Source organism: Octopus bimaculoides, chromosome 14, assembly GCF_046866305.1.
Source record: "Octopus bimaculoides isolate indiv1 chromosome 14, ASM4686630v1, whole genome shotgun sequence".
NCBI lineage: Eukaryota > Metazoa > Mollusca > Cephalopoda > Octopoda > Octopodidae > Octopus > Octopus bimaculoides.
The window spans coordinates 22,867,184-22,986,232 of record NC_142941.1 but is presented as its reverse complement, the minus strand read 5'-3'; the positions used below and the strand labels follow the sequence as shown (position 1 = coordinate 22,986,232).

The 119,049-nt window shown below is 36.0% G+C and overlaps 6 protein-coding genes across 16 annotated transcripts; 3 read left to right on the top strand and 3 right to left on the bottom strand.

The window, feature by feature from the left end:
- Positions 1 to 21,066: 21,066 nt before the first annotated feature.
- On the bottom strand, positions 21,067 to 31,427 carry LOC106884038 (uncharacterized). Its single transcript, XM_014935249.3, has 2 exons — positions 31,337 to 31,427; positions 21,067 to 24,630 (listed from the first exon to the last, which is right to left on the bottom strand). Exon 2 carries the CDS (start codon positions 24,498 to 24,500, stop codon positions 23,058 to 23,060), a length of 1,443 nt encoding a protein of 480 aa, XP_014790735.2. The 5' UTR covers positions 24,501 to 24,630; positions 31,337 to 31,427; the 3' UTR covers positions 21,067 to 23,057.
- Positions 31,428 to 31,619: 192 nt separating this feature from the next.
- LOC106884031 (mRNA-decapping enzyme 1A) lies at positions 31,620 to 70,989 on the top strand. Of its 10 annotated transcripts, XM_052972765.2 has the most exons (4): positions 31,620 to 31,709; positions 49,225 to 49,557; positions 50,838 to 50,920; positions 68,153 to 70,989. In XM_052972765.2, exon 4 carries the CDS (start codon positions 68,243 to 68,245, stop codon positions 70,082 to 70,084), a length of 1,842 nt encoding a protein of 613 aa, XP_052828725.1. In that variant the 5' UTR covers positions 31,620 to 31,709; positions 49,225 to 49,557; positions 50,838 to 50,920; positions 68,153 to 68,242; the 3' UTR covers positions 70,085 to 70,989. The 10 variants fall into 10 exon arrangements, with proteins under 10 accessions (XP_052828725.1, XP_052828724.1, XP_052828727.1 ...); XM_052972764.2 differs by lacking the exon at positions 49,225 to 49,557; XM_052972767.2 differs by lacking the exon at positions 50,838 to 50,920.
- Positions 35,616 to 42,982, top strand: LOC106884039 (uncharacterized). The gene has a single exon (XM_014935251.3). It carries the CDS (start codon positions 40,590 to 40,592, stop codon positions 41,832 to 41,834), a length of 1,245 nt encoding a protein of 414 aa, XP_014790737.1. The 5' UTR covers positions 35,616 to 40,589; the 3' UTR covers positions 41,835 to 42,982.
- On the bottom strand, positions 55,961 to 57,303 carry LOC149132643 (uncharacterized). The gene has a single exon (XM_089362524.1). The coding sequence runs from the start codon at positions 57,301 to 57,303 to the stop codon at positions 56,272 to 56,274; it is 1,032 nt and encodes a 343-aa protein (XP_089218650.1). The 3' UTR covers positions 55,961 to 56,271.
- Positions 55,961 to 65,581, bottom strand: LOC106884040 (uncharacterized). 2 transcript variants are annotated; one of them, XM_014935252.3, is made up of 2 exons: positions 65,430 to 65,581; positions 55,961 to 57,753 (listed from the first exon to the last, which is right to left on the bottom strand). In XM_014935252.3, the coding sequence occupies exons 1-2, from the start codon at positions 65,579 to 65,581 to the stop codon at positions 57,687 to 57,689; spliced, it is 219 nt and encodes a 72-aa protein (XP_014790738.2). In that variant the 3' UTR covers positions 55,961 to 57,686. The 2 variants fall into 2 exon arrangements, with proteins under 2 accessions (XP_014790738.2, XP_052828734.1); XM_052972774.2 differs by lacking the exon at positions 55,961 to 57,753 and adding an exon at positions 57,806 to 63,648.
- A 12,457-nt stretch (positions 70,990 to 83,446) lies between the features above and the next one.
- On the top strand, positions 83,447 to 104,813 carry LOC106884042 (putative rRNA-processing protein EBP2). Its single transcript, XM_014935254.3, has 9 exons — positions 83,447 to 83,599; positions 88,583 to 88,666; positions 93,946 to 94,106; positions 97,161 to 97,284; positions 98,616 to 98,705; positions 99,450 to 99,525; positions 100,734 to 100,845; positions 104,333 to 104,477; positions 104,672 to 104,813. The coding sequence occupies exons 1-9, from the start codon at positions 83,555 to 83,557 to the stop codon at positions 104,756 to 104,758; spliced, it is 924 nt and encodes a 307-aa protein (XP_014790740.1). The 5' UTR covers positions 83,447 to 83,554; the 3' UTR covers positions 104,759 to 104,813.
- The last annotated feature ends 14,236 nt before the right edge of the window (positions 104,814 to 119,049 follow it).

Genomic DNA, 119,049 nt, shown 5'->3' with positions numbered 1-119,049 from the left:
ACAAGTGTTCTAAGGCCATTTAATGTTGACAGGTGTCAAATTCTTTTTTGAACACTCACTTAGTTTATATTTCAATACTTGTATATTATTTGTTCCCAAGTTTTATCAACAACACCATGAATTTTGTTTAAATCCAGAACCAATGGAGATCATGACTTCTTATTAATAATTGTATGAAGAGCTAACCTGAAATTATGATTTATGCTCGCAGTGTAAATCCCTAAAGAATACATTGTTATCCTTGAGAAAGAATTTCTCCTGTTGTTAAAAACTGGACACTCAGTGAAATATATCACATTTGCTCATAGAGGGTGATTCTAATGCTACTGTATGAAAATAATTAAAGAACAACAGGACAAAAATGTAATCAGGAGTCTGACTTAGTGAAGTTAAACTCCTGATATGCGCACATATAATATAGGCTGTACTTTTCATGTGAGGCAGTGTCCATAATGTTTACAGGTTTACCCAGGCTCATAAAATTGATGTGAGTGCAGTTCAACTTGAATATTTTGTTGGTAGATGTTTGTAAGAAAGAAGTATGAAGGAGAGAATTTAAAGGGTATCAGTGGTGGAAAGGAGGGAATAAGTAAAAGTTTTATGGTGTGATCTGAGAAGGGCGAGACACAGTATTGGTGACAAGGAGAGGCAGATGTATTAAGTAAATCTGAGTGCATCAGTAAGCAGACAGCTAGTTCAGAGAACATTGTCTGTTGTAGTGGTGATAGAATAAGCAGAGAAAGAAGAAACAGCATGTTTGTGGGCCTGTGGTTGTAACATGTTGGTAAGTGAATCTTGGATAAACAGCCTAGATGACCTTTTTTGAATGTGATCTAGTGATCTAGGATGCTTATGTGGGCAACAGAAGCATTATTTCTCCTTCTCCCACCTCACCCTTTTCTCTCTCTCTCTGTTTTAGTGTGTGGCTATATAGTCCACTGAAACAAGCTGCAGTATGTTTTATTTTCAAAAAGCACAGCTTCTCTGATACTGCTACCTACCAACTGATTGTTCTCACTTCTAAGATCTTAAATAACCAAGTCTTTCATTCTATGAGTCTCTTTTATTGTACTTAACTGCAAAACTATGTTTTAGGATAGCTAAGTTGTTCTCTAAATGGAACTCTCACATAACCTATTTGCTTATTGAGATTCCAACATGCTTTCAAGATAACACCATGTGTCATTGATTTCATTATCATTACATATTTTACAAGACATGGGTTACTGGCCCAGCATCTAAACACCTTTCTGAAGAAGAGTACTTTTCCTACAGGAATGAATAACATCAGGACTGAGTCAATTTTACATTGTTGCTACAACCAACAGTATTTTTATTGTAGTAGCTGTATTGAGAAATGTCTTGGTTATATACACAACAAAACCAAGTTGTAGATGTCCTGGCTGATTGACCAATTCCCAACTGACTCACAAAATATATTATGTATATTTGAACTTTAAAGTGATGAAAAATGACTGAGTAAAGTTAGTAAAATTCAGCCATTTCAATTTTATTCAGCTTCTGGAATTGTACAAAGACTACATTTCACCAAACTTCTAAGAAGAAATTGTAAATATAAATTCAGGAAAATGAATGAAAGAATTTGTGGTGCAACCCCACACATTACAGTTTTTTGACATCTCAGACAAGTTTATAACTTTTTGTTACATGTTTATATTTTCTAAATTACTTTTCTCATTTATGAAATGAAAGCGGCAATATTTAATTTGTAGTGTATTCAATAATTTATTCTATATTTTATTTAATGGGATGTCTTCATATTTTTGGTAGGCCATTCATCAAATATTAATCTCATGTTATGAAGGCATAACCTTTTTTCTTCAGAAATGTCTTAAAGTGTTTTCAAATGCACAAGACAGTTCATGTGTTTAAAATCATAAAAATTAACATAATCTCCACTAAACAGTGATATATTTCAATAATTGGGAGTTTAGACTGTGGTAATGAGATGAAACTGAAGCATAGGGCCAGTGACATCACATAAATGGTTGCAGGCCTTGCCAAAAGCAAAGAAATGAGGGAAGTCATGTGAGTGGAAGCAAGATGAGCGAGAACCCTGGAGAGAACTGTATTGCATACACCACCATAGTTAAGGATTTTTTTTTAAAAGAGATCTCAATGCAGCTGTTTCTTGGTGGGATGAGTTCTCCAAGTTATGTTTAAGACTATTCTTAACATTAGGCTCTAAGTTCTATCTAGCTTGGATTCCAGTTTTTAGAAAGTGGATTTTTAATTCTGTTCTTGGATTGAAGTGTGATGTGATGTAGTGGTCACAAGTCCAAGAGAGGCTTTGCTTCATGTCAATGTTACTACCTTCTTCAAGTCTACGAGAAACATGTCCATGCATGATCTCTTTTTGGTATGCTGAACGTTCCACTTCCAGGTCTTGTCTGATGTATGCTTGTCCAGCTGATTTGGTGTTGTATGGGAGGTCATCAGAAAGAGAGTACTTTCTGAGGAGCTCACTTCCAACACATAGGATATTGTTTACTTCACTTTTCAGCACTAAGTTAATGTATTTATTTTTGCTGCTATTGTTTATCAAGTGATGTCTGACAGAGACCATGCAACATTCAATGGCTATCTGCACTGATCTCAAGCCCCTACCTCTTTTATCTCTTCTTAGGTAGAGCCTGTTGATATCACTATCTTTGTGGAGATTTCCAGTTGATGTTAGAATCTTGTGTGTTTTAATGTCTATGGAATGAATTTCTTCTACAGACCAGTCAAGTATCCCAAATGTTGGAACCAGCACTGGTAGTGCAAATGCATTGTGGGATATTGTCTTGTTGTAAGAGAAAAGTTTGGACTGCCATATGTTTCTTAGTCTGGTGTAATATTCATGGGTCACACTTTCTTTATTCACAATACCTTGGTATGATATATTTTCATCAATGCCAAGGTACTTGTAGCATTCTTTGTGTGGAACAGGAGAGATAGTGAGATCATTGATTCACAGGTTTTGTGTCAGAGAGAGTGATTTTCCCCCTTCAACAATTAATTAAGAACATTTCTTCTGGTTAAATTCCATTCCTATGTCAGCTGAAAATGTTATTAATTCCAGTTGTGTTTTGGCATTGCTAACGTTTTTAGCATAAATCTTAAGATCAACCACAAAAAAATTATGGATTACATTAATATCTCTTGCCATTGCAGACCCTAGCATGTAGGCATTTGTGTTTTTAGCAGGAATGATAATAGGTTTAATGCCAAAATGAACAGAGGTACAGAGAGATTACCTCCTTGGAAATCTTTATGGCATTGGAGATGATCGTTCCACTCTCTGTTTTAAGTGTGAGGATTGTGACTCAAGTGTTTGTGAGCCTCTCAATGGCAGCAATTAAGATAGCAGGCACTTTTGCCAAATGGAGACACTTCAGCAGCCATGAGTGGGGAATAGAGTCAAATACCTTCTTATGATCAAGTCATTCTGATGAAAGGCTTCTACAATGTTTTTTTGTTTACCTCAGATAATACAGTTCTGTTTATCAGAAGTTATTCAGCACATCCCCAGACTCCCTTCTTTCCACCAGCCAGCTCATCAACCACTATGGTATATATGTATGCATGTATGTATGTATGTATGTATGTATGTATGTATGCATGTATGTATGCATGTATGTATGTATGTATGTATGTATGTATGTATGTATGTATGTATGTATGTATGTATGCATGTATTATGAATGCATGCATGTATGTATGTATCTATGTATGTATGTATTTATGTATGTATGTATGTATGTATGTATGTATGTATTTATGCACATGTGCATGTATAGGTGCACCCATTTTATTACAGTTGGCATTGATACTGTTCACTCTGGACTTACGATTGGGTGAACCTGTCTTTTTGCTTATGCACCCCGAAATAAAACAAAAAACATTGTTTATAAAGAAATATTCACTCTTAATGCAACATGAATACTTCAATACCTTAATTTGTCATTACTATCATTACATTCAATAATAAAATCGATCGTTTTTCTACTTCAAGTATTACATATTTTTCTCTTATAAAATACACACATATGAGAGGAGTAAATTATATATATAATAATACTTTGAATGTGGCTCCCAAGAAACAGTAAAAGTAATTACCTGATCAATAACGGGTATTACTGCTAATATATATATTCAACAAGGTAAAGAAAGGCTATAGTGGGGCTCAAGTTGAGTGGGTACATATATATATATGAGAGCATTGTAGTTTGCATGAAGCTTTGTAATATCGAAGAAGGTAAAAAGAGAGAAAATAGAAAGCTTCTGACAATGTGGAAAGTTTTATAAAACCTTTACATTTCAGGTGCAAAGGCCCAGCTTCAGAAGAAAAACAGTCTGGGAAATGTCCAGTTATGCCTGTTCCATTCAGCCATACAGGGTTATTTGAACTTTGAACTTCTCTGCAGTAAGATCTGAAATATAAGATCTTCTCTACCCTGATGATGGAGGTTCATCTCATCCTATATTAAATGCATCCATACATCCACATATTGTGATGAACTAAATTTACCAACATTACTATGGATCACTGAGCCCCCAGAAACAGCTGTTGTACTTACCTTTCTTTCACCCCTTTAATTTTATCTATCATTTGTACTCTGTGTAAGTTGGACCTATTAATATAAATATCTATATATTTATACATATAAATTCATCATCTGAAAGTTTCCACCTCATTTTGCATGTATACATATATACATATTTTGTATTTGATGTATTTAATATATTTAATATATTTAATATATTTGATCTGTCTAATTTGTTTATCTGCATAATTGTTTCTATACCCACTCAACTTGACCCCCCCCCCCTTATAACCTTTCTTTACCTTGTGGAATGATCCTCTGTAAAGACATTGGAGTCTAAATCTGAATCTTTTGTCCTTTGAGCACTACTGTCTTCTATACAGAGAATATCTACATCTCATTTGTGAACAATATATATATATATATATATATATATATATATATATATATATATTTATTTATATATATCATCATCATCGTTTGACATCTGCTTTCCATGTTGGCATGGGTTAAACGGTTTGAATGGAAACTGGTAAGTTGTGGCCTGCACCAGGTTCCAATCTGATTTGGCAAGGTTTCTACAGCTGGATGCCATTCCTAATGCCAACCACTCTGAGAGTGTAGTGGGTGCTTTCTACATGCCACTGGCATAGGTGCCATTGACCTGACACCAGCACTAGCCACAACTATGGTCTCTCTTGGCTTGACAGGTCAACACAAGCATGGTATATCACCAAGAGTCTTGGTCACCTGTCATTGCCTCCGTGAGGCCCAATGCTTCAATGGTGCTTTTTACACGCCACTGGCATGGGTACCATTCAGACGGCACTGGCATCAGCCATGACTACGGTTTCACTTGGTTCAACAGGTCTTCACAAGCACAGCATATTGCCCAACAACTGAAGGCTACTTTTAATGGGCCAGTTATGCGACACTGGCATCAGCCACGACTACGATCTCACTTGGCTTCATGGGTCTTCTCAAGCATGACATATCTGCAAAGGTTTCTTTCTTGACATATCTCCAAGTGGCCCAACAGATTGTGCTTTATCACCTCATCCCATGTCTTCCTGATCTACCTCTTCCACAGGTACCCTCCGCCAGTAGAGTTTGACACTTCTTCACACAGCTGTTCTCATCCATATGCATTACATGACCATATCAGCACAGTCATCTCTCTTGCACACCACATCTGATGCTTCTTATGTCCAACTTTTCTCTCAGGACACTTACACTCTGTCATATATGCACACTGACATTTCACACCCAGCAAAGCATACTAGCTTCATTTCTTACAAGTCTACACATGTCCTCAGTGGTCACAGCCCATGTTTAACTGCTGTGTAGCATGGCTGTTTGTTACCAGCAGAGGTAGGAGCTCTCTGAATTTTGCCCAGGCTATTCTTATTCTAGCATCTATGCTCCTCAGAGCATCCACCTCTGCTACTAACTTGGTCACCTAGGTAACGGAAGCTATTGACTACTTCTAATTTTCCCCACTGGCATGCGATGAAATCTATTTTCTGTACATTTTTGATATTTATTGTCCCTGTTGCACCTTCCACACACAAAAACTATTTTCTCTGTTAACCTTCCTCTGATATTGCTGCACCTCTTATGTGTCCATAATTTACACCAGGTACATCTTACGGAGTTTCTACCTATGCCTTTTCTACAAATCGAGCAGGGCCATCTACCTGAAGGGATTTGTGATTTGTCTGCCTTCCTACTTACTAAGACTTTGGTTTTTGCTAGGTTAACTTTAAGGCTCTTTGATTCTAGACCTTACTTCCATACCTGAAACTTCTTCTCTACTTCTGGTAGTGATTCAGCTATAAGAGCAAGGTTGTCAGCATAGAGGAGCTCCCAGGGGTAGCCTGTCTTGAATTCCTTTGTTAACAGCTGGAGGATTATGATGAGCAAGAAGGGGGCTGAGGATTGATCTTTGGTGAACACCTATGCATGTGTGTGTGTGTGTGTGTGTGTGTGTGTGTGTGTGTGTGTGTATACAGATATGACACCAGCAGCTATTGATCAAGAAACTGTTACTAAATGTGTCCTCCTTTGTCCAGTGATTTCTACTAATCACCAGATACAAACTCAACATATTCATGAACATCAAACAACCCCTCCTAGCAGAGAATTTTATTAAACAAGAGAACTAAACCAAGTTCTCTTGTTTAATAAAATTAATAAGAACTAAACTTTGATGGACACCTACCTACATGCTAAATTCATTGCTGAATTCATTGCTGTCATCTTACTGATAGCATCTCTGTATACAGCTTGCATAGCTCTGACAAGCCATTCAGCTAAGTGTTTTAGCAACTGGTCAACAACAGATCATGATATGCTGTCAAAGGCTTTCTCCAGACTAACAAATGCTATGTATAATGAGTTGCCCTTAGCTTAGAAATCCTACATTTGTTCACACACATAATTGAATTACATTTCTTTCAAGTTAAATTTTCTTCCTAATTAATTATGATATAACTTTTCTATAGTTTTCAAAAGTTGATCTATAAATTTGATATCTCTATTGTGGCTTTTTTCTTGAATATTTCCTTTATCTTTATAACAATTGGCAATAATACTATGACATCCATCATTGTGCAAGTTCTCTCACTGTACAACTGGACTAATTATGCAAGTAAATAGAGCATGCCTTATTTCATTGGATATTTTCAGTGTCTTGGTGACTATCTTTGGTGGTCCAGTTACTTTTCTCACCTTCAAATCTTTAATCTCCTTTTCAGCTGTATAGCAAGTCCCTCTTTAGCTGGTCCCTCTGTTGGGTCTGTTTATACTTGGAGCACTTCCACTCTTACCTGAACAATCTTGTCATTCAGTGACTCCTCTAAGTAGCATTTTCATGTCTTTTTTTCTTTTCAGAATTAAAGAGGACAAATGCATCACATTCCCAACACATTTCTCCCCCATGTACATCCTAATTCATCCTGACACTGCTTTTCAGTCCTGAACAACACACGCCTCTGATTTTCTTGCTGCAGAACATTGGCAAACCTCTTACTTTTCAGTTTTTCTCCTTGTTAAGTATACCTGATGTCTAACTACTCTTCTAGCTACCTGATATATCGATCACTTGTCTTCCATCAAACTTCTCATCTTTCTTAGCTTTTTGGCTCTATTTGCTTTACTGTTTCTACTACCACACACCATTGCTCCATTGACAGATCTGGCACGTGGATCACAGCAGATCACATCGTAGAAAGTATCAGTTATCTTTTTTTTTTAAGTTCCTGTCTTCTCTCCTTCTCATCATGTGTGAACTTGTATTGCTTTGAATCTATGCATAGTCAAGATCTTTCAACTTCCATATTGTCCTTCATCAGAAGGTCTTGTATCACTAAGTCTGTCATGCTCTTATCTTGAAGTTACTGATTGCTTGTCTATGTTAAGTGGTACATTCTCCACGAGGGAAGGACTAAGTATTTACATCTAATTATCTATCCTGCTTCTTGAGGAGTATGAAGTCTATTTGGCTTGCATGTTCACTTGAGTAGTTGGTGATCAGGTAGGTGGCTGATTTCCTGAAGTTTCCTGATTTCCTGAGTCTCTCTCCATGTTACCTCTTTTTCACAATACTTGACCCTTCTCTAACATCTCTATAGTCTCTCCCAATTTATCTTTAATTGGGCTAACACTGATGGTGGCAGCCCTAAAATTTTTAACCTAACAAGGAGAAGACAGTTTCCAGTTAAGTGTGAATTGTTTGGTACTGTTTTCTTTATCTGAAAGAGAGTTTGGTGCAATATTTGATGATAGCTGAAGGATAGATGCTACACCAGGCCATCCCACTACTGTATGTAGCCCTAATGTAATAATCCCTTATAAGCAATTAGTATCATGCCACTAACATTAAAGAGGCTATCTGTCAGGACTAAAGAGTTCTTTCTACATTGTGTCAGCTTTTATTCAGAGATACAGCTCTCTCAGATGCATTGCCTTTGCTACAACAAGTTGAGTTTACATCTTCTTTATGTAGTTCACTAGCAAGTTTGCTCAGGTTCCCTAACTTCCTAAACAGGTCACATTCACATTCAAAACCATGTCCTTCCTTGACATTTTCAATTTACTAGACAATTCTTGCAGTCTGGGTGAGTTGTTCTCAATATAAGAGTGAGGTGTCTTCATGAAACTTCATGAGCGGAGGAATTTAATTATGAAGCTATTTCTCATAGAAAGCTTACTATAGAGCTCCACTATGACTCAAAGAATGCTCAGTGTGACTATTGAATTGACAGTTTACTATAGTAGTTTCAAGTAGTTAAGGTTGTCATCAAGGCATTTAATATTTGTCCATAAAATCTCCAGTATGATTAGGTAAAAAATGAGGTTGAGCTGTGTCATGGGCTCTGAATGCAGAAGACATGGGAAAAAAGCTAGTATGTTCTGCTGGATAAGCAATGTTAGTGCATATGTGTGACAGAGTTCTAGTGTACTGAGAGAACAATTAGGCATAAAAGGAATTAGATACAGTGTACAAGAGAGAAGACTCTGCTGGTTTGGTCATGCGATGCATATGTATGAGGACAGTTGCATAAAGAAGTGCTCATCATTTAAAGTGGATGGAACTTGTGGGAAACCCAGGAAGACATAGGATGAAGCTTTACAAAGGAGATGACAAAGAACTGAGACATCTGGCACCTTGCTATACTCAAGAAAACCCCCACACCACAACAGAATTGATATCCTGAAACCACTTTGTAATGCTTGTCCATGAGGAGCTTTGCACCCACCTCTATCCTCTCTGCCCTGACAACATTTTCCCCTAACACCCATCACTTCCCTAACCCTGAGAGCAGAATAGGCACTACTACATCCCCTGGCTTTTTCAGTTGCCTTTCTTCTGTCACCCCTGATCATTTCCCATTATCATCCGCCACCTATTATCTCCACCAATGACCTCCTTTCTGTATCTTCTCTCCCCTGTGCTGTTCTCCATCATTAACATTTCACTTATCTATTATCACCTTCAATGCCCTCACATATCTACTGCTTGGCTTCCTTATATTTTTCTCCAGCATTTGCTATTGTCACCTCAATCCATTCCACTTATCCAGTCCAAATTGCACCTATTCTCACCACCCTCAAGAGCATGTCCTAAAACATATTCATCATCATCTCTCTTTCTGTCACTCTCTTTAATTTACTCTCTAACTTCATCTCTCTTCTTTTCCAATTAGAGTATCCATATATCTATTTTACAGCAAAACACCTATCTCTGTCCCTCTATACCTTTAATCTTTCAACTGGCACAAAGCTGTACCTCACTCAGTACAACTCCCCACTCCCAGTTTTTTTGTCTTGCAAGGTATTTGGTAACCCTGTTGGTGCTGGTGCCACATAAAAAGCACTAGTGCCACATAAAAAGCACTGGTGCCACTTAAAAAACACCCAGTGAACCCTGTTAAGTGGTTGACATTAGGAAGGGCATCCAGCTGTAGAAACCATGCCCAAAGAGGCAATAAAACCTGGTGTGGCTCCTGGCCTTCCCAGCTCCTGTCAAACTGTCCGACCCATGCCAGCATGGAAAATGAACATTAAATGATGACGATTAATGCCTGTTAGCTGTTTCTGCCAATATTGCACATGTTCATATTTCCACATTAACAAACCAGTATACTTTGTAAAATGGCTGCTGTTAGTAAGGATATCCAGTTGTAGAAGCCATGCCAAAACAAACATTGGAGGCTCGCCATAGTTTTCTGGTTTGTTGGATCCTATCAAAGCATCCAACCCATGCTCAAACTAGAATTAGATGATGATGATAATATACATACATGATGGGCTTCTTCCAGTTTCTGTGTGGAAAATTCACTCACAAGGATTTGGTTTGTCCAGGAATATAGTTAACCATACAGCCATGCATTTAACAATTATTTTTCTTAGGTTATACTATCTCAGTCAATCATAGTCACTCATATTCTTCACTTCCAGTGGTTCCCAAACATTTTCAGACTGCCAGCCCCTTGAAACCCTGACCACATTCCTAGCACCCCCCACTCTAACTAACCATTACAAACACAGACCTCTTTCTGAAGCAAATTCAAAGCAACTATTTCATAAATAAACTTAACCTAATGAACCCATTATTTTGTTGTTTTTACATGAATTGCCCATTATTGCCCCACCCCTGGAACGTTCCACTGTCCCCAGAGGGGCAATACCACCCACTTTGGGAACCATTGACTTAAACCATTTTTTTAGTTGGTTTCAAGTATTGCAGTGCAAGCTTTTAGCTAATTCTATAAGCCTACAAGAAATACTTGCATCCATGTTTCTTTAATATCTCATGTTTACACTGACTATATATTAACACAGTTTCATTAAAGCTTTTCACTTATTTTAAATTGCTATTTGGAAACAATAGCATCACTGTTTACAGGTTTACTATTGACTAATCAGTGATTCGATGCATTTATAGCTGCAACAGTGACAAGGCATTATCTTATTCAATTGAACAAAAATCAGTGCTTTTGTTGAAAAACACTGGTTTTCTTTGTTTTCTTACCAATGTTTATGTCCTTTGCTAATAATATTCGTTAGCACAACGGGCAAAATGCTTAGTGGCATTTTGATCATCTTCATGTTCTGATTTCAAATTCCACCAAGGTCAACTTTATCTTTCATCCTTTCAGGGTTGAAAAAGTACATACCAGTTGAACACTGGGGTTGATGTAATTGACTTACTCACTTTTCCAAACTTGCTGGCCTTGTGCCAAAATTTGCAATCAATGTTCATTGGTTAACTTCTTAACCACACAGTTAATGCAGGCATAGCCTAGAGGTGAACACATTTGCTTCCCATCTGTTAGGTTCTGGGTTTGATCTTCCAGCATAGTAACTTGGATAAGTGCCTTTACCATAGCCAGAAGTAGACAAAGAGAACAAGTGCTGAGAGTACACAGTAACTCAGGTAATCAAGGAAGGAAATAGTTTGCTTCCCTACTTACATAACCCTAAATTCGATGTGGAATGTTGGATAAGAGTCTTCTCTATATAGCCCAGTGCCAACCAAAGGTTTGTGAGTGGATTTGGTAGAGGGAAACTGAAAGAAACCTGTTGTGTGTATATATGTCCATGTGTATGTGTATATGTATGTATATATGTAGTATATGTGTGTGTGTTTGTATGTCTCCTTGCTTTGTCATTGCATGATAGTTGTAAACGAATGTTTCCATCATGCAAGCAGTGTCTTTTTTTCCTAGTTTTGGGGGAAATATTACCTTATGTGGAAACAGGTAGGGGTTAGCAGCAGGTAGGGCATCCAGCTGTAGAAAATCTGTCTCAACAAAATTTTGTTTGACCTGTGCAAGCATGGAAAAGTAGATGTTAAAATGATGATGATGATAATGATGGATACCCTTCTTAATATTAACCACACATTCATGGAGTAACTGTCAGCTATGTTAATAAGAAGCATTATAAGCACTCAGTTCCTGCATTACTAAACAGTTGTATTTATATCCAAGAACCACTGAAAACATGTATCATAGAAGTTTAAGAATAGCTACAAGTAAATTTGTGGATGCCCTCAGCATGTAGACACTAGCAATGCATCTTAGTTAATTAATTCTCATTTGATGATTCATTCTCAACACAGTAAAATTCTAAGAACAAATTACAGTTAAGAGTTCCTAATAATGAAATTATTAACCTATAATAATTGGCAACCACACAGCTAACACCAATGCCACCAGAAGCACCATTGTCATTAATGTAATTTTATGTTCATTTTGCTTTGTTTGCAGGTATTAACAATTCATTGATATACTTCAGCAAATATATCAATAATACATAAGGGAATACTTCACTAAAAAGAGAAATATCATTTTAACGGCCACCATTCCATGCTTGCATAGGTTAAATGAGAATCATTGAGACAGATGTTCTTTCTGTCACCAATCCTCAACTCTTCAAAGCATTAATATTTTCCTGTCAATGGACATGTTCTCACAGAAGACTGAGAATAAGTAACATTGCTTGTACAACAATGATTCTCATTGCATGATGTCAAGACAAGGAGACACAAACACATATACACATACAAATGTATACAATAGGTTTCTATCAGTTTCTGTTTACCAACTTGACTTACAAGGTTCTGGTCAGCCCAGGGCTATCATAGAAGACACTTGCCTAAAACGCCAGAGTGGAACTGAATCCCAAATTAAGTGCAACGTGACAAAAATACTAAGTAAATACAAAGTGCATCATCATCGTTTAATTTCCACTTTCTATGCTGGCATGAGTTTGACAGTTTTGACTGAGGACTGGCAAGCCAGAAAGCTACACTAGGCTCCAATTTGGCAAGGTTTCTACAGCTGGATGCCCTTCCTAATTCCAACCACTCCGAGAGTGTAGTGGGTGCTTTTTATGTGCTACCGGCATGGAGGCCAGTCAGGTGGCACTGGTATCAAGCACGCTCAAATGGTGCCTTTTACGTGCCACCAGCATGGGAGCTAGTCAGGTGGCACTGGCATTGACTACACTCAAATAGTGCTTTTTATGTGCAACCGGCATGGGAGCTAGTCAGGCGGCACTGGCATCAGCTATGCTCGAACAGTGTTTTTTACGTGTCAGTCAGGTGACACTGACATCAGCCACGACTACGTTTTTCACTTGACTCAACAGGCCTTCTTAAGCACAACATATTGCCTGATGATTGAATGGTACTTTTAAATGGACCAGTTATGTGACACTGGCATCAGCCATGGCTACAATCTCACTTGGCTTGCCGGGTCTTCTCAAGCACACATATCAACGTGACAAAATATTTTAATTAGCATTTGTTTTCTAGAAGAATCTTTTTTTAACATCAAATGTTTAGAAACCAGCAATATTCAGTCACAACTACAGAATTAATGTTTCTAGTATTAATATTTTCTGTTTGTGAGCTTAAATTTCTTTTTCATTAATGAAATAATCAATCTTTAATTTTATCTAGTAGAGCAAAGAAAACAGCCAGTGTAAAAATTATTCCTGCAGAATGTAGCAGTAACTACCACGCAGTTATTAGAAAATGGAAAATAAGAAAACATAAAGTATGTGCAAAATCAAGGATCAACAAAAATATTCTTACCTAAGAAGTCAACAACTAATTAGAGGTTCAATATCATTTATTATAACAAAACTACACAATATCTCAAATTTATTACATAATGATAGCATATTGGCATCATATAATGAGGTAGTGCACATAAATCTCACTGCTTCCCATTCAATGAATAGAAAAGTTGTTTTATATAATGGATGAAGTTACAGTGTTTTTGTATTTATTTTACACTGGATGAGTTGGCTAGATAAACATTTAATATAGATACCATGTATTGAAACTAGATTTTTTTTTCAAATTCTAAACAATATAAACAGAAAGCAAGCAACAAAGGTTTTATGTGGTTATCTGTCAATAAGAAATAATAGATATAAGCAAATACATGTGTTCTATTGTGTCGTTTCCAAGTAAATTGTTTTCTTTTCTGTGTATTATTACTTAAAATTTGTAATTTAGTACTTACAGGATTTAACTCATTTTTCTCAATTTGATTTTTCACATTTCAGTATTTTATCTTATTTAACTGATGCAGATTAAAGAATACTGCATAAGAAATGTAATTATATTCTGAATTCTTAAAAAGAAATTAAAACATAAGGAAAGTTATATGAAAGGCCTGGCATTAGAGTGGTTTAAAAAGCATGGTTCAAACCTTTAAAGCTTTTGTTAATCACAAGCAAAGTGACACATTATTGATTATAAAGAGTAAAACCATTCCTTAGAGTAATTAAAGACCAAAAATGAGAAAACTGTCTGGATTAGTGAGAACCACAAACTTTATTTAATAAAAAAAATAAGTTATTCAAGCTTGATAACAATCCCTACTTGAAGAAAAGAAAGGGTTTTCCATTTTTTTCCTTTCTAAAGTCTATAAAGTTTCATTTTATTTAATTGCATAAATGAAATTTTATTTTATTTGGGAAAGATTAAGTGGTAAATAAGAACTTGTATGTAATTATAATAAATCTGCATGAAATGGAAAACCAGGATTTTACAGAGGGTACTTTTAAAGCGTAGAATTGAGAATAACCATAGTGGTAATGCTTTGGTCAAACACCAGTGTTAATTCAATTTATAATGATTTATTTTGGCAAGGTACAAGGACCATGTTTGTAGGGAAAGGGTATAGTTGATTGAAATAAACCCAATATGTTATGGTAGTTGATTTATCAATGCTGAAGATATAAAAAACAAAGACAGCCTCAGCAGGATTTGAATTAAAAATATGATATGAATGCTATTAACAAGCTTTAACAGAGAATCATAGACTCTTCAAACATTTGTTAAACTGTGGAAATCTGTAGGTATCATTACCAATGCTAGAGCAGTGTAATTTCTATTGACTAATAGACTAGGAGAAGGTTAAAAGTGATTAATGAAAAGAGAGAATGAATGAGTGGAAAACAATATTCTGTTGAGATGGATGTAAATGAAGTATATGCAGTACTGTGAGGAGTGTATACATGGGTAAAAACTAATATTTAGAGGGAACAGCACAAGAAAGAGAGAGAAAATGAAAGGAAAAGAAAAATATATAAGAGCGTTGTAGTTTGCTTGAAGCATTGCGATATTGAAGAGTGCAGAAAGTTTGATAAAATCTAGATTTTAAAAACTTCTTGCATTGTAGAAGCTATTTTCTCACTTTCAACATTTTTCTATATCAGTAAGATTTCTACCAATTCAAAACTGGTTGAATGAGGTGCAAAATGAAATCTAAAGAGAAGATGTATATACATACAAACACACACTTATATATATATATATATATATATATACTCATACACACATAAATACATATATATGTATATATATATATATATATATATATATATATATATACATATGTACATATATATGAATACATATTAGGTCATTAAGTATGGAATGTCTGATTTCCTTAACCACTAAGTTTGAGATTTGCTATCTCTGACATTTCACCTTAACAGTTCTTGGTTTTGTTTTATTGTGCAGGTACATCATCACAGTTTCTAATGCAATTTTTTGTTTGATTGTCTGTTTCAGATCAATTTTTGTGAATCCATGGACATGTCAAAAATTCATGTTATTTTTGTATATGAGTTCTATTGTGGAACCAGTGCATCGCAGACAGCTTGAAACATCAATGAGGTGTTTGGCGAGGATGTGGCTAATGAACACACAATGCGTTGATGGTTTGAGAAGTTCTGTACTGGTGATTTAATCCTGAAAATAAGCCACATGGGAGAACTGCGACCGAGGTGGATAAAGATGTACTGAAAACTATAGTAAAAGTGGATACATCTCAAACTGTGCATAAATTAGTAGCAAGATTTGACATTACTATTCCAACAATATTGGACCATCTAAAGCAAATCAATAAGGTAAAGAAGCTGGATAGATGGTTCCTGCATGAATTAAATGAGCATCAGATGAAAAATTGTCTCAAAACTTGCTGTTCTTTGCTGTCATGGCATATAAAGGCAAACCATTTTTGCATTGTATTGTTACAGGTGACGAAAAATGGATCCTTTTCAACAATCGCAAGTGTTTGGCATGATGATTGGATAAAGATGAAGCACTGAAACACAGTCCAAAACAGAATATTTACCAAGAAAAGATAATGGTGTCAATTTGGTGGTCCAGTGCATGCATCATCCACTACAGCTTTATGAGACCTGGTCAATCAATTACAGTGGATGTATACATCAACCAATTAAATGAAATGATGAGGGAGCTTGCAATTAAATGACCGAGATTGGTCAATAGAGACAGGCCAATCCTCTTGCAAGACAACACAAGATGACATGTCACACAAACAACACAACTCAAACAGGAGTTGGATTTGGAAATTCTCTGTCACCCATCGTATTCACCAGATCTTGCACCAACTGACTATCACATCTTCCAGGAATTGGACCACTTCTTACAAGGAAAAACGTTCAATTCTCAAGATGCTGTGAAAACAGCCTTTCACCATTTCATCACCTCTCACCTCCAGGCTTCTTCACTGCCAGCATAAAGAAGTTACCATTAAGATGGCAAAACTGTGTTGATAGTTTAGGCACATACTTTGATTAATTGCACTGCTTCTTGTTTGAGATAAAATAAAATAAAATTTCAATTTGAAATCAGACATTTCATTTTTAATAACCTAATACACACATACATACATGCATATGCATACACACACACACACAAGCATATACACATACATAAATACATATATATATATATATATACACACACACATACGTATATATATATATATATATATATATATATATATATATATGCATATATACATACATACATATTATGTCTTATATATACATAAATACATACATATATATATATATATATATATATATATATATATACACACATACGTATATATATATATATATGCATATATACATACATATTATGTCTTATATATACATAAATACATATTATGTCTTATATATACATAAATACATATATATTATGTCTTATATATACATAAATACATATATATATATATATATATATATATATATATATATATATATATATATATATATATATACGTGTAAAGCTTGAAACACGTGTACCGCAGAATCCTTTGTGTTTTCTTTTTATTTTTGCATTTACAATTTATATATATATATATATATATACAGGGCGTTTCAAAAAATTTGATATAATTTCGCAATCTAATAACTTTGCCAGTTCTTGTTCAAATGACTTTAAATTTTAACAGCATGTGTAGAAACAAATTAATATTTTATGGTTAATGTTTGATATGTTTATCTTTTCAGGTATAGAAATGGCATTCACTGGAAGAGAAAAGGCATTTTGTGTGTTGGAGTATGCTCGAACACAGTCGAACAAGACTGTGCAGCATGCATGAGAGAGTTCTCTAAAAAGTCACCAACGGCAATGCAGATTTGTACATGGCACAAAAAATTCAAAGAGGAAGGCTGTCTGTGCAGGGCAAAAGGATCTGGATGACCACTAACATCGGAAGAGACAGTCGAGCAGGTTCACTAAAAACTCTTGCAAAGCCCCAAGAATTCCATAAGAAGAACAAGTCTGGAAACCCAGATTCTTCCAACTACAGTTTGGCATGTCCTGAGGAAACGCTTGCGAATGAAACCCTACAAGCTGCAGTTCATTCAGGTCATAACAGCAGATGACAAGTGAAAGCGCAAACAATTCTGTGTTGATATGCAAGAGAAACTTGAAACTGAGTTCAAGGAATGTCTTGTTTTCATTGATGAGGCCATATTTCATATGAATGGCAAAGTCAATAAGCATAATGTTCGCATTTGGGGTGAAGAAAATTCCCATGGGACACAATGAGGAACACATGTGCCAGGTTCTGGAGCCAACTTGAGGCTGTGGTAGAAGTTGAGGGTGGTTACTTTGAATAAACTGTTATCTCCCAGCCATAATCTAGTTGATATTTTTTTGATTTTTTGAAATACTTTATTTTTGAATGGGATTTTATATTTTCTTTTCCTTTTATGCAAACTGTCAAATTCAGCCTAAACACCCTGTATATACATACATATACACACAAGTAATATATATGTGTGTGTGTGTGTGTGTGTGTATGTATGTATATAAGAAAATGAGAATGACAAAGGAATAAACAATTATCTTATGAACTTCATTAGCTTACAGATATTTCTGCTGTAAGATGTAGTGGACTCATAGTTGAGTGCCTCAAAAATGAAGTACATTTTATTCGGGAAAAACAATTACATTCATGCATAAACACAGAAAAGCCTTACCAATGTGAAAATGAAATCCAGGAGCCCCAGCCATAATTAGAATAAGTTTAATATTAAAGTGTGTATAAGGATAGGTATATTTTCATATGTGTATGTATATGAATACATATACTTTTACTGATAGATCAAATTACTGTTTCTCTACATTGAAGTATTACCTATCATTATACACACTTTAACATTAATTTTATTCTTATTATGAGAGGAACTCCTGGATTCCATTCTGTAAATAATTATTTTCTCATTGGTAATACTCTTCTAAGTGTATGCATGGGTCAAACTGTTTTTCCCAAATAAATTGTACTTCATATTTAAGGCCTCCATGTGTTCAGGCACTCCACTATGAGTCCACTACATCTTATAGCAGTAACAGCTCAAACGATAATTCATTATTCCTTAATCATTTTTATTTTCTAATTACCACTCTGTACTCGACTATTGAGTTCAGCACCAGATTATTAGTATCACAATGCTTAAGTGAGATATTATATATATATATATATATATATATATATATATATATATATCATATATATATATATATATATATATATATATATATATATATATCATATATATATATATATATATATATATATATATATATCATATATAAATGTAATGTATCAGGATAATTCCCCCTGTCAACTACCCCCTAGAACAAATACCCTCTCTCCAATATATTAAGACATTTTAAATCATCAACTGTCGTCCTCAGGGGCGATTGTATTGGGGGGTAAATGTCCTAGACTCATATTAAATATATATATTTATATATATATATAGGAACCTGGCAGGCGTGAAGTGGATTCGATCCACTTTATCCATATTTGAATAGCTAGGCCGAACCGGTCTCCACCACTTGACCCTTTTCTGACCTCTTCTGCTCCATCTAGAATTGAGGTATATATATATATATATATATATATATATATATATATATATAGGCACAAGAGTAGCTGTGTAGTAAGTAGCTTGCTTACCAACCACATGGTCCCGGGTTCAGTCCCACAGCGTGGCACCTTGGGCAAGTGTCTTCTACTATAGCCTTGGGCCAACCAAAGCCTTGTGAGTGGATTTGGTAGAAGGAAACTGAAAGAAGCCAGTCGTATGTGTGTGTGAGTGTGTGCACATGTTTCTGTGTCTGTGTTTGTCCCCACCAACATCGCTTGAGAACCAATGTTGGTGTGTTTATGTCCCTGTAAATTAGCAGTTCGGCAAAAGAGACCGATTGAATAAGTACTATGCTTACAAAGAATAAGTCCTGGGATTTATTTGCTCAACAAAAGGTGGTGCTCCAGCATGGCTGTAGTCAAATGACTAAAACAAATACAAGAATTTTAAAAAATAATATAATATATATATATATATATATATATATATATATATATATATATATATAACATATATAATATATATAATATATAATATATAAAAATAATGGAAAATGGAGACAAACGCACAAGATGTTATTTAAGTGCTTTATAACACCACATTACTAACATGTTTCAATAGATGCATTAAGATAAATCCAAGAAGAGGAATAATGTGGAAGAAACATATGTTGGTAATAGTGATCAGTGATCAGTTCAAATACCATAATGACTGGATGCTTTATTTTTATCACTCTCAGTTCATGTCCCCAGACTGACACCCAAATTCTCTACAATGTTCTTATTGGAGCTTCTGGCATGAATGCCAAGCAGTACAGTATGTCGTTTCCAAATTTCTGGCAGAGCGAATTGTGTCATGGTGCTGTTTTCCCTCACAGATGGTGCCCAACAGACCCTACTATAGTATGTAGTTGACAAAATCAGAAACAAACAATGCGTGAAATTAAAAACAACATAAAATACCAACAATTTACTCATCACACCCTATGTGTATGTATGTGTATGTGTGTGTATGTATATATATATATATATATATATATATATATATATATATATATATATATATATATATATTATACATATATATACAATATAATATATATATTTTTTTCTTTTATTTGTTTCAGTCATTTGACTGTGGCCATGCTGGAGCACATATAATATATATGATATATATATGTAAATATATATAGATAACATAAAATATATATATCATATATATATATATATATATATATATATATATATATATAATATATACATATAATATACATGATATATATATATATATGTGCAAATAATATATATATACATATATATATATATGGATATATATAAATATACATAAATATATATATATAAATGTATGTATATATGTATATATAAATGTATATATATATATAAATGTGTATATATGTATATAAATGTATATATGTATATAAATGTATATATGTATATAAATGTATATATGTATATAAATGTATATATGTATATATATGTATATATATATATATATGTATATATATATATATATGTATATATATATATATATGTATATATATATATATATGTATATATATATATATATATATATATATATATATATATATATATATATATATATATATATATATATATATATATATATATATTAGGTTGTCAAGAAAGTTATTGCGGAATTTTCAATTTTGGTTTTAAATGAAGTATTTTCAAATTAACTTTTGTTAAATTACTTTGACGTTATATATCATTTTAAAGCCCAATTTTCGCTCTATCTAATCGCGTTACTCTTTTTCTTTTTGAATAATTAGGCCATTTTTTCTGGAACATTAAATACATGGACAAAAAGCAAATTCGCACAATTTTCTTTTTCCAGTTCAAGCTAGTCCAAAAAGCTGCTGAAGCAGCTCGCGATATCAACGATGCGTTTGGCCCAGGAACCACTAATGAGCATACAGCATAACGGTGGTTCAACAAATTTCGTAGCGGTGACTAGTGTCTTGAAGATGATAAGCATAGTGGTTGGCTATCGGATGTTGACAACGATCAACTAAGAGCCTTAGTGGAAGCCAATCCACGCACAACTGTTCGAGAGCTTGCTTCTGAATTAGACGTAACATACATGACAATTTCCAACCACTTGAAAGAGATTGGAAAAACAAAAATACTTGAGAAATGGGTGCCGCACGAATTGAACGACAACCAAAAAAACACTGTCTTGAAGTGTCGTCTTCCTTTCTTTTATGCAACAAGAACGACCCGTTTCTCGACCAGATTGTGACTTGCAATGAAAAGTGGATTCTTTATAACAACTGGTGATGCTTAGCTCAGTGGCTGGATACCAACGGAGCTTCACAGCACTTCCCGAAGCCAAAGTTGCACCAAAACAAGGTCATGGTGACTGTTTGGTGGTCTGCCACTGGTCTCATCCATCACTGCTTTTTGGATCCAGGCGAAATTATTATGGCAGAGAAGTACTGTCAGCAAATAGATGAAATGCATAAGAAACTCCAACAACAACAGCCAGCATTGGTCAATAGAAAAGGACCAATTCTTCTCCACGACAATGCTCAGCTGCACGTCGCACAACTGACCCTGCAGCTACGAAACTCTACCTCATCCTCCATACTCACCAGACCTCTCGCCTACCGACTACCACTTTTTCAAGTGTCTCAACAACTTCCTGCGTGAGAAATGCTTCAAAAGCCAAGACGATGCCAAACATGCCTTCAACGACTTCATCGCCACCAGAATGCAGGATTTTTACACTATTGGCATAAATAAACCTGTTTCACGTTGGCAAAAATGTGTTGATTCTGATGGTGTTTATTTCGATTAATAAAGTTTTGTTTGAGCCAAGATATGTGCATCTGAATTTAAAGGTTAAAAACCACAAGAACTTTCTTGACAACCTAATATATATGCATATATACATATGATAGGGAGCGTATAATTAAATCATTGGGGTGGGGATCAATAAAGCAAAATAAAATAAACGCCTACTATAACATCATATGTCTAAGGTTACAGGAGGTAATGGGATAATTACTTATAGAATGTTTTAGTCTTGCTATCTTTCAACTATAAGAAAATGAAAGTGATGAAAATTGAAGGGTGGAATACAATCATGATTTGACACAGATATGAATCATAAAAAAATAAGTTGATGTAGCAGTTGGATAAAATAAGTTTAAAAAGTGTGTCTTGTATAAAATGCCATATTAATAACTGTTTAATAGAGCGATGTAGCATTGGATAAAGCAACAAAATTGAAAAACAAAAAGTTGCCAAATTGTAAGAGAAACTATGAGAAATGTTTGTCTTTTCATGCAGCAAAACACACATTTTAAACAGAAAATTGAACATTTGAAAGCACAAATAATAAAGTAATAGAATTTTTTTTAAACATTTAGAATAATAAGGAGCATTACTATTTCTGTTGCTCACTATGATAATTGCAGCGGCTTTAGCAATTGATTGTTTGAAATAAAACATAAGTAAAAAAAAAAGTAGAATAAAACAAAAGGTTACGAGATAATACAATCTGAAGGAAAATAAAATATATTAAAATGTTTTATGATAATTACATAACTCTCATTAGAAGGAAAATGTATCCTTTGTAAAATATTAAATAACAATACCTTTCTTTCTGCATTGAAAATGAAGTGGAGGTAAAATACCTAAACATCATAGCAATATAGTATTAATTAACAATATATATATGTAATTTCTTTTAATGTCTAATAAATTTAAGAAACTTAACAGAGACTGAATAAAACATCTAATCTGATTGCTTGCTGTGTCCACTTGTACATGGGGACATGTTGTGTCCAGCTGTACATGAGGACATGTCATGTCCACCTGTACATGGGGATATGTTGTGTCCACTAATACATGGGGATATATCATGTCCTCCAGAACATGGTGACATTGTATGTCCACCTGTACATGTGGATATATTGTGTCCAGCTGTACATGTGGATATATTGTGTCCAGCTGTACATGTGGACATATTGTGTCCACCTGTACATGGAGATATATTGTGTCCACCTGTACATGGGGATATATTGTGTCCAGCTGTACATGAAGGAACATTGCTTGAAGTTACCCAGCTGGTAGTTGTCCATGATGTAGGTGACACAGGGAATCCCCTCACCCATGCATGATTATGATCTGGTCTAGGAGCCACCATTTGATGATGTGTGCACATTGATCCCATAGCAGGAGCAGTAGTAACAGCTGCTGGCTGCTGAAGCTCACTACTGCCAGTACCTGCTGAGATAGGTTCCAGCTGAAGTTGGTTTGGTGTTTGATTTCGTCTTTGAGACATACCAGTGTCATTTGATACCCCTATGTGTGAATGTCCATGTTTTTTAAGATGTGATCGTTGAGAAAATGCTTTCTTGCACACTTCACATTTATAAGGTTTTTCTCCAGTGTGTGTATGCTGATGTTTATTTAAATGTGTTCTTTGACTGAATGCTTTTTGACATACACTGCACTTAAATGGTTTCTCTCCAGTATGAACACGCTTATGATTATTCAAATGAGTCCTCTGACTGAATGCTTTCTTACATACATCACATTTAAATGGCTTTTCTCCAGTGTGAATCCTTTCATGGTTGTTGAGATGATCCTTCTGTGCAAATGCTTTGTTGCAAATTAAGCAAACAAAAGGTTTAATACCAGAATGAATACGTTCATGACTATTGAGATGTGTTCTTTGACTAAATGCCTTACAGCAAACAGAACACATAAAAGGCTTTTCCCCTGTATGGGTACGTTCATGGTTATTAAGATGCGATTTCTGTGAGAAGGATTTCCGACAAATCAAACATGTAAATGGTTTTTCTCCTGTATGAATACGTTTATGACTGTTCAAATGTGTTCTCTGACTGAATGCTTTACAGCATACTTCACAGGTATATGGTCTTTCACCAGTATGTGTGTGTTCATGATTCTTCAATTTATCTCTTTGGCTGAATACTTTCCCACAGAAGGCACAGTTGAAGTGTTTTCCTGTTGCTGAAGCTAATTCATGCTTATTTAAATAAGCTTTTAGTGTAAAACCTTTTCGGCATACATCACATTTATATGGTTTCTTTGAGTTATGAGGTACATTCTTGTATGTTTGAGCCTGGTCATTGGAAGGATAAGAGATTCCACAACTGTGATAATTATAATGGTTCCCAAAACTTGGATAAACTGGTTGGCCAGAATACATTTTACTACCTTCATAAAGTCAACTTTCAGGCATTAAATACTGTAAGGATTTTATGGGATTACTTTTAGACAAATAGTAGAACAAATTTTTCAGCTTCCAGTATTGACAGCAAGGTTTTTCAGACTTTACACTAAATAATATAAAAAAATTAATAACTATTATTAATATTAATCAACATACAGTTCTGAATAAATGAAAACTTTTATGAAGAAAAAAATTATAAACAAGTGAAGTGAAATAACTAGGTTTATTAGCAATTAAATGTATAACATGAAACAGCAGTTTGCTTATAATAATTTTATTAAAAAATATTTTTTATGAGTACTAATTATATTCAGGAATAGAAATATCAGTTGTTTTTATTTAGCCCATTAGCATTTAAATTGGCTCTATCAGGCCCAAATATTCTACCTGTTTTATGTTCAAAATGTCCAGATCCAGCATCTTATACCTACCCTACAATGTCAATGTAAAAATAAACAACCACATCATTGAAATCTCAAAGCTACAAGATAATGCATGATCAATTTTTTAAAATTTGAATAAGTATGCATTAAATTTGACAAAGTAATCTGAAAGCTACAGGCTTAATAAAGAGATTTACACTGTACAGAAGTTGGCTTATTTTAACAATTTAACTTTACCAAGAGATCAAGAATGAAGAAGAATGATGAAATTTATGGAAAAGATTCCAACCATGTTAATAATTCTAATCTGATTATAAGAGTTATCATCTATATCTAAAACTAATCTAGTCCTCATACAATTTCAAAGATCAAATTATTATTTACAGAGCAAATATAAATTTTGAAATAAAATGAAATTATTTATCTAATCTATCCATATTATTATTGAATGGATAAATACTGGAGTTATCGTCTGTGAATCAGGAATTTAAATTCACTGCAAGAATTATTATATATCTAAAATACAAACATATATTTACATCACTTGACTAATCATGCAGCCAGAAATAAGGCAAGATTTTCAAAAAAAAAAAAAAAAAAAAAAAAAAAAAAGGAACGGCACTGATGACCTATTTATGGATACATTAGAACAGAAAATGTGAAACATATATTTCACATTTTGTGTTCTAAAGGCTATATTTAATGCAAGGAACAAATAAGTGTTTCTCACTTTTATTTTTATTATAAACTATTTCTGAACTGAGAATATTTGCTACTACTTGTCACTAGGTTGGAAATTAAAGGTAGATAATGACCTTTAGATTTCATCAACTACAAAACAACAAATGTTCCTGCTCGTATAAATGACACAACTTTGCATTAGTCCTTCAAGCTATAGTTGTTTGTTGGCATTTTATTTGTAAGATCTCACTAATCTGATCTAACCGCTTTATCTCAGGATGCCCTTTTCTTTTATCTCTTCTTTACATCTAAGTGTTTACAGTATTTATTTCTGAAGCCATTCAAATAATATAAACACCAAGAATAAAATTGTGAGATATATATATATATATAAATTCATGTATGTTATATTCAATGAGGCCAATAACTTTCTTAACTAATCTAACTGAACACTAAATATCTGCTGGATGATGTTGCTGAGGAAAATGAAAACAGGTCACAGAACTGATTGTGTCAATGATGATCAACAAGAAATAAATATGACAATGAAAACCAATGTACTGCTGATGAAGCAGCACTAAGAAATTCAAATTCCCAATAAACTTACATGAATAAGAAATAAAACTTTAACCCATTAGCATTCAGATTATTCTGTCAAATGTAATACTTATTTATTTACATTGTTTTGAATTAACCATGCATTATCTTGTAGCTTCAAGTGTTTGATGATGTGATAGTTTATTTTTTGAATGACATTGTAGAATAGGTGTGAGGGGCCAGATTTGGCCAGTTTGAACATGAAGCAAGTAAAATAATAAAATAATAAAAATGACACAGTCAGTTCACAAGTTCCAATCCTTGACCAAATCCTCCTCCTCTAAATCATGTACCATCAATACAATATTATGATCATAGTCATAAAAAATATAAATAAACTAAGAAAACCTTGCTAAGTTTATGATACCAAGTGACATGAAATGCAATATGGCCTACAGACAAAAAGTGAATGCTTTGTGCAACACCAATAAGCATGTAATGCAGTGTTTCCCAACAGGATCCACAATGTTCTTAGAGAAGAAGAAATTTGCAGTTATGAGGAGGTGGTGAGCAAAATATTATGGGGAGGGGGTGTTTAGAGGCTTGAGTATGGCCGTAAGTAAATTGTCAGTGAAGTAAGGAAAAGGGAAGAACAACTGAATGTGCTGCCAAATTTGATTATATTTTAATAGATTAAATCTTGAGTCTTTCACTTGTTTCAGTCAATGGACTGTGGCCATGCTGGGGTACCACCTTGAGGGGTTTTAGTCAAATGTAATTTTTATTCCTATTTAAAAAAGTGTTTAAACAGACCATATCCAGTCTAAACATTCTACCTATTTTATGTTCAAACTAGCCATATCTGATCTCTCAGACTTATCCTACAATGTCATTCTAAAAATAAATAATCACACCATTGAGATTTCGAAGCTATGAGACAATGCATGATTAAGTCATAAACAATATAAATAAATAAGCATTACATTGGAGAGAGTAATCAGAATGTTGAAGGGTTGAGTGCATTCCATGCACTACGATTCAAAGATCTTTGGTGTAGACCTGACATCTTTCTTGGCATGGTGGTGTGAATTTTTCAATCAAATGATCTCTGGGAACACCAGTATAAGTAAATCTATCTTGATGTAAAGTTTTCCGTGATGGTTTTTATTAACAATTTCTTAATACAATTAAATGGCCATGTCTTGAAACAAAATGTCATCCATTATTGAGAATGTATGAGCAGCAGCATGGCATTGTTTTAACGTTTACGAGTTGACAAAGGCAGCAAGCTGGCATGTCAGACAAAATGGTTTAGTGGTATTTTGTCCGTCTTTACTTGGAGTTCAAATTCCGCCAAGGTTGACTTTGCCTTTCATCCTTTTGAGGGGGCGGGGTCAATAAAATAAGTACCAGTTGAGTACTGGGGTTGATGTAATCGACTTACTCCCAAACCCCAAAATTCCTGGCCTGGTGCCAAAATTTCAAACCAATATTTATGAGTTGACAGGTCAACCTAATCCCTAATTTTTTACAGCTTATTCCCGTTTATTAAAATCTCAAACATCTCAGCACCACTGTTGCTAAACAAAAAAGGATAAACTTAATCCCCAGAAGAATGGTCAACCCTTTCACTCATCAATGAGTGAAGCACCATGTATGTAGATTTAAGAATTGAGGAATCAAACATATCATAATCTGAATTGATCTGAACTTATAGTGGGTGTCATCCATTTTGAGTGTCCACCAATTAATTCACTCACCCAAAGACACAAGTTTCCCACCTGTACATGGACAACAGCATCCAGCCCTGCCCACCACAAAGTTTCACCAAAAGCAGAGTAAATATCGAAATCCAAGTTTATTTCAAGGCAATTTTGGAAGACCTTAGCACTACAGTTCCTTTTAAATTTCTGATATTTCTTATCATTCTGAGCAAATGGGAAAAATGAATGAAAATTGCTAAACAGTTTTGCCAAAGCAAAAAAAAAAAAAAAAAAAAAAAAGGAACTAAAACCCAAGTTTATCAGGATAATTATAAACTACCTGCAGCATGGAGTTATTGCTCTACCTGTGGATCATCAGTATTATATGTGGGATATTTGTGGAAACTATGAAATCATTGTGCCTAAAAGACAACTTTTTGAAAAAGTATCCAAAAAATGTTCATGTTAAAAAAGACGGAAAAGATGTGTGAAAGACACCATACTTTGGATATATATATATATTTTTTTAATCTAATCCGAAACTTGACAAATGTCTCATTACTTCACATGAAATATCATAACTAATAGCTTGATGTGGAAACATAATCAGAGAGACTTTAGTAATACCACTAGTTTCTGATATTCCTTACCATAATCCTTAAAAGTAGAAACAGATACTTTAAAATTGGTTCCTCTTAGTAATATTGATGAAATGAGTGAGGATAGTGAAAATGAGAAGTGCATGAAATGCAGAAAGAGAGCATTTGGCATATAATTTTAGCAAATCAACTGTGTGGTAATGAAACTTTATTGATGGTTTACATGTAAATCTTTGAAAATGGATACAAAGAGAAAAACAATTTTTGAAGTTTAAAGGTTACCTTTAAGATAAAATATTCTCTTCAGTAGTATGTTATCATGCACAACTAATGGTATACCACCTATAACAGGTTTCCAAGCTGGTCTGATGCTATATATGTAAAAGGAAATGCCTAATCTATTCACAATTTCCTGTGAAATACATCAGCAACACCTTATTTCTTAGAAACTAAGTAGACAACTGTCTTCAAGCTTAGCTTTAATAATAATGATTATTAGCAAAAATCAAAGCTCAGACCTTAAACACTAAGCTGTTCCATCATTTATGTGAAGAGATAATGAAAATTTTAAAGCACTCCTTCTTCACATAAAGGGTCCTGTATAAAATACTTCTTCCAACTTGATAACATTAGTTTGAATTTCTACTTAGAAATCATGATGACTAACAAGCCAAAGACATTAACTTAATTCATGGAGATAGCAGATATCTATGACAGGATGAACTGCTTGAATTTGCAAATGAAATGAAACCATTTCAATTCAATTGCAGTCAACATGAGTTCTGTCAGTTTCCATAAAAAAAAAAAGTCTTTCTCAATTATTCAGATGATAATCTGAGGACCTGGTGTGCACATTAAAAACAACTGAAGGAAGATTTGGATACAAGATTTAATTAAACTGAGGATGTCTGACCTTTGGCTGGGTTACAAAATTAAATTTTGACCAACAATTAGAAAATGAATTGAAGTAGCACAATGTGGGGATTTATGACTTCATTTATTAAATTTGGAACCAAATATTGCAAAACTTGCAGCTAGTCATCATCAGTTGCAGGAATCATATTAATAGATTGTGCTACTCCAGTTATTCATATTTTAATTATAAAAAATAAATGTGTGCTATCATAATCATTACTTTCATTTACAATAATAAAGTGTATCCTTATAAGTAAAAAAAAAAAAAGTTTACATTCATTTAAATTCAATTACGGCTACTACCCTTATTACAAAAGCAGAACCTAGGGTAGGATGGGACAGTAATAAGCATCCAAGTGTTTTAAGACAGCAATTGTGGAAAAAAAAAAAAAAAAAAAAAAACGATGGCAAACTGATTTGATGCAATTCACTGGAAAAGAATTCAAAATTATTGGAATTAAAAAAAAATAGTTTTGCTAATGGGAAGGGTTGAATGGAGAGTATGAATGAGTTAGTGAGAATCTACTTCAAGCAAATCTACTATTCAAACAAAGTGTCATTTGTTTACAATTCTCTACGCAAAGCATGTCCGGACCGCTCATTGTTTGATAAATCCAGGGAATTATAACCTTGCCAGGAAATAGGTGAGGGTTGGTGACAAAAGCCCATCCGATTGTAGGAAAAATTTCACTCAACATTTTGTTTGACCCTTATAAACATGGAAAAGTGGACGTTAAAACAATGACACATGTTCAACTCGGTTAAATAATCCGTCAGTATAAATTTAAAGTCCCTGTCAAAAATAAATTTTTAAATATTTGACTCCCCAGCAGTAAATGTTCCGTTGTTATTCTTAAACTTGCTTTGAAATAACTATGTGTGTGTAGGACCTATGTTGTAAAAAAAAAAACAATTATCTTTCTTCTAACTCGAAATATTTTCACCAATCTATCACGGAAGACAATCAATTATCACAGATCAATGTAATACAATCAATTTGCCCCACTTTAAGCAATTAGTTTTACTAGTATTATAAAGAATTATACACAAATTTTATAAGAAAACCACCTTTCATTACTGATGCAGCTAGGGGCTTGCTGTACTAAATTTTCCTTCTCAGTTTAAGGTGAGAATCAACAGATCACATAATTCTGCTTTCTATCCGATGCCCGTTCAATATGAATGAAATTAATGTAATGAGAAGAGGATAGAGAGAAGAAAAAAGATAATGTTGTTGGCTATAATAATAGAAGAAACACAACTGTAAGTATGCCAATAAAAAGCGAGAGCCTGCAAGCGTGAAGTGACGTGCTCGAACAAAAACTGATGGAGTTAAACATTTGAAACACGGTTACAAACTTTATATAAAACACATCAGCGATTATGATTATTTACAGCAGCAAAAGCAAAACAGAAAATAAAATTTAATAAATACAAAAATATAAGCAGAAAGTAGCTTCTGGGCTATTTAAATACAAGGAAAAGACTATTAGAAGTGTCCAGCGAAAGGGACATATGGCGATAGAAGTTGAGAAGTTAAAACATCTTGAATGACATTTTGTCAGGGTTAAGAGTTTGTGGGATTCCGCAATAAATAAATAAATAAATACGAAAAACATCGATAAAATAGAAGAGTTCACTGATACACAGCAGTTTAGATTTAGAGAACTGTCCCTTGTTCTCTATACGGCTATATTTTTTAGGTATTCTTAAATGATCTAGGAAAACGAGAGGCAGTTTAATAAAATAACATTGAAGATATGGTAGAATCAGACACGAAGCAAGTTATTTAAAAGCAAGCTCTTTTTTTTCAGTCATTTCGAACATCTGTGACACTGAAGTCGAGTTGCTGTCATGTCAGCAGCTAAACTTCAGCTTACACTAAATCAAAAACTATAGCAATAGGAGGTATCGAAAGTATTTCTGGTTTTGCAACTGATACATCTATTCTTTCATATATCCTTTAAGTCTACCTAACCAAGTTACACACTTACCTTTTCTGATTTAACCTGGGGGAAATAAATAACAGTAGCAGCAGCAGGGGGGAAACTACTTGCCGACATGAATAGTCAAGGGGAGACAACATTATAATTATTGTAATTATCCTTCTATCTTTTTAGTTACAATTTACTAATATTGTCCAAAATTTAAATTTACTATTATTTTCAAGTAAATTTCCCGATATTTCAATAACATATTTCCAAAACTAGCAATAAATTTAATCCGGATATTTTTTCATAACAAATTTTACCCGGATGTTTTTTCATTGTGAACACCGACATTGTTGTCTCCCACATTTCATCAATTAGACGTTCAGACAAAGAAACTTCCACCAGAAACCTTTATTAATGGCTTGATATTTTTAAGGTATTGTCACTTGTTGGAGTCTTTTTCCTCAATGACCTTCCTCTTTTCACTAATTACAGGAATTTATTATGTCTGTTACTTATTTCTTTGCTGTTGTATCTAATTCTCATGATGATGGGTGGTTGATCATCTTTTTCCCCTCTTCAACAAAGTTTGATTATTTTTTTAAATAACTCTAAAAAAGTTTTTACTCTTGAGCTCTTAGATTTTGTTTTCATAATTCACGTTCTCTTACGTAATATCGTTCATAAACATGATTTTTCTCGACTCTATCTTGTGTTTCTATCATCTTATAGCCTAGAAATAATTTCTAACATAACACAAGGCCATACGCTTTGAAGATAGCCGTCTATTAAAATAATCGCGATTGGCTGGTACTTTATTTTATCGACCTCAGAAGAATAAAAGAGAAAGTCGACTTCGACAGGATTAAACTAAGAACGTAAATAGATTTAACTAAATACCAATTCTGCCGCTCTATTCCCCTCTCTGTGTCTTATAAAAGTAATTAATCTCATAATCAATTGTTCTGTTAATTTACTTTTCGTAGAAGTTAATGAATCATCAGTTGATTGTAAAACTTTATTTGAGATTGAAACACGACAAATTTTTTTGATGATCTTATTTCTAGACTTGTAATATCAATTAATTATGAATACCTCTGCATTAAAACGTGAAAATGTTTCTCAAACGAAGTTTTTAATTTTTTCTATATCTTTTGCTTTTTTAAAATTTTATCTAAAAGAATAGGTGACACGTGAAAATAAATCCACTAAAATATACCATCGAAACCCATCCTTTATTTTGATTTCCTGCAACAACTTGAAACTTTCTCATATTTGTAATTATATATCCTCACAATTTAGCGTGAAGTTGTTATAGCTCAGATTAAATGCGATCCACTCCTCACTATCCAGTTTATATCTTATGAAATCACAGTATATCTAGCACTATATTATTAAATCAACCAGTTTTTTCAGAAAGGTAAAGTGGGATTTGAAGCAAATCTTTTTAGTACGAGAAGTAATCGAGAAAGATAAGGAACCATTAGTTTTACATCATATGTATGCAGCTGATATTGATTTTCTGATTTTGGTCCTAAGAAAGTTTTTCCTTCTCCATCTGTTTGCGCTTCCTCGTTCCAAGGTATTGGTTTGTCAACATCATCTCTTCACTAGTAAAAATCCCTTGTTAATGTGCAGTTTCAACTAGTAGAACAACTCTGTCTCATTCGCGCCATCATATTTATCGGTTTTTAAACTTGTATTTCCACTATCATAAAGTTGTATAACTTAGTTTTAGTAGTGAAGATGCTTATTGTTCTATTTCTTGAATTAATTAAAAGTTGCATTTCATTTGTTACTAGCTATCAGCTGGTTTCTAACACCAGTCAAGAGAAAAAAATAAATTTCGTGTTTCCTTGTTATTCTGAGTGTGTGTGTGTGTATATGTGTATATATATATATATATATATATATATATATATATATATAAATGTTTTATATTTTATATATATATATATATATATATATATATATATCTATCTTTACCTCTGAAGTGTTTTTATAATCAAGGAAACTATATAACATGTACCAAATATTTTACTTAAATTGTTCTCTTAAGTGTTTGAAAAATTTATGCCGTCTTATCTCGAGGAAGGAAAGACAAATTTCGTGGTCTTTGAGTAAACAACTCTGAAAGTGATTGAAGGTTATATATCGTATAATCTTTATGTCAAAGATTTTGTTAATATTTCTAGGAAAGAGACTACTCTAAGCAGAACAAACAGGAGTTGGTTGTAGTGATCAGAAAGAATATGAGCCACTAATTAAGTATATGTGTAACAAGAAAATCTGCTGCAGGATCTTCAAGAATAATAGAAGTTGAGGTAAAACGATCAAGCTTGGTTAATGTTTGACTAATCACTTTCTAAGAGATGTTCTTCATGACAAGTCTAGCACTACTGTTATCAACAACTTCAAAAAAAAAAGTTGCAGTTGAAAAAGGGAATAACATGCATATCAAGCTTTGAAGGTTACAGAGTCATAGTGAATTCTTCGTATCATAATTAGCTCTATACTTGAATTCTTAGGTAACTCTGTTCCCATCCTGTGAAGTATCCTAGGGAAGAAAAGGACTAAAAGTAGATTTTGATAGGGATCCTCTTGTAATTTAATTTTTCAGCAAGCTGATTCTTTAGAGTTAATAAAACCTTGAACAGGACTTTTCCAATACAATATTTTTGTATATTTCAAGTAAAACAGGTTGAAAATCAGCCTTCAAACAATGTTTGAGTCATCTATACTTTATTTTGTTGCCCGTGGACAGCAGTTTGTTATTGATATTTGTAAATATGCATGGATTTTCAGAATAGTAGATTAGAAAAGGTTCAAGTTTGTGGCAAGCTACATTCTCTCCTAGCAGGAGAGTTATCTGATCCTTAAATGCCTTACACCCAGGCATGGTTTTTGTCTTTCTGTGTATCTCTGTTTATTCAAAACATCCTTTTCCAATATAAGCCATTCTCATCGATACTGAAAATTTATTCCTTTAAAACAGTGGTTCTCACCCATTTTTTATCTATAGACCTCTTTGATTACTGTTTTACTCTGGTGGATCCCCAAAATCATTTGATGTTTAAAAACTAGATACTTCTCTCAAAATTCCCACTCTCTTTTCCACCCATTCGCTTGTGTAGGTTTGCACTCTCTGAGAGAACGTGTTGAACAAAGTGTTAAAAAAAGAAACCTAGTTGTTTCTTGTAATAAATATATCTAAAGCAAAAATTTTCATGGACCTCCAATTTACTATTTTGCTTGCATGAACCCCCAGAAGTCATATGGCCCTTGGTGGAACCACTGCTCTAGAACTCTTCTCCTCAGATTAATTCATCCAAAGATTTATTAAACATCAGTATATGTTGCTTGGACTTTTTTCTTTTCTTTTTTTTGACATCATTAAATTGTCTATTGCTAACTTTATAGTTTTCTTTATATTCCTCTCCCATTCATTCCTTTAGACTGTCAAAAATTCTTAAAGCATTGTGTTGAATTGTTAGTAGGCTTTTGGTTATTTGTTTTTATATCCAGATCTTCAACATTTTCTCTATTTCATTGATAAATCCTTGTCAGTTGCTTGGTTTTCTTTTACTGCTTTAAAACTCCTTTCTTGATCTTAATAATAGTGGAGGTTACTGAATAAGACAACTATAAATAACTTTCATTTATGCTGGTTAATTATATTATTTTAATCTTCAAAGTCAACGTTTTTCCTACCCAGGGTATGGGTATTTGGAAAAGTTTTCCTTTTGTAGGATGTCTTTGGTTTGGGAGCTTTGGATGGTAGTGGTGATATGACTGCTGAAATACAAATTATCTGGGAAGAAAATGCAACAATGATGGTGATGATGATGCTATTCTGAAATATGGGTAACCATGGAGTAAAAAATTTTGAATTTGAGTTTTGAACCTTAGTAAATGCCAAGAAAAGTTGCATGTGCATGCATAGAATATATATATATATATATATATATATTTGTTTACATGACTTGAATTCCAAGAGAAATTGTACTTGTGCATGTGTGAATATAAATGGTATTTATAGCAGGTTGTTGTAAGGATAAATTGCATGTGCTCTCACTAAGACATACATGGTTATTATAGTTACTAATCATCATAAGGGGTTCATATGTTAGGAAGTGACAAATGTGATCGCATATATTCACAACTTTTGCTCACCATGATAGCTAAAAGTTTCATTTTTGTGCATGCTGTGTTACAAGTACCTATCTACATAGTAAATTAAGGTAATAAAAGTTTAATATTTTAAAATCTAGAATGGGAAGAATGATAACAAAAATAAAAAAGTTGTTTACTTAAGTGATGAACTATGCCAGATTGTGATATTCCACTTAACAAAATTTCTGAAAGTAATTTAAGCATAGAGAACCATCTAAACGAGTTTTGAAACTCAATTACAAATGTGTTTATTTCTTAAAAGAATTCCAAAAGGTCATTCCAAGCTATGGTTGAGTTTCCCTCCCCCAACCACCTCTACATATCCCTGCCTTTTTCTTTCCACCTTCCTGTTAAGGCATGTGCAAATGTACATGAATACTCTCTATACCTCTATTCCCACCTTTCTAATAACCATTTCTGGCCTTTCTGCCGACAATGTTCCCTTTCCAAATTTACATTTGCTGCATACAAGGGCACCTACCCCCAAAGTGTAATATTTTCCCTGTTCATTTGAACATTGAATAGCTGAACATGGTTTCATAGAGGATTATAAATACAACACCATTTGTATGATGGTTACTTTTGTTTAAAATCAACGTCTGCATCAAGACAAGAGGAATTCACTAATGAACACACACATACATGTATATATGATGGACTTTTTACAGTTTCTGTCTACCAAATTTTACTCTCATGGTATTGGTCAGCCTGCAGCTGTAATAGAACTTAACAGTGAACAGTATCCATACAGTGGGATCAAAAACTAAACCATATGGTAACAGAATGAACATTTTCACCGGACAGCCATGCTTGTTACCTTACTCCTCCCATCTCTCTCTCTGCATCAGTAAATAGGTATATGCACATATGGCTGTTGGTTCAGAAATTCATCCCACAATCATGTGGTTTCAGGTTCACTTCTACTGTGTGACACTTTGGATAAGTATCTTGTATTATAGCTCCAGGCCAACCAAAGCCTTTGAATATTGGCTTTGGTAGATAGTAACTGAAAAGAGTCTGTTGTGCATATTTGTGTTCTCTTGTCTTAGCATTTTGTGCTAATTGTAAATGAGCATCACTGTCATACAAATGGTGTCTTTGTTTGCAATCTTCCATAAGAACATGTCCAGCTATTGTGCTGTTCATGTTTGAAAGACTATGGGTATGTCACCTTGCTTGTAAAAAGGTGAGGGTTGGTGACAAGAAGGGCATCCAGCCATAGTCTATCCGCTTCAACAAAATTCATCTGATCCATTCAAGCATGGAAAAGTGGACATTAAAACAATGAATGATATATATTTCTGTATCTGTGTAGTGACTAATAAGTAGTTGGAGACAAGAGTAAAAGACAGAGATAGAAAAACAAAAAGAGAGTGGTGTTTACTATAACTAATCATCATCGTTTAACATCTGCTTTCCATGTTGGCATCGGTTGGACAGTTTGACTGAAGACTGGCAAGCCAGGAGGCTGCACCAGGCTCCAATCTGATCCGGCAAGGTTTCTACAGCTGGATGCCCTTTCTAACACCAACCACTCCAAGAGTGTAGTGGGTGCTTTTTACGTGCCACTGGCACAGAGGCCAGTCTGGCAGTACTGGCAACGACCACGCTCGAATGGTGCTTTTTATGTGTCACCGGCACAGGAGCCAGTCAGGTGGCACTGGCAATGACCATGCTCGAATAGTGCTTTTTACGTGCCACTGGCATGGGAGCCAACCAGGTGGTACTGGCATCGGCCATGACAATGCTTGACTCAACAGGTCTTCTCAAGCACAATATATTTCCCAATGATTGAAGGGTACTCTTAAATGGGCCAGTTATGTGACACTGGTATAGGCCATGGTTACGGTCTCATTTGGTTTGCCAGGTCTTCTCAAGCACAGCATATCACCAAAGGTCTTGGTAACTTGTCATTGCTTCCATGAGGCCCAACGTTCGAAGAATTTGCTACATATACTGCAATTTGTGGTTTGATCTCCTATTGCATTTTAGAATATAGAAGTGCACGTAGAAATTATTATTGTATGTGATATGATATAATCATTCTGGTAAGAAATTTGCTTCCCAACTATATGGTTCCAGATTTAGTCCCATTGCATGGGACCTTGAGCAAGTGTCTTCTGCTATATCCTCAGGCTAACCAGAGCCTTGTAAGTGGATTTGGTAGGCAGAAACTACATGAAATGTATGCATGCATGTATTTATCTCTCAACACTGCTTGACAACCAGTGTTGGTTTGTTTACCTCCCTGTAACTTACTGGTTTGCAAAAAGAGACTAACTGAATAAGTATGAGGCATTAAAATATGTACTAGAGGTTGATTTGTTCAACTAAACTCTTCAAGACCATACTCAGCATGTCTGCAGTCTAATGACAAACAAACATGCATGCATGCCATTTATTATTTTCTGATTGGCAGTTTGTGTACAAGGGAATATATATATACACATACGGACTGTTTTTACAAAGTTTATAACTATATGCAAATGGGATCATGTATAAGGCAAAAATTTTGGAATAGTAAAAGATAAACTCTGTATGACTGAGTAAAAATAAGTTTATCAATAGATTATAATCATTTAAGGTAAATTATCAGTACTTTAAAGACTCGTTAAAGTTTTCAGTTAGCAGTTATATTCATTATATAGTCAATAAATTTTATAAATTTCTAGTATGATAGGCCAGTTGACAAATTCTGCCACCTGGATAACATTGTATGTGCTGGGAGAGGAATAAAGAGTAGCATACTGGCTAGTGATAACACTATGAAGAAATGCTACCCTTATTGCTTTGGGCTAATTGTATAATAGTTATGTAAGTGTAATTCTTTATGGTATTAAATGCAGAGTATCAATAGATACTTGAATATGATGTTCAACATTCAATTATTGTTCTGCTATGGTCAACTTCGCCTTTCATCTTTTTAAGGTTTATAAAATAAGTAGCAGTTGAACACTGCTATCAATGTAATCAACTTATCTCCTTCCTTAAAATTGCTGGCCTTGTGCCGAAAATTAAAACCAATATTAAATTATTGAAAAAATGTTGGATACACTTAATATCAAATGACATTAGCAATAATAAGCAGGTAATCTGCATTGATACAGATTTTCAATATGAATAGATGGGTTATGTGGCATGTAAAAAACGTCTTGAATTGATAATAGATACCCACAAGGTTGAGTAGTCAGGATAAATTTGAGAATATTGAAACTCAATGTATGGGAATGTAGAATAATAGCCTGTTCAACTTCAACATTAAAAAGAAAAGAATTATGTTTGTGATGATAATGATGAATGTGTACAGTTGTTTTCCATAACAAATTATCTTTGGTTTGTTAACTACTGCTATAACTCTAAAGTTTAATATTCTTTCTCTAAAATGTATGAATTTAAGAACTAAATATTTAGTCTCCTTTTAGAATATTGTTTTTATTCTTGATAGAATTTGTTTTAGTAATAACAGGAATAGCAGATCAAACTCAATACATAGGCATTATCTTCACTGTCCTATTGCTGAAGAAAATTTTGAACAATTTTTAAATATAAAATTTTGATGTAAAATTTGTAATAATCATTTAACTTATAATATATTTCACGTTTCATTTTATAAGTTTTCGTAGTAAGATATACAATGGAAATCATCTCCCTTTACTATCATCTGAATCAATTTGATGCTGTCCTAAAAAGTATTCCACTGTCAAGAAAGGGAGATTATTATCAATTTAGTTAACTACACGTCATTTTGTTTTTTTTTACTTTTTTAAATGATTGATGGAGACAAAGAAGACGGTGTTAATACTAATGATAACTCTTTTTAAGAAGTTCCCAATCAGTATTTTCCGACAGCTGTTGATACTTTTATTGAATTTAAATATACATATCAATATTTCATTTAAAGATTTCTTTCTTTTTTCTTTTTGTTTCATTGCTGTAATATTTATTTAGAAATTAAAAATTATCGCAATTATATATTATCTCCCTTTAGCAATGTTTCTTATTTTTTATATATTTTTATTCAATTTAACTTTTATTTTATCCTAACCTTCGTTAACGAATATACATATATACATGTGTGTATTTAGCATGGCAAAGTAACTTAGATTCTGGTGGGAATTCTGTTGGCTTTCGTTCTACCAGCAAGATGCCAAAGAAATTAACAAAACATTTCACAATGGGATCGGAAACATAATACGGCTTTGCTTTGTTTTCCATTATTTTAATATATTAACCGTCTTTTTAAAGTGGGTAGCTTCTTTTTTTAAATCAATTATGCTCTTACCAGCTCTTTTTTTGTTCGCTCCTCAAGTCTAGTGTTTAAAATCTTTTCTTTCAAAGTGTAGCTTTTAACAATTTGATTTCCTTTCAAAGTAAGAGAAAAACTAAAAAATTACGCAACGTTTTTACATTAAAAAGTAATAATTTGAATATATTAAAAAATTCCTGCTAACCCTCGATGAATCTCATTGAAATGCCTATGCGAACTGTTATGATAGATTTATTTATTTAGTAACTTAATATCTGATGCAATATTTTTTGCATTAAAAAAGTATACAAAAGAAAACTATATGCATCTGTAATTAAATGTGTTCAAAGTTATTTCTGGAACTTGTCTGAATTAACTGCAGTTCCTGACAATCTGTAGGAAAGGGTTAAACCGCTTTGTCATGATCATATTCTTACTTCGGTTAAGAACTGCCGTAACTATTGTCAACTTTGACTTTAAAGATAGCATTAGATAGTTAAATATAGAATCCATCGACTTTTTTTTTAATGTTTTCGTTCATTAATTAATGTTTTATTCTTTGGTTTCATCTTTTTCTATCCAAACGATTTGATAAATTTTCTTATTTTAAAATAGTTTAACGTTAGATAGTAATGTGCTTACAAAGTCTGATAGATTGAGAGCCTTTAAAAAAATTTAACAGTCTGTTGTTCCTTCGCTTACAATCGAAGTATCTATGAGTAATTCCGGGAACATTTGATGTTATAAGTTCATGTCTTTTAGAACATTATTTTTTAAATTTAAATTTTTGCTAAGTGTAAAGAAGAAAAAGTTGAAATGCAAATTGTTTAAATAATTTTGTTTGCATTTATAGTAAAATTCAGTAAGTCCGAGTAGCAAATTTTTCAGAAACTTAAAATGATGAATTATAAACTTGATCAGAATTCTGTTAATTTGCCAGATTTTATGAAATCAAAGGCTATGCATACAGTTCCAGCCATCAATTCGATTGATAACACTCAGACTGTGTGTAGTGATTTTGTAAGTAAGCCAGACAGTGTTTACCAAAGTAACGAAATTCTTAAGTGTCCAATAAGACGAACTTTAGCTCTTGCAAAACCTTTTAAATGTGGTGTTTGTCGTAAAGGATTTTCTCGTAAAATCAACCTTAATAATCATGAACGTACTGGAGCAAAGCACTTCTATTGCTCTTACTGCAAGAAAGCTTTCTCTCAAGAAATCATTTTGCGAAATCATGAGCGGACACATACTGGTGAAAAGCCGTATAATTGTTCATTTTGTGATCGTGCATTTTCTCAACAGACTGAATGGCGCAACCACGAACGTGTTCATACTGGAGAAAAACCATATGCCTGTTCTATATGTAGCAAGACATTTAGTCAACAGGGGAATCTTAAAATACATTTGCGAACTCATACAGGAGAGAAGCCTTATACATGTGCTGACTGTGGTAAAGCATTTAGTCAACGTACCAATCTAGACAATCATCGACGTACTCATACTGGAGAACTATTTAAATGTGTCTTTTGTCCGAAAGCATTTTCTCTACTTATTAATCTCAAAAGTCATGAGCGTATTCACACTGGGGAGAAACCATTCAAATGTTCATTTTGTACAAAAGTATTCAGTCAGCAATCAAGTTTACGTAGTCATGAGCGAACTCATACTGGTGTGAAACCATACCAGTGTTCTTTCTGCTCAAAAGCGTTTACACAACAGACTAACCTTCGCAATCATGAACGTATCCATACTGGAGAAAAACCATTTTCTTGTCTTGTTTGTGGAAAAGCATTCTCACAAGTTACCAATTTAAAAAATCATGAACGTACCCACACAATTGAAGAACTGCGGAAATTGACTGAATCTAAATCAATATCAGAACCTCTTCCACAGAATTCACAGCATCCCCAACTATCAAGTCCTAATCCTTCTATCAGACCCCAACCACTTAATATTCCATCAACTTGGATAGCTTCGACATATCCCCACCATCAGTTAACACCAAACAACTGGGACAACAATTTTAATTGGTCCCGAGGGTTCACAATGACAGAAAGATTAAACGCTGGTGGAAATACCACTACACCCCAGTTTTTGCCTCAACCACCAAATGCACACCATTCATCTTGCAATAAAGTCTAGCCTAAACTATATGTGTCAAGCAACTAAAACAAAATAATATTAATTCGAAACAGTAGTTGTAAATTTAGTTGCTATTCACATACATATATTTCAAACATTCATCTGTTCATCAATAATGTGTCGGATTCATTTCTGAATATTTTCAGTTCAGAAATTTGAAATAACATTGTTGTGAATTCTTTATGCGAGAAGCTTAAAATTCATCTTGTTACACCCCATTACATGACTTGACTTTTTTTAAGAATGCAAACATTCTGAAAAAAATAGTACAAATTCAACAAGATATTCTCAATGTCATGTAAAATTATTATTATTATAATGCTGTCAAAATTAATTTTCTGTGTGTTTCCTATAAATATTGAGATATAGGCTTTGTCTAAGAGATAAACAGAAATAGAAAATGCAGTTAAAAAGGTGGTGCTTAAATAAGCACAACTTGGAAATACCTAAATTCAGTGCTAATGAGAGCATTAAATTAATTTGTGGTACCTAAAGCTTCCATTCCATATAAATGAAAGTTCCTGTTAGAAAATGCTAGCTTCATTGACTCCCTCCTGTTTAATCTCATTAAATTAACTGCTCTAACATTTTTATAAAACTATTTTGAAAAAGTATTAAATTTTTTATATGCACTGTCATCAGAAAGGAATGACTTAAGCAACTTTCCTTGTATGGTCAATTGATCATAAAGCTAGCTGTGAATCATTTAACAGAAAAGGTGTTTAAACAAATTTATCAACGCTGCTTTGATAAATGATTTAACTGGATCTTTCAATGTCTAATGAAAATTTAGTTAATTCACAAACTTCTTTTGTTTTATAACTAGATGTCTATAAATGTATTATATCCAGAACTGTTTATTTTTTTCCATACAATATCACTGAGACAACTCATTTTTTTCCAGCCTTTGTGTTAATGTAAAAAAATGTAGCTGTTCAAATAATTAGACTTTCATAGTAGTTGTAAATAAAACTGCATTAGCTATTGTGCAGCAGCTAAATATGGGCTTTTGATCATGTCAAATAGATTGTTTATTATGTGTTCATTCGAATTGGTCAAACATGAAATATATTTTATAACAACAATCTGCAAATCATCATTTTAACAAGATCTTTCTAATTTGTATTAAAAATAAACCATTAAACAAATGATTCTATTGCTTATACTTTTAACTTTAAATAAAAGTAAAGTTCTTTTGGTCTTGATTGATAAATGCTCTGCTTTGTTCCTCTAAGAGTCAGTATCTTACTGCTTTACAAAGAAAAATGAAGTTTGAGTTGCTATATTCTAGTAGTTGTGATGTTATCCTTCATCTCCTTGATAAAATACATTATATTTAAAAAGAAATTCATGGAATTTAAGAAAAAAATCTCTAGTTTGACTTCAAATATATTATGCCGTTAAATCATAACATATGATTTGCTATGAATCTGTGATATTCCCTCAAAGATTTTATTTCAATGATATAAGTGTAAAAAATAAAAATTGCAATTGTGATGTCAAACTGCATGTACAGTTTATAGAAGTCTTTTTAAAGTGTTGGATATATAACATCTATGAGTAAACTCATAATATATTTCTGATTCACTGAATTGTAGAGTGACATTGCATTCTGTTGCCATACCTCAGACCAACCCTGATTGAGTTGATCTATGGTCAGTGTTGTTGCAATTATGACCATCCTACTTTCTTAGTAGTGTCAAGACTACATAATCCAAATGTCTTTTCATTTCTTAAGATGATAAGATTATAATTTAAAGAATATTTGACTGTTATTTCTAGCAGGTAAAACTTCCAGGCTGGTTCAGTTTTGTACCCTAATGGTTGTTGATGAAGTGTATAATATATTATTTCCTGAAGTATATAATATTGAATTCCCCAGCTGGAACTGTTCACATTCCCTTGTGCTACCTTAAATTTGGACATTCATTTGTGTGATATGTTAAATTATAAAATACATGCAATGATGAAGTCCATAATGTGGGGAAGTATAAGTACAAGCAACATTTTTAATGAGAAACCTTGTTAAATATTCTGTAAACATTGGTTAATGTACTTATAGTAATCAATGGGTGAAAGTGAAGAATCAGCTTGATATTAGGCCAAATTCTTGGTTTGCAACCTCTTTTTTAAAGGTTTACAATCTATATATTACAAAACTGATGGTTGTCCAAAAGAAAATATACTGAGCAGCTACTGAAAGCCAAAGTGTGCTGAAGCTGCTGTGTAGTGTCTATGACATGATAATTTCAATTAGAAGTCGATGATGGAAGTTTCTACTTGGTTACTTGATCTGCTAGTAATACTAACCAAATCATCCTATATATATATATATATATATATATATATATATATATATATATATAAGACTGTTCTGGTGATCAAATCAATTGGAACACTTGTAACCAATGGAGTGCCAGTTTTTTTTTTTTATATACACCACTGATGATCCAGCACCTCTTTTAATCTAAACATATTTATAAATAAATCCTTGAATTCCTCACAACCCAAAAGACTAGTTTCTTGTATGTCATCTATAATCATTTAAATATTTGGATGTTGGTGACTGCTGCAGGTCCATTGAGTTTGGGAAATTTCTAGCCTTATTTTGCTTCTATTTATCCTTTGTTATGGCTTCTAAGCACAGTATAAGTTTCAATGGTGGTATAAAACATAAACACAAAGACATTGAATGATAATGAATAAAATAAATTTATACTCACACACATGCATGTATATATATATATTATTTATATATATATAATCAGCAGCAGCATTTAACAGCCATTTTCCATGTTGACATGGGTTGGACAGTTTGACAGGATATGGTGAGCTACAAGGCTGTGTCATACGCCATGTCAGCTTTGGTGTGGCTTCTATGACTGGATGCCCTTCCTAATGCCAACCACTTTACTGTGTGTAATTACTACTAGAGAAATTACTATTCTAAGTGTAGAGGAGTACTTGAGAGGGTGGAGTGATTTTATGACAAGCAAATGGAGGTGTCTTGCTATGGAGAAGATACATAGCTACTCTGTGTTTATATAAGGGTAGGAAGGAGCAAGTGGGTAGTGATGGGTTGTCAGAACAAAACCTTCAGGAAACTAGAGTTGATACGGGCTGTGGATCAGGAGGGGAAGTAACCGATGGTTAGATATTAGGGTAGAAGTGAACATAATGAGCAATAAACATGATTAGGGGTTGCGATATCTATCTCTCTCTCTCTCTCTCTCTCTCTCTCTCTCTCTCTCTCTCTCTATATATATATATATATATATATATATATATATCTAATATAATGAATGTGAAAACTAATTTCTGTGTGTCAGTGTGTCACACTTCGACCACCTCTCTCACTATTCATTGACACTCCTACTATTGCTCATGTTGGGGTGGGAGTAATAGTAGGCATAGAGACGGTTGTGATGGTAATGGGGTGATAGTAATAGTATAAGCTGTAATTGTGATAGCTGAAACAGTCAGGGACAATGGTGATAGGGGTGGCGTCAAAAGTCTGGTGTGTGTGTGGCAGTGATGGTGGTGGTACTGGTGATGATGATGGTTGAAAACAATCAACAGAAAGAGAGAGAGAGAGAAAGAAAAAGGTTAGACAGAAAAAAAAATTGTACTGACCCCTGAATGGGAAGACAAAAAATGTTTATCATGCGGCTTTGCAATAAGTTCCAAGTCAACAAATTATATCATTGTTTTGATGAAAATTGTTCATTGCTTGAAAAATATTGGTCAAATTTAATATGTATTCAGTGCATGAAGTGTCATTGTTGGGCCCAAGGCCCAATGAAGAGCCCTCCATAGGTGCAGCTTTTAAGCTAGTATATATATAATATATATATATATATATATATATATATATATGGTTGTTTCACATGAAATGTCTCATTTTTATTGTTATTTCAGTCATTTAAAAACTCAATTATGTATACCTTGCATTTAATCTTGACTCTTTTTCTTTCCCAACAATATTGGTATATAAAATTCGTACCCACAGACCTTATGAAAATGATGATAACCAAACTATGTTGAGTGATTTTCTCGTATGAGTACAAACTGAGTCACTCTGCCGCAGAACCTCTATGGAATATCATGCGACCCTTTGGTAATGGTTTTGTTGACATCAGAACTGTTCAGAAATGGTTCCAAAACTCTCGTTCGGGAGATGATAGCCTTGAAAATAAACCAAGGGGTAGGTCAAAATAAGTTATTTGGCATGATGGATTAAATGCTTTGGTTGAACAAAATCTGAGAACAAAGGTTCATAAACTTTCAACAGAATTTCAAACATCCCGCACAACTGTTTTTGGACACCTGTAAAAAATTGGAAAAGTCAAGAAAACAGATAGGTTTGTTCCACATCAACTGAACGAGTTTCAAAAGCACAGGCGCCTCGAAGTGTGCTCCTTATTGCCTTCTTGACTGGAAAAAGACCATTTTTGCATCAAATCATTACTTGTGATGAGAAATGGATACTCTTTGACAACAGTAGGAGAACAGGACAGTGATTAGATGCAGGAGAGTCACCTAAACACTACCCAAACCCACCATTGCACCCTAAAAAGTTAGTGGTCACTGTATGGTGATCTGTGAAGGGAGTTATTCATTATTCATTTTTGCAATAAGGAAAAACGGTAGCAGCAACATCATATTGTCAGGAAATTGATTGTATGCATGAGAATTTGAAAAAGAAGATGGCCCAATTTTGCTCCACGACAATGCACGCCCTCACACTCTTCAAACTATGGTCCAAAAGTTGCAAAGCCTGAATTCTGAATTATGAGATTTTGCAACATCCTCCCTATTCCCTTGATATCTCTCCTTCTGATCATTACTTATTTGGATCATGCATTGATTAAATAAATCAGTTCTCTAACACATCTGAAACATTTTGTTAGTTTTCAAACAGGACATTTCATGTGAAACAGCCTAATGTATATATATATATATATATAAGCTTAGTGAAAAAACTGTTTTTTAATTATGATTATGTTCAATTCTAAGATACTACATTATTTGGGGTTATTTTTCATTATACACAAAGTATATTGCTAGGTTCTTCATAAATGACTAAAATAATATGACAGATTGCTACAGAATTAAATCAACTTCCTAAATAATGTGACACTGAAAAGGATTAAGTATGTTACATTAAGATGACATTATTTTTGTACATGACATATTTTTCAATTTTCCATGATAAAGAATATATAGCTATATTTAATGATTGTTTCTTATTTTATAACTGCTGTATTAGGAGTGTTAAGTAACATCATCTTTTGATGCAAGTCATATTGTAATTGCTGTGGTCTAACTGAGAAATGATATTTGAACTTCTTTAGTATTCTGATTACTATGTCATATGTAATATTTATTTATTCACATTTTATAAAATTTATCCTGTATTATCTCGTAGCTTTGATATTTCAAAGATATGATTGTTTATTTTCAGAATGATATTACAGGGTAGATGTGAGAGGCCTGATCTGGTCAGTTTTAGCGTAAAACAGGTAGAATATTTGGGTCAGCTATGGCCGTTTTAAATGTTAAAGGGTTAAGTCATGGACTCTAATAAACATCTAAATTTGTTGAACTACCAATCAAAATTTGTTTGAATAGATATAACATCAGTTTATGGGTTCCATACTTTGGTAAAAATATCTTATGTACAGTATTGAATATTCACTCTTTATTTACTCTATTTTATTCATTTAATTGTACAGCTTTATTTTTCTTTTAAGTACCAGTGTCTGTTTTGTAAGTGCTTTCTAATAGGATTAACTATAAAGAAAAGAGGGTAGGATATTGAGTCTTAGAGATGAGATAATATAAGACCACTTGTACAAGCAGTATACACCAATGCTAACCTTACACAGTTCATGACAGCATAAAGAAAGGAGTTAAAATTTGTTGAAGCTATGTTTGATGTTCAGTTTGAAATATTGGACATAGGAAGTGAGGGTGGGGAACACAAAGAAAAACAATTCTAATGAAGAACAATGGGTAATGAGATGGTGGTGTAGAATCATCACATTTACAAGAATAAGTCCCATTGTAATACGGTATGCTTTTTAAAAAAAAACTTAATTAAAGAAAGAAAAGAATTCTACCTTATAATATCATTAATTCATGTAACTAAGGTATTAAAACTCACTGGAAATATTTTCACCAGCTTTAAAGATATGAGTTGTGTTTATTGCAATAACATTGTCTCAGCATTACTCAACAACTTTCACTTATTGCTTCATGTTCTTTGGTAAAATATGTTACAATATTTTGCTTAGATGATAATTTTTCACCAAATTTATAAATACCAATGTAGCTAATATGTTTGTTCTATTCATTTTATATTCAGTGATAGTGGAGGCGCAATGGCCCAGTGGTTAGGGCAGCGGACTCGCGGTCATAGGATCGCGGTTTCGATTCCCAGACCGGGCGTTGTGAGTGTTTATTGAGCGAAAACACCTAAAGCTCCACGAGGCTCCGGCAGGGGATGGTGGCGAACCCTGCTGTACTCTTTCACCACCAACTTTCTCTCACTCTTACTTCCTGTTTCTGTTGTGCCTGTAATTCAAAGGGTCAGCCATGTCACACTGTGTCACACTGAATATCCCCGAGAACTACGTTAAGGGTACACGTGTCTGTGGAGTGCTCAGCCACTTGCACGTTAATTTCACGAGCAGGCTGTTCCGTTGATCGGATCAGCTGGAACCCTCGACGGCATAAGCGATGGAGTGCCAACAACATATTCAGTGATAAATGTCTGTGTTCTTGCTATACATGTTGTGTTGTTGAGTGTATTGCATCATACAGACAGGAATTGTCTATTTTACAAATTATTTATATATTTATGATATTGTTCCTTAACTATAACAAGCCCAGTGAAAATTTTCTATTAAAAAAGAAGAATCATGCCTCTGTTGTGTCAACCACAGGCAAAATTTCCACAGCTAGAGTACTTTTGACAACTCTTAATGCATTTAGATTGCTAGGCAATGGGCATATATTTATTATTGTTGCCACCAACTGAAAAGATAACAGCCTGATTGTTATCCCCCCCACACACACACCTCTTTCAGATTGTATACCAGTATTTGTAAGAGATCAAGATTTCTTAATTCTGAAATAACCATTTGAAATTTTTCCTTCCTTTCTTTACTGCTTTGTTAACTTGTTTAATACACTACATGGAGCTTAACTCACCAACATCATAACTGAAAACTGATCTAGTTTAACCAATTTAGTTGCCTAAACTGTTGTTGGTATTCTGTCCTCTCAGTTTATTCTATTTTATAATGGAACATATTTCAGTTTCTGTATGTATTTGCTTTGTCTTAGTTTAACATCCTCTCCATTTAAAAAAAAATTTCTATTTCAGTTTACCAACTTTCTACTACTTTTCACAGCTTCAAATAATTTATGAAGCCTATCTATAACATGAGTCTGAATGATCTTTGCACCTGCAAAATTAGAAATCCTCAGCAAATGTAGCTATAAATATCAATCACTTTGTTTCCAAAATACTGTCTTTAATTCTTCTCTGGATGTCTTTAATTCCTCTCTGATCATTACCTGCCAGGATCTTGAAGCATCAGTCAAACTATATACATATTTTAAAAGCTGCCATATATAGGCACAGGCATGGCTGTGTGGTAAGAAGCTTGCTTCCCAACCACATGGTTCCTGCTTCATTCCCACTGTGTCACCTTGGGTAAGTATTTTCTACTATAGCCTCAGATCAGAGCCTTATGAGTGTATTTTTATAGATGAACACTGAAAGAAGCGTGCCATATATATATATATATATATATATATATATATATATATATATATATATATATGTGCGTGTGTGTCTTTGTGTCTGTGTTTGTCTCTCTACCACCATTTGTTGTGTTTATGTCCCCTTAACTTATGAAACCCATCAAGGCAATGTCCCAGCTGACTGCAGTCAAATGACTTATATATATAAAAAAAAAGATATATTTTTACATATAAAACATATAACCTGCATGTACATTGAAGAGGATCAAACTAACTTATTTAATTGCTTGCTCTGTAAACATGCAGTCTTAAAAACCATTGATTTACATATCCAACTCTGAGATACCATAATTCCTAATGTTACATGTAGACCCTCTTTTGAATATGTGAGAGAATCATTTCTAATATTATTTGCAACTCTATTTTGAAAACCTTTTGCCACAAATCTAGCTTCACAGATTTGTTTATCATTCAGCTTTGCATGCTACTTATGAATGAGGAGAGCTGTGTGAAGAAGTGTCACTCCCTAAAAGTGGAAGGAACCCATGGAAGGAGGTGATGCAGCATGACCTTTGAGCATTGGGCCTCACAGCAGCAATGACGAAAGACTGAGACCTCTGGAGATATGCTGTGATTGAGAATACCCAGCAAGGAAAGTGTGATCACAGCCGTAGCCTACACCAGTGTTGCATAACCAGTCCATTTAAAAATTACCTTTGCATCGTCGGGTGACATGCCATGCTTGAGGAGACCTATTGAGTCAAGTAAATCAGAATCAAATCAAATCACAATCAAATGGAAATTGTAGTTGTGGCCATTACCAGTGCTGGTGGCACGCAATAAGCACCATTCATTGCATGGGTCGCTAACAGAGCCACTGAATTGGCTCCCCGTGCTGGTGGCACGTAAAAAGCACCATCCAAACGTTAGTAGCCTGCGCTCTTAACCACTACGCCATATCCCCAAGACACCCGATGAAGGCTGGAGTGTATATGAGCCGAAACATTGTGTTAACAACAAACAAGATGAGAACAAACATCCGTCAATTGTAAATAATGTTTATTCATTAGATGCTTGTTTTTATTTTCAGCTTTGGGTCCTCATTGTTTGCATGTTTAGATTAAAGTTTTCTTAGTTTGGGAAACACAATCACCTTAGGAACAGGTTTTTGTTTAGGTTGCCTATTTCTTGTTCTTGTACTTACATGTTTTTCAATTTTATTTATTTCAGTCATTAGACTGTGGCCATGCTGGGGAGCCGCCTTGAAGAATTTTTCTTGAATGAATTGACCGTACTACTTTTTTTAAAGCCAGGTGCTTATTCTATTAGTCTCTTTTGCCAACTGCTAAGTTATGGGGGATGTAAACACACCAACACTGTTTGTCAAGCGGTGGTGGGAGACAAACAGATACAAAGACACACATATACACACACACGTGCGTATATGATGGGCTTCTTTCAGTTTCCATCCACCAAATCCACTCACAAGGCTTTGGTCAACCAGCTTGCCCAAGGTGCCACACAGTGCGGCTGAACCTGGAACCATGTGGTTGGAAAGCAAGCTTCTCACCACACAGCCACGGCTGGCTTTTGTTATAAGTAACATCAAACTCTATTTTTCTTTTCATTACAGTTGGTGGAGTTAGGTTTCTGACAAAGCAGCTAGTAAAAGTTTACACAGAACTTTCACTAGCTGCTTTGACCTAGCACAGAGTTAGTTCACCAACCGTAGCTTTTGCTATTTGCTTATTTCTGGCATCAGATTCACCCTAAATGCAAATATAGGTTCCAGTAATATTATTTTGTAATCTCTAAGTCCTGCAACAAGATGATCACACTGGATGCGATCGTCATTGTTGTGTCTTTTTGTCATTGCTATTTTTCAAGCAATTTATACGTGATAAATGTTAATTAATTCGAATCTTCCAAAAGTTTGTCTAATTTTTGTTAGAGTTGTGACATTCCATTGTCAGCATTTCAGGTAGCAATATCTATTTCAAGAACTGTCTCTCTAGCTTTTCCTTTCAATCAAGAAGGGAGCTGGGGCTCATTAATTCCCAAATCTGCATTTCCTTCCTCAGTGTTTTCTTATTAGTGGAGGTGGTGCCAGTAATTTTGAAGCCATGATGTATTCACCGATTGTCATTTTCCACCGGTGTTAAATAATAAACAACATCACTTTCAGATACAGAGGAAACAACAGCTTTTATATTATATAAAAAGCAAACCTGTCTATCTACATTGCTAATTCCGCTACCCTCTTTTCCTAACCCTGGCAAATGGGGATGAATTGTTTCCCTTCCGGGAGGATTTGTCTTCCTTAACTATCAACATATCATTCATATAAATTATATTGCACCAGCATGAGGTGTTTCTGTCATTTCATTCATTTAGGAAAGTGAAAAGGTTTACTGGAGGATCTTACATTTTTTTTTAATTACTATATTCATGTAAAATATGCACTCTGGAAAAAAATCTCTCGTGTACGTGTTGATTTCGACTTTTCATTGTTACTCCATATTTCAAATTGAAACTAAATAAATGAAAAATGACCAGAGATTGTGTATGTGTGTGTGTGTAAGCACAGACAGAGCTGTGTGGTTAAGAAGTTTGCTTCACAACCAAGTAATTTCAGGTTTAGTTTCAATCCTACTGCATGACGTTTTGGGCAAGAGACTGATATAGCCCCAGGCCTAAACCTTGTGAGTAGATTTGGTAACCAGAAACTGGAAGAAACCCATTTCATTATGTCACACATCTCAAAGGCACAAAGCCAATGGAAAATTTGTTGACAAGAGAAATGGCAGCAATAACACTGCTTGTAGCTTGCAATTTTTGAAAACACAGAAATGTAAATGCACATGTAGGAACACACATAAATTCATAGGCTCATGCTCGTATATATGATAGGCTTTTTTCAGTTTCCACCTACTCAATCCACTCACAAGGCTATGGTCAGCCGGGGGTTTCAAGAAGCCTCTTCCCCAAGGTTTCATTCAGTGGGACTGAGCCCTAAACTATTTGGTTGAGTAGCAAACTTCTTAATAATGCAACCATGTCTGCACCTATTATTCTTTATGTGTTTTTCAATATCTACTGTTGTGAGAACATCACCCATCTGTAGATCAATTACCTGAGAAGTAGAGGGTTATTACAATGTCCAGGTCACCATGTATATTACTGTTGCCTTCATCATTTCTATTCGACTGGAAGTGACGCCAGATGGATATGCGTGTGGAAGGTGTTTTATTGCATTCCATAAATAACTTGTGGCTCCATTAGCAACAATTCCTAAGAATTCTGCATTTCTTTTCTATAATTTATGGCGTTAAGTTAATATAAATTGGCCATATCTGGCCCAAATATTTAACATGTTTTATGTTCAAACCAGCCAGATCCAATCTCTCACACCTACCCTATAATGTCATTTTAAAAATAACAATCACATCTTCAAAATTTTGAAGCTACAAGATAATGCATGATTATTTCAAAACAATATGAATAAATAAGCATTACTTTTGAGAGAATAATGTGGATACTAAAGGATAAAGCTAATGGTCCAATAAGACTTTTAACCCTGGAAACATGTATTCCCTGGGAAGATATGAACTTAATCCTGGAAACATGCAAACATGCATGCCTTTGGGAAGATATGAACTGACCATCAGAAAATCCGTCATTAGATTAAATTATCCTCATCAAATCAATTTTTCAATGCTAGGTTAGCCTGAACAGGTTCAGTTTGCTTCAGAGCATCTTTCTAGTTGTTTCTAAGTTTTATTTTCTTCAGTTTTCAACCTGCCAATTTATTTCTCCAGCTAACATCAATCATCTTTTTTTCTCCCTAACATATTTCTTTTCGTCTCATATCCAAACTATAGTTGTTGATCTCCCTCATCCAATGCTTCAGATATGCAATCTCTTCTCAGTGTATCTTTCATACTGCCCTTCACTACTAACTGAGAAAACTAAAAACATTCTTCACCTGTTAAGAATCACCTGTCTTCACTTTTCATATTTTATTCTCATTCTTCATTACAATTCTAAAACAGTTATCATGCAATCTCAAAAACATTGAAATCCAAATATTTTTATATTTCATGATATTTGATATTTATATTTGGACCAAAGAACTGAAGTATTTCAGATTGCAAGACATTGTGTGAGAGAAAATTGTGATGTTACAGGAGAGAAATGTGTCTGCATGGATGATGGTGCACTTGCTTTTAATGATTCTGCTAAGAAAGAGGCTTGGAGAAGCCATTATGAAAGGCTGCTGAATGAGGAGAATGAATGGGAGGTGGAGAGCCTGCCAAATGTTGACCCAGTTGAGGGACCAGTTACCCGAATCGATAGCTCCCTGGTAGATAAGGCAATTAAGGATATGAAGTCAGGAAAAGCCCCCGGCCCATCAGGAATCACTGATGAGATGCTTAAAATATCTGGTGGTGTGGGTTATGGTCTAGTCACCCGTATTGTAAACCAGGTAGTTCACGAAGGAGTCATACTCAATGACTGGCTTAGCAGCACCATAGTCAACTGCTACAAAGGTAAAGGTGATGCTTTAGATAGAAATAACTACAAGGGTATCAAACTGCTGGATCAGGTGATGAGGGTCATGGAAAGGGTCATAGTCCAACTAATTAGGGAAAGAGTCTGCTTAGATGAGATGCAGTTCAGTTTTGTACCAGCTAGAAGCACCACCGATGCTATATTCCTGGTAAGGCAACTGCAGGAGTAATACCTAGCCAAAGACAAACCCCTATACTTGGCTTTTGTTGACTTGGAGAAAGCCTTTGACAGTGTCCCCTGATCCCTTATCTGGTGGGCGATGCGGAAACTAGGAATAGATGATTGGTTAATAAGAGCTGTACAGGGATGCTGTCAGTAAGGTAATGGGCAGCAATGAGTATAGTAAAGAATTCCGAGTAGAAGTAGGGGTTCACCAAGGATCAGCCCTCAGTTCTCTTATATTCATCATAGTCTTCCAGGCAATAACAGAGGAATTTAAGACAGGCTGCTCCTGGGAGCTCCTCTATGCTGATGACCTTGCTCTCATAGTGGAATCACTACCAGAACTAGAGAAGAAATTTCAGGTGTGGAAGCAAGGTTTAGAATTGAAGGGCCTTAGAGTCAATGTTGAAAAAATCAAAGTCCTGTAAGTAGGGAGGTGAACAAATCACAAACCCCTTCAGGTAGAAGGTCCTGCTCGATCTGTAGAAAAGGCAAAGGTAGAGACTCTATAAGATGTACCCAGTGTAAGCTATGGATGCATAAGAGGTGCAGCAACATCAAAGAAAGGTTAAGCGGGATGATAGCTTTTGTGTGTAGCTGATGCACAGGGGCAATAAGCACCGAAGATGCTCAGAAAACAGATTCCATCACATGCCCGGGGGAGAAACTAGAATAGCCTGAGCAAAGTTTAGAAAGCTCCTACCTCTACTGGTTACAAAGGGCCTCTCGCTCAGAGTGAAAGTTAGACTGTATGATGCCTGTGTGCATGTTATACGGCAGTGAAACATGGGCCATGACTACTAAAGACATGCGTAGGCTTGAAAGAAACGAAGCTAGTACGATCCACTGGATGTGTAATGTCAGTGTACACACACAACAGAGTGTAAGTGTCCTTAGAGAAATGTTGGATATAAGCATTAGACATGGTATGCAAGAGAGACGACTGCGTTGGTATGGTCATGTGCTGTGTATAGATGAGGAGAGCTGTGTGAAGAAGTGTCACTGCCTAACAGTGGAAGGAACCTGTGGAAGAGGGAGACCCAGGAAGACATGGGATGAGGTGCTGAAGCATGACCTTTGAACGTTGGGCCTCACAGAGGCAATAACAAGAGACCGAGACCTCTGGAGATATGCTGTGATTGGGAAGATCTGGCATGTAAAGTGAGATCACAGCTGTAGCCTATACCAGTGTCGCATAACCAGCCCATTTAAAAAGTACCTCTGAATTGTTGGGCGACACGCCATGCTTGAGACCTTTTGAGTTGAGTAAAATCAAAAATCAAAATCAAAATCACAATCAAAATGGAAATTGTAGTTGTGGCCAATGCCAGTGCCACCTGACTGGCTCTCATGCTAGTGGCACGCAATAAGCACCATTCATGCCTGGGTCATTGCCAGTGCCGGTGGCACATGAAAAGCAGCATCTGAATTTGGTCGATTCCATGAAGCCATGTAATTGCAAAATGAACTTTTTAGCTACACAGCCATGGCCTGCATGATCTACACCCCGTCACTGCATATGTGTGTGTGAAAAGTTGCAGTTAAACCAAAAAAAAAAAAAAAAACTAAAAATCATATGCTAATATTTTTAAAACTTTCTTCTGGTAAAAGAATTAACATTTTTGGTTAGTGGTTAAAAGTTCTGTCCTATTTATTTTTATTTAAACAAAATATCTTAGATACATCTTCAGTTACTGTAAAAAGTTAATAATTTGTAGAACTAAATTTATCCTTATGGTGGAAAAGTAGTTTCTATAAGGTAAATGCATGAAAAGTTTAATATTAATTAAAATTGCAAATAAGATAGTGGTGGTGTGTCAATGAAATAACAGTCTTTTGTGTTTTGTATTTTCAATAAATTAAAATCTAATTGTAATGTCTTCTAAACTAAATGTTATTTTAGCAGTTAATAACATTGAATAGATTTCTGTTATTTTTCTTCAGTTTGAGCTTCTAATATACTTAGGCAGCAATTTGGTTCTGTGGGTGTGTTTGTCCAAGCAGCAGCCCATGTTGGTGTCACTGGGAACCCAGCTGACCAGTTGTAATTATTTACCTGTGAATTGTTTGGTATCACTGATGTAATTGAGATAGGCATCAATGGTTGTATACAGCAAGTAAGTTGTTGGGAGTTTGTTTGTGTTTCAAATGTTAATTGGACTTGTGATGGTGATGATGGTTCAAGGGACTGCTGATCAGTCAATGGCAGCAATGTTTGTTCTAGATTTGCTTCTTCTTCTTCTATTTCTGGTTCTGATTGTTTTTCTGATTGTAAAATTTCATTTCTACTATGTGTTTGTTCATGCTTTTTTAAATGTGCTCTTTGGGAAAATACTTTGCTGCATAGGCTACAGTTAAAAGGTTTCTCTGCACTGTGTGTTCTTTCATGTTTGTTAAGATATGATTTTTGTGAGAACACTTTATGGCAAATTGCGCACTCAAATGGTTTTAGCCCTGTGTGAGTTCGTTCATGCTTGTTTAAATACGATTTCTGTGAAAAGTTCTTCTGACACACAGAACACACAAATGGTTTTAGTTCAGTGTGTGTTCTTTGATGCTTATGAAGATAAGATTTTTGTGAAAATGCCTTTCCACAAGTGAAGCATACAAATGGTTTTTCTCCTGTGTGTGTACGTTTATGTTTGCTGAGATGTGTTCTTTGGCTGAATGCCTTTTCACAAACATTGCAATGATAAGGTTTTTCCCCTGTGTGTGTACGTTCATGATTTTTCAGTTTATCTCTTTGGCTGAAAGCTTTTCCACAGAAAGAACAACTGAAATGTTTCTCTGCTTCTGGGGCCAATTCGTGTTTGGCGAGATATACACGTAAAGTAAACCCTTTGCGGCACACTGCACATTTGAAAGGTTTCTTACTATTTGCAGTACTTTGCAAGTCATCATTTGTCTTGGTATCAGATGTTGACTGCTTTTCACTCTCGTTCATGGATTGAACATTAATCATTTTAACTTAGGTTTGTATATCTCACAAACATTATTATATAATTTTATAAAATTCACTTTGTTATATTCATAATTATATTAGTTTATATTGCTATAATATATGGTCTTTCTGTATTCTGAAAAAATTTGGATTTAGGACTGTGCTTTCTTTCAGTAATATTAAATATTTTTTTTTAAGTGCCTATACTTCTCTTGATCTTGTACTTGACATAAAATGTTCATCCCATTGTTATATGTTCATGATTTAACAATTAATTATATAAAATGACTAAAAGTTTTTTTTCTTTTTATATATTTTTACTTCTATATGTAATGCAATTTCTTTCAGTATGGTCTCTATCCTTCTTATATTCCATAAAATATTTTTGAGCTCTATTCCATGATTTAGTAATTCTTTCTAACACATCTCTGTTGTTGCCTCATATTCCAAGATTGTTTTAAATTGAATACTCTGAAAATAAAAGTAGAAAAACATCTGAAGTAAAAACATCACACATAACTGCTCATCAAAGTAGTATTATTTGTCTTTATCTACAAGATAACATATTGCTTATAACAACTGTATAAACAGCTCTCTAATATTAGTAATAAAAGGTTTATGAAAAAAATTTCTATGCCGAATGACAGTCATTTCTGTTGAAGATAACCACTAACATCATCATTCTTATTGTATTTCTTTTTAACCATCACAATTTCGAGTGTGTTTGTATGTGTAAAGTTTTGAAAAATTGTGTGCCTGTGATGAAAATTGTATACCTTGTGGGTAGTTAAATGAATATACATGTGTGTGTGTGTGTGTGTATCAAGATTTATCTATTTATCTGTCTGTCTATCTTTCTACACACATCATTCAGCATCATCATTTAACATCCACTTTTCCATATTTCCATGAGTCAGATGGAATTTGTTGTGCCAGATTTTCTGAGGCTGGATGCTCTCCCTGTCAACAACCCTCACCTGTTTCCAAGCAAGGTAATATTTTGCCATGCTCCAGCATGTTTCTGCAGAATATTGGAATTGAATGACACTACTTCTATGGCAGTGACACGCATTTATGACTATCACATGATGTCAAGACAAGGACACACACACACACACACGTGTGTGTGTTTTTATATATACATGTGTGTGTATTATAAAGATATTTCTTTGGCCTTTTTGTCATTGATCTATGGTATTGCAGAGACAATAACTTCTTCATTTATTACATCCAACTACTTCACTTAACTTCTTTCTGAACAACATCTTTTGTGGTTGATAAGTTCTAGCAGAAGTGTCTACTACTGTTGTACACTCTTGTCTTTGTCTTGCCTCCTCAGCATGTTGAATGCAGTTATCCTCTCTGTACACAACTGATCTCCACTTGCTGCAGTCCTTTGCTGACTCTTACCATTTTCTTTCTTCGATAGAGAACTCTTTCAGGATAGTTTTACTTTGGGCCTTTAACCACAGCTTTGGAGATCCTTTGTTTCTTCTTTCATCTACTTGGAACACTTGTTTGGGGATTCAATGGGTGGGGGTCATTCGTTCATCTGAGTCATCTGGATCTAAGCGTGGGGTATAGTGATGGGACATCTCTCTGGAGTACTTCTATTTCAGGAGTTTTTGTCATACTAGCTGATACTGAGCTGATACAAAGTTTGGGTACATGGAGTAAATAAAATCATAACATAAACAATTAAATATAAGAAATAATAATTTCTTAAAGTATGTGTTAATCCCCATGTACCCAGACTTTGTGGATACATATGTATATATATATATATATATGCCATGGTCATGGCTGGAATTTCTTTTGACCATAAGTCTTAATGGATCAGGGCTGACTTGTGACGTGACTAGCCAACAGTGATGACCACCACCCTACCACTATCATTTGCTTCCACCATTACATTTGCACTACCTTCAACAACAGTACCAACATGTTTTAATTTCTCTAGCACCGCCCACCAACAACACCACCTCTGCCTCCATCTATTTACACTGCTCAAACCATAGTAATATTTGATTCTAACTTAGACACATGATTACCTACTTTTGTTGGGGTGGGTTAGTTGATTAAATGGACTTTAGTATTCACCTTGCACTTTATTGCATTGTCATCCCCCCACCTAATATTTGACGGTGACCAGTAATAAAGTCACAATTTTGGCTAGGGAAAAGAGTCAATTAATTTGTGAGATCCGGAACCCCCCCCCCCCCCCGACAAAACCCCTGTGACTTTTTTTTACCTGGAATCTATTTGACTGGTGCTTTATTTTACCAATCCCTAGAAAAGGAATGTTCATCTTGGCAGCATTTGAACTCAAAATGAAAAGAATCAGAAGGAATAATGATTTCAAATAATGATTTGGAATGAGGACAGTAATTTGGTGGGAGGGGTAAGTCAGTTACATCAGTTCCCAGTACTCGACTGGTACTTATTTTATCGACCCCGAAAGGATGAAAAGCAAAGGTGACTTCAGTGGAATTTGAACTAAGAACATTAAGATGGACTTACAATGCTGCTGAGCATTTTGCCCAGGTGCTAATGATTTTGCCAGCTCACTACCTTAAAGCCAGAAAAAATACTGATTTCAAATTTTGGCACAAGGCCAGCAATTTCAAGGAAGAAGTATGTCAATTACATTGACCCCAGTACTCAAATGGTACTTATTTTATCAACCTGGAAAGAATGAAAGATAAAGCCAGCCCCAACAGAATTGTTTTGGGAACTCAGAGCAGAAAGAGGGACAAAATGTCACTAATTATTTTGCTCCAGGTGCTAGCAATTCTAACTCACTGCCTTAAGGCCTGATGAAATATATTGAAAAGCATTTTGTCTGATGATCTGTCAGTCCACCAGCTTAACAGTCACACTAATGTTACGATTGATCCACATATCATTACTACTGATGCGGATTGTAATAGTATCACCCACACCAATACTTCTAGGTACCTAGATGCAACTTGACAACCATTTAGTACTTACACATAGTGTGCCACCTGTTTGTATACACCTGTAGTATTCTACTTATCTGTCAGTCACCTTACATCATCATTAAGCTTCATTCTTCATTGTTAACACACCACTTGTCAGTACTTAATGTTGTGTGACATCTATAAGTACTTACTTATTGTATCATAGTCTACCACCTGTTGATATTTACATGAAGTGTTCTACTTGTAAGGGTACATGGTTGTAACGTTCCGCCTGTCAGGTGCATACATATAGTATTCCATCTGTCTGTTACCTTTCATCATTGCTAGGGATGACTATTTTATGAGGGAAGGACTGGGAAAGGTTGTTAGTGTGAGGTATGAGAAATATATTTACTTATTTTCATTAACAATAACTGAGACCTTAGGCAATATGGTGTGCTTGAGAGGACCCATCAAGCCAAGTGCACCCATGCTGGTGGCACGTAAAGAACATCATTTGAACGTTGGGCCTCACAGAGGCAAAGTGGCTGAGTTCCTTTCGAGCATTGGGCCTTACAGAGGCAAAGTGGCTGAGTTCCTTTCAAGCATTGGGTAAAGTGGCTGAGTTCCTTTTGAGTGTTGGGCCTCACGGAGGTTAGGTGGTTGAATTCCATTACACTCTTGGAGTGGTTAGCATTGGGAAGGACATCCAAATCAGACTGGTGTCTGGTGCAGCCATCCAGCATGCCAGCCAAGTCAAACCGTCCAACCCATGCCAGCATGGACAACGGACGTTAAATGATGATGATATATATACATGGCATTTTCAGTTTTCATCTGCAAAATCCACTCAAGGCTTTGGAAAGTCTGGGGACTTTAGGAGATACTTGCCCCAAAATGTTACACATTGGAACTGAACCCAAAATTATAGCTCATCTCCTCTATCTTTATCTCTCAACAACTCCATTTTGCTTGCTCTCCCTCTCTTCTATAATGTGAGTAACCATTTAGTTCTTCAACAGCAAAACACCTGTTCTGCTCTGGTCCCTTCCTTCATATTTTAACCCCTCGTCTTCTAGTATAAAGTTACCTCTTTTAGGGTTTGTAGTCTTGGAAGCTGCATGGCACCACACTAGTGCTGGTTTCTTTTGCTGAATTACTAAATTACAGGGACATAAACACACCAAGACCGTTTGTGAAGTAATACTAAGGGACAAACACATGCACATACAACTGGCTTTTTTCAGTTTCTGTCAACCAAATCCACTCATAAGGCCTCAGGCAACTTGAGGCTACAGAAGAAGACACTTGCCTAATGTGCCACCCTGTGGGACTGAACCCAGAACCATGTGGTTGGGAAGCAAATTTCTCACCACATAGCTGCACCTGCACCTATATATGTGTGTGCGTGTATATATATATATATATATGTATTATATAAACCAGAACTAATTGTGAGGGATTATCAATCTGGGCAAAATACTTCATAAGCTCTCTGTTGGCACATCGGGCTAACAATATTATTTAGATTAGTGAAGAACTTCAGGTAATTTTGTGGCAGGGTTCAAGGTTATGGTTCATCACATTTCTCTATTGTAAATACATGGATGGGCTCCAGACAAACTAGTTTTTACACAGAGTGATATATAAGAAACAAGTTTAAAATAATGGTCATTGCATAATTTTTCCTTTATTGGAGCAAATTTGGCTTACAGCTGTTTCCAGTAGTCATTATAGTCACATTACTGATAGGTTTACCCACTTAGTCAACTGATCAATTGATGAAAATTGAATGAGCTAAGAAATTTAATGCTACTTTCATCAGAGCCATTTCTGGTTATGACAATAGACCAATTGATTAGACCTATCAGTAATATACCTATAATGACTACTGGAAACAGCTGTAAGCCAAATTTGCTCCAATAAAGGAAAAATTATGTAATGACCATTATTTTTAACTTGTTTCTCTTATATATATATATATATATATATATATATATATATATATATAAAAGCTCATGGTTTTGGTTTCAGTCCCATAGTAAGACACGCTGGGCAAGAGTCTTCAACTATAACCTTGAACTGACTATGTGAATGGATTTAATAGACAGAAACTGAAAAAAGCCCATTATATATGTATGAATATACATGTGCACATATCTGTCTTTCTGTCTCCTTGTCTTGACATCATATGCTTATTGTACGTAAATGTCACCATCATACAAGTAGTACCATTTGGTTTGCAATCTTCAGTGAAAACATGGCAGGTCATTTGGGAAAATATTACAGAGAAAACAGGTGATGGTTGGCAACAGGAAGTGTATCCAGCTGTTGAAAAACTGCCTCAATGAATTTTGTATGACACTTGCAAGTATGGAAAAGTGGATGCTAAAATAATGATATATGTGTGTGTGTGTGTACATTATATATATTTTCAAAGTATTTTTGTTTGTGATCACCATTATTGATGGAGACTGAAACAACAGATGTCAAGGGAGTGAGTAGCAGTTGGAAATATTAAATACAGGTGTGAGGAAAGTGAAGGGATTATAATAACTGAGATGTAGTAAGAAGTTTTGCAATGGCTGGGGTAACAGGTATTTTGATCAAACTGTAACTGCAATTTTTTGTTATAAATTTATGAGAGATATTTCCAAAAGAATTGAAAACAATTCACTATATGTTGATTTTTTTTTTTTTTAAATGATGGAATTTTACACACACACACACGTGATATACTTTCTCTTCCTGACTTAGCCTTGTATATGACAATCACTAATAAAACATATGGCCATTTATGTCGGCATCCATTGACAAGGTTGCAAAAGTAATGAAAATTTTTATATGATAAAAACTACATTCCAGAAAATCAAGGAGAATAATACCCTTGTCATCCCTCCCTCCTCCAACAGTCACCAAGATTTTCTTTTCTGGTCACTGGCTCTTGAACTTCGTAGGTTTTGGAGAAGAGGTATGAGGCCATTTCATACAATGATCCTATATTTATGGATCATAATTATATGCCCACATTTCATCCCAAGTTACCAGATTAGAAAAAGCATGTCTTCATAGGCTTCAAATGCTTCCATCAGGTCAGAGCAGACTTCCACGCCTCTCCTTCAAATCAGATGTCAACTACGAACATACCCACTTTGCACACTCTTTCCAATACCCAAAGTTTTCTGTTTGTCTTCTATAATGCCTTGTGTGGAATAATCTCACAGATTGTGACTTGCCTGTGTGAATCAATTATTCCACTCACTGGCAATTAATGTTAGTGGCTACAGTTGCATGGTTTGTCTTCAATGCAGGTTTCCCCTTCTTTGTCTGCATGTGAACATTGCTCTTGTCAGTTATGTCATCTGGTTGTTGGATGGCCTGCACCACTCTTATATAAAAAAATTCAATGATGACATATTGATTCTGCTTGGAACCCATTATTTCCCTGCAATGAAGAAGACCAAAGAGGAGAGTTACTATAGAGGAATAGTTACTCAACCAACATATGTAATTTGAATGACTTATGCCACTTAAAACATATGTTAAGTCCACTTCTACACTTGTTTCAAGACAATATGCATATATATATATATATATATATATATATATATATGTATGTATCCAAATTGAGGGAATGGAATGGGTAAAATCCAGGCTACATATGTTTCTCAGCGAGCTGATCCTCTGATGTAATAATTACTCAACAAGGGACACACAACTTATCTAATCATTTTACCCATTCTACTCCCTCAATTTTTGAATTTTTATTCACATTCATAGCAACTCTAGTTGCTAACTATGAGCTGTACAGAAACTTTCAGCTTATCAAATTTCCTCATAACTTTCATAGGGGGAAAAAGTGTATAACCTTTGACACCAATAAATTGTTCTTGTTTCTGACTGTACACTGTCCACTTCCTACAATTGGATCTCTGGATCTTACCCTTATATATCAATATATATATATATGTGGCAGGATAATTCCACTTTTTATCTACCAAAGCCATTCGCAAAAGTTTTGGTTACCTTGTGGTTATGATAGGTGACACTTCCTCAGTGCACTAGGATTGAACCTGAAACTACATGGTTGGGAAGTAACTTTTTAACTACACAGCCATGCTTCCACTTATCCAGCAGTCTGTCTCTAATTATCTATCTACATATCTGTGTGTGTGTGTATACACAGCCATAAAAACAGTCATTAAACGACTGCTTTTGGTTCAAGATATGTGAATTATTTTGATACATTTGTACGAATGTGTGTGTATATGTGTGGATGCTTTTGTGATGATTGTTAAAATTATGAATTTCAGTAATTTGTTTTAAGAGGTAAAAATCTATTAAAATGCAGGGGAAAAAAGTGGTTTAATAATTAAGAGAAAAACTAGGAGAAAAATCCGAAATTAAATCAAAATCACATTAATAGGCTTATGTATGTTTATATATATATATATGTGTGTGTGTGTATATGTACATATACATATACAAGTGTTTATGTCTATATATCTATATATAATTTTATATATTTGTATCTATGAGTATATATTATTCTGTGTATTATCATGTGGAAATAAAGGCCTTTTATTATCACAATGAAGTATACACTCTACATAATTGAGCCTACATTAGAACTGCGTTCGTGCCAAACGTATACTTTTACACACACACACACACACACGCATACACAAACAGTCCCTACACCCTCAGTGATAGGTGTGTCTGTCTGTTATAATGTAAATGCTTTGCTTTGCCTTAATCAAACTATTGAAATGCGTGTTTGTATGTATGCTTGCGTTATGAAATTGTAATTATGTAACCTGAATGCACGATCTCGATATTTAATTCTGTTTCTCTAGACTACCTTGATTACGGGCTATCCGTGCTGCTGTACAGATGGAAAATGTTTGCTATCAAGTTTCAATTTCTGTTTCCAACACCAGCATCTTGAAATAACACCCATGCCAATAATTTCTCACAGACTCTGTGTGTGTGTGTGTGTGTGTGTGTGTTTTCCCGCACGCGTTTCTGTTGTAATGCATAGGAAATAAAAAGATAGCTGTGTGTGCTTCTTTGTAATACATAAATATGTGTGTTACTGTGTTGTCATAGGTGAGTGTAAACAAAATTGTGTTTGCGTAAACAGGAAAAGCTGTGTGGTTTGGTATTGGGTCGGAGTAGGATGACAAGTGAGCTGGGTGTTTTCTTATTGTCTGTGGTGACACTTACTTTTTAGGTGGAGCTGTCGGTTTCAGCAGAAACATCGGGAAAACATAGGACAGTAAAAACTGTTGGTGGATTATGTCGATAGTTGGCAATACAGTTCCAGCTTCTACTCCACACTGCAGCCTACTTTCTAACACAAATGCACGCACACGCATGTACACACACACACGCGCGCGCACACACGCACATAGAGTTTATTATTGATTGGATTTTGATTATTACTGCTGTTTTTTAAAATCTTTTTTTATCCTTCGTTCCTTCTGCATTTGTTGAAGGTAAACACCTTCAACATGGCGATAGTACACGAAATCGCAGTTATTTTCACAGTTCTAGAATATTTTAATAGAAAACTGTGACCTTTCTCTAATACTACAGAAAAAAATATCTATAAAGTTAGTGAAAAGGAAATATTTAGATAATTGACATACATCGATATGTATTTCATTTCAGATGACTTTTGTAAAGAAGTTAGTATAAAAATATATTCTATAAATCTTAGTGACTCAGTTACTTTAGGAATTCTGTCTTCCCGATATAGTATCCGATTTTTTTTATTTAATGTTTAATTTTGATAAGACTATCAGAATTATACTACTACTGTATATTGGTTATTAAAAGCCGTTACTTTATATGTTACTCGAATAACTGTACTCTGATGCATTTTTTAACGATTGCTTTGCTTTTAAATAGAACAAATTCTATGGAAATATTTATTCTCTTAAAATATTTTCTCTATTATTGAAACCATAGTAATATGTAGAAGCAGGCGGAATAGTTTTAACAAAAGAGAATGTGTCCACCATTTTATTTTGCACACTCGTTTATGTCCGGTCTAATGAGAATCGATTGGCTCCAGGTATTCTAGTCACCCGAGTTATAAATTTTCTTATTTATAGGAAATCTCAGTGTAATTACTCTGCATATTAGAAGTAGCAGTCTAATTACTCTCAAATCATGCCCTGCTGTCTTGAAAAGGAAGGACATACTGGACAATGTTACATATATACAAAATAATTGGATGGTCACAATTGGAACGTTTGTTCATATGTCTACTCGAGCGGGGCTGAACTGGGACTGTCCAACATCTGTTTTGGCTTAACATAATTACTAGAAAACTGTTGGGACGGTGATATGGCCAAACAACAGCTGTTTTTACGTTTGCATTTCACTAGCTAAATGTCTTTTATGATTTTGGTGCAAACCACGAATTATAAATTTAACTTTGTTTTGGTAAACATCGAATATATGTATTATATATGTCTTCAGTTTGTAAGATACTTGATAGTGTACTCCAGTTGGGTCGTTTTATCAATAGAAACGATTTTTGATTTCTCTTTTTTTATTGTCATTAGCTAACTGATCGATCGTTTGTTTAATCAGTCAAGTTGGCTCGTCACAGTCCTTTCGTTTGTAGTGGGTTCTCATCTACCCCTCTTCTGTCCTCACAGAAGTTGAGGACACGCTATCGATCAGGTCGCAGACTGACAAATGAGCTCTGACGAACTACTTGATAGATCCGACAGTTGACTAGTTAATTGACTGATACAAATAAAAAGGAGTGAAATGCATCTAGTCTAGTGTGTGTGTGTGATTTTGTTGGCAAAATGACCCTTCCAAAGTATATAGTGTGTGCGTGTGTTTGAAGTCTTGTTATAAATCATTTAAATAACTCTCATGTATTAAGGGTAATATTTCATACAGGTAACAAAATGATAGTTTTGATTTAGAAATCAATAAATTAGGATTCATAGTTCCAGTGATTTTTAAAGATAGATAAGTAAATGAAATTTTAAAATCTGCAGCTGCAAAAGAATAAAAGGAGAGTATATTTTTCAGTTTAATATCACTATCTGGTCCTTTGGTGCCAGAATCCACTTTGTTACAATCATCATGACCAGGTCTCCTGTCTAAGGACAGATTCCTTCCACTAGTTTTGGTGTCTTTGAGAAAGATCATAGGTGCTATTTTTGCACTCTCACTAAGCAATAATTTCTTTTCTCAATATTAGTACTACAGCTGCTTGCTTTCTTACACCTGTTTGATCAGAGCATGAAAACTAATTTTGTAAGGCTTCCCAACAAATTTACCTTTTTTAATGTATCGTCAATTGACAGCTAGTAATTGTTCACAAACACACACATTTCATTACTTAAGAAATGTTTATTTTATTTCAATATTTACTGGTTATAACCATTGATAAATTTATATTGGCTAAATATAAATTGATAAATTTACACATTGCTAACTACTCTAGTGCTTTCTCTCTGGCTACCCATTGTTGCCTTATTTATTTTTTATCAAACTAAATCAGCAACCTTCTTTATTTCTCGGTGTCTACATTTATCCATTTTCACTTAGCTTTAAGTGGGTGTTTTCCTCTTTTATCTAATATCATTTTGTTGATGCCTCTGGAACTAGCTTTATTTTACCCCCCCCCCCCCAACTGCTATGCAACTCTTTTCAAATGGTTTCGTTTATTATAATCAACCCTTAACTCCCTACAACTGTAGAATTGATCACCATGGATGATCAAGTGATAATGTCTTATTTTGCACCAAAGTAAAATAAATTCTTGTACTGAAATATGTATGCAAAGTTCTTTATTTATTTAACATGAAAAATGTATAAAATCATTTTAAAATCTATTCTATAAATATTGGTTTTTGTTTTGTTTTTGTATGCATTTTTAACTAAATTTAATTTTGTTTTTCTCTTTCATTTTTCAGAACTGGTCATCTTGATGAAATGTCTCTCTGTAACCATATTTGTCTCTAGTCTTGTTATTTCAATACAAACATCCTTATAAAAGTGATTCAATGTCTAATCCAGCTCTGGGGAATACAACTAATGGTGCTTCAGCTAGTGGAAGCGGTGCTGCATCTTTGAGTTTAACCAATCCTTTGGCATTTCTCCCTGTGGCTGCTGAAGGGCGCATGAATCTTGCTGCTCTTCAACAGAAAGATCCTTACATCACCGCCATAGTTGATACAGCAAAGCAAGTAGCACTATATCTATTTAGTGCAAAGGAAAATGAATGGGAAAGAACTGCTATAGAAGGAACTTTATTTGTTTACAGACGATCTGCCTCTCCTGATAATGGATTTATGATCTTAAATCGACTTGGCCCCAATAATCTAATTGAACCGATAACAAAAGACTTAGAATTTCAACTTCATGATCCATTTTTGCTTTATCGAACTGCAAAAGCTATCTGTGGAATTTGGTTCTATGATAAAGATGAATGTGCTCGTGTGGGTCAGCTTATGAATAGTCTTGTCCAGTTAGCCATTACAAACCATCATGCTAAAACCCAGAACTGTACTAGACAAAGGCGTGCCTCGGAAAGTGATTCCTTAGACGATCGTTCATCTGATGTAAAGAAGGAACCATCAATTCCTGTGCCTATTGTGACAACTGCTACTCCACAAATTGTGACTACTTCTGCTGCATCAATGCCTGCCAATAGACCTGTCGGTATTTTACAGTTGCTTACTAAAGCTCAGCATGAATATGATAAATCTAAAGATATAAAGAAAAGACCTGAGCCAGTAACTCTTACTGATAACCCTGGCAAAGCAGCTGCAAGCTCCACTTCGTTGATTCGACCCACTCCTCTGTGTATTGGCAACTCGTCTCAAAATTCCGACAATGAAATTGATGCTTACAGTAGTGTGACTCTGCCTGGAAGAGAAATTTCCTCTCAAATTTGCCTTGAAAAACTCTTTTCCAGTAACGATGTTGGGAAAAATACTTCCAAAGTAGCTAACCAAAGTCCATTGTCAAATATTTCTAATAGGGATAATGAAATCCCTTCTAACCAAATGCCTTCTATAATGAAGCAACTGGGGTCCACTGTTTCTCTGGTAGAAGACATTGAACGTCAACAACGAGGTGAAGCTGTACCATCAAGGACTCATGTTTTGTCATCTCCAACGACTGCTCAAGATGTAACAAGTGGTGTTGACATGCTGAGAAATATCTACCAAAACAGTTCCAATCTTACAACATCAACAATTTTGAACCAGAATACAGGTTTCCAGCAATTACATTCTGTTGTTACTTCTTCAGCTCTTACTAACTCACATTCTTCAGATCAAGGATTTGCCTTGTCTCAATCTCCAAAGGAAGCTATTTCAAACTTAGGCCACATGAATGCAAATAACCCACAACAGATGCCTCTTCCAGAGGCTACACACACACTTTTGTCTCCCATTGGGAAAAATGCACCAGGCAATGCTGCACTCAATGACTCAATGGCCAACTTGCTTGTAGCTAGGTTAGATCACTCAGCTAACTCAGGATTGATCCATAACCCTTCCCCTGCTGCAACTAAAACTGGATCACAGAGTCTTTTGACTCCTGCTGATCTTGAAACAATTCCATCAGGGCCACATAGCTCAGGAACTGGTCCAACTAACCTGGATATTTTATTGTCACCTATGGCTTTTGTTTCACCCCAAGCAAAATCGGCAACAACACTGACAAATTCATGTAATTCTGGTGATGTGGCCGATGTTTCACATACTTCACTTGTACCTTTGACCAAAGAGCAATTACAACAAGCTTTATTATATCTTTTAAGAAATGATGCAAATTTCCTGGCTAAGATCCATGAAGCTTACCTCTCAACTTTGAACAATGAGGCTTCTAACCTTTGAAAATATTTCTGTGATAGCTTCTTTTCCAATGATCTATTGTGTCTTTCACAAGCATATCACATCAGCTTGGCTCCTTTTTATTATTTTTTTAATAGAAGAACACTTACACTTCTTGGATTCTATTTTATTTCCATCCTTTGGCTTTTTTCAGAGTTTCAAATTTCTCTTTATATGCATAGATGTTTGTGAGTGTCTTTGTTAAATATTAACAGGACAGTTGTAATTACAATGAAAATTATGAACTTCTTTTGATGTAAAAAATAGCATGAAAATTATAATTTTTGGAAAGAGTACATTTAATTGGCGCTCTTACAATTATGAAACCCACTTGTGAACTGATAATGATTATCTTACGTGTTTGTTTATTGTCTCCACAAAGAATTGTTGATAGCCTGTGTAATCTGCAATTACGATGATATATATATTTGTTGGAATTGTACTTGCTTGGCAAGTAAATTGATATGAGATCAGGTGATGAAGTTGAAGCAGTTATATTATGGAGGAGTTATGTTAACCATTTACAAACACAAAAACTATTTTCACATATTCACTTTCATTAATCTTTTATTTCTAAATTATCTCATGTAATTTTTTTTTTTGACCCTTTATTGTATATAGAATTATTAAGAAATAGGCAAATACGAATGTAATAGTTCTTGTGGGTTTTTTTTAAATGGTTAACATAACTTGAAGATGTGAATGTGTGTGCCTGAGCGTGTATGTGTGAGGCTATGGGTCAGGGAATAATAATAAAATAACTAAAAAACGGGTTGTTTCTACCATATTTTTAAACCATGAAATATTAGAATAGTGACTGAATATTCTATTGATGTTACCTGAACGTATGCCATCTTTAGCCCCAAATCTGGTGTTCAAATTAAACATGGTTTCTATTTGGTGCCTAATGATGTCTTTATTCTTGCATTGTTTTGTAAACTTACTCTCAAATTATCATTTAATATGCAAATGTCAAATATAATTACATGAATAATTACTTTTCCTTATGAAACAATATAGTCATGTGTAAGCAATACTACCATTAGAAATAAACATTCTGAATGACAGCACTATACAAGACATGGCTGTGTAGTAAGAAGCTTGATTCCCAACCAGGTTCAGTCCCACTGTGTAGCACCTTGGGCAGGTGTTTTCTACTATAACCTCAGGCTGACCAAAGCCTTATGAGTGAATTTGGTGGACAGAAACTGAAAAAAGCCTTGTGTGTGTGTATGTATCATCATTGTCATCGTTTAACATCCGCTTCCCATGCTAGCATGGGTTGGACGATTTGACTGAGGACTGTCGAACCAGATGGCTACACCAGGCTCCAATCTGATTTGGCAGAGTTTCTACAGCTGGATGACCTTCCTAATGCCAACCACTCTGAGAGTGTGGTGGGTGCTTTTTACGTGCCACAGACACGAAGGCCAGTCAGGCGGTACTGGCATCGGCCACGCTCAAAATAGTGTATTTTACATGCCACCTGCACAGGAGCCAATCCAGCGGCACTGGCAACAACCTCACTCGAATGTCTTTTCATGTGCCACCAGCACAAGTGCCAGGAAGGCGACGCTGGTAACAATCCCGCTCAAATGGTACTATTTACGTGCCGTGCAGGCATAGCTTTGTTGTAAGAAGCTTGCTTCCCAGCCACATCGTTCAGTCCTACTGTGTGACATCTTGGGCAAGTGTCTTCTACTACACCCTCAGGCCAACCAAAGCCTTGTGAGCAGATTTGGTAGACAAAATCCGAAGAAAAAAACTCTTCATGTATATATATATATATGTGTGTGTGTGCCTTTGTGACTGTGTTTGTTCCCTCACCACCAGGCTTAAAAAAAAGTACCGGGGTCGATTTGTTTAGCTAAAAACTCTTCAAGGTGGTGCCCCACCATGGTCACAGTCTAATGACTGAAACAGATAAAAGATAAGAGATGAACATAACATTTACATTATTAAGGTTATTTCTTAGAGTTAAATAGATTTCATGAATAGGTTCAGTGATGGAAGTGTATATCTTGATTAGTACATTGGGGTAGTTTTGGTAAAAATGGAAGTCTTAAAATTTGTAAGTTTGTAACACTAATATTCATATAATAATGTTTAGATGTCACTGTAATTTTAAGTTAATTCGGGGGGTGGGCGGTTCATTGAGCATCTTTCAAGACATTTTATTGTTTGTTACAGCCTGTATCAACTAGCACATACGTGGCAACAAAGAAAATTAATGAGAAATTTCTCACTTTTGTCCGTTCATTTGGAGCAAACATCATCATCATTTAACATCTGTTTTCTGTGCTGGACGGCTTGACAGGAACTGGTAATGCCAGGGGCCGCACCAGGTTCCATAGTCTGTTTTGGCTTGGTTTCTGCAACTGGATGCCCTTCCTAATGCCAACCACTTTACAAAGTGGTGTTGGATGCTTTTTTTATGTGGTACCATCACCCACAATCAATGCTTTTTACATGGTACCTTGGTTTTAGGATCTCAGTTTTGTTGTGGTGGGTGGGTCTTCTGGCATGGTTTCTGTGGTTGGGATGCCATTTCTATTACAAACCTTTTCACAGTGTGTACTGGATGTGTTTTAACATAGCATCACTGTGAAAGTTTCTAACTCTTCATATTATATATATTGCTTTGTTATAAAAAAAAAAGCCTGTGTTTTGCAGATGCCATTTTTTCCTGATTCAATATTACTGATTCCTTATCAGGTTTGCAGTTTCATCTGATGATTCTAGCAAAACATCATGTAACAATTCAGAGTTCCTTGTACAAAGTGTCAATAAGAAAATGGTAACAGACTGAAAATCTCCAAAATTTCATCATCATCATTTAACGTCCGTTTTCCATGCTGACATGGGTTAAATGGTAAGCCAGAGAGCAAACTAAGCTCCATTCTGTTTTGGCTTGGTTTCTATGGCTGGATGTCCTTTCTAATGCCAATCTCTTTACAGAGTACTGGATACCTTTTACGTACCACTGGCATGGGTGCCTCTTACTTATCACCGACGAGTGCCTTTCATGTGTCACTGTAACTGACCATGAACAAAGTTTCACTTAGCTTGACATGTCTTTTCAAGCACAGCAATTCGCCAGAAGTCTCAGTCACTTGTCATCACCTCTGTGAGACTCAATATCCAAAATTCCAATGTTCTTAAAAGCACAGACAGTAGTCATTAGTAGTCTTCAAAATCTCAGAGGAAGATCCTGACTTTGTTAGACTGAAATGTACTCAAGACTCCTAATCCACTCTTAACTGCCTTATTGATCATCTTTTCTTTTATTTTTGCTACATAAGCTCTAAGATGATAATCACTAATGAGAGTCAAGGAACTTAAGATGACTACAAGTAATGTCCCCCTCTATTCCACTTGTACTCCCTCCACTGTTCCCTGTGGGTAGCTCCCAGTGCATATCCAACACAATCTGTGTCTTTCTCTCTCTCTCTCTGACTGTCTCTCTATCTTTCCTTCCTTCTTTCTTTTCCTACTGGGGTAGCCAAGTATCTCCTCTCTGTATCCCTCTGTTATATTCTGCCACAAAACCACTTCCCTTGGTTCCACTCCCTCTCCTAAGTTACTTGGTGACCCTGCTGGTTCTGGTGCCACATAAAATTCACTCAGTACACTCTGTAAAGTGATTGGCATAGTCTATTTTGACTTGGTTTCTACAGCTGGATGTCCCTCCAACAACTATAATAAAACCACTGTCATAAATGATATCAGAATAGGTGATAATATTCAGGTCTGAAGGCTTTCAAACATTGGAATTGTGGAGCTTTTCTTCAATTTAAGCTTTGATGTAGTTAGGGTATTTGGCTCACGGTTGTAAGGTCATAAGTTCGATTCCCAGTGGTGCATTGTATCCTTGAGCAAAACACTTTATTTCACATTGCTCCAATTCTCTCAGCTGGCAAAAATGAGTTGTATTTGTAATTCAAAAGATCACCCTGGTCACATTGTCATGCTGAATCTCCCTGAGAACTATGTTAAATGTATGCATGTCTGTGAAGTACTCAGCCACTTAAACGTTCAGCTCTGAAGCAGGCTTTTGAATTGATTGAAGCAACTGGAACACTCAGTGTAACCGGCGGAGTATCAGTAAAAAAAGTAAGCTTTGACGATACTTTATTAGTTTCAAACAATATCCTTACTTTGGGATGTTTTCCAGTATTGTCATTCTATAAATATCAAATATATCTGTACAGTATAGTAACTTTAGATAGAATATGAACAGTGAGGAATTGAGATTCCTGGAGTTCTTTGAATCAAGTGATCTGAGATGCTACATAAACTTCAGGAAACCACCCAGACACCTGAATACTTACCTTCTAATCAGGTGAGTACTGAAGCCAGAAAAATTTTATTCTTACCAGGAAGCAAGATAGATGGATTATTGTAAATGCTAAATATTTCCCCAGTGAAGAATGTACAATCCAACATAGATTAGTGGTTAGAACAATGAATAAGAACTATTTCAACACAAACCCAAAAGATTGACACTTATAGCATGGAGGAGGAGATAGAGGCTTGTAACATAGAGCAAGACTGACAGTTTTTATGGGACAGTTTCCTAGGTGTGACAGACCAGACTTGTGACTGGTGCAACATCCCAACCAAATGCAAGGTAATGTAGTGGTAGAACAATATTGTTGAGAGCACCATAATAGCAAAAGAGACATGTGGAAGGCCTGAAAGAAAGAGGGCAGTAGAGAAAAATACCAAATAGCTAAAAATGAAGCAATGGGGGGAGACAGAAAAGAAGTCTATACATGTTCAGTGACATGAACATCAGAGTGATGAAGTGTTCTGCTTTGCTTGACAGTGTACCAGAGAAAATTGAGATGTTCTTGGGGAGAAGTATGTATGCGGTTCTTCAATGAATAACATACAAATTTCTCTCTAAGAACGTTGAAGAACAGAAAGGCAGCTAGTCTGGGCGAAATCCCACCTGAAGTTTGGAAAATGGAAATACAATGACATTCTTCTTCGATGTTGTGTACCATCAAAACCATATAGAGAAATGGAGTAAGAGATGCATCCTTCCATTTCCAAAGAAGGGAGATCTCGGTGTCACCAAAATTTACCGGGAAGTACTCTCACTGCCATATCTGCCAAAGTTTACAATGCCATGCTACTCAATCATAACCAGCTGGAGATTTAAAAAAATCTTGAACTAAGAATATAAGCAAATTCTTCTATGTTACTGTTGTGTGGAAAAAAGAGCAAAGAAGGCTCCTGACAGACTATTTCACAGTTTATTGGTCACTCTTCAGAGAATACATACCCAACACAAGGTCAACTGCTATATAATACTGTTGTAAATTAGGCTAGCACATTAGTGGATAGCCTAATTTGTGTATTTTCGTCCTTTTGACACCTCATCAAAAATTAAACTATTTTATGTACAACACATTGTAACTCAGAATAACTGAAATATATTTAAATATCAAAAAGCTTCACTGTGGGTCAACTAAGAATATAAACACGATCTTTCTGTGTTATTGATATGTGGGAAAACTGGCAGGATGCTATCATTCATGTCAGATTTATGTGAAGTGAGCAAAATGAAAAATGAAGTGAAGGCAGTGAAATATTTACAGAATACTCAGCCAGTTGTAATTTAACTAAAAAAAAAAAAGACCTACTATATGTTGTAAATAGACATACATACAATATATATGGTGCATCTCAGTTCATTTAAATGAAGTTGTTAAACTCTCAGAATGCTCAGTTTCTACTTAAAATTTCATAATAGCTACAATCAGTGTTTGTGTGAACTTAAATAAAAATGTTTCATATAAATATCCAAGTAGTAAGTAAAGACAATGTAACTACGATTCCAGTGGATTTGACAAGGAGTGAGCAAAACAAAATGAAGATGAGATTCATGCTTCTATATGTAACCAAAAGGTCTCTCATACTGAGGCATGGAAATAACTCTAAAGTGCTATGCCTTAGGTTATTTAAGATAAGAAAGCTTTACTACTACTCAGGATACATTTATATAATGAATAGATACACATGTTCATATACAATTGTCCCTCGTTTTACATTTTTATCTGTTTTGGTGATTTATAGAACCAATCGATTGTGTAAGCTGAAGAACAACTCTGTGTGTGTGTGTGTGTGTGTAATTTTTACTAGAAAAACTGAGCTAATGACTTCGAAGTTTCAGTTTGCTTGCCAACATGAGACTATAATTTATTTTTGTTCTTTCTGGTTTTTCTTAGGTAGGTAAATATGTATGAGAACTAGGTGTGATGTAGGTAGTCAGGGAAAATAGAGAATAATAGGGGAAAAGTGTTTGTAGGATATGGGTTGAAAAATATAGTTAATGTGGTTAGAATTGAGCTGGTTTGGTAGTGGAATTTTATTATTTACGGTCCAGTCAGATGTGAAAGTAAAGGTGTAAACAGATATATAATATTCTAGGTATGATAAATGTGTGACTAATCGAGATGCATTGTATATAAAGTTGGTCTTTGTGCCTTGTCAGGGTTTACAAAAGCATGTTTCTAGATAATGCAGTTCGATGTCACACAGTAGAAGTACGAGTTGGTGTTAGTAATTTGCTTTTTCCAGTATTTCTAAACTGGGAATTTCAGAAAGGTTTGGATTGGAAAGATGGTACTATAAAATATTGGGATTTTTAGTCAGTTTATTATATGGCGATTTATAATATAAACACAGACAAAAGCATGCATGTAACTGCATATGGTTACTTATACATTCAGGTAATTGCTTAAAGATGATGCATATTTCTTTAGAGATATGTGTCTATAAGGAAATATAAATAGAATAATGAAGTCAAGCCAAACATACCACACACAGATTTCAACAACGAAATTTATGCATTGACGAGAAATAAAGCTGCTACTTCAAGCATGATGGCCAACAGTAGTACATCTACACACACAAATCAGTTGCAAATTGGTCACTCCTTGGTCAATTCTGATTTAGCAGAGTTATGACCCGAGGACATTTCATCCGTTACCATCCCAGATTTTATTTTTTGAGCAATCTAATCTTGACTACATTATCCAAAAAAAAAAAAAAAAAAAGATGGTAAGCTGTATTTTAAGGGAGATTTGGGCTTTAAAAGACCAGAGGTAGTCACAGCCGGAACCATTAATATAAAGACGGATGTTTTCATACAAATACCACACATGAACAAAGATCAGATCAGTTATTTTTTAACTGAAGTCTAAACTATGAGATATCCATAATATCATACACCCAACAATAAATAAATAAATAAAAACATGTAACTAGAGGCTTGGGGGCCACTGAAATGCTATACTTTACCATCGTTGCTAAGACTGGTCTTCCTCTTCACAACCAAAAAATATTTCACCCCACATATTGACTCTCAACAAAACGCTGCTCTCATATGTTACTGGTTTGCTGCTACACATACACATATTCTAGACCACTTAAAAAAATACCACCCATCTGAATGGGTCCAATTTGCCCACCAATACACTCTAACATGCTGTCACGGCTCTGCTTTTTGTAGCCTCTGATCCTTGGAGCTGGCTAGTCTCATGTCACCTCTCGATTCATTCATCTATCCTCCTCTTGTTACACATACTGTGTCCAGCCCAGGCTCCATTTTACTCAGACTTTGCTTCCCAGGGCAAGGATTATACACTTCAGCGTATACACCTGGACACACACAATTAAAAACAACTCAACCGCACATACGCTTATCACTCATACACACATCCCAAATGTATAAATACAGTTACAAAAGGTTGGAGACAACGTGCCGGATCTGGAGTAACAAGAGCACTTTATTAATGAGGTCGCGATGGCAACGAAAGGACAAATCAATTGATTAATTGATAATTCCAACAAATAATCAAGCTGTCAATTAGAAATGATCAATTACTTGGCTAGTCTTTACTATAAGGGACGTGTTTCTCCACATGTCCGCCATTTGCTGAGATCAAGATGATTTTCAAAATATTTGAAGGATTTTTTTTAGTCTCTCCAGTTCAACATCCTGTTCGTTGTTTTTATCGACGTCAATAGGTTGAAAGGTAAAAAAAAAGAAATTTGATGTTGGCAGACATGAACTCATAGCGCAAAGAGTTGCAACAAATACTGCAGGGTTTTCTTTCCAATGCTCTAACAATTCTACTAATTGCCGCCCGCAAAAATAAAACTTTTTTTTTTAAGAAAAAAAAAGATGAATTTATTCATTGAATTCCCATATGCAACATAAGGTAAAATAAGATTTGTGTTTTAGCTTTGGTTTAGTTTATTTTTCTTTTGGGAAAGAAGGAAAAGGTAATAAAAATAGCAACAGATTTACTAAGTATTTCAGTATGTGGAAGAGTTACTTCTGCTGTAAACGTTATTTTGAATGCAGTTCCCAGCTATTTGAAACTATTTATTTTTGAGGTGAGTAAACTACTTTACCAAAAGGTCTGTTCATAAAACAGTTAATTCTGCTATTTCTAACATAGACATATCATTACCCACTAAAATAGACATTAATGTTCAATGATTATGAAATTAGAATATAGAGGTCATGAAAACATTCTTTATCATAAATGAAAATCAGTCACTGAAATTTATCATTCACCACTTAGTTTATATATAAGGCGATTTGGGCAAAGGTATTTCACTGAAATGTTACGTTAACATTACGGAAAAAATTATTCTAAAAAGTTCCCTTCGACATTCATTGCCTACCTCAAATATTACTAACATACACATGCATATTCATGAATGTGAGAGCTTTTATATGGCTTACTTTTTCAATTCTGGGGAAAAAAATTTGGCAGTGTATGCAGAGAGTGGCTGTAGATAATTGAAAGGAAACTGTCAATGCTGATATTTTCTATACACCGTATTCTGCTATAGTTTCAGGTACTTTTTATCTGCAACCATTCTTGTCTGTTCATGAACAAATTGATGCTAGCACAATACCAGAAAATATTGCTTTTGAATCACAGGATGGCAAAATGTCAGATGATGAACAATCCAGAAGATATAACTTGCCTATATGCTATGACATTGCTGTACTGATACATGGTAGTGATGAAGAAACTCGTCAAACTGGTAGAATATTGATAAGCAAGTTCCGATCAGAAAACAATCAGTGGAATCTTCAAGTCCAATCTGCTCACTTGCAGTATATTTGAAATAATCAAAAGCCTTACATGCAGGCCTGCATGACGATCTGGTATATGCAATCATTGCAGGACAGACAGTTCAACAATCTTGTTTAAAAGAAAATGAATTCATTTTGATATCGGCAATGCAAATCAACAAGATGAAATTAAATATGAGCATCTAAATCATATTTGAGACTTTTCAAATTCCCTATTCAGCAAAGAGAGGCAGTGGGGAATCCTTCTGTAGAATTTTACATGCCCAATGAATGACAAATAATTTTTGATCCAAACAACGCAAAAAATACCCTTCAAATAACTCAATTAACTAAACTCACTCCTTACTTTAATGAAACCCCAAAGAATCAGAAACGGAAAATCTCACATGCAGCAATTTCCCTTAACATATGTAGTAATCATCGAATAAGACTTGCGAAGAAGGAAAATACAATCAAAATTAATATTTGAGACCATCAAAGGAGTATACAATGTCTATCTGTTGTTGGAAGAACTCTTGTATTTGAGATTATTGCTTCATCACAGAACTGGAGCTGCAAGTTTTCGTGATTTGCTTACAGTCGACAATGTAATCCGCAGAAAATTTTAAACATGTGTGCCAAGTACTGAATCTCTTTGAGAATGATTGAGAATAGCAAATGTGCATAATGAAACAGTAGTAATTCAATCTGCTGACCAGCTCAGAAATTTATTCGTTGCAGTTCTCATTTCTCATTTCTTTACTGCCTACAAGGGGCTACACACAGAGGGGAGAAACAAGGATAGACAAACGGATTAAGTTGATTATATCGACCCCAGTGCATAACTGGTACTTATTTAATCGACCCCGAAAGGATGAAAGGCAAAGTCGACCTCGGCGGAATTTGAACTCAGAACGCGGCAGACGAAATACCGCTAAGCATTTCGCCCTGTGTGCTAACGTTTCTGCCAAGCTCACCACAGTTATCATTTCTGCTCTCTTTCTCCACTTCTAAATTTCACAACCTTATTAGAAACTTTTTACATCACATAAGAGAAATATCGACCATAGAAAAGGATGGGGGAAAAGCTGCCATTAATGACATGTTCTATGAACCGGATAACCAAACCATTGGATATGAGCTTTCAACAGTTGGTTATGGTTTGCTAGCTACTGACCACCACCAACAAAATGTACCTGTTAAACCAAATGAAATAGATCCTTCAGCTGAAGTCTATTACAATGATCACATAAATATACTCTGCTGTACTGGGTGAATGGGTATTTGTTTAGCTGCGTGTTGTCCAATAATAAACCAACTATGAATGTTGTTGAAATTACATTTTTTTAATGATGTAAATTACAATATTTACATAGTTACGTGATAGTTAGCCAGTCCTGTAATGTAGTGTCTTAGAACTGGAGCAGTTGTAATGAAAATACCAACAGAAGGGGATTAGTTCTGCGTGAGAGGCAGGAATAATGCTTGCCCACTCTAGTTGAAGAATTCCTTTTAACTCAGGGATGAACTTCATCCAAGAAAAACTTGTTGATGGGCTTGTTGTTTGTGCTTCCAAAATTCGCCGCTCTCTGATTTGTCCACACGCATTGTGCTTATATAACTAGAAAAGTGCGGGAACTCCTGGAACACTTTAAGACACTCTCTAATTTGGGGTGATATTCCAGCAAGTTGATGACCAATAACTAGGACGTGTGGTCTGGGTCTTGCTACTAAAGTTGTGAGGTTTTCATTCTAAGCCTCATTACAATTCTGAATACAAGCAGAGGATCACTTTTGAGTCAATCAATAGAAAAAAAATTGACAACAATGAGGGTGGCCTGATATTTAATGATGCACCTGGAAAAACAGGCAAAACTTTTCTGTTGAATTTGTTACTGTTCTATGTTCACAAAAATGGCCGATGAATGCTACAGCTTCATCAAGCATTGCAATAACACTTTTGAAGCTCGGATGGACTACCCATTCTCTCTTCATTTTCCCCAGTTTAGTGAGAAACCAGTTATATATTTCCTCATGATGCAGCTAGTCGCCTTCTATACGATGTTCAGTGTGGGACAAAGCCCCAATGTACAAACCGACATCTCAAAGCTTTGAATTACACGCTTTGACATGTAATGAATAACAAGCAACTTCTTGAGGGAAATCATTTGTCCTCAGTGGAAATTTTTCGGCAAATTCACCTAGTAGAGCTTAACTTTTCGGTAATTGATGCATACATGAAACTGTCTTCCATTTGGAGTCGAAATGAAATTTTGCATATGGCAAGCAATATGCACGTTTTTGATTGCTTGAAAAAAAAAACGATTTTTTCTACATTTAATTTCAGACACCCAACCATGCAAACTGGTTGCTGGAACCAGGCGAAGGAAGGATTACAAATACTGTTAATACTGATATACCTTTCTCAGATGCCGTTGTTATTCAGTCCTTCCAAACAGTGAATTCCAAGGAAGAGTTGGTTTGGTGCTGTTCAAGCAACACATTATGGAAATGAACAACTTATGCCTTCAAGAGCTATCCTAACAACGAACAACGACTAAGTCAACCAACTCAACGATGAAATTGAGAATAAACTTCCAGGAAATGTGAACACACTGGGAAGTTTACAGAATATCAAATAGTTGAACAATATTAAAAGACTATTTAATATTTGTGTCTGTTTGCCCCACCACCACCATCGCTTGTCAACCAGTGCTGGTGTGTTTACATCCCTGTAACAGTAGTTCGGCAAAAGTTACCGATAAAGTACCAGGCCTTAAAAAAATAAGGGATCTTTTCCTTTTGGCCAGCACATAGAAAAAATAATTTTTTGTAACTAAACACTTTCAAATTTCGTATACTGGTAGAATGTATCATTTAAAACATTATTTACTCTTGGCGTTTTTAAGAAAATTCTTCATTTTCGAAGTTATTGCGTGTTAAAGTTGTCGTATTTCCGTAATTTCAACCAATCAATGACATCTATTGAGGTGAAAACAATTACTGCTGTGGTTTGTCCACAAGACGTTCTGGCGCTGTGACTGTACTTTGTCACTGTTATTTATGACACCGTTCATGCGTTTGTACTGGTTTTAGCTTTAGGGTTTTAGGGTTAGGGTTCGAGTTTCAGAGTTAGGGTTAGGGATAGGGTTTTAGAGTTAGAGTTAGGTTAGGGTTTTTTTCAGCTATTTTCAGAAAGACATTTTTGCTCCCTCCATTTCTCCATTTTTCCGCAACTCTAAACCTAAAACCCTAACCCTAACCCTGACCCTAAAGCTAAAACCAGTACAAACGCACGAGCGATGTCATAAATAACAGTGACAAACGAAATATTTACCGCCGATAGTTTTTTGTTGACAGATAACGGCAGTAATTTTATTCAGAGGAAAAGATCCCAAAATAGGCAATTTCGAAAACGCTAAACAAAACGACTATACTTCCACAAACGACAATACTTCCACAAACAAAATAAACTGAAATTTTTTTTTAAATAACTAATAACTGAATTGATTAAACTATATACACGTGTATCTCAAATGTAAATATATCAGAAATAACAGTGACAAATTACATTTACACCGCCAGAACGTCTTGTTGACAAACCACAGCAGTAATTGTTATCACCTCAATAGACGTCATTGATTGGTTGAAATTACCGAAATATGACGACGTTAACACGAAATAACTTCGAAAATGAAGAATTTCCTTTAAAACGCCAAGAGTAAATGATGTTTTAAATGATACATTCTACCAGTATACGAAATTTGAAAGTGTTTAGTTACAAAAAATTATTTTTTCTATGTGCCGGCTAAAAGGAAAAGATCCAAAATAAGTACTGTGTGCATGTGTGTATTTGTGTTTGTCTTCCATCACCGGTGCTGGTTTGTTTACGACTCCATAATTTTGCAGTTAGACAAAAGAATCCATAAGTATAGGTACCAGGCTTTTAAAAAAAAGTACTGTGGTCTATTTATTTGACTAAACCCTTCAAGGCGATGCTCTCAGTCTAATGAATGAAATAAGTAATAAAAATAAAAATAAGAAAGCAACATATATCGAATTAGAACTAGAATTAATGTTTCTACATAAAAGAAAGTGGATTGAAGCCATGCAGAGTGTATCAATGTATTCAGATCCGAAGATACGAAATAGCAATTAGTTGAAAATGTTATCATAAAATATCATAAAAATAATAAGTAATTTTTCACATTTAATATTGTTGCTATAATTATTTTCTTTGTTATTATATTTCCAAGACTTTTTGTTTCACTAACGACATATTCAAACTTCGCATTGATGGTGAATAAAATGATGTCAATTTCTTATCCTTCGTGAGCATTCGTACTTTACTCTATTTACCTGTAACTATGGATGGCAACAGTGATTTTGATAGTGCGGATTCTGATGAGGAGGTGAGTTGTATTTCCAATATTAATTTAATTATAGTCACAGACTTGTAGATTAACTAGCAAAAGAAGATGTGACGTATGTATCATTGTCATTTGGTATTTTAAAACAGAATCCATACACCACGTGTTCAACTTCGACTTCGCTGAACACATGTTAAATTGAGAACCAGACAGATATTGTTCAGATATTGTAAACATTAATTAAGTACATCTCTGATAAAAACTATTGCACTCGAACCACCTTAACCTTCTTAAAACGGTGGAATATGATTTTGAGAAATCTGATTGTCATTTCTTAAAGTTGGTTTGTTTAATTACTATTTAATCGTATTTCTATGCGATCAAAAATTATATTTCATGATTAAAATGACCAAATTTTGTCATTCGATAATTAGGATTTGTTGTCTACTCGTGGCTCTGTGTTTTTTTCTTTCTTTTTTTTATGCATCAACCAAAACTTCTTGGTATTTTTGTATAAAAATCATCTTTGGGTGATTTGGTTTGAGGAAAGACTATATTTCAAGAATTCTCGTCTCCTCACACCGACACTCTGTTAGACCATTGTCGAAGGAATGCCGAATTTTAATTATTCTCAGCCGTTTTACAATGGACACTTATTGGACATGGGCACTACTTAAATAGAGAGGTCTTGATGCATCTACGTAACGATATGAAAGAGAGGGTTAGGGTGTCATTACACGTCCACACAGCATACGTTTATAATGTTTTTTACGCAACACCTGAATTTAAGTAGTACCATTAAGGGACCTCTGTATTTAAGTACCTACCTTGCAAGATGTTACTGATAGTTATAACACGTCGCAGAGGAGAAAAGTGACTTTTGTTGATTTTGTGTACACTATTCGACATAAAATTTCTGAGGATCATGATAAATTTTCATCGGTGAAATGATAAATGTCTTTATACAACATTGCACAACTTCATTGGCGCTTCCTACAATCAAAATAATGTAAATAATAAACTTTGTGTAGCCTGTCATGACAGAGACGGCTTAAACTCACAAGCAGCTAATTTTTGTTGATTAAATGCACGCTCTGTGAGAAATAGAATTGTTGACATATCAGAAGACATAAATGAAGTTGATATTGAATCTTGGCCTCAGGACGGACTTTTTCAATTTTCTTTTTGCACTATGCACTTCATTCTTATGAAAAAAAAAAAAAAAGAATGGGGTCGTTTATTGTCCACCACCTTCAAAAACATAAATATGAACTTACTGTTACAACGTTTTAAGAATTTGGTGATCCATAAGCCTACTCCCTGAAATCGTTGACTCTCACTTTATTCACCACATCTTTGTATATGAAGGCGCGGTCCCAGGAATTTCTCGAAGGGAGGGCACTAGGTCAGAAGAGAATGCAATTCCAGGAGAAAAGGGTGTAATAACATTATTTAGAAGGGCGCACTTCTTTTCTTGAGGGGGAACTTGCCCCTCAGCCCTCTCCTCCAGGGTCCGCCCCTGATATGGCTTGTCCATCCCTCATAAACCATTTGTGTACACTTAGTTTCCTTAATAACTACCAAATTACTGAATGTGGTACCCTGTCAAACGCCGTCTTCAGTCACTGAATGCCAGTGGTTTACTCTTAGCTGTGTCTTTCCCTTTTGGTGCCTCATTAGGAAAATTATAGCCTAAGTACCTCCCAAATACAAAACCAAACATTTCATCGACATGCTATGATTCTCTCCAAGGCCTTCATAAACTGATCCAGTATTTTGATTTCTCTATAAATTCCTCTCTGAAACATCTCCTTTGTAGCAGTTTACTGCTATGCCAGTCATTTGGGTTGATACCTTCCAGTATAACTTGATTAACTATCATGCATACCTCACCAGATATTTTGAGCAACTCTGCAATTGTCTCTCATGGACCTGCAATTTTTCCCATCTTCATGACCTCAATCTCTTTATCTACCATGCAACTGTCAACTTCAATTGCTGGTTCCTTTGTAGGATCAGCATGAAGTAACCTTTCTTTATCATATGCATACTCCACATTCAGCAGCCTCTCATAATAGCACTTCCATGACATTTTCTTGTTTTCCGTATCTATTGCCATAAAGGCATATCCTTTATATCAATGCCCCCCTCCTACCTGCCGCTGACACAATCTAGCTTCTGATAAATCTCTCCTCCACAGCCCATCTTCCACACCCACCCACCCATCTCAACATCTCCCAATGGACTCACCATATATTGTATTCCTCTCCCCTCAATTTCTCACTTTCCATCATGAACCTACCTCCTGCACACAATTTATCCCAGTCAAATCTTTTCCCCACAACATATTGTCCTAATACCCACCTCCCTCTATCTGTGCCCACTCACTGCATTCCCTCCAGCTGCCATCTCATACTCTCTTTTTGTAATCTCTTGAACTTACCCACCAACCCATTCACCCTTTAATCCCTGGTCCACTTTACCATACACACATCCGTTGGCAGAAAATCTGATTGACCATGCCAGCTGCCCTTCTTAACATTAAACATTTTACAGAGTGTACTGGATATATTTTTTCTGTCACCAGCATGATAGCTGTTGTCTTACCATCAACCCCATAATGCCACTGCTTGATTCGATTTACCAATCACTTACAGAGTGTATTAGGTGTTTTGTGGCACCAGCATCATTTAGTCACCTTGTAGCTTGCAAAGTGAAGGACTGGCTTCATGATGGATAGAAGAGATTTATTGCGAGAGGATGCTAATGGAGAGAATAACAAGGGAACCAATATTAGGGCAGGAGTAATAGAAATAGAGTAATGTCAGGGAGAACTAAGTAGTAATTGTAATAAGGTGGTGGGTTCAGTAATGTGTTCAGTCAGTCTTGTTTGGCCATACCCGTTCAAGATAGTCCAAAGTAGTTCTTATTGGAATTACTCAGGTTTGTTGAGAGAGAATGATAGGAGAGAAACTAACAGTGTTAGAGAAGGGGGTAGTAGGAAAGAAAGTGAAAAGTGTGTCAGGGAATTAGTAAGATAGTCAGTGCTAAGGGTGGTGAGGATGGGGGAAAAGGCAGTTTGAGTTAGAAGAAATGCAGCACCACCCACCGTTATATGAGTAGAGTTGAGCATGGAGGAGAAATAAGATGATGATAAGGGCCAGGATATACTCAAAGTAATATGTCCAAGATAGTATGAGTAAAGATTGCCAGAGTGCAAGCATCTTGACTTGGGAGGAAAGAGGAATATAGGTGATGAAAGTTTGGGAAAGGGATATATTCAATATGCACAAAAATCACATGAGTGACATGGCATGGTGAGTAGAAGAGATGAATACAGAATAGATAGTGGGGTGCCAAGAGGATATAGAATGGGCAATACATTAGGTAGGTGTGCATGCACAAAACAGTTGGCAAGGGATGTGTGTGTGGGATTTTGGGTCTTCTGCATCACTGTGTATCACCAGTCAACAATTTTGTCATCGCCTTCATCAAATGCAACATTTTGAGATCATTTTTCACCACCTCCATGTCTTTAGTTTCCCTTTTCCACAGGTGACATTCTCTTTGAGCAATTGACACTTATTTCTACAGTAGTCCTCCTCCATTTGCATCATATGACTAAACCAGTGCAGTCTCCTCTCTTGCACACTATATCTGATTCCTCTTGTACCCAGCTTGTTTATTTATATTTTGTCATTCATGCACACTAACATGGTGCATTCAGTGAAGCATGCTTGTCTCATTTTCTGGCTTTTGCTTGTCCTTTACACTCCAGACCCCACATCTCACTGTAATGCAGCTGTATATTTTGCCTGTAAGTATCATATGCTCTGTCCTTGATCTTGAGAGTTAAGCCCTTTGTTGCCAGCTGAGGTAATAGTATTTTCTCCACCACATTCTTATTCTAACTACTACACTTTCAGAACATCCAACCCCACTGTTAATTTGGTTGCTCACACAGCAAAGCTATGTCACTACACCTTTTAATGCATCCATTGATTATACTGAGTACACCTTATAGAATTTCTACCAACTCCTTTTCTACAAATGGAGTGTTGCCATTATCTTGATGCTATAAGAAAGCAATCAAGGATGGCCTAAGCTGAGGTAGAAGGACACCCTGTAAAGCAACTTCAAACAGAGTAGCATTAATCCATGTGAACTTGAAGCTTCTGCCACTGACAGATCAGCATAGAGATCTCTCATCTCTTGAGCAGCAGCTGGCTTCAAGGAGGACCAGCAACAGTGTCTTGCTGCTGCAAGAGATAGTTGCCACAAGACAGCATCTGCCTCAATTCAGACAACAGACTATCGTGACAATTGTTGACATCTGTGTGCTTCCAACTTTGAACTGCAGAGTCACATGCATTCTCATTGCTTAGAACGCAGGCTTTGTCATCGTCTGATACCGATGAACTACCAACAAAATCAACATATGAAAACCCTATCATCATAGCTCGGTACTTAGTAACATGATGAATGCATTTCCACTTGATTTATATCACAGTATTGACTCTTTTCCATGAAGCAATTCACTAATGTATTGAGTAGTGAGTCCATGTACAGTTTTGAATATCAACATAGAGTCTTATTTAGACTTTTACGGGAAGTCTGTGTAGAGCCCTCATCTGTTTGGAGATATGGTCAAATTTCTCATAGAGTAATGCATTACCCATGTCCAGTGGTGATGATACAAATACATGTCACTAATGTTTCAGTTAGCTACTGATTTAGGTATTTTCTAATCCTTCCTATATTTCTTAGACATGTGTGCAAGTGTGTGTTACTGTCTCCTCACCTTGATATCACATGATAATTGTAAACAAGTGTCACTGTACAAATATTCTGTGATATTTTAGCCATGGACAAATATTACCTTGCTTGGAAACAAGTGAGAGATGGTGATAGGAAAAGCATTTTGCTGTAGATAATCTCCCTCATCAAATTCTGTCTGACTCATGCAAGCCTAGAAAAGTGAATGTTAAAATGATGTCTTTCAATTTTTATTTTATCTATTTTCAGTTACAAACTGCAATTGCAAATAATTTACTGAAACCTGGTCTAAATATTGAGATTCAACCTCGAGAGTTAGTCATCAATCGAAAAGTAAGCCTGTTTTTTTATGCATTACATTTTATTTTAAAGATCAGAATTATCTTTTATTGAATCATTGAGATTTTGAAAGTCTGTAAGAGACAATCAGTTGAACTGAAAGACAACCATGAAAAAGTAGTTAAAATTGAAATGATATCAATAGAAAACTAATGACATTTAAAGAGGAACACTGTAGGGTAGGTGTGAGAGGCCATATCTGACCAGTTTGAAGATAAAACAAGTAGATATTTGGATCAGATATGGCCAGTTTAAATGCTAAATGTTTAAACCATGTTCACAAAATATCTTGTAACAACTTAACAATTTTTGCATCCTGATAACAAGATATATGTACAAATATAATGCTCACTCCCTAATCCTTCCCTATAAAACTATGTTTTATTATTTTAGTTACCTTGGAAATTTCTTATTGACCAGTCAGAAAATATTTTATGAGTGTTAGTTGTTTTGGTTTGCAAATATAGCATAAAATAGCTAAGCCAAGTGATTGATGCTATTTTATCATGCAGTTGACTACAGTATCCATAGTCTATTCTGTGAAACGAAACCTCAGCTGGTTTTGTGACCTTTCATGGTACGAATTTATTACCATTTCTTATCTTTATCACTCTTTTGACCTATGTGCTCCGGACTGGTCTCAACTACTGGTCCTTGAGTCTTTGATCTCAAACAAGGCTCTGACTGTTGATGATTTTTAAGTGCAATGAATGACATGACAGAAACACTTTGTTACCAATCATTGAGCAAGAATATGAAAAAAAGGTTCAATGATTCACCCCAACGAATGTCTGCATATGGTAATCTAAATGCCATGTGGTGTTGACATCTTACAATGAACCATCAAGAAATAAATGTCGGGTTGTGTGAAAACAAACTTTGCTCTTTATAAGGACATAGATGTGTGTATAACTGTAATAAGCTGTATTATTTTATTTTACTGGACAAAAAAAAGTTGATAGATTCCAATTATATCGGATAAACATTTTCTGCAAATCAAGAGACCAGTTTCAGAAAATTCAAACGATTCCGCTTTGATCAGAGTGAAAAAATGGTTTTCACAGCAAATTCCAACACCATTACAAGGATATTCTTTTATTCTTTTACTTGTTTTTCACTCATTTGACTGCGGTCATGGTGGAGCACTGCCTTTAGCCGAACAAATCTCATTGTTCCTAAAGTGATGAAGAAACAAATTCGGAGGGGCACTCTTGTGTTGATATACTGTATTTGTAAAAAACATATGGTCAAACACACAGTACGTGAAGTGCTAGAAATAGGAGCCAACACACCACCAACTCACCCACCCTCGTTCCATTTTCGGGAAATAAATGCACAGTTACCTGCGGAATGGTCAAATTAATTGAAATGACATTCCTTACTGAATTTTAAACTTTGCCTTCGAATTTACTTTCATCCTTGTCTAATTGTTTTCATGGGCTTCTTTTTCATTTGACTAAATAGGCACCAAAGTTAGCTAACTTAGACCTACATCATAACTACGATTTCATCCTCATGCAACTTCACAATTTACTTTCATTCTTGTGTAATTGTTTTCATGAATCTTTTTCATTTCACAAACGAGGTTCCACTTGAACCTACAGTATAACTACAATTTCATCCATATATAACTTTACAATTTCATAAATATAAAACGAATGGAAGGGAGATAATAATGTACATTTAATTATCTCCCATAAATCATTTATTTCAGAAAAACATCATCATCGTCGTTTAAAGTCCGTCTTCCATGCTAGCATTGGTGGGGCGGTACCACAAGAGCCGGCCAGGCAGAAGTCTGCACCAGGCTACTGTGTCTGTTTTGGCAGATTTTTACAGTTGAATGCCCTTCTTAACATCAGCCACTCAGCAGAGTGGACTTGGTGCATTTTACGTGGCATAAGCACAGGCAAGGTCTGTTTTGGCAACGTTTTTACAGCTGGACGCCCTTCCGAACACCAACTACTTTACAGTGTGGACTGGGTGCTTTTAAGTGGCACCTGCACTGACAGAGTCACCAAGTACTTGCAAGACAAAAGCTTTTAAGAAGGGAGGAGGTGATCATGTGCTGGATGATGAAATGGTTATAGTGAGACAAATACAGGTGACTTGCTGTAGAAGTACAGAGTTACCCGGCCAGAGAGAGAAATATCAGGAATGAAGACAGAAACAGGTGTGTTACCACAAAGGAAATACACAGTTACCCAACTTGAGGGAAATGCAGGAGAAGGAGAGTGAGTGGGGTTCAGCAGGATAGAGATGGTAGCAAAATGCCAGGCATACTCACAAGGAACAAGGATTAGAATGTGATGGTTGAGTAAAGGAAGAGAGAGATATAGATGGTGGCAAGTGCTAGGGCATACCCTTGAGGTTCACATGCCATAATATAAGTGACGGGATATTGTGAAAGAGTGTAAGCGGTGAAAGACTTAGGTATATATAGAGTTGGAAGGGCTACCAGATAGCAGTGATACAGAGGAACAGGGGTGTGAGGACAGGATTGGGGAATGAGAGCTAGGCATAGTGAATGAAGGAGGAAATGTGAGAAAGAGATGTAGATTGGTTTGTTGGGGGTAGGGTGAGGGGAAAGTTTTCTTGTAACAAATGGGTGGAACACTCAGTTTGGAGACTAGCAAATGGCAATAATAGAGTTAGACAAGGAATGTGGGTAGAACACACAGGTCAAGGGAAAGCAGGAAGCAATGATACAGTAGCACAGTGCCAAGAGGACAAGATTGGGGAGGGGGAGGTAATCAGAGTACATGAAACAGAAATATGAAGAAGAGAAGAGATGTAGAGACGTAGTTTGGTTTGTTGTGGTAGAGTGTGTGAAAACTTTTCTTGTTAAGTGTAGGTGGGACACACAGCACTTCTGGAACTCAGTTCCACTGATGTGGGCAGGTTTTCTCAAGAACTTCATATTGCCAGACATCTTGGTTTATTGTCATTTCCTCCGTGAGGCCCAACTTCCTGAGATCTGTCCTTACCACTTGATCCCATGTCTTCCTGGGTCTCTTTCTTCCATGGATACCATCCAATTTCAGTGATCGGCACTTCTTTATGCAGCTGTCCTCATTCATACACATCACATGTCCAAACCAATGTAGTCTTCTCTTTTGCATGCTACATTTGATTCCTCTTATGTCCAACTTTTCTCTCAATACATGAGCACTGATATTGCACATCCAACGGAGCATACCACCTTCGTTTCTCTCCAGTCTACGCATATGTTCTGCATTCAGAGCCCATATCTCACTATCATGGAGTATAGCCATTCGTACACAAGCATCATAAAGTCTACCTTTCACTCTGAGAGAAAGTCCTTTAGTTGCCAATAGAGATAATAGCTCTCTGAACTTCCTCCACCCAATTATTATTCTAGAAACAATACTTTTAGGGCATCCTCTACCATTGCTAATTTAGTCACCTAGTTAACAGAAACATCTACAACCTCAAGAGAGCCTCCAATGAAAGAAATATCATAATGCATATTTAATTATCCCCCTTAGATCGTTGATTTCTTTTGGAGCTGCTTTGTGTTCAAGACGTTGGGAAATGGTGGGTAGCTCTATTAGGGGGCACATAGAGAGTCGGTACCACTTCCATTGTCTTCGGCCTAAAATTTTGCACAAGAATTAGTTTTTATATAGATGCTGTAGCCTTTCTTGCTATAGATGGACACACACAAACATTCCTTTTTATTTTATATATGAGGAGAACTTGATTTGTTCATTTGTGCCTTGTTTTTTTAACCTTTTTCCATGTTAGCAAGGGTCATATACATTATTGTGGCATTATTTTACTTCTAGAATGCCTTTCCTGTGACCAGCCCTTACCTGTTTGTCATTTAAAGGATCTTTGACTTCGCTCATTTTCAAAGGCATAAACCCAGCTGATGATTAATTTACAGATGAAATGACAACAAAAACCGCCCCCTGTAGATTTCAAATTTTTTTTAAAGCACAAATACCAAAGCCAACCAAAGTTTTGTGAGTGGCTTTTTGTTGGAAACTGAAAGAAGCTTGTCACATATGTATGTACAAGCATGTGTGTGTGTTACTGTCTCCATGCTTGATATTATGTGATATTGTGAATCTTCCTTATAAACATATCAGGTCTTGAGGAAATAGTAGCTTACTTCGAAGCAGGTGAGAGTTGGAGACAAGAAGGGTGTGTGACCATAGAAAATCTACCACAATAACTTTTGTCTGGTGCATGTGGGCATGGAAATGTGGGCACTAAAGCAATGATGATTATGATACATGGCTCAGTGATTAGAGCATCAGGCTTACAATCACGAGGTTGTGTGTTTGATTCCTGGACTGGTCTGTGTGTTGTGTTCTTGAGCAAGACACTTTATTTTACATTGCTTCAGTTCGCTCTGCTGTAGAAATGAGTTGTGACATCACTTGTGCCAAGCTGTATCAGCCTTTGCCTTTCCCTTAGATAACATTGGTGGCATGGAGAGGAGAGGCTGGTATGCATGGGCGACTGCTGGTCTTCCATAAACAACCTTGCCTGGACTTGTGCCTTGGAGGGTAACTTTCTAGGTGCAATCCCATGGTCATTCAAGACTGAAGGGGGTTCTTTGCCCTATACATACATACATGTTAAACAGACAGAACTCTACTCCCAAGAGGAAAATGGCTTAACGCCACTACCCTCTCTACTACACCCCAAACTTTTTCTTTGTCTTGCAAGTTACTTAGTGACTTCTTAGTGCTGTTGCTATGGAAAAGACCTCAAAGGGCATCCAGCTGTAGAAATCATGCCAACAGGTATTAGAGCTTGATACAGTTCTGCAGCACATTGGACGCTGTTGAACCATCCAAATTAATCCAACATGGATGATGATTGTGACAATTTTACATACACACACAGTGTGTGCACATATGATTCATAGATGGGTAAAGAGAGGTTATTTGACAAGCAAAAGGAAAGAAAGCAGCATTTACCAAAGCTAATGCAATGTCTGAGTTACAGAGAGAGAGCAATAAATTTTAATCCATTTTAAGCCTTTCCAAAGTGAAATGAATACTGGTTGTAAGACATTTCTCTGTGTGCCTTAAGAACATAAACAAAGGTTTTGTGTTGCTGAGGATATTAACTACTCAGTAATCTAGCCATAATCATAATCAATTATTTTGAAAATCTATAAAATTAATTCCCCACTTCTTGCTTTGAAAATAATTGAAAAATACGTTTTCAAGTTTAAAAAGAACTTTGCAAACTGTAAAACAACTCTGTTCTGTTTATGCTTTTTTTAATTATAGGATGATATGGAAAATATTCTAAACAATTTCCGGTTAAACCTGAACTGGGTTGAAAGACTTGACTACACTAGCATGACCACAACTGCAGAACAACTGGAAGAAGTTATTGGTGACGCTGAACATGCATCAGTGAATAATGACTTTCAGAGAGAACTTTGTTTGTGAGTATTACAAGGTATATTTTTTGACAAGATTTTAGATTTAATTTACATTTCATAAATAGTTTCACTGTTCACAGAGAGGGTGAAAGACTGGAATGATTGGTGATATGAAGTGCTCAAGAAGACTTGCCTGTCTCAATGAAACAGATTCTAGAATTACAGTGTGTGTTTGTAAATATTTGTGGCTGCAAAGCTTTTTGTGTTGTATATCTATATTTTATTTTGTCATGTTTGTTTCATCATCATCCTATATGTTCGTTAGCTTTTCCTAATGGCTGTTTGCCACTGGCGCCACCAAAAGTGAACAATATCATTAAAGGAGTAAAATTATAATGTTGACTGATGAGGAATTTGAATTTTCTGTGTGTGTTTTTGTTAAATTTTTTAAGAAATATATAGATATATATATATATATAGGTGCAAGCATGGCTCTGCGTTAAGAAGCTTGTTTCCCAACCACATGATCCCTGGTTCAGACACTTGCCCTAGGTGCCATGCAGTAGCACCTTGGGCAAGTGTCTTCTACTATAATTTCGGGCTGACCAATGCCTTGTGAGTGGCTTTGGTAGATAAAACTGAAAGAAGCCCATCATATATATATATATATATATATATATATCATCATCATCATCATCATCATCATCGTGCCTTTGTATATGTGTTTGTCCCCCAACTATCATTCGACAATTGATGTTGGTGTGTTTACGATCCTGTAACTTAGCAGTTTGGCAAAAGAGACTGATAGAATAAGTACTAGGCTGACAAACAATTAGTCCTGGAGTTGATTTCTTCTACGAAAAACCCTTTAACACTGCTCCAGCATGGCTGCAGTGAAATGAATAAAACAAGTAAAAGAATAAAGAAATATACAGACACACACATGTATACATACAACTGTGGAAATTAGCTGCCCAGCAGATGTTAACATAAAGCTGAAGACCAGTGAAAAAGAGAATACCTATGCTGAACTATCAAGAAATCTGCAGTTACTCTATCCAGATTACAAGTTCAGGTTTATACCTGTAATTATTGGGACACTGGGTTATGTAACACACTGCCTAAACACCAATCTTGAGAAATTAAGTTTCTCATGACCAGAAAGGAGAAGGCTGATTCAAAGACTACAGATCCAAGTCATCACTAAAACTGTAAAAATCTGTAGAACTTTCCAGAAGTTTATCATTTAAATATATATGAGCATGTCTAGATATGCAAGTATATGCATGAGAAGAAAAATATACAAATCTGCACATGTACATACATGTTCTCCCAAATTGATTGTAACAAGTATGCTACTACTTATATATGGATTGGATGATTACCAAAATCAAACACTAATGTCTGCAGAAGAAATAATTTCTTTCATAATCAACCAACCACTCTGGAACTGTTATATTTTATTTTCTCATAGATATATTTAGTGTTTAAAAGATAAAATTATCTGCACAGGATGATGAAAAATCCTTGTAGTATGAAACAAGTCTTTTTGTCTCTACAAAATTTATTTTAGAAGAGCTTCTGATTCTTTATCATCATCATTCCATATCTTGACTTGAGTTGGATGGTCTCATAGTGCCTCATCATCTATTCTCTTGGACACACAATATGAAAGAACGCTGGTAATTTTTGTTATGTGTTGTTTATGATGTTACAACAATGCACTATAATACAAAAAATGGACTATATACCTGTTGTAATCCATAGTCCGATGATATTTCTGAATACAGTTCCTTCTTTAGATATTCTTAGATGGGGTCACTGCTTTATTCTGAAATATCGGACTATGGATAACTAAATTACAGTGCATTGTTGTACCATTCCAAACTTTTTATTCTTTACAAACAATACACATTGCTTCAAGCAAACTACAATACTTTCCTAATAATAATAATATAACATCCATTTTCCATGCTGGCATGGGTTGGATGGTCTGCCAGGAGCTAGACAGCTGGGGAGTTGTCCAATTCCATTTGCCCATGGTTTCTAAAGTTGGATGCCCTTTCTAACGCCAACCAATTTATAGAGTGTGTTGGATGCTTTTTGCATGCCACCGGCATAGGTATGTTTCCACAGCACTGGTTACAAGTGCATTTCATGTGGCACTGGCACCTGTAAAGGACAAGCCTGTATAGATGAATGACTGCAATTTTACTTAGCTACACGTCTTCTCAAGTATAACAAATCACCACACCTTTTGGTCCCTTGTCATTTTCTCAGTGAGAAGCACTTTCAGAGCTTCCTCCTCCACTGCTAACTTGGTTGCCTAGATAACAGAAGCTACCTACTACTTGTAATGGTCCCCTGAGCATTTAAAGAAGTCTATTTTCTGCACATTTTTAGCACTTATTGTACCTGCACATTCGCCACACACAAAGACTATTTTCTCTGTTTACCTTCCTGTGATACCGTTACACTTCTCATGTGTCCAAACCCTGCACTGGATACAATGTATGGAGTTCCTACCAACACCCTTCTTACATATTGAGCAGGGACATCTCCCTGAAGAGACTTGTGATTTGTCTATTTCCCTTCTTATTGGGACTTCAGTTTCTGTTAAATTAACTCACAGGCCCTTAGATTCCAGGCCTTGCTTCCACACCTGGAATTTCTTCTCTAAATCAGTTAGTGATTCAGCTATAAGAACAAGGTCATCAGCATAGAAGAGCTCCCAGGGGCAGCCTTCTTGAATTCCTCTGTTATAGCATGAAGGTCTATAATAAACAAGAGTGAGCCAAGAACTGATCTTTGGTGAATTGTACACTGAATTCATTGTTAGACATGTTGCCAACCTTTGCCTTAGTTGCAACATCCCTGTACAGCTCTCACTAATCTCTAGCTTCCGCATTGACCATTAGGTAAGGGAACAGGGCACCCTGTCAAATGCTTATCACCAGATAATGGAGTGGTGTGGACCATGTCAATCTGTCAACATTAAAAGAGATATTGTCTTTCCAGTGTTTACTTGTTTTATTTCAGAACAATGTAAGTTCTTGCCTTTTCCAATTCCATGTAAACAATAACATGCCAGTATTCCTTTTAATTTCTGAAAATTAGCTACAAACAAGCCCAATCAGCAGTATTGAGTTTGATGCCAAAGCTTCAAATGGATGGAATTCCTACCAAAAGACCTGATGACTATTTTGCAGAAATGGCTAAATCTGATTTACATATGAAGAGAGTAAGTAAATGTTGCCTAATTAATTGATTGAGTTGATGTATTATTTCTAGTAACACTGACTGGTTTCCGATCTTACTTCTTGGAATATTTATGTAATACTCTGGCACAAAATATCTTGTCTCATAAGAATTGTAAACTAACAAGTTTCTTTGCTTTGCCTACAAACTTGATCCTTATTGTGGTTAGTCCTTTGCATACTAAAGGTGTGCAATTGCTTGTCAGTGTGAGAACAGTTTTTTATTTGGTGATCAGTAAAGGAAGGGCAGTGCATATTACTGTTGCAAATCTACCTTGATTTGTAAGATAAATATGTTGATACTGGGCATAAACATCACCAGGAAGAATGGACAGGTAGGTAGAACTTCTGTGGGAAACTTGTCTGGAGAAATAGAATAAGGCAAAGTGTATAGTGCAGAGTCAAAGAACTAAGTCACAGTAAGGGAGGAGAGCATATGGGACTATTTAGTTATGTAGTGCAAAGGTCAGTTTAGTAACAATATAGAAAAAGTAGAGAGAAGCCACACACCTAAGCATGTAAGTGAATTTTTGCCAGTCATCTGAATGGCTTTTTAACCCTTTAGCATTTAAAATGGTCATATCCGGCCCAGTTATTTTCTGTTAATCACATCATCAATATCTCTAAGTTACAAGAAAATGAATGATTAATTCAAAACAAAGTGAATAAATAAGCATTACATTTGACAAAAAAAGTTAAATTCAGTCTCTGATGAGCTTTTTTTGAGAATGGGCTGCATGAGAAGTGGCTTAAGATGAGGTGGGCAGCACTACTAAAAAAAATTCAAGATAATTTCAATAAATGTTGTATTTTGCATATAATTTACTGTGCCATTCAGAATGTCCAACAAGCCACAATTTGCCCATAACTGGGCAAAAAAGAAAATTATCCCACGACAGAGGTACAGTAATTAAGAAGTTGAAAGCATGTTTACGATATAGAGTTTTTATGTTCAAACCAGGCTTAGGGTTGTTACTGAGTTAGAAAATTATTATAAGTTATAACAAACTGCAATACACCAAAGCAGGTGGCATCAACTATGAAATTGTAAATCAGGTGGCATTCATATTTTTTGTAGTTACCTTCATTGTTTAGCCTCCAAATCAGCTGAGACCATACTGTCTTTTACTAGTCATAGTATAAGAAGGACTGTATTATGCAGTCTACACAAGATGTTAAGGTGAGATTTGATGACTAAGTCTAGCAAGTTAAATGACTGCAAAGAAGTATTTTTATTGGCTCATTTCATCTTTTGGTGGAAACATTCACATTATTTCAAATTAACTTTACATTTTTTATCGTTTTTTTCTTGCAGATTCGTGAGAAGTTAATTGCCCAAGAAATTGGAATGGAAAAATCAGAAAAGGCTAAAAAATTAAGAGCTGCTCGTAAATTTGGTAAACAGGTAAGTAGAATTTGATTTGCTGCAGCTCTGCAGCATCCACTCAGGAAAACTGTAAAAATTTGAAAGTGATTTCAAAAATGATTATTCTTTAATGAGTAAATTTTAGTTAATACAAACAAGGCATGATAGTTCTTAAGTTGCCAGTAGGTCTTGAGGAAGTGACCATTACATACCTGCTGCTAATGTACATAAACTTGTTTCTACTGTCTTTATTCCCTTGCAGTTGGGCTTTCCTGATAAAATGGAATAGAGTAAAAAATTAATACAAAATATAAAAATTTTCAAGAGTTGATAAAAAGTTGGGAGAAATATCAGGAAGAAATGCAAATGGTATGGGTTTATTTACAGTGGATCTCAACTTTCCAGGGAGCAAGCCAAACACTGGTTTCAGGATTGATCACTGTAGAACATGCCAAATGAGATGAGGAGTGTTAGGTGATGTAATGGCAGCAGACTGCCACTGATGCAGTTATAGTTTCATATGGTGCCTTATCCTGTCCATTTTATGTCAAGCAGATGGAAGCAGTGTGGGAGCATATTGTGTGTGTGAGTTCCCATGTTTTTCTTGCAGACATTGATTTACAGAGGCTCGTACTGAATATCAACTGCATCAATCTCACCATCCTACATTGCTCCCTTTAAAAAGTGTAGATTTGTTTGTATATGCGTTTATGTAAACATATATTAATGTGTGTATATATTTGCAAGTCTTCCTAACCAATTATTTGAAAACAACTTTTCAAGGTCCAGATTGATATTCTCAAGAAAAGAGCACAAGAAAAGAAGAAAATGTTAGAAGAAGTAAAGAAATATCGGAAAGGTAGGTGTAAAAAGTTTCTTTTGTCACTCATTTATTAATATTAAATACACTTACAATGGTTTTTTTTGTGTGTGCTTTTATTATTCATTCATGTTTCTGCATCTAATTTTCTTAATCTGTTCTTTCCATATATTGCATTGATTTACTATTGAATCTCATCAATATTGTGTTTACATCACACATATGACTAACTTACATTTTTTAGATATCCACTGACCAGCTTTCCAGGTAATCTCAAAATTGCGTTCCTGAACTTAGTAATTGTTCTGTGCATAATAAGGAAAGGGTCTGAGTTCAAATTTAATTTCATGCTCTGTGTGTGTGTATATATATATATATATATATATATATACTGAGACCCCCTTCAGTCATGACTGACCATGGGATTGCACCTAGAAAGTTACCCTCCCAGGCACAAGTCCAGGCAAGGTTATTTATGGAAGACCAGCAGTCGCCCATGCATACCAGCCTCCCCTCTCCATGCCACCAGTGTTATCCAAGGGTAAGGCAAAGGCCGATACAGCTTGGCACCTGTGACATTGCAACTCATTTCTACAGCTGAGTGAACTGGAGCAACATGAAATAAAGTGTCTTGCTCAAGAACACAACACACAGCCCGGTCCGGGATTCGAACTCACAACCTCACAATCATGAGCGCGACGTTCTAACCGCTGAGCCATTCAAGAATACATATGCAGGAATAATGCCTATATTGTCAATGGGTAGACACAGAAGCAGAAGAGTTTGGAAAATTAAAATACTTTTAACAAAATTCACATAAAAAGAAGCAAGATATGTAATTACAACTGTTCCAAGCCATTAGAATAAGTATTCAAATTTTGTTTTGGTTGGGGAGAAAACTGTACATAGAAGTAATGCGGTATTTAACCTTCATTCTCAAATATCAATGGCAAGAAAACTGTAATGTAATTGTTTTATTTTGTTTATCTTTGTGTACACTCATTCTAATATGTAAAATATTTCAACAATCCTTGTTCCGTAATAATTTTTCAGAATAATATTTCAAAATCTAATGTTTCCAATGAGCAAAATAGATGACATTAAAGAGAAAGATGTTTTTGCTCTTTTGCAACCAAGATCCAAAGTTTGAGAAGACAAAAACACAGATAAAGCTTTTGATACTAAAACAACTGTTAGTGTATTAGTAATTTGAGTTTTATCTTGGTCTTTTAATTTGTGTATTTTAGGTCAGAAGGACAAACTTGATTTCCTTGATGATATCAAAATAGAAGATGAAGACAAATCTAACAAAACCTCAAGACGACGAAACAACTCTAATAGAAAAGAAACTCAAAACCAGTAATTTTTTGCTTTTCTTCTATTATTAATTGTTGTATTTATTTATTTTACTAGACTATTATGAATCAGTTTTTGAAATTTCAGAAAGTGCCACACTATTATTAGATAATACCATGAAGCATACAGCTGTTTCATTTTGAATTTTAATAGTTTTGGTTTTCATATAATCTGTGTAGGATTGTTGAATGTATGACATTTGAAGGTCCTTCCAGTGGAGTGGTGAGATTAATGCAGTTGATTTTTAGTGTGAACTTCTGTAGAAACATTATGGACCAGAAGGAATTCTAGAGGATTATAACTCTGGAGAAGAATGAGACTCAGTAGTGATGATGAGAAAAAGAAAATGAGTGTATGGACCTGGATGTAGATGACCTGTAGCTTGCATATTCACTGGAGTAGAAGCCATCATTTTACTTGTGATAGAAAAGAGTGAGAAGTAGTATTGGTTGTAGCATATTAGTGATTAAATCTTTGCTAACCAAGCAAATGGCCTTTCATTGGTTGTGGCTACTGAGAAGCATGATATATTGAAGATGATGAAGTTATTTATGATTATTTCCATCATCTCGAGGTATTGAGAGTGAGGCTAGCAGTTGGCAGTCTGAGAGCTTACCATTGTTGGATAGTGTATTTCCATAGATATATATATTAAGGAAAGAACTATTGAAAAGTTTAGTGAAAATGGGGGCTTGCTCTAAAACACACTTAGGGTAATAGGAAGGATAACATCAGGACTATTCCTGTCATTGAGTTTGAACGATTTGAGTTTTATTGTAGGTGATTGTATAAGCAACGAGGAAAGGTGAGTTTTGAAGCAGAAGTATGATGGCTTTATCTCCAGTTGGAGATGGCATGTGAATTCTTAGGGTTATAAACTGTAACCTAATTGCAACTAAACCAGTTAGGGTTTTTCAAAAAATAAATTAATGTCAAAGGTGAAGCAAATTTTGTCTATCTTTACATCACTGAATGCCTGTGACACGAGATTGTTGATGTAGAACTGGCAGAGAGTGGTGTGATGTATGTTGCTTATTACCAACATTTATTTGGGTAGAGATAGACACAATTTACTTTAACTCTGGTGCAGGTTGGGTTTGGAAGATTTCAGGACAGTCAGTTCAGTAAGCACAGTCTTTTGGTTTGTCGGCCCCTGTCAAACCATCCAACCCATGCCAGCATAGAAAACAAACATTAAATGGTGGTGATAATAGCATGTGTGTATATCATCATCATCATCATCATCATCGTTTAACGTCCGCTTTCCATGCTAGCATGGGTTGGACGATTTGACTGAGGACTGGTGAAACCGGATGGCAACACCAGGCTCCAGTCTGATTTGGCAGAGTTTCTACAGCTGGATGCCCTTCCTAACGCCAACCACTCAGAGAGTGTAGTGGGTGCTTTTACGTGTCACCCGCACGAAAACGGCCACGCTCGAAATGGTGTCTTTTATGTGCCACCCGCACAAGCCAGTCCAGGGGCACTGGCAACGATCTCGCTCGAAAATCCTACAGGAGCCAGTCAGGCGGTACTGGCAACGGCCACGCTCAAAATGGTGCATCTCATGTGCCACCCGCACAAGAACCAGTCCAGGGGCACTGGCAACGATCTTACTTGGCTTGCCGGGTCTTCTCACGCACAGCCCATTTCCAAAGGTCTCGGTCCGTAGTCATCGCCTCGGTGAGGCCCAATGTACGAAGGTCTTGCCTCACCACCTCAGCCCAGGTCTTCCTGGGCCTACCTCTTCCACGGGTTCCCTCAACTGTTAGGGTGTGGCACTTTTTCACGCAGCTATCCTCCTCCATTCTCACCACATGTCCATACCAGCGCAATCGTCTCTCTTGCACGCCACAACTGATGCTTCTAATGTTCAGCTTTTCTCTCAAGATACTTACACTCTGACGGGTATTCACATTGACATTACACATCCAACGGAGCATACTGGCTTCATTCCTTGCGAGCTTACGTATGTCCTCAGCAGTTACAGCCCATGTTTCACTGCCATGTAGCATGGTTGTTCGTACGCATGCGTCATACAGTCTGCCTTTTACTCTGAGTGAGAGTCCCTTTGTCGCCAGCAGGGGTAAGAGCTCTCTAAACTTTGCCCAGGCTATTCTTATTCTAGCAGCTACACTTTCAGCGCACCCACCCCCACTACTAACTTGGTCGCCCAGATAGCGGAAGCTATCGACTACCTCTAGTTTTTCACCCTGGAATATATATATATATGTATGTGTGTGTGTGTGTATATGTAAAATATAACGTGTCTTGAACGGCAGAACAATGCAGAGTGGACTATAATAACTGTTATAGTCTGATATAATAATATTTCGGATAATTAAATTATAACAGTTATTATAGCCCACTCTGCATTGTTGTGTCATTCAAGGTATATTTTACAAACAATCCACAATGCTTCAAGTGAACTACAATACTCTCATATATATATATATATATATATATATATCTCCTGAACAGGATAAACTACCCCTATTTTGCAGAAAAAAGTGTAAGTGGTTAGCTAATCACCTACACTTTTTTCTGCAAAATAGGGTTAGTTTATCCTGTTCAAGCTATATTAATAGCATTATCCTGCGATTGAGAATTTAAAATCACTTCTTTAACTTTCTAAGACATCTCAACGCTTCTAAAAGCAAACTTCGTTTGTTTGTTTACGTTTATCGTAATTTGAATTTAACATATATATATATTTATAGAGAGAGCGAAGGGAACTTAAACTCTAACTTCATCCCAGGCAGGTGCCTTGGCATGAAAAGTTAGCTGTATGAGCAATCCTTATTGAGCTTGTTATGGCATAGTAGATTAACTCAATTAGGCTTGAAGCATTTAGAAAAAAAGAAAAGAAAAACAAGAACTGTATGTATATATGTGTATCATCATTATTTAATGCCCGCTTTCCATGCTCACATGGGTTAGATGGTCTGACTGAAAACCAGTAAGCTGGGAAGTTGCACTAGGTTCCAATCTGATTTGTCATGGTTTCTACAGCTGGATGCCCTTCCTAACACCAACCACTTCAAGAGTGCAGTGGGTGCTTTTTACATGCCACTAGCATGGGTGCCAGTTAAACAACACCAGCATTGGCCACAACTACCATCTCACTTGGCTTGACAGGTCTTCTAAAGCACGAAGCTGCTTTTTACAAGCAAGTTATGCAACACTATATCATCATCATCATCATTTTAATGTCCAATTTGTTATGCTTGCATGGATGAGAGAGAACTTATCGTTTTCTGTGGCTGGATGCCCTTCCCCCTACCAACTGTCACCAGTTTTCATGTAAGATAAAATTCCCCCATGGTTAGACATGTTTTCCTGATTGGGAATGAAAGACATTGCCTACATGACAGTGACACTTGCTTCCCATTTCCTAGTAACAAATTTCTCTGGTAATCATTTCTCATCTATTTTTGTTATTTTGGCAAGATATTGATTTTAAAAAAAACACTTTCTGATTACTTTTTAGACCAAACAGTAAACGTCAGAGCAAAAATGAACGTTTTGGTTTTGGAGGTAAAAAGAAACGGTCAAAATCGAACAATGCTAAGAGTTTTGATGAACTTTCTCCCATAGAAAGTATGATGATGAATCAAAGTTCTCGTAAACATCAGGTTAGAATTTTTCATTCTTTACGCATGTAAATAGATTACATTAAACTAATAGAATGATGACCTCTTTCTCATTTGTTCTACTGTGGAATACAGTTGTGGCTTCATTTTCTAGTATTATGTTTATTTAGTCATTCCTTCTTTTTTATGGTCTTTTAAAGAGAAAATAAATTTCTCAAATTTTTTTGTTTTTTTAGAACAAGAAACAGAAAGGGACTCAAAAGCAGCGAAGATTGGGAAAGAACCGAAGAAATCAAAGCAAATTCCGAAATAAAAAGAAATGATTTCAAATTAGTTTATAAATAGCTTTAAAAATAAACATTTTTCTTTACATAAGAATTTGTTTCTTGTTAATTAGTTCTTTCAATCTTATATAAACTTTTTTGCTTTACCTTTATGTTACCAACCTATCTCTGATCATAGTATGCCTAAGACTGCCTGCATCTATCCATATTTAAATCAAAATATTCATGTAGATGTTGCTAGTGTGCTAATGGTAGAACAGTACATTATTTCAGTTTATAAAATAGTCTGATAATGTTTCAACTTAAATTTTGCACTTTCCATTTTATAAAACCAGTTTAAATTCATGATTTTATAATTTAATTTGAAACATCAAGTTTCAGTATTAATTTACTTTTTACCTTTTTTTTTTTTTTTTTTTTTTTTTTTTTTTTAATTCATCTTCATCATCAGCAACAGCACCTGCTGCCATGCAAAGCCAGAGTAAGCATGCAAAAGCATCCTTGCTTTTGTTTGAATTAATTTTGGAAATAAAGAAAAATTTTATAAAATAGGCGCAGGTGTGGCTGTGTGATAAGTAGCTTGCTTACCAACCACATGGTTCCGGGTTCAGTCCCACTGCTTGTCACCTTGGGCAAGTGTCTTCTTCTATAGCCTCGGGCCGACCAAAGCCTTGTGAGTGGATTTGGTAGACGGAAACTGAAAGAAGCCCGTCGTGTATATGTATATATATGTATGTGTGTGTGTGTTTGTCCCCGCAACATCGCTTGACAACCGATGCTGGTGTGTTTACGTCCACATAACTTAGCGGTTCGGCAAAAAGAGACCGATAGAATAAGTACTAGGCTTACAAAGAATAAGTCCTGGGGTCGATTTTCTCGACTAAAGTCGGTGCTCCAGCATGGCCACAGTCAAATGACTGAAACAAGTAAAAGAGAGTAAAATGATTTTGCCCTTAAGCTGGTGTAATGGAGCATAACATGAAATATTGGAAGGTTTTTAATTTAGATCACTCCCTATTTTTCTAACCAGGTTCTACATTCATATTCTTGTTATTTGTGAGTATACCCTAGCACTACACTGTCTCTCTTCTCCCCTTTCTTACACTTTTGCTGTTTCCTACTCTCTCTCTCTTCTTTTCCCTCTCAATAGGTAACCAAGTATCACCTTTACATCAGTACACTTGTTTCTGGCCTCTTTCTTTACCACTCTCTCTCTCTAACCATGTACCTCCTCTATAGCAAGACACCTATTTCTGCCTCTCTATTTCTCTGTTACACTCTAACCTTTCATCATTTGAAACTGGATCACCTCCTCTAATGTCCTCTCTGTTGTGGCAAGACACCTGCTTCTGTCTCTTTGTCACACTCTACCTTTCATCCTGACACAAATTCCCTGCCCCTCTCATAATTCCTTGTCTTGTGAGTTACTTGGTTACCCTACCAGTCCACATTGTAATGTGGGTGACATCTGGAAGGGCATCCAACTGGAAAAATCATGCCAAAACTAACTTTGCCTTGCTAGTGCCACGTAAAAAGCACTGAGTCTACTCTGTGGAGTGGTTGGTGTTAGGGTATCCAGCCGTAAAATCCCTGCCAAAACAGACACAGTAGCTTTGAATAGATTTTCTACCTGGCCGGCTCCTGTCAACCATCCTATTCTTGCATGCATGGAAATTGGATGTTAAACAATGTTTGTATCATACAAACCAGGGTTATTTTGGGCAGGTTAATATCAAAAGAATTAAGTAAAATAAAAAATAATTTTCATTTTGATTACTACTCTGTGCAAGGTGATCTGTACACACTGGTCTTTTAAATAGCCATCTTCAACTACCAGTTTGAAAGACCAGTGTGTATGGAGCCATAAAGATAATTATAATTCAACTGAAGTGAAATATGCATTTGGCAAATCAGTGGCAGCTGATCTATATGAATTGATCCCTCAGCTGTGCAGTCAAATTCATAAAAATAATTATCATTTTCATAAAATATCTAGGTTTTGGTTCATGTGTGTCTAAAATTTTTTAGTAGCTTCTTTATTTTGAAATCTTTCAACAACATTCAGCTCATAAACTAATAAAAGTGCTTTGTGTCATTCGAAATCTCTTTTTGCTTATTGCTGTAAGCAGTGATACTAATGGGTTCTAGGGAATAGGGGTGCATTAACGTCTATGAGGTTAGGGTTGGGAAAAAGAGAACGGGTTAGATGCTATAAGCCACCCAGTTCTTTCTGCGAGCTGCAAAGTTGGGGGAAACTACCCTCTAACATACCCTGCCCCATTTTCCATCAGAAAAATGCAAACTCACAGAACCTGAAAACACTGAATATGTTGGGAAGTATTACCCTTTTTTTTTTTTTTTTTTTTTACTTGTTTTCAGTCATTTGACTGGTCATGCTGGAGCACCGCCAAACACAGACACACAAACATACACACACACACACATATATATATATATATGTGTGTATCTGTGTTTGTCCCTCCAACATTGCTTGACAACCGATGGTGGTGTGTTTACATCCCCGTAACTTAGCGGTTTGGCAAAAGAGACCGATAGAATAAGTACTAGGCTTACAAAGAATAAGTCTTGGGGTTGATTTGCTAGACTAAAGGCGGTGCTCCAGCATGGCCACAGTCAAATGACTGAAAACAAGTAAAAAAAAAAAAGAGTAATACTTCCCGACATATTCTGTGTGTTCGCATTTTTCTGATGGAAAATGGGGCAGGGTATGTTAGAGGGTAGTTTTTCCCAACTTTTCAGCTCACAGAAAGAACTGGGTGGCTTATAGCATCTAACCCCTTCTCTTTTTCCCAACCCTAACCTCACAGGCGTTAATGTGCCCTTATTTCCTAGAACCCATTAGTGTATATATATATATATATATATATATATATATATATATATGTGACAGGCTTCTGTCAGTTTCCATCTACCAAATCCACTCACAAGGCTTCTGTCGGCCCAAGGCTATAGTAGAAAACGCTTGCCCAAGGTGCCATGCAGTGGGACTGAACCCAGAACCATGTGGTCTGTAAACAAGCTACTTACCATACAGCCACTCCTATGCCTACGTAGTATTGTTTATGGAAAGTATAAAAGGCCTACAAAAGGAAAAGTATGTAAATGGAGAAAGTGGAATGATGATTACTTGGTGTTTTTATCTAATCAGCCCAAAGATGAAAATTCTGTCATCAACTTCTCACAGTCTGAAATTTAAATTATGAGACCTTTGGTACTTCTGAACCACATTACCACCACTCCACCCAGATTACCATTAGAACTTTATACTTCTCAGATTCTACCATCATAGATCTTCCTGTACACTGTTGTTGATTTGTATCAAACCAATCTACCATGACTTCTCAAATTTTTTGAACTTCTTGTGTACTATGTTACTAACTTTGCTACTTTCTTTGTCTTCTATCTCTCTCTTCCAATATGTCTGATCATAAATCTTTCCTCCTCCACCTACACCACCATCTCAAACATAACCTCACCATGTTTCCTATCTGCTGCCTCCAACCCCTTCTCAAACTTTCCCTATACATTTTCAAAAAAGACCTGTTTCTCTAGCCACATATCCTACCTCACTTGCTACCTTCACCATAACCTCCTTCCCAAAAGGTACTGCCTCCATTCCCGACCTACCTTCCATTCTGCTTCCAATATCTTACCCATTCTCCACACCACTTCCTGCTGCCTTTTGCATGTCACCATCTGCTCTAATCTCTCCAAAATATGCCCCTTGATCGCCTTCTCCCTTTTGCTTACTCCATCTTCTGCTGCCCACTCCATCCTTCGTTTCATTCTTTACCTCAACTGCTTTCTTTTTTGCTTGCACAAAACACCACAAACTTCAGTCACTCCGCCATCCTGTCCCATCCCACGCCTCTACACCCACCCCTTCTCCATCTCTAACCCTCTTCAACTTTTCCCCAACTCCTCTACTACTCCCACTCTCCAGGCACTCCCCACTTACCACATTTACCTCCACCACACCTTACCCTCCCCTCTCCTCTTCACTCTTGTTACTATTCAGCCTGATCTCTCCCTCTCTCAAGTCGAGCGTTCTCTCCTTAGGGGTCTCTGTTTCTTACCACTCACTCCGTCCAGCAACGAGTTTCCAACCGGAGCTGATGTCCAACACTTTGTTCGCCGTGTCGGGCTGCATGCTCCACAATACTCCAACTGCATCTAATGAAGACGACTACTTCATTGACCTGGGCCGCTGAGGATCCCACTGGACGCTGACTCCCGGCCAATTCCAGGCAGTTGATCCAGTTGCAAGTTTTGCCAATGTCGTTTCAATTTCCAGAGGCGACCCCGATATTTCAACATTTGAGCTGAACTCTCAGCCCTTCGATGCCTCCGATATCGTCATTAAAGCAGTCGACAAAGGTGAAACTGTGGTTGTGTGATGTGCAGACCTCTTCAAGGCTGAGGTTATCCGCCACTCCAAGACACCTCATTCTATCGCCCTCGACCCTCCAATTCCTCGTCACGCTATCAACAAATCATCTTATCTACCATTCACAATCTTATTTCCTCCTCCATTCTACCGCCTCCAACCTAATTATCCTTGCTCCATGCAACCCCATCATTTACTTCCTAAAATTCACAAACCCAACAACCCTGCCGCCCCATCGTTTCTGCTTGCAGTTGTCCCTCTGAACTCCTCAAAATACCTGACCTTATCCTCTGTTTGGAATCCTGGCTTAAAATCTAAGAAGCTATTCGTTACAAAAGTATTTTGTTAGTTGCACTGCAGTAATGTGAGTGAAACATGTTTATCCTAGCTGCACCAGGACTCGCTGGGAAGTATTGAGAAAAGTATACGACATCAAAATAAGTCAACTTGAAAAATTATTTGACAATATGATAAAGTAGTCGCTTATATATATATTCAAAACAATCCCATATGCTTTGTAAAGACATGGATACGAATACATAACTTATTTACTCTCTTCTCCAATTTGTTAGCTTTCAAACGAAAAAATTTGGTTCGGGGTTTCTAACTTCACAAGAAAATCTTCACAATACGCGCAGGAGTGGCTGTGTGGCAAGTAGCTCGCTTACCAAGTGGACGTGTTTTTTGTCGCTCCTGCTTCACGTCTCTGAAGGCCAGCGTCGTGAATTTTTGACGTACAACTACAGGTAAGACTTTTGTGTTTTTTGGATTTAGTGGGGGTTTGTTGCTCGTGTTTATTTATATTTTTGTTCGAGCAAGAAATCTCCACTGAATTCCACGCATTTGTCTACCTGTGGTTGTGCTTAAAGTCTCACTTAACGGTGAGAAGAGTGTTTTGGAGGTATCACTCCTCCAAAAATTGTGAGCTTAGTTTATAAAGGTTTGTTGTTTTCAAGCCATGATTTGAAAACTACAAATAAATATTGTGAACTTTGTTTAAAAAAGAAAAGGAATTTATTGTTTTCAAACCAAGTTTTGAAAGCTAATAAATTTGAAAAAAAGTCTTCCTCTTGCTTTGAACTACACCACGTGGAACTACGCAAAGGATTTAATTTTTACCAGCAAAGTGACAACTGCAGCGGAGCCAAGATCAAATCGGGCCGGAGTACCGTTGTGGCCTGAAAATTTGTTATTCTGCCTGGAACTTTATATTTTATTTATTCTTTCTGAACTGTTGTATTTCCTTTCTCCTTCTTTTATGAACTTTTTTAGTACGAACTGTTTATTTTATTTCTTCCGCTTTTTGAACTGTTTTCTCTTTTTGCCTGTTTTTAAAATTTTTCGTTGTTTAATTTTCATGTGGACATTTTTATCATGGCAGAGAACATAAAGAAAAATAAGGCCACTGCTGTGGAGTGGGAGATTATCCCACCCAAGAAGTGGTTAGATTATTTCGGGGAAAGAACGGTGGTGTTGCGGACCTACTCTGGGTTACTGGACACCATTACGGTCTTTCCCAAAATTGAAATTGAAAAAGAGTTGGCAGAATATCTGCCAACTATTAAGTTTATGGCAAGGGGTGTAAAATACGCGACGGTTTGGTTGCTATTTGACACCCTGAGGTGGCTCGCAAGTTTGCGAGCCAGCCCTTAGAAGGGCAAAAAATTCTGTTTCTTCCCACATACTGTGGAAAGAAATTAACTAGAGCTTGGATGGACCCAATCAGCCAGAGATCTGGTTCTCCCAGATTTTCTAAGGATGGACAGGCAGAGATATCCAGTCATAGTCGAGGGATGTCACCTGTGTCTGGAGCCTGGTCATATTAAGAAAGACTGCCCGCTGGACCAGAGTAAGGTCCTGGAACAGTTAATAAATGTTGTTCCCCCCCGCTCTCCCATTGGAGGGAGAGGCGGAGAAAGTCGAGGAGGTTTCCACTTCCTCGAAGAAAGGGAAGAAAAGAAAGAAGGTGGGCAACAATGATTGCTCACCGAAAGTTGCGGGGGAGGAGGAGGACCTTCTGGCTAAGGTGGAAGTACGTCCTATTCCAGTGGCCCCCCCCCCCCCAGAAAAAGAAGACCGGGACACGGCTGGAGCCCGGTAGTGCAGCGCCGGCGTGTCCCGAAGCTCCGTCGGTGGGAATTGTGTCACGAACGGAGGAAGGCCTGTCGGTGGAAATTGTGCCGCCGACAGTAGAAACTGAGGCCTCGACCTATGAGGAGGAGGAATTTGTGGTCCTCTTCCACAAGGGAGGGTCCGTTGAGAATTTTGTAAAAAAGTTTGCCAGGAAGGGTCGGACGAGAGGGATCCTCACCTGTACCAAGGACCCTAGCTGGCCTCCGCAGGTGACTGCGGAGGTCGTGTGGGAGACAGACTTGTGCAGGGTGATGAATTCCTTCCCTAAAGACGCCTTCCGCTTTTTGCTAAAGTTGCCCGATGAAGAACCAGCGAGGTGTTTAAGTGAAGCACGGAGTCTGGTCGGGCGGTAAAATGTAAGAGGACGAGTGCCTCATATTGAAAGGGCTTGTTGCCCACAAAAAGAAAAGGGTAAGAGGCAAGTGCCTCATTTCAAATTGTAAATTTATAAAAGAACATTGATTTAGAGAAGCAGAGTTCGGCGGGCGGCTCCTGTCTTCTCCCATTAATACCATATTAATGTTTTTGTCCAGCCCGTAGCTACTCTCTGTATACTGCCTTTATGGCAAATTGAAATGAAATAAAGTAGCTTGCTTACCAACCACATAGTTCCGGGTTCAGTCCCACTTCGTGGCATCTTGGGCAAGTGCCTTCTACTATAGCCTCGGGCTGACCAAAGCCTTGTGAGTGGATTTGGTAGACGGAAACTGAAAGAAGCCCGTCATATATATGTGTGTGTGTGCTTGTCCCCGCCCCGCTTGACAACCAATTTTGGTGTGTTTATGTTAGCAAGAAAGATCAATAAAATAAGTACCAAGCTTAACAAAAAATAAATACTGGGGTCGATTCTTTTGACTAAAATTCTTGAAGGCGGTGCCCCAGCGTAGCCGCAATCTAATGATTGAAACAAATAAAAGATCCATCGGGAATTAAGTGACAGTAGAATGTTAGAATATTTGGCATTTAGTAAACATTCAGTAATATGTACAAAATGAATAGAAATTACACGGAGACTAAGTAAATTTCCATTTGTCATTTTTGCATTTGAATAGTTTTATTACAAATTACAAAAGTAGAAATACTGCTGGTGTATTTTGTTCAAGAAACAAAATCTCCGTCGGAAACCATACGATAATACTAGATTATTGAATAAAATGCAGTTCCATATTCAGAAATATTTTGTGCATGTATTTATTAAAATATTTCGTATTTCAATCATTTATTGAAGTTATCTGTGAATGATGTTTTAAACAGAAGACTGGACGCGATTTGTGTATGCGTGTTCAGAGCTGCATCATAATTATATTCGGGTAAGTTATGTTCAAACTCCAGCAGAATTGAATTTCCATACGGAAAGAGCGGTAAAATATTATCATATTAGTTGAAAGCAGTCACGTGACTAGGATGCAATGTCCCCACCACGTTGCCTGAAAGTATTTTGGCTATAAATAACGTTTCAGAATAGTTTTGTAGCTTATCAAAATGTTTTTAAAGAGTTTTGATTATCTTTTTTGTCTAAACTTATTTCTAACCAATTGGATTAAGTTAATAAATACAGTAGCTGAATGAAACTAATTTGTGTGCAAGCTAGTTTTACATGTATTTATGTATATATATGTAAAGTTAGAATGTGCATATTCAAGAAGGAAAGGGAAAATGTATGTGCGAACGCTGTGTCTACATAATATAATGAACATTTTAGAAGATTAACGGGAGTAGAATATATTGCATTCATTCGCTTCTAGACGAACAGACGACAAGGATTGGTCAACGTTAGTAAGAATTACTTGGATCATTTATCTTTTACGTGTTTCAATCATTAGCCTGTGGTCATGTTGGGGCACCGCATTGAAGATGTCGCGGGGTGGTTGCCGCCAGCTGGTCAATGAAACTATATTTCGTTGGTCACCTGAATTATAACTAAAGCAAACTTGTGAACATTTAACTGAAATATTTATTGCCAGACATTAAGATATTTGGTGTTGGCTATTTATAATGAACAATATTAATAATTGCCAGCTGGGAAAGAGAAAAACGGCTCTGAAATTATAGAAAGTTATCTATGTGAAAACATGCGGTCGGTCCAAAAATACACGAAATCATCCATGCAAATCTTCTAGGCGATCTGTGGCGACAATAGTCCCTTGGCCATCTGTCCCCTAAGCTACGCGTCAATTTTTTTTTTTTTTTTTTTTTTTTTTGGTGTGGACTAAAAGCCAAATTGTAGAACATTCGAGAAAACCATATCACGCCACAGCCTCATGCTAATAGGCTAATTTATAGACCGATCACATGAAACTATGGTAGTTCACTCGTGGTATCTGAGCGTGTATCTAGTGGTGAAGTTTAGAATCCCTGCTACAAAAAGTTTTTAGTCGAATGAATCGACCCCAGTACTTGTGGCTGCTAGATGTTGACACTACTTGTGCTTGAACTGATTTGCTGACTGCTAGGAGCTGTATATGACTGCTGGTGTGAACTGGTTATTGGTTGTTGGGTGCTGACTATTATTTCCAGTGTCGGAGATCAACAGTTGTACATAGAAGAAAATGACGAAATCTGTTGAAGTTTTTACGAACATACATTATTTCTGGTTGAAAGCGCTTGAATGTTACTGTACTTGGTATAATTGAAATAGCATTACGACAAATGTTGAGAGAGTTTAAATGTTATTGGAATAGTATTATGATAGATGTTGAGAAAGTTTGGATGTTATTGTATTAGAAAAGTTACTGGTAGTCGTTGTGTTTCCGCTGAATAGTTCGTCATGATGATATTAGCTAGGTCCAGTCGTCTACCAGTCGTTGCATATTCTCTCTGCTATATCTCAAAAGCTTCCTGGGTCTTGGCGGTAGCGTGTGTTGATTTTATAAGTATCATGAGACTCAGAAGGAAAAGCGCCAAGAGTTGATATTTGTCGCTGAAGCCCTATTTCATGTGAAGTCGTAATTGGCCAGATTCCGTCGAACACGTGGGCAGTATTCCAGTGAATCGTGACATTCGGATGATCCCCGCTACAAATTATTTTTAGTCGAATGAATCGACTTTAGTACTTACTTTTTAGAGCCTGGTTTTTATTCTATCGGCTTATTTTACCGAACCGCTAGATTACGGAGATGTAAACAAACCAATATTGGTTGTCAAGCGGTGGTAGGGAATAATCATACACACAAAGACGCACAAACATAGATGTTTCCGCCTGCCAAATTTATTCACAAGGCTTGTGCCACGCAGTAGGACTGAACGTGGAAATAGGTGGCTGGGAAGCAAACTTCATACCACACAACGATGTCTGCGACAGCCTTTTCCTATTCCAACGTAGTAATTGCTCAAATCATGAAACCCTATGCACATGCCTCCATAATTTTGAGACAGCTGGTAGACGAACTAATTCGGCAGAAGATAGTAGCGTTTCAATAGCAGATGAATGATTAACCATACACCATGAAGGAAGCAATACTAGAGTCGAACTGCTCTGTTGCTAAGTCTGGCAATTGTCCAAATGAGCTTATTTCAACCGATCTCTACTGATAGATTTATTGTCTTTTCACTTCCAAATGAATATTTAACTATCAGAATAAAGTTTTTAATAGTGGAAACCAATACAGAAGCCTTTCGGATAATATAGGGTAACAATAGAATATCAACACAATATTGTTCCGACTCTAAAATCAGATGCATCCACAAGCAAAGTGCAGCGTTATGTTTTCGATGTACTAGCATGGTAACTCCAGCTAGAATGTCTCTAATGTCTTCAAAAAACTTTAAAGCAGTGGATTGGAATCGATTGCAACTAGCTCGATTTTCTTCTTTCAGTTCTGAAGTTAATAAGAGTTTTGATTGTATCAGCACAGTACAGAATAAATCTCCGGCAGAAATCAATGAAGCTCCGAAATTCTCTAAGATACGCAACGAAGAAAGAATGGGAAATCGAGTATAGATTTTACCTCGATTAGGGTGTGAATTTGCTTTTTGTTGATCGTTTAACCGAAGAAACGTAATGCAGAATGTCCAGTTTGGCATTTACCAAGGTAAATATTTACTCTGAGGACTCAAATATTTAGATAATAGTCAAAGATGTTCTTCATCTGATAGGTTCGTAACTAACAAGTCATCAAAGAGTTGACCGCTGCCGAAAAGTCTGAGCAGCATTAGGCCAAAAAAGCATTCGAAGAAATTCAAAAAGTCAGAAAGGTAAATTCTAATACTTTGCATGTCTTCCTGATTGACAAAAATCTGATTGTAGGTTCGGACCAAATCTATGTTAGAGAAAATTTGAGTACCTTTGAGTGAAGAAGGTGTAGCGTACACTCGAGTGAAATTCATCTCTCCCCTTTATTATACGTACGTACATTCGAACGTAGCAGGTAACAGCTAGCCTTTGGCCGCTATTTGGACCCCGTTGTGTTCACTACACTGATTGGTTGATATTGGCGTAATATGTCTCTTATTCTGTCGCACCAATCAGAGCCTATAAATACGATCACGTGAGACAGCCTGTTCTCAACCCAGTTTTTGAGCCTGTAGTGACGTCATATTGGCGCCAAAAAGCATAGGCGCCATTACTGAATCCTTAACCACGCATGCGTGGGTTTCAACATCGAAGCGTTCCCGCTATTAGACTGTCTCTTACCAAGCCTGACAGCGACCAAGCAAGACGTCTAAGCAAGCTCTCCCATTTGAGTGTGGTTGAACCAAGTTGTCTCTATAACGACACCAACTCGAAGAACCGTACATCTACATTTCAGGTTACTCTAAAACCGGACAATTGGAAGCTGTTTTATTTTCCACCGTACAATAAATATTTGTTGTTGTTGATCAGTTTGGAGTTTCTACGTTCAGTTCTCTTCCAATTTAATGTAGGAAAGTTAGGTGTATATCTAAAGATATATAACCCACTCTCCTAAAGTGGTGACCCCGACTAAAGAACGACTGCAGCCACGACGATCTGGACTAATCAGCATCATCATTGGTATGAGCAACACGAGTTTCCGGCCGCCGACACCATCATCATAACGACTTTTTGAACAATTTCACAGTGAGATATTGACTCTATAGCATTTCCGACTATACAAACTCACATTATGCCAAGCTGACACAGACGTTTTTTTTTTCTTTCTTTCTGACTATTATTTTCCATTTTCTTTCAGTACGTCAAGGTGGGTTTTCAAAAAAAAAAAAAGAAAAATTTTTTTTTCCCGTAGACAGTACAAGCACACAACCAAACACACTACAAAAAAAAAGGAAAACAATACAAAAAAAAAAAATACAGAAGGCAACCACATTGTTTTTTTTTTGTTTTTTTTAGCGAATATTTCTTTTCTTCTTTCTTTTTCCATTTTGTTCTTATTGTGCATATACATTACAGAGGAAAACAAAAAGGTACAGAAAAAAATAGTGTGTTTCCTTTCCCATTTGCGGTGAAATTTTTTTTTTTTTTGGCCTTTTGCATATTTTATACGTTTTTCGTTATTGTTTCTTCCTATTTCACCTTTGACGGAATCATTACCAATATGTGTGCGTTGCCAAGCCTGCTTTCATTCGCCGGAGAGACTCGACTTGTTTCAAATTGCTCTGAGTCCTCCACGGACGCACCACGTACTGTTTCCGTAGATCCTGCAAGGCAGTCCTCTTCAGTGACCAATGAGGATTTGCTACGTAGCATTCAGGAGCTCACTCGCACCGTAAATAACCTCTGTTTCTCGAGATCTCGTGGTGCTTCCCAATCTCGTAGCGTTTCCCGGTCTCGAAAATTTGCTCGAGATCGGGGAGCTACCTGGAAGAAGCAAGGTCTGTGTTGGTACCATGCAAACTTTTCGAACAAGGCGACAAAGTGTATTCAGCCTTGTTCGTTCAAGGCGTCGGGAAACAAGTTAAGGAGAAAGTGCGCACGTCACTTTCCTCCACCCAACCTGTTTTTAATCGTGCAATATTCGTCCAGGACCAAGTCTCGAAGAAATTCTTAATGGTTGACACTGGTTCCTGTCGTAGTATTTGGCCGCTTCGTCTAACAGTCGACAAACCTCGTCGTTCTGAAATAGTTTTGCACGCAGTTGATTCATCTCCGATTCCTACTTTTGTTCAGCTTTCTCTACGTTTAGACATTGGTCTTCGCAGAGACTTTCAATGGGTTTTTGTCATAGCTGACATTCCACATCCCATTTTGGGTGCGGATTTTTTAAATCATTTTCAATTATTGGTAGATGTCCGACGTCGAAGGCTTGTCGATGACTCGACATCCCTTTCCACGCCGGCAAGGAGCTCTACCAATTCTCCTCTTAGCCCAGCATTTTTTATTGCCACTGCTGGGGACGCTTTTCATTCTCTTTTAGCGTCTTTTCCGGAGTTGGTGGATATTACTTTCAAGCCGGTTAAACCTGCACATTCCACCCTCCATTATATCACGACGACTGGTCCTCCGGTTTTTTCTCGACCACGTCGCCTAGCGCCTGATCGTCTTAAGACGGCCAAGGCCGAGTTTGAACACATGCTTCAACTCGGCCTCATTCGCCCCTCCACCAGCCCATGGGCATCCCCCGGTGGGGGACTATCGGAGACTAAATGCAGTGACGATAGCTGATCACTATCCCATCAGGAATTTGCAGGATTTCTCGGCGAACCTGCATGGATGCACCATTTTCTCTAAGATTGATCTGGTACGGGCCTATCATCAGATACCAGTAAATCCAGAGGATATCCCTAAAACAGCCATCACTACACCTTTCGGTTGTTTTGAATTTCTATTTATGAGTTTTGGTTTGCGTAATGCTACTAGCACTTTTCAGAGGTTTATGGATGAGGTCGTTCGTGGACTTGATTTTGTATTCGCTTATGTCGATGATATACTCATCGCTAGTGATACGGAAGAGAATCATCTCCACCATTTGTCGCAACTTTTTCAGCGTCTTCGCGCTTATAATGTGAAGATTAATCCCGACAAGTGTCTTTTCGGGCAGTCATCCCTGAATTTTCTGGGACATTTGGTTGATTCTAATGGGATCAAACCTCTTCCTGCTAAAGTCGATGCAATTCAACGCATCGCACCTCCAACCTCTCCGCGACAGTTGCGCCATTTTTTAGGCATGGTCAATTTTTACAGGAGATTCATTGACCGGTGTGCATACAAACTACTTCCTTTAACGAGGCTACTGCAAGGCCATTCTAAGAAGGATGCTGGACTCACTCTTACTGATGAGGCGTTATCTGCTTTTCAGTCTGTGAAACAGGAGTTATCCTCCGTTCCTGTTCTTGCACATCCTGCTCCTGATGCTCCGCTTTCTTTATCTGTGGATGCTTCCGATTCTGCGGTCGGTGCTGTTTTGCAGCACACTGTAGACAATCAAACAAAACCTTTGGCTTTCTTTTCTTGTAAATTACAGCCTGCCGAACGCAGGTATAGTACTTTTGATCGTGAGCTATTGGCGATCTATCTGTCGATTCGGCATTTTCAACACCAACTCGAGGGACGAGAGTTTGTGATTTATACTGATCACAAGCCACTCACTTTTGCTCTGTCCTCTAAAACGGACAAGCTCTCTCCTCGTGCTTTTCGTCACCTGGATTTTATCTCACAATTTACAGGTGACATTCGTCATGTGCCAGGGAAAGAGAACATTCCAGCTGATGCTCTTTCTCGACTTCCTGTGCATTCTATTTCCACTCCCGCGGAAATTGATTTGCTGGAAATTTCGCAGGAGCAACCTTCTTTGTCAAGTTTAGATTTGACTTCGTCAAAATTCAGCAACTGTAAATTTGCTTATCTTCCGCTCCCTTCATCCGAGGGATCTAT

Excerpts from the sequence above, each read along its gene's own strand:
- LOC149132643 (XM_089362524.1), bottom strand. The coding sequence starts at position 57,303 with ATGATTAATGTTCAATCCATGAACGAGAGTGAAAAGCAGTCAACATCT.
- LOC106884039 (XM_014935251.3), top strand. The coding sequence starts at position 40,590 with ATGATGAATTATAAACTTGATCAGAATTCTGTTAATTTGCCAGATTTT.
- LOC106884031 (XM_014935230.3), top strand. The coding sequence starts at position 68,243 with ATGTCTAATCCAGCTCTGGGGAATACAACTAATGGTGCTTCAGCTAGT.
- LOC106884040 (XM_052972774.2), bottom strand. The coding sequence starts at position 65,581 with ATGCGTGTGCGTGCATTTGTGTTAGAAAGTAGGCTGCAGTGTGGAGTA. Across the intron at positions 63,649-65,429 it reads CCGACAGCTCCACCTAAAAA|GGAAATAATGGGTTCCAAGC; the intron begins GTAAGTGTCACC and ends TCTTCATTGCAG.
- LOC106884038 (XM_014935249.3), bottom strand. The coding sequence starts at position 24,500 with ATGTATTCTGGCCAACCAGTTTATCCAAGTTTTGGGAACCATTATAAT.
- LOC106884042 (XM_014935254.3), top strand. The coding sequence starts at position 83,555 with ATGGATGGCAACAGTGATTTTGATAGTGCGGATTCTGATGAGGAG. Across the intron at positions 98,706-99,449 it reads CTCGTAAATTTGGTAAACAG|GTCCAGATTGATATTCTCAA; the intron begins GTAAGTAGAATT and ends CAACTTTTCAAG. Across the intron at positions 104,478-104,671 it reads AAAGTTCTCGTAAACATCAG|AACAAGAAACAGAAAGGGAC; the intron begins GTTAGAATTTTT and ends TTGTTTTTTTAG.